This window comes from Platalea leucorodia (genome assembly GCF_965183815.1).
Source record: "Platalea leucorodia genome assembly, chromosome: 19".
NCBI classification, from domain to species: domain Eukaryota; kingdom Metazoa; phylum Chordata; class Aves; order Pelecaniformes; family Threskiornithidae; genus Platalea; species Platalea leucorodia.
Genome location: NC_138841.1, coordinates 7561093 through 7700548, shown reverse-complemented (window position 1 = coordinate 7700548; position 139456 = coordinate 7561093). Strand labels below are relative to the sequence as shown.

The 139456-nt window shown below is 55.1% G+C and overlaps 4 protein-coding genes across 5 annotated transcripts; all 4 read left to right on the top strand.

The window, feature by feature from the left end:
- Positions 1-10399: 10399 nt before the first annotated feature.
- Positions 10400-11807, top strand: LOC309598913 (olfactory receptor 9G4-like; the record flags this gene model as incomplete). Its single annotated transcript, XM_082329941.1, is given in 4 exon segments — positions 10400-10516; positions 10518-10778; positions 10781-11245; positions 11709-11807. Coding segments are annotated over 4 exon segments (942 nt in total).
- A 26390-nt stretch (positions 11808-38197) lies between these two features.
- LYZ (lysozyme) lies at positions 38198-39625 on the top strand (the record flags this gene model as incomplete). Its single annotated transcript, XM_082329940.1, has 4 exons — positions 38198-38348; positions 38694-38852; positions 39088-39166; positions 39565-39625. 4 exons carry the CDS (start codon positions 38198-38200, stop codon positions 39623-39625), a joined length of 450 nt encoding a protein of 149 aa, XP_082186066.1.
- A 4860-nt stretch (positions 39626-44485) lies between these two features.
- Positions 44486-93547, top strand: CACNA1S (calcium voltage-gated channel subunit alpha1 S; the record flags this gene model as incomplete). Its single annotated transcript, XM_082330004.1, has 44 exons — positions 44486-44646; positions 49652-49757; positions 59774-59913; positions 60435-60568; positions 61164-61316; positions 61604-61809; positions 62402-62505; positions 64267-64415; positions 65428-65509; positions 66037-66197; positions 66917-67142; positions 67715-67922; positions 68231-68351; positions 68850-68964; positions 69084-69177; positions 69932-70001; positions 70231-70363; positions 70650-70779; positions 71548-71607; positions 72234-72340; positions 72752-72839; positions 73104-73211; positions 74073-74125; positions 74397-74543; positions 74824-75025; positions 75609-75767; positions 76111-76221; positions 76729-76812; positions 80281-80337; positions 82357-82485; positions 83134-83199; positions 83718-83809; positions 84299-84458; positions 84998-85125; positions 85568-85664; positions 87094-87196; positions 88336-88437; positions 88557-88681; positions 89738-89866; positions 90577-90773; positions 91532-91596; positions 92074-92183; positions 92733-92849; positions 93099-93547. 44 exons carry the CDS (start codon positions 44486-44488, stop codon positions 93357-93359), a joined length of 5550 nt encoding a protein of 1849 aa, XP_082186130.1. The 3' UTR covers positions 93360-93547.
- Positions 93548-98291: 4744 nt separating this feature from the next.
- KIF21B (kinesin family member 21B) lies at positions 98292-138025 on the top strand. Of its 2 annotated transcripts, XM_082330384.1 has the most exons (35): positions 98292-98370; positions 112883-113105; positions 113469-113651; positions 116664-116813; positions 117051-117185; positions 117569-117736; positions 118247-118362; positions 118991-119186; positions 119580-119769; positions 119873-119936; positions 120425-120649; positions 120940-121021; positions 121472-121589; positions 121899-122090; positions 122742-122941; positions 123117-123224; positions 123634-123702; positions 124090-124319; positions 124721-124868; positions 124965-125159; positions 125983-126084; positions 126222-126387; positions 126687-126747; positions 127073-127130; positions 127638-127843; positions 128331-128405; positions 128574-128687; positions 129373-129411; positions 131222-131358; positions 131660-131840; positions 132489-132653; positions 133188-133305; positions 134054-134224; positions 134675-134874; positions 136166-138025. In XM_082330384.1, the coding sequence occupies exons 1-35, from the start codon at positions 98333-98335 to the stop codon at positions 136218-136220; spliced, it is 4878 nt and encodes a 1625-aa protein (XP_082186510.1). In that variant the 5' UTR covers positions 98292-98332; the 3' UTR covers positions 136221-138025. The 2 variants fall into 2 exon arrangements, with proteins under 2 accessions (XP_082186510.1, XP_082186511.1); XM_082330385.1 differs by lacking the exon at positions 129373-129411.
- The last annotated feature ends 1431 nt before the right edge of the window (positions 138026-139456 follow it).

The following is a 139456-nucleotide window of genomic DNA, read 5'->3' as shown; positions in this document are numbered from 1 at the left end:
ATTTTCAGGCTGCTTTGTTTTGCTGGGAAGACATAGAGATGACTAAAGAAGCTGGCCTGCTTGGCAAAAGAAATAACCTCAGAGCTGTTTCTTTGTAAATAACCTGTATTTTGATGCCACAGAGCTCCTGCTCTGCAGATTTCTTCTATCTACCCTGTCCCCTTGCCAGAATCTGGTAAATAAGTAAATAAGGTGTATTGGATTTGCATGGCAAGGTTTTGGTAGCCCTGACATGACCTTTTCCCGTAAGCGATAACCACCAGTGGCAGTTGTGATGGATGCATCTGGTCGTGATGGATGCATCCAGCTCAAAGTGGATTCAGAGGAGACAGAAAACAACACAATTGCCAAGGGCTGATTTGTGGCAATGCGCCCACTTAACCACAGTGCTGGTCAATGTCCGAGTCAAGCCAAATTTGGAAGAAACTAACATCTGCAGTCAATATGCAAATATGACTATGAGTCAATCATCTTACCCCCATAAATAGTGAGCAGCCCAAGAGCCCTTTGAGCTCTCCTGCACGGCAGCGGGCTGCACACCAGGATCTCCCCTTGAGCAGGGATGCCTCTCAAGGTTACCCCTTCAGGTTGAGAGAATCCTTATTGCATCAGATATTCGGTAAGTCAATTGAGAATAAGCGCACTGAAACTTTGTAATCTTTGCTAAGTGATATAAAGGACTGATTGCACATATATAATCCTTTAGACATAAACTGTTGACCAAGTCCAGGACTAAGTTTGGATCCAGCCGCACCTAGACTCCTCTAAGGGAAGGAGTTCAGAAGACAAGGGGGTCCTGTCTGAACCTCGTGACTCAACAGGAGAGTCTCCCTAACAGTTTTGTCTGACCCTGTCCTCTATGCAGTCAATAATCAAGTGTACCTTGCCATCAAATCTTGTTAAACCACTGTCGCATTTACCATTGAACTTTGTTAACTCATTGTTTTATAGCAATAGAGTATATTGTTGCTTCTCTGTAAGGAATTTCTTACAGAGATCCAGAGGGAAACCTGCACCATTCCCCTCTCCTCCCACCACGCCCCCCCCGCCCCAGCACAGAACACTGTGTCACACCACCAGTGAATTCTACAGTTCATTTATATGAAAAGAAAATTACGTGAAAAATAACTTTAATTAGTACCTTCCAGGTTTGAGTGGGGTGAAATAACTTCAATTAATATCTTCCAGTTTAAGGGTAGTGGAGACTACAGTGAAAGGAAAGTTTAGCCATCAGGTCAATGTCTTATACCTGTGAGAAAGAACAGTAGCTCTCTGCTGCATCTCCCCTTGTTCTCCATCAGCAGCACGAGCGAGAAGGTGAGGGTGCCATGGAAGGAAGGAGGCCTCCCATCAGCCAAGGCCCTTCTGACCCAGTGACAAAATTTTGCAGCAAGTGCTGACTTCCAGTGGATTGCAGAGAGGGAGGTGCTCACTGCATATGAAACCCTGACCCAGAATCAGACTCTCAGCAAATGACTTTGCATGAGGTTCCCCGTGAGCACAGGGTTTGCAGAGGGGGAAAGATAGCCTGGCTCGGTGCGCACGCTGACCACCCTGATGTGTGCAGCTGTCTGTTAGGGGCTCCGTCCCCTCTGGGGTGCGGGAAGGCAAGGAGGCCGGTTATCCCATCTAGGCACTGTGATGTTGCAGTATGGTTGGGCTTAGGGGTGATTCCGATTTAGAGGAATTCAGTCTTTGCCCCACTGGTTCCTTGATCAAGCACGTACACCAAGGCTCTGAAACCATGATTACTCTTTTGCTGAGCACAATCACCATTGCAACAACACCTCATTGGAAGGGTAAAAGTAATTTGTCTAACCATAGTCTAAATGCAGTTCACGTTCCTTGGTAGTGGATGAATTATCCAGCACTTGGTAAAGTCTCCTTCAATATGAAAGGAAGAGCCAACATCTCTGAATAAAAAACCCGTTATGCCTAAAACATGCAACCACCTCAGATCAGTTACCCTGTGGTAACTATCGTGAGACCTTCTGCTTAAAACCTGAAAAGTCAGAAGGATTGTGAGGCCTCACTTTTCACTATCTGTATTTGCACAGAAAATCAAGATCAAACAAGTTTTTGCTCCTCTGCTGCAGTTTTCTGAACTCACCTTAGCATGCTGTTGTTAGATGAGAAAAAGCTCCAATGCAAAGATGGCTTCAAAGGCACGTGCGATAGAACTTGACCAACAATGACCTCACCTGTACCAGAGGGTCTGCTATTAGAAGAAACAAGACCAAACCAGCTGAAAGCAGCAAAGTTGCAACAAAATAGTGCAAATTCAGCTAATAAATATGTATTAAGCCTGCTTGCACAGGGGGGTCGCTCAAAAGTGAATGGTAACAAGTGATGTCAAGGCCAAAGACAATATGTTACGTAAATTGTAAAAGTGAATATGTGAATAGTCTTAAAATTGTATATAAAGAATCAAGAGTGTAATACGGGGTCCGTCTCAGACTCCCAGCCAAGCGGCACCTTTATTGCTGGCAATAAAAGGGGTTTTAGCTAGTGTGTAATTCTGCTGCCTTTTTTCCAGTACCCGTGCATGAGCTAGAAGAAAAGAAAAATGCAAGCAAGTCCTTTTCGCTAACAATTCGGTGACTGAGACAGCTCAACTCCTAATCAAGTTGGCTGTACTTTGGTTCAAGCTGATAAAAGAACAACAGGCCTCATGATTGAACATGAATCCATGGGCATAATAGCCTCTGGACCATGGACAAGGACATGAAACTGGTTTAAACCAGATTATCAGAGACCTCCAAGTATAAAAAAGGATGCATATAATTGTGGTTCGACTGGCAGCCAACCACTTCACGCTATAAATATTAGCAGCCTTAATGAGACCTTGAGCTCTCCTTCCATAGCAATTCGCTGCACGGCGATCTCCCCTTGAGTAGTGACGCCTCTCAAGGTTACCCCTTGAAGCTGAGAGATCCCTTACGTCACACCAGACATCGATGGGTTGGTAAGCGACATTTTTCTGCATGCATGTAACATTTAGATACGTATAGTAAGCTTAAGCAATAACTTTTGTATCCCATATCAATTTTGTGTAGTAAATAATATTGACTACCAATCCATCTGTACTTATTAAATATTTTACATACCTAAATTTACTGATTAGAACCTAATAAACTAACTACTAAGTCAGATCTGTATGAGTGATCTCTGACAGCGACCCAGATGGGACACTGCAGGTTTCTGACCTGGTGAGCATGGCTACGTCATATGACACAGCCAGCACAGGGTGAGTTACTCAATTGTCCTTGCAGGAGCCGCGTTCACCAGGAAGGTACTAGAACCAGGGGCAGCATGAGTCATGGAGGGTTCAAGAGGTAAGAAAAAAACAGGGTTTTCTGCTGGCAGAAATTCTGGAAAACTGGAAGAAAATCAATGGTACATCAGAACTCAATGAAGCTCAAGCTATAGTTCTCTGTCAGGATGAGTGGCCAGCTGAAACTCAGGAGGTGACGCCCTCTGAGCAGTGGCTCCTGGAAGGTTCATTTGATATGAGCAAGCTGACTTTCCTGTGTCAATGCTTGGAGGATCGGAAACATCAGCAAATGAACTAGCGGTTTGTCTGGAATAATTGGGCTTTTACATGACCAGGGCGATATGGGGATTTGGCTAAGGTAAGACAGATGCTAGCACAATAAAATTCTGTGAGACTCAAGTCTAAATTCTACCCCTGCTCCGCTTCACTCTGCACCTACTACTGCTCAGACCCCTATGCTGTACCCACCACTTCCCCCTGAAAGTCACACTCCTGCTTTGCAAGCTCCTGTGATTGGGACGGTGATGGCTAACCTGGCTGCAGGAATGCCTGGGGCAGCAGGACAGCAAACACCTCCTCCAATATTACATGCCTATGTTTATTGACCACAGGCGCCAGGAGATTTGACTCAATGGGCACAACAGATGTCTCAGGTATGAGAGGACCCAGAAAAGGCTGCACATCTATTCTCTACAATGATAGAGGGACATCACCCCTGTTGGAGGGATGTTCAAGTGCTGTTGCAGCAAATATTTCATTCGGGAGATAGAGATTGGATATTGGAAAAAGATAGCAAATTAGCAAGTTGTGATGGAAACAGACAGCCTTGGCCAAGTGTAGACCCCTAACTGGGATTATAACAAATGACTGAGCTGCAGGTGAAACAGCTTGCCATAATCTGGTCCTGGCAATAAAGGCTGCGGGATAAACCACAGTTAACTGGGAAAGAGTACAGGAAGTGAGGCAAAGATCAGATGAACACCCGAGCAACTTTTGGAGTGACTTGTGAGAAGCATTAGTGCGATATGGAGTACTTCTGGTTCCTTCTTTCCAGTACCCGCACGTGAACTAGAAGAAAATAAAAGCAAGTCTTTTTTTGCTAACGCTGTACTGGTTTTGGCTGGGACAGAGTTAAATTTCTTCATAGTAGCTTGTCGGGGGCTGTGTTTTGGAATTGTGCTGAAAACAGTGTTGATAACACAGGGATGTTTTAGTTATTGCTGAGCAGTGCTTATACAGCGTCAAGGCTTTTGCTGCTGCCAGCAGGCAGGCTGGGGGTGCACAAGAAGCTAGGAGGGGACACAGCTGGGACAGCTGACCCTAACTGACTAAAGGGGTATCCCATACTGTATGACATCGTGCTCAGCAATAAAAATGGGGGGTGGAGGTTGGTGGGGGCTGCCCTTGCTTGGGGACTGTCTGGGCATTGGTTGGTTGGTGGTGAGCATTTTGCATCGCTTATTTTTCTTGGTTTTTATTTTACTTTCTTTTTGGTTTTGTTTTTTCTTCTTACAATAGTGCTTTAATTTTTTTCTTATTATTAAACTGCCTTTATCTCAACCCATGGGTTTCTTTCTCATTTTTAGCCTTCCAATTCTCCCCTGCACTGGGGGGAGGAGAGCAAGTGGCTGCGTGGTGCTTAGTTGCCAGATGGAGTTAAGCCATGACACACCTGCATTGCAGTCTGACATGTAATGCCCCCGTCAGCTTTCCTCTGATTCTGTCCTTGGAGTGGTTTGTGCCCATCACATGTCCAGCATTTGGCACCAGAAGCACCAGGAGCTCGCCCCTCCTCCTCACCAGCTACGTGAAAAATATATCAACAGCACTATTTTGCCAGGCTTCCTCTCATTCTACATCTCACATATTTCTTCATAGTGCCAGACGAGAGCATCCATGACTCCATCATCTTCTTCCCCTACAGATCCCACCAAGCCCATTCCCACGGCTGTAGTATTCCTAACGAGTACATAGGTTTTATGCATTCATTAATCATCATGGTTTAGATGATATATTTTTAGATATTTGGCTACTGATGATCCTTTTGGGGTAATTTTTATATATTAAAGGTGGTCTGTATGACCTGGTCTCTGTCTACATATATGATTCTGTCATTAAAAGAATGAGCAAGTTTGGCTAAAAGTCTGTAGCATTAAGTTATCCAAAGTTTGTAGACTTCTCTAAGCTGGAGAAGATGCAATCAATGTCCACAGAAAAGAGCATGGTCATCCACTGAAGAGACACGCTAGGTGATTGTCACGAATCCTGATTTAGGATCCTGCCGACTATACCAATTTGTCACGAATGGGTGGTTTAGTTTGCTTAAAGAATCACCGACAAAGGTATTAGCAAAAGTGGTTTTAATATGATGTTGTAAAAGTGTGACTCAACAAAGTTTGATGGCAAGGTTCACTCTATTAATTACTGCATGGAAGAATCATCCAAGGGAAAATTGAGGTACACTCAAGTTAAAATGATTCACAGAGACCGTGGACGCAAAAGGATAAGAAGAACCCTCCCATTGAGTCACAAGGTTCACATTGAGTAGACCCCCTTGCTTTCTAAACTCCTGGTGGAGCTTAGGTGTGGCTAGGTCCAATCTTAGTCTCACACTCGGACAACAGTTTATGTCTAAGGGATTGTACATGCAAAGTTTATATAATGTTTCAGTAGCATCAATTCAGCATGCAATCAAAGTTGCCAAGACAAAATCAAAGTTACCATACTACAAGGTCAGGCACAATACCAGTCGCTTACCAATGATCTGTCGTTGGTAAAAGATCTCTCTGCCTTGAGGAGCAACCTTTAGAGGAGTCCCAGCTCGAGGGGAGATCACCGCCATGCAGCCACGCTGCCTAGCAGGGAGAGCTCAAAGAAGGCTCACTTAGGCTGTCATATTTATAGGATAAAGTGGTTGGCTTGTAGTCAAATTACATGCAATAGAAAAGGTATGCAGGAGACTCCTTGTACCCACAGCTTTGTTCCTTGATAAATGAGTCTTGGAAAAGCCTCCCACTGGTCATGTGTTAATTGCATGATCGGTGTTCCAAGCTCATATGCATCGATGGTCACTGTGTCACTCTGCTCCTTTGTGGGTTTTCAGAGAACAGACTGAAACAGAGTTCATGGCCCAGCTATGGCTGAGGCCTTTACCTCTTCCAGAGCCTGCACCAAACCACTGACAGTCTGGTCAAGGAGTCGAGAACATCTGTCACAGTAATACTGATGACTATTGGAGAGACCAAGCACTGATCATAATGTGTAGTTGTCAGACTGCTGTTCCCTGCACCACCAATAAAGAAACACAACTCAGAGTCCTTCTTCCATTTTTCATCTGTTTCAAGACATTCCTATTCTGTAGTTTTTCCAAGGCCATGTCCATGAGTGTAGATAGTTTGTTCTAATAGTGGCCAATTATTTTCACAACAAAATTTCCATTTCATTTCTTTCAGGTGGAGTTCAACACATTCCTTCCACTCCTCCTTTCTTGTAGTGTTGACCAGGATGCTGCATAAGAAAGACTTCTTTTGTCACTTTATATAGGTGATTTGGGCAGATGGGTGTGTTCTTGGGTCTGTGTGCAGCCTGTCTGTCAGCCAAGCAGTGTCTGCAGTTCTTGTTGCTGTTGTTTTGCTTTCTCTCCAGAAATCCTCTACTAGTGTACACGTTTGCTGTTAGCTGTTAAGCACTACCAGCGTTTCTGTGGCAAATTTTTCTTCAACTAGTTCTCATTAACCGGCTCATTTTCAAAAAGAGCTTCACTCCACACATCTGGTTTTGCAAGTGGGTCAGTCTTTCTAAGCCTTCTTTTCTTCTGTTGCTAGGGTTTGAAAATGGGATTCTGGTTTTATGTGTGTGTGTGATTGTTTCCGATTCAGTTATCAGCTTGCTTTCAGCATTACAGATAGTAGTAGTAACCCTGGACTCTTTTATCAGTAACATGAGCTCTTGTTTCCTTTTTATCTCTTACAGAAATCCATAGTTTATCAAAAACTTTTTGCACATCTGCTTCTAAGGATTTTTTTTCATGGTGGTACCTTGTGAGTGTTTTAAGTATGTACTTAGTAAGCCTGCAGATCTGTAATAAGCTTGGGAGCTGAACGACTCCTAAGTGACTGTCCTTTGTGGTGGTGTAAAGCAAGCATGTACAGGCTGGGAGGTGTAACCATTCTCTAACAGCCCTTCTGATGTTAGTGTCCAGGCCTTGGTTGAATGTACCCTTCACATCTGCATGATCCACCAGATAGGAGTCTTGCAGGTGCCAATATTAGAGAGTCAAGACTCAAGTTTTATAGAATCATAGAAAAGTCTATGTTGGAAAGGAACAGAGGAGATCATCTGTTCCAACCTCTTGCTGAAAGCAGGGCCTAAGATTAGGCTATCCAGGGCCCTGTGAAGCCAAGCCTTGAGGATTTCCAGCAAAGTACATTCCACCGCTTCTCAGAACAACATATTCCAATGTTTATTTGTTCTCACAGTGGAGAATTTTTTTTTTATATCCATTGCCTCTTGTCCTATCATCATGCATTCTTGTGAAGTACTGTAATCTTCTCTAGAGATAACCTTGTTAGTATTTAAAAACTAAAAAACTGCACTTTCTTCTCTCTAGACTGAACAAACCTAATTTCTTCATCCTTTTATCACGTCACGTGCTACAGTGTTCTAATTGTCTTGGTGGCCCTTTGCTGGACCTTCCTTTACTATTGCTGGTTTGTCTTTTGCTTCATTGCTGCTGCTTGGCACAGAGACTTGGGCACTGACTTTACCTTGGTGAAGTCCAAGACAAAGAAGGCTTTGAGTACTTCAGCCTTTTCTGCGTGATTTGTAACTAACATCTCAGGTAAATGTTGCTGCTCTTGGCAGCTCTACAATTACAAAGAGCAACCACTAATTAATCAGTCAGTATAATTAGAAGGAAAATGACTATGCTGTGATGATTGAAAACTAGGTTGTGAAGTATTTTATTAATCTGTCCTAATATTATTAAGTCACCTAATATGACCTGCTGAGAATATAAATTTAAATTTTATACCTGGTCTGGAACAGAATCAACAGGTTCAAGGCAGTGCAGGGAGGCACGTGGCATCCAAACGTATGCCCTGCATTTATGGTGTGCATATGGATCACTCACTCTTTCTGCCTACCTGTCAGTCTCTGCCTTGCTGGGGAGATTTGACACATTGAGAATTTGATCTTTCAAAAGTGATCTGACTTTGAAAGTAAGAACAGAGAAAGAGGGAAAGGCAGATCATGCACATTTGGGAGATGCAATGTTGTTAGCAGCTATCCCCAAGGAGACAGGCCATGTGTTCTAGCAATCCTAACGCCATCTGCCTTGATGATGTTCATACACAAGTGTCCTCCAAGGAGATGATCACCACATGACATCTGTGGAAATAAATACTTCTGTAAGTCTCCAACCAGAGTAGATGGCTGCTGTGAAGAAAGTAGTGGTGGTGTTCTGGTTCTGAGGTGTAAACGGATGTTCACTTTCCTTCCCAGTAAATGGCAATCATTTCTTTTTTTGGGGAGCAGAGACATTATTTACTGCAGACAGAATCCTAATTATGCTGAATATCACTTTGGCATCTTTTATTTCGTTATTTATTGCAGATTAATATGTTGATGAAGAAATGCCATTTGACGTCCTCAACATACTGAAACAGTCTACTTAGCCATTGCTGCTTGGGTGAGAACGACCTTGGTCAGTGAGCATGCTGGTGATGGACCTCAGGGTGAGTAGGCAGAGAAGGGAGAATCCCTCTGATGGAGAATGAAGATTGACCCTATACACTCAGTGGAACTGAGAGAACTATTATCTGACCAAATGTAAGAGTCCTGGTAAGAATGAGAGCAGTCAGACCCTGAGCTCCCCTACAGCTCTGATTAGATATCTGTTGATCGCAATAGGACTTTAAACACTTTAGTACAGGTGCAGACACCCACAACTAAGTGAAATGAAGCTTACCTTCCGCATCTCTTTCAGGTGAGTGTCCTCTTCAGTAGTATAAAAAGTATTTACTATTTTTACATATATAGTTTAAACCATTTCTCGGAGGCTTATTGTGTGTGTGTGAGAGAGAGAGGCACCTCTGAAAAACTGGTGATTGGCATAAACATACAGAAGGAAAGGTGTTGTCTAAAGTCAGAATGATCAATCATCACTTTTGACTGTAATTGTCACAGAGGCTGCACCCTTTGGAATTCCTCAGGTGACTTCCTCTGTGCAGTCTTTCACATGAATAGGCAGCAACAATGAAAAGATAATTATGAAGCTAGTGCTTCTGGTATTACTGTAAAAATTTAATGGTTATTTAGCCAGCAGGGAAGTATGAGTATGCAAATTTGAAAAGTCCAGGAAATGTTTTGACTCCAAATCTCTGTGAATGACATTTTTTTGTTGTTGTTTTCAGTTTCAGAAATGAGAGTGGGAAGAACTCAAACTCTGAAAAAATGGAAACCCAGGGTTCAAATAATGTGACTGTAGCTTTCTGAAAACCAGGGCTTACTCTGGTAAACAGGCCTTCAAGGATGTGAGTCAACAAAATCCTGTCCTGGGCAGTTTGAAAACAAACTGGTAAAATGACCTGCATCAAGTTATGAGAAAGATGAACCCCGCCCATAAAGTTAGGTGTATTAAGGTCAGTAAAAGTATAATCTTAATGATGGAAATCAATTCCTAACTGCTATTTTGTTACTCACCCTGATTTAGTGATATAGCTGGCTCTGAGCTAATACAGAACTAGGCATTCCTTATCCAAGCACGCAGCAGCATTTTAACTGGTGTACTTGGAGGCTTGAGCAAATGTCTGTGTCCTGTTTTGTTTTAAGGCATTTAAGGGATAAAGTGCCACTGAAGTTTTATGGGCTGATGTGATAACACAGTCAGGAGCAGAAGAAACAGATGATTAAAAACTCTCAAGTATGTATAAATATACTGGAGAAAGCTTCTGATCCACAAGGTCATGAAGGAAGACTGTGGTAACAAACGTTACCTGAAGTTTAGACTTCCTTCAAGAGGTGGCCAAACTTATACCAAAGTATTGATGGTCATATTTTTTTCTGACTCCTCTTCCAGTGTGACATGATCTTTCTCATTTGGAGAGGAGAGTGCATCTGAGCTCCATGGCAGATGGAGATCAAACCATGATGACTGAATTTACCCTGTTGGGATTCACAGTTAGTCCTAACCTGCAGGCCATCCTCTTTGTGCTGTTTCTGTGGCTCTTCCTGATGACCCTGGGGGGGGAACATAGGAATGGTCCTGTTAATCCAGGCTGACCACCACCTACATACTCCCATGTATTTTTTCATCAGCAACCTGGCCTTTTTACATGTGACTTACTCAACCATCATCACATCAACAGCACTGATGACTTCAATAGCAGAGACCAAAGCAATCACATTCACTGGCTGTGCCATGCAGTTTTTCTTGTTCTGCATTGCTGTATCCTGTGAATGTTATCTGCTAGCAGGGATAGCATATAATAGGTTCATGGCCACCCGCACACTGTAAGCTGCATAAATGCCATCATTCAGACTTCAGTTGTATTCCGCCTGTACTTCTGCCTCTCCAACATCATCAATCACTTCTGTGATGCTCCTCCAGTTCTGAAGCTGTCCTGCTCCAACACCCTTGTCATTGACATTATTCATTTCACCTGCAGTACAGTGGTGGCAATGTCTACAGTCTTGATCATTCTCGTGTCCTGCACCTATATTATAACTGCCATCCTAAAGGTCCAGTCTTTCAAGGGCAGGCACAAAGCCTTTTCCACCTGTGTTTCCCACTCGATAACTGTCATGGTCTTCTATGGAACAGCTTTGTTCATGTATCTGCGGCCTAGTTCAAAATATTCTGTCAATCAGGACAAGATCATCTCTCTTTTCTGTGTCTTGGTAAACCCTGTTCTGAATCCCTTCATCTACAGCCTGAGGAACAAGGAGGTGAAAGAGGCCTTCAGGAGGACTGTACGAAGGAAGTTTTCTTCTCTCTGAATTGAAATGTTGGGTTGGGCCTTTCAGCATCAAATTTGATGTGGTATAATTCTAACATCTTTGAATGAATTATTTATGTGAATTGTCTCCAGAAAATGGCCTAAAGAAGCCTCTTCCTTTCCAGCAGTTTAATTGTGCTAAACCTAACTTCCAGACAGTTCTCGGTTTAAGATCTATCTACCTGTGCCTAGCCCTCTTTAGTTGGAGACCTGCACATATCTCTAAAGGTTTGGTACATTTTACCCTTTCAGATTGAGGGAATTATCTGAAGGAGACAGACAAAACTTAGGAGTTGTACAGTTCTCTAGGAACTAATCTTATCCAGCTGATTTATTGTATTGCCCTTCTTCCTGGCACTCCTTTGATATCTCCCTAAAATGCTTCTCCTCCCTATGGTGGCTCTCACTGCATGACTCTCTCTCCTGCTTTTCTCCAGGATCTTTGGGAGAAACTCCAGTTGGTCATGTTCATCGAGTTGTGTCCAGCTATCAGGGTGGAGAAACTCTGTGGCTGGCAAAATTCCCTGCAGTTCTGAAGAACCAGTGGCTTTTCCCCATTCCTAGACTTGCAGTGTTTGCAGTTTGGTTTATGCTTTTGAAAATCTGTTAACAGGAACATCTCCTTACCTTATGTACTTGGCCAAAATCTGGAGTGGTGATTTAAGCTTTCCTTTATAAAGCTTTTCCCAAGGCAAGTTACCAGGATTCCTCTCAGTCCCACTGTCTTCTAATGTACCCATGCCCAGCCCCAGGGGACAAGATGGAGTAGAGTAGAAAGACCTGACCAGAGCATGTTAAAACAAGTTTGTGATAAGCATTCATTATATTACTTCAATAGTCACTGGTTGCAATGTTAATTTATTTGCTTTCAGAGTTGTGTTTTTTCTGAGAGTTGTGTTTTGTAACACCTTACTTGCCACATGCACTCCCTGCGGTGCTGTTTATCACCTCTGGGAGCTGGATTAAAGTTATCACTTGGCTGTACTGTGTAACACTGGCTTATGGTATGATGAAATTATAGGTCATGAGGTTGGTTGACAGCCGCCTGAACATGAGCCAGCAGTGTGCTCAAGTGGCCAAGAGGGCCAATGGCATCCTGGCTTGTATCAGGAATAGTGTGGCCAGCAGGACCAGGGAGGTGATGGTGCCCCCGTACTCGGCATTGGTGAGGCCGCACCTTGAGTACTGTGTTCAGTTTTGGGCCCCTCACTACAAGAAGGACATTGAGGTCCAGGAGCGTGGCCAGAGGAGGGCAACGAAGTTGGTGAAGGGTCTAGAGCACAAGTCTTATGAGGAGCGGCTGAGGGAACTGAGGTTGTTTAGTCTGGAGAAGAGGAGGCTGAGGGGAGCCCTCATCGCTCTCTACAACTACCTGAAAGGAGGTTGTGGCAAGGTGGGGGTCGGTCTCTTCTCCCTAGTAACGAGTGATAGGACGAGAGGAAATGGCCTCAAGCTGCACCAGGGGAGGTTTAGGTTAGATATTAGGAAAAACTTCACCGAAAGGGCTGTCAGGCACTGGTACAGGCTGCCCAGGGAAGTGGTTCAGTCTCCATCCCTAGAGGTATTTAAAGAACAGATAGATCTGGTGCTCGAGGACATGGTATAGATGGACTTGGCAGTGATAGGTGGACGGTTGGACTCTATGATCTTAAGGGTCTTTTCCAACCTTAATGATTCTATGATTCTATGATTCTATGATTGTACTCAGCACTGCTGTCATCCCCATACTTCGGGAGCCTTCTCTCAGAAACTATTAATAATTATACTTTTTACCTCTTCTCCTCGGAGAACCAATCTATGGGAGAGATGGGGGGGACACTTTACCACACTCCTTCACCTTCCCTTCCTCCCTCAGACTAGTTACAACAGCTCTTGAGAATTTTGAATATTCTTGGGATGTTCAAACTAGCATGTTCCTATTGCTATGGCTCCTGAATGTGGTTCAGGTCTTGTTTAGGGTTAAACAACTATTTAAGAATACCATTCGGAGATCTACCCCGCGACAGGCACTGCAGCTATGCAAACACTGGCAACAGGCACTGCGACTACTCAAACCCCCGCGTCAGGCACTGCGGCTACTCAAACCCTGGTAACAGGCATTGCAGCTACTCAAATCCCCACATCAGGCATTGGGGCTGCTCAAACCTCGGCGACAGGCACTGCAGCTGAACCAGAGAACCAACCCATGCCAGTATCAGTCGCTCCTATACACAAGTCGCTCCTATACACAAGAAAATCAGCTCATTTAGTAAGGGATGAAGATGAAGCAGGGCCATCAGGAGAACAGGAAGAGGAAGAGGCAGAACCCATAAATGAGATGGTAACCACCCGATCCCTATCCCTGAGTGAACTGCGAGATATGCAAAAAGATTTCAGTCACCATTCAGGCGAGCACATCGTCACCTGGCTGCTCCGATGCTGGGATAATGGGGCCAGTAGCCTGGAATTAGAGGGTAGGGAAGCCAAGCAGCTGGGATCCCTTTCTAGGGAAGGGGGCATTGACAAAGCGATTGGAAAAGGGACACAAGCCCTCAGCCTCTGGAGACGACTCCTGTCAGGTGTGAAGGAAAGGTATCCCTTCAAGGAAGATGTTATATGTCATGCAGGCAAGTGGACCACCAGGGAGAGAGGTACCCAGTACCTGAGGGAATTAGCCATGCTGGAGGTGATTTATGGTGACCTGAACAACGAAGAGTTATCCAAAGATCTAGATGAAGTCAGGTGCACACGACCCATGTGGCAGAAGTTTGTATGGAGCACACCATCGTCGCATGAAAACTCATTGGCCATAATGACATGGAAAGACGGAGAGGAACAGATGGTGGATGAATTGGCTGGCCAACTCCAGCAATACAAAGAAAGCCTCTCTTCCTCCCTATGGGCCTGCATCTCAGCTGTGGAAACACTGTCTGAAAAACTGTCCCGGGAGTTCCAGCAACTCAAAGAAGATATGTCCTACTCCCCACCTGTAAGGACCAATATCTCAGCTGTTAGGAGTAAGTGTCCCTCTGCTCAAGAGAGAGGATACAGTGGATACACACCACAGGCCACCCTGTGGTTTTACCTGTGTGACCACAGAGAGGACATGAGGAAGCGGGATGGAAAATCTATCTTGACCCTAGAGGCACGGGTACCTGAGTTGCAAGGAAAAACATCCACAAGAGGCAGTTCTTCCAGGAAAATTGCTGCTCCAGTTTCCAGCGAGCAGTTCCAGCGAGCAGACAGAGTAGAAGGGCTGATTTTACTTCCGAGCTTAATAAAGGGACTTTTGATTTGCATTTACAAGAAGCGAGTAACGAATGCTATAACCAGGACTAGTGGGGCCCTGCCTCCAGCCAGGTGGAGGAAAGGGACAACTGGGTTTACAGGACTGTGTGGATTCAGAGGCCTGGCACATCAGCCCCACAGGAGTATAAGGCTTTAGTAGACACCAGTGCACAGTGTACCCTCATGCCATCAAGCTATACAGGGGCAGAACCCATCTGTATTTCTGGAGTGACAAGGGGATCCCAACAGCTGACTGTATTGGAGGCTGAAGTGAGCCTAACTGGGAATGAGTGGCAAAAGCACCTCATTGTGACTGGCCCGGAGGCTCCGTGCATCCTTGACATCAGCTACCTCAGGAGAGGGCATTTCAAGGACCCAAAAGGGTACTGGTGGGCTTTTGGTATAGCTGCCTTGGAGATGGAGGAAATTAAACAGCTGTCTACCCTGCCCGGTCTCTTGAAGGACCCTTCTGTTGTGGTATTGGCGAGGGTCGAAGAACAACAGGTGCCAATCACTAGCACAATGGTGCACCGGTGGCAATATCGCACGAACTGAGATTCCCTGATTCCCATTCATAAGCTGATTTGTTGACTGGCGAGCCAAGGAGAGATCAGCAAGACCCTTTAACAGTCTCATATGGCCACTGTGAAAGTCTAATAGAGAGTGGAGACGAACAGCAGACTATCGGGGCCTGAACGAAGTCACGCCACCACTGAGTGCTGTCGTGCTGGACATGTTAGAACTTCAATATGAATTGGAGTCAAAGGCAGCCAAGTGGTATGCCACAACTGATATCGCTAATGCATTTTTCTCATTCCCTGTGGCAGCAGAGTGCAGGCCACAGCTTTCACTTGGAGGGGCATCCAGTACACCTGGAATCGACTGCCCCAGGGGTGGAAACACAGCCCCACCATTTGCCATGGACTGATCCGGACTGCACTGGAACAGGGTGAAGCTCTGGAACACCTGCAGTACATTGATGACATCATTGTATGGGGCAATACAGCAGAAGAAGTTTTTGAGAAAGGGAAGAAAATAGTCCAAATCCTTCTGAAGGCCAGTTTTGCCATAGAACAAAGTAAGGTCAAGGGACCTGCACAGGAGATCCAGTTTTTAGGAATAAAATGGCAAGATGGACATTGTCAGATCCCAACGGATGTGATCAACAAAATAACAGCCATGTCTCCGTCAACCAGCAAAAAGGAAACACAAGCTGTCTTGGGTATTGTGGGTTTTTGGAGAATGCATATTCCAAATTACAGTCTCATCGTAAGCCCTCTCTATCAAGTGACCCAGAAGAACGATTTCAAATGGGGCCCTAAGCAACGACAAGCCTTTGAAAAAATTAAACAGGAGATAGTTCATGCAGTCGCCCTTGGGCTTACCCCAGGCAGGGCAAGATGTAAAAAATGTGCTCTATACTGCAGCCAGGGAGAACAGCCCTCCCTGGAGCCTCTGGCAGAAAGCACCAGGGGAGATTCGAGGTCGACCCTTAGGGTTTTGGAGTCAGGGATACAGAGGATCTGAGGCCCACTATACTCCAACTGAGAAAGAGATATTGGCATCATATGAAGGGATTCGAGCTGCTTTGGAAGCGATTGGTACTGAAGCACAGCTCCTCCTGGCACCCCGACTGCCGGTGCTGGGCTGGATGTTCAAAGGGAGGATCCCCTGTACACATCATGCAACTGATGCTACATGGGGTAAGTGGGTCACACTGATCACACAACGGGCTCGAACAGAAAACCCCAGTTGCCCAGGAATCTTGGAAGTGATCATGGACTGGCCAGAAGGTAAAGATTTTTGAATATTGCCAGAGGAGGAGGTGATGCATGCTGAGGAGGCCCCACTGTATAATAAGCTACCAGAAAATGAGAAGCAATATGCCCTGTTCACTGATGGGTCCTGTCATCTTGTGGGGAAGCACTAGAGAGGTAGAAGGCTGCTTTATGGAGTCCTATACAACAAGTCACAGAAACTGCTGAAGGCAAAGATGAATTGAGTTTGCAGAGGTGAAAGCCATCCAGCTGGCTTTAGATATTGCTGAATGAGAAAAATGGCCAGTACTTTATCTCTATACTGGCTCATGGATGGTGGCAAAGGCCCCGTGGGGGTGGTTACAGCAATGGAAGCAGAGCAACTGGCAGCACAGAGGCAAACCCATCTGGGCTGCCGCACTGTGGCAAGATACTGCTGCACAAGTAGAGAACCTGGCTGTAAAAGTACGTCACGTAGATGCTCACATACCCAAGAGTCAGGCCACTGAAGAACATCAAAACAACCAACAGGTGGATCAGGCTGCTAAGACTGAAGTGGATCAGGTGGATCTGGATGGCAACATAAGGGTGAATTATTTCTAGCTCGGTGGGCCCATGACACCTCAGGCCATCATGGAAGAGATGCAACATACAGATGGGCTCATGATTGAGGGGTGGACTTGACCATGGACACTATTGCACAGGTTATCCATGAATGCGAAACATGCGCTGCAATCAAACAAGCCAAGAGGTTAAAGCCTCTGTGGTATGGAGGATGATGGCTGAAATATAAATATGGGGAGGCCTGGCAGATAGATTGATTATATCACACTCCCACAAACCCACCAAGGCAAGTGCTATGTGCTCACCATGGTGGAAGCAACCATGGGATGGCTGGAGACATATCCCGTGCCCCATGCCACCACATGGAACACCATCCTGGGCCTTGAAAAGCAAGTCTTATGGTGATATGGCACCCCAGAAAGAGTTATGTCAGACAACAGGGCTCATTTCCGAAACAGCCTCATAGACACCTGGGCCAAAGAGCATGTCACTGAGTGGGTATGTCACATCCCCTACCATGCATCAGCCTCTGGGAAAATTGAATGATCCAGTGGACGGTTAAAGACTGTACTGAAAGGTGGTGGGACGTTCAAACATTGGGATACACATTTAGCAAAAGCCACCTGGTCAGTCAACACTAGGGGATCTGCCAATTGAGCTGGCCCTGCCCAATCAAAACTTTTACATATTGTAGAGTCTTTTACATATTGTAAAGTCCCTGTGGTGCTGTCGAGGACTAACCAGAATTGTCTCGACATTGCCGTTCTACCGCCATCTTCTGGGTCCGACATCCAGCCCCCGACGAAACCACCACAGGATGGATGCCCATGCAGAGGCCAGGACGCGGAAGGCGGGGCCATGGACTGCACGCACGCCTGCGCAGACACCAGGGCGCGAAAAGCGGAGGCCAGGACGCGGAAGGCGGGGCCATGGACTGCACGCACGCCTGCGCAGAGACCAGGGCGCGAAAAGCAGAAGCGCAAACTGCATGTATGCAGACCTGTTCTGCGCATGTGCATGGCCCTATAAAAGGACCGCGTGCGCCTTTTGAGGCTCTCTCTTTTTCTCTTCTCGTCCTTCACCGTGCACCTCCTTGGAAGCTGCTCCTGCAGACACAGAGACTGGACCGACTGGACCTTTGATCGACGGGACAACGCCGGACTCGGAGTGGCGGTAGCTAGTTCCCCTATGTGGCTCTTTTCTCACCCGCCTGAGCACGCTCTTTCTATTTTTCTCTCTTTTCTCTCTCTCTCTTTTTTTTTCCTTTTTCTTTCCCCCCCCCCCATCTCCCTACCCGGTCCTCACCCCTTCGTTCGCCAGAATAAAGTCAAAAGGTTGTACGGCATTTGACCTCGTTTGCGTCTTAATCTCGTCCTTGGGATCGTATCGAAACCTCTCCCGACATTGGATCGGGACAGGTGCACATAAAAAATGTGCTGGGGAAGACAGTCTAGGTTACTCCTGCCTCGGGTAAAGGCAAACCCATTTGCGGGGTTGCTTTTGCTCAAGGACTTGAGTGCACTTTGTGGGTGATGCGGGACAATGGGGAAGCCCGATGTGCACCTCAAGGGGATTTGATTTTGGGTGAGAATAGCCAATGAATTAAATTGTACAATGTTAATTGCTATATAATACTGTATATCATCACTTCTATGGTGGCTATATGCCATATCAACGGTGTTACAGGAATAATCACCCAGATTAATGAAGAATGAACTTTGATGAAACCGAGCAAAGTGCAGCAATGATAGAACCAGACAAGCACAGCAATAATGGAACCAGAACTGGCTTCAGCATGCAACAATCCAACACCACACACCATCTCTCCTGCCCTGAAGGGCTGTTATGACAGATGAAGCCCAAAGTCATGGACTAAATGAACTCAACAAACATTTTAAAGGGATGGCCCATAGACTAAGGGAATGATATCTGTGGGTATATATCAAAGGACAGGAAAAGTGGTGGTGATTAATTGAAATGTATTGGGAAGTGTGGGACCTGGGCATGATGTAGATGGTATAGAATAAGGGGTGGATATTGTCCTGGTTTCAGCTGGGATACAGTTGGTTTTTTTTTTTCCTAGTAGCTGGTATAGTGCTGTTTTGGATTTAGTATGAGAATAATGTTGATAACACACCGATGTTTTAGTTGTTGCTAAGCAGTGCTTACACCAGTCAAGGACTTTTCAGTTTCTCATGCCCTGCCAATGAGAAGCTGGGAGGGGGCAGAGCCAGGACACCTGACCCAAACCAGCCAAAGGGCTGGTCCATACCATATGATGTCATGCTCGGTATATAAACTGGGGGAGTTGGCCAGGGGGGAACCACTGCTCAGCAACGGGCTGGGCATTGGTCAGCAGTTGGTAAGCAGTTGCACTGTGCATCACTTATTTTTGTATATTAATTTATCATCATCTTCATTATTATTATTATTATTATTATTATTATTATTATTATTATTTTCCCTTCCTTTTCCTTTTTTTTTTTTTTGCTTTTTTTCCCTTATTCTCTCCTCTGTCCCACTGGGGGGCGGGGGGGAAGTGACTGAACAGCTGTATGGTGTTTAGCTGCCTGCCGTGTTAAACCACAACAAAAGTTCATGTAGTGTGTGACATTGTTGTGTAGTGAGACATATGCAAGTGCAGAAAAGTAGAGTATATGTGGGCAGACTGAACAATGGTGGCATAAAAGAAATGTTGGAAGTTTCTGAATCACTACTGGGGCTGCATTGAGATCTTTTCTACACAACGGGTGGAAAGGGACATTGTCTCAAGAGCAGAGGGGAAACTGTTGATCTGATGCATTCCTAGCTGGGGCAAGAACGGCCAGGGGAACACAGGAGGTCCTTGGGATGCCAGAAAAAATTGAAAAGATCTGACAATGCCTCTGAGTACAGTCAATTATCCAGTCTTTGTAACCAACAGGTAGCCAGTGTTACCCAGTGGTGTTCCTTCTCGTTCCAGCACGCAGCAAGATGTTAACAAAAACAACAGGAAGGAAAAGAGAAGGAACACGGAATCTCAAACTATCCTCTGGTTTCTTTGAGGGAGACACTCAAAAGAGTAGAAAATATGAATTGCTCATGGCCTTCAGTCTGTTCTGAGGATCAGTGTTGTAGCTGTCAGTGTTTCTGGCAAGAAGATATCTTTTTAAATCCTTAAAGGCTTCTCCAATTAAATAGGTATTAGGCTATTCACTCAGAAAAATATATCTTGCTGTTCATATTGAGCAACATCTTCACGAGCCACCTCTGGCTGATCTCCTCACTTTGAAATACATGCTTTTTCTATCCAGTAAAAACAGTTAGAGCAATGTGAAAATGAATGCTTGAAACTTCATATTCAAAAAAATAACGTAAACAACTGTCTAAGTCCTTTTTCAGAATTTCAGAGGCTCTTCAATGAAGAGGAAACAGCAAAAGTAAACAGCTCATGCTATTGGGTTTAGGTAGAACTCTGCTCTTTACATCTCCATCAGTGGCTGAAGGCTGAACCTCAGTCTTCAAGTAGAGCGGTAAGGCTGAAAGCACCAAGGATTAATTATAAGCCAGACAAATGTGGAATCTTTAATTTAACCTAATGTTGCAGTTAAAATATGGAGGCCTGTCTAAGGGCCCCGATGAGACTGCATCTGGAGCATTGTATCTGGCTTTTGGTCTCCACAATATAAGACAGGGACATGCTGGAGCAAGTCTAAAATAGTTAGGGCTGGGAGTGCATGATGTACTGGAGAAATTGAGAAAAATGGCTTCATTCAAGCCTAGAGAAGGCTCTGGAGATTTTAGTGCTACCTACAGCTGCTCACTAGAAGGGTATAGACAAGATCAAGTCAGATTCTTGGAGCTGTACAGTGATAGGACAAGAGGCAACAGGCACAGCTGAAGGAGGAGAAATTCGCACCAGGTATAAGCAAAATGTTTTTAACACGAGGGTGTTCAAACAGTAGAACAGGCCCAGAGTGGCTGTGAAATCTCCATCACTGGAGCTAGTCAAATCTTGGCTAGACCAAGGCCTTGAGCAACCTGGTCTAAATTAATCCTATTTTGGGTGAGATGTTGAACCAATGATCTCCAGCAGTCTAGTAATTTCTCATGTTCTTTTTAGTCAGCTAAATGTCAAGCCAGGCCCTAATTATCTATTTGCATTATCTGAACTGATAACTCTAGTAGGAGAAAGCTTCTGGCTGTGTCACCCCCCCTCTACTGACTGACTCCAGTTTGTACATGCAGTCTTTTCCCATCATACAGGGTGGGCATTTCACAAAACCTGACTGATTCCCTATTTCCTCTCTTCAAGCTGCAGATTTGCTGTTAAAAGTGCAAGACAACGTCTGGGATATTGATTGTGAAGTCACTTCATTTGTAGCGCCCTGGTCAGGTAGATTTTTCAGGTCATCAGGTGTGAATCACAAAGACCCTGCAGCAGAGACGACAGTTCAGAGGGAGGGCAGAGACACTGGCAAGTAAAGATAGACAGGGCTGGGGTATTGTGATGTCACTCTTATTGCAGCAACCTGATTGGCCAGCAGAGGGCAGCCACTGTGAGAGCAATTATGATGGATCTCTGTTTCACTCACTACCGGCGTGCGCAGTGAACTCCTTCCTGCAGGCGCTGGTTTATCATAGTGCCATCTCTTCTGCAGATAAAACAGCCCCAGATCTCTCAGCCTTTCCTCACAGGAGAGATGCTCCAGTCCCGTCATCATCTTTGTGGCCCTTCACTGGGTCCTCTCTAGTACATCCATATCTCTCTTGTACTGGAGAGCCCAGAACTGGGCACAACACTCCAGGTGCGGCCTCACTAGTGCTGAGCAGAGCAGAAGGATCACCTCCCTCGACCTGCTGGCAACAGTCCTCCTTATGCAGCCCAGGATGCCATTAACCTTCTGTGCAGCCAGAGCACGTTGCTGGCTCATATTCAGCCTCGTGTCCCCCAAGTCCTTTTCTGAGAAGACGCTTTCCAACCCCCAGCATATACTGGTGGAAGGGGTTGTTCCTGTCCAGGTGCAGGACTTTGCACTTCCCCTTGTTGAACTTCATGAGGTTCCTCTCAGCCCATTTCCCCAGCCTGTCAAGGTCCCTCTGGATGCCAGCACAACCCTTTGGCATATGAGCCATTCCTCACAGTTTTGTGTCATCAGCAAACATGATGAGGGTAGAACCATAGAATGGTCTGGGTTGAAAGGGACCTTTAAAGACCAGCTACTCCAACCTCCCTCCACCATGGGCAGGGGCATCTTTCAGTAGATCAGGTTGCTCAAAGCCCCATCCAATCTGACCTCAAACACTTCCAGGGATGGGGCATTCACAACTTCTCTGGGCAACCTGTTCCAGTGTCTTGCCACCCTCATCATACAACATTTCTTCCTTATGTACAATCTAAACCCACCTTCTGTCAGTTTAAAACCCTTGCCCCTTGTCCTGTCACTACAGGCCTTGGTAAAAAGTCTCTCTCTGTCCTTCCTATAAGCTCCCTTTATACATTGGAAGGCTGCAGTAAGGTCTCCCCAGAGCCTTCTCTTCTCCAGGCTGAACAACCCCAACTCTCTCAGCCTTTCTTCGCAGGATAGGTGTTCCAGCCTTCAGATCATTTTAGTAGCCTCCTCTGGACCTGCTTTAACAGGCCCATGTCTGTCTTGCACTGAGGACTCCAGAGCTGGATGCAGTGCTCCAGGTAGGGTCTCACCAGAGCAGACTAGAGGGGCACAATCACCTCCCATGACCTGCTGGCCATGCTTCTTTTGATGCAGCCCAGCATATGGTTGGCTTTCTGGGCTGCAAGCACACAATGCTGGCTCATGTCCAGTTTTTAACTCACCAGTATCCCCAGGTCCTTCTCTGCAGGGCTGCTCTCAATCCATCCATCCATCCCTCAGTCTGTTCTGATAGTGGGGACTGCCCCAACCCAGGTGCACTTGGCCTTGTTGAACTTCATGACCTTTGCATGGGCCCACTCCTCCAGCCTGTCCAGGTCCCTCTGGATGGCATCCCTTCCCTCAAGTGTATCGACTGCACCACTCAGCTTGGTGTCATCCACAAACTTGCTGAGGGTGCCCTCGATCCTACTATCTATGTCATTGATGGAGATATTTAATAGTATTAGTCCCAGTACGGACCCCTGAGAGACACCGCTCATTACTGGTTTCCACTTGGACACTGAGCCATTGACTATAACTCTTCAGACGCGGCCATCCAGCCAGTTCTTTATCCATCTAACAGTCCATCCATCAAACCTATTTCTCTCCAATTTAGTGGCAATAGTGTAGTGGGGGACTGTAAACACAGGGTACACTATGCCCCATCACCCAATCATTAATGAAGATCCTGGACAGGACTGGACTCAGTATTGACCCCTCGGGTACACCACTAGTTACTGGCCTCCAACTGGGCTTTGTGCCACTGATCACTGTTATAAGTTACTCTCGCTTAAATTAATTGGAATAGAGAGTTGATTAAACAATAGAAGCAGTTTATTGAATTAAGTAAGCAGCCACAAGCAAAACAGCGCTGGGCGGCCGGGGAGTCACAGCTCCGCCTAGGCGCGCACTCTTCTCACAATGAGTCCTGTTTTTATAGACCGCGGGTTCCGAGACACATTGGCACATCCTGGTCCGTCTTGCGCATGCGCGGGCTGTTGCTAGGGGGTCGTCTCGAGTCTCCTGGTGGTTGCGAAGAGGAGGGCTGTAATTTTCCTTGATCTTTTGACTTCTTCATACCTTCTTATCTGGCTTAAGACACAGCATGAGCTGTGAAGCAGGATGTTTACGGTGGGTCGAGTCCCTCAAAGGATTATATGACCTTATACTTATCAGGAAGTTGGCATGGTTTGTTTGCCTATCCCCGTGTCTCCATTCTGGTTATCGTGAAACCTTGCCCCCCCTCGGCAATCTTCCCCAATTTAAGCAATGAACAAACATTTACAAATTTATCACAATCCCTCCTTTTTCTTTTTGGTTACTTATTTTGTTCATTGAATTCTTGGAGGGCCTGTCGGCTTAGCACCAGTGCATCCACGTCTTCATCCTGCTCTAATGATTCGTATTTAGCATGTACAAACATCAGATGTGCAGCTTCTAGACGACCTTTTACAATCGCAATTATTCTATTAAAAATACATGGTCCGAAAGTCAATGCTATTATTAACAACAATAGAGGTCCTGCTATAGTTGACAGTAGAGTAGTTAGCCAAGGTGAATAATTAAACCAGGATTCGTACCAACTTTGCCGGGCTTTATTTTCCCTTTTTCGTTTTTCAAGACCTTCCCGGAGCTTGGTCATGGTGTCTCTTATTACCCCAGTGTGGTCAGCATATACACAACACTCTTCTCGAAGGGCTGCACAAAGCCCCCCTTGCTGCAAGAAGACTAAATCCAATCCCCTACGATTTTGCAGTACTACCTCCGAAAGAGATCTAATCGATTTTTCCAAAGCTGAAATAGACTGTTCAATTCTGGCCAGGTCTTCATCCACTGCGATACGTAGAGAGGTGAACTCCTGACTCTGTTTCACCAAGGCAGCCACTCCCGTTCCTGCCCCTGCTACCCCTAGGAGCATTAATGTGGCTAGGGTTACTGCAGTGATCGGCTCCCTCTTTTCTAGGTGATAATCGGCTACAGTGTGTTGTGTATATACATATTCCTCAGTGTGATACAGAATCCTTGGCATAATTATTGCCTGTACACAGAAATCGTGCATGGCATTAAAAAGCCTTAATGACAAACATGGTGTAACCCCTAGCAATGAACAAACCCATCTAGTATTATTAGCGGGTATCAACCATTGGGCCGACTGGCTTTTATTCTCTGTAATGCTACATAAATTGCTCTTTCTTTTTGGAACTGTGCCCACACATCTGCCACTCCCGGACACTTGGGTCAGTGTTATCCCAATTGGCTGTCCCCAATTATACTGCTGGAGGTTACTTTCGTTGGAGTAGACAGGGTCTCCCAGGTCCCCGATAGCCTCGTAATACGGGGGTCTTATGCTAACGCACAGCCAGCAGCGTTCAGTAATGTTAGGATTTGTTTGATTTAATACCTGATAACTGGCACTTATGACCTTCCATATGCCATTTTCAGGAATGGTCATTTCTTCCTTTGCCGTGGTAGGCAATGCTTCGGTAGGAATTGCTTCTGTTGAATTGTTAGGAGATGTTGCCCCAGGATTCTTTGTAAGCTGTGTCACCTTGGGGACTTCCCGAACCCCCTCTGACAGTGCTCCATTTGGTCCCACTGATTGAGGAGTTTTCAGTTCCTCCTTCCTTATTAGTATAAGCCCTCCCTTATCAGTTCCCTCTGAGTAGAATCTCACGCCCCACATTTTTCCTATTAACCAGCTGATATCTTCTGGCTTAGTTACATTTAGATATAATACCTTACAGGTCCCTGCATAATTCGGTGATGACCTATAACTTAGTTGTATAGTGCTACCTAACCGTTGGCACCCCTTTGGCCCGTACCCTACTTGCAGGTACTTATCGCGACCCGCTCCAAGCTCCCAGTCTGTAGCAATAGTCTCACAACCCCAATATGCACAGTAGTACTCGTTCGGGTAATTGCAATACCCCTTCCCAGGGTTAGAACTCGGGCAAAAATATAATCCTGTTTGGTTATTTGGACACCATGTCGTGGACCAAGTTGTAAGGTTACATGGGGTAGTGCGGAAACTGGGGGCCCCTGTAGTTATTATTTGCTGTACAGTTTGTTGGTCCTCCCATCTAATTAAGCTCCATCTAAAGGGTTGATGGGGGTGATGTTCGTGAATGGCACCATAGCTGACCATGATAATGATACTAATTCCCACATATCGTAGGAGAGGGCCGGAGCTCATTTTACTTGGCCCCCTTATCTTCTCCCCACCGTTAGTGCTCCTCTGCCTCACTCGTCATTCCGGTTGCAGCGGACTACGAGGTATCGATTCTTCTCGGCAGCAGCAGCGTTCTTCAGGGGAGGCTTATTCGGGGCCTTTATGGTCTCCGTCCCTTTCTTTGACTACAATACACGGGTCGGGGAGGGTGATACTTATCAAGTCCTTTTAAGCGTCAGCTTCAGGTTGTCAGGGCCCGAGACTGCTTTCCACTCCTTCCCCAGAATCGGTCCTTTCACACGACTGGCGTGAGTCCACCCCCTCTCTGCAGTTCAAACAGCGGTTTCTGTGGTAAGCAAAACAACATAGGGACCTTCCCACCGAGGTGTTAGTGAGGTTTCCTTCCATGTTTTAATTAGCACTTTATCCCCAGGCCGTACCTGGTGTATAGCTATATCTAATGGGGGACGCTGAACAACTAAACCCCTTTTTTGTAACTCTCTACGACGGTTCATTAGTTGTGTCAGGTAGGGCTGTAATTGTGTATCTTGTAGCTGAGGGTGCTCAAGAGGCATCTCTAAGTCGTATGGCATTCCATAAAGCATCTCAAAAGGGGAGAGCCCCACATCGGTGCGTGGCTGCGTTCGTATATTTAGTAACGCAAGCGGCAAGCATTTCACCCAGGAAGCTTTAGTTTCCAGCATGAGTTTTGTTAATTGTTTTTTTAATTTCACCATTCATTCGTTCTACTTTCCCTGAGCTTTGGGGATGCCACGGAGTATGGTATTCCCAACTCACTCCCAGAGCCTTCATGGTTTCCCGAGATACTTTGGAGACGAAATGGGGGCCTCGATCTGAGTCAATTGCTTCTATGATTCCATACCTAGGGATTATATTTTCAAGTAATATCTTTACCACGGTCTGAGCTGTGGCCCTTGCCATAGGAAATGCTTCAACAAAATGTGTAAGGTGGTCTACAATTACAAGAATGTATTTGTACCGGCCTGTTTTTGGGAGTTCTGTGAAATCCAATTGGATCTTAGCAAAAGGTCGGTGGGCCAATTCTCGACCTCCCAATACCCTTTTCCTAATATGCTGAGCATTTATCTTTCGGCAAGTTATACAGTCATTCACAATTCTCTTGGCTATATTATAAATTCCAACACACATGTATTTTGTAGCAAATTGATCTACCAATGCCTGAGTTCCCCAGTGCGTGTTCTCATGAAACCTCCGTAGCACCCCCAGAGCTACAGCCTTCGGGAGTATTTCCCGCCCATCAGGTAGTATCCATTTCCCTTTATCAGTTTCTTTTATACCCATTTGTACCATTTTATCTTTTTCTTGTACTGTGAAGCTATACAAAGCATATATTCGCCCATGAAGGTAGCAGAGTGTATACTTCTTCTCTTCCTCCTCGTAGGTTGGGCATCGACACTGGATTGCATCCCAACCAAAGTCCTTGTAGCAGTCATAGCATGGAAATTCCCTTAAGTCCTTCCCACAGTCTGGGCAGTCTTCTCGTTTTTCTGTGATCCTTATACACATTAGTGCTGCCCTTTTTGCTTCTTGATCTGCCAAATTGTTTCCCCTAATCTGAGGAGTTAGGCCTTGCTGGTGTCCTTTTACATGTACTACAGCAATTTCTTTTGGCCCCCTTATGGCCTGTAATACTTGAGTAATTAGCTCTTGGTGTATTAGTCCCTTTCCTTGCGAATTAATAAGTCCTCGTTCTTCCCATATTTTACCAAATGTATGTACTACCCCAAAAGCATATTTTGAATCTGTATATATTGTGCCACTCTTATTTTTCAATAATTTTAAAGCCTGCAGTATTGCGTATAACTCACAAGCCTGAGCAGACCAATTAGGACTCAAAGGTCCGGACTCGATTACTTCCAGGGTCTTTCCATTTACTAAGGCATAACCTGACTTTCGCTTCCCTTCCACTACTCGTGAGGAACCATCCACATATATCTGTTCCCCTGTTGGTAACTCCGCTTCCTCTAAGTCAGGTCTTAACTTTGTTTGCTCCTCTATATTCCGGAGGCAATCATGTGTTAAAGGCTCATCTGGTTCCCCGTTGAGAAACTGAGCAGGATTCTGCAGAGAAGTTGTTTCTAATGACAATTTTGGGGAGGAGATTAAAATTCCTTCATATTTCAATAATCTAGCATCAGTAATCCATTTTTCTGCTTTCTGTTGTAGGACTCCCCGTATATTATGTGGGGATATCACTTTAATCTCTCCCCCAAAGGTAATTTTCTGTGCTGCTTCTACTAGCAAAGTGGCTGCCACTACTACTTGCAAACAATTCGGCCAACCCCTGCTAACTGGATCAAGTAGCTTGGATAAATAAGCAACTGGCTTCTTGCTTCCTGCCCATTCTTGAGCAAGCACTCCATAAGCAGCACCCTCTGTACTATTTACAAACAAAAAGAACGGCTTTTTCAAATCCGGGAAGCTTAATACTGGAGGATGCATTAACTCCTCTTATAGTTTCTCTAATTGCTCCTCGTCTTCCTTTGTCCACTTAAGTAATCCTTCTCTGTTTAATTTATTATAGAGGAATTTAACCTTTCCACTGTAATCTTCTATCCACTGTCTACAATACCCGGTTAGTCCTAATAATTGCCGTACCTGCCTTTTTGTTGTTGGGGCTCTAGGCGCTAGTATACCACTAATCCTTTCTGGGTCCAATCTCTTAGTTCCCCTACTTAATCGGTGGCCCAAATATTTTACCTCATTTTCTACAAATTGCAATTTTGATTTTGATACTTTTAATCCTTGTAAACTAAGAAAGTTTAACAGCTGCATGCTAGCCTGCCTTACAGTGTTTTCATCTTTTCCAGCTATTAACAGGTCATCCACATACTGTACCAGCGTCACTCCCGGTATTTTATCATAATCTTGCAGGATCTGTTCCAGGGCCTGTCCAAATAAATTTGGGGATTCTGTAAATCCTTGAGGTAGGACAGACCATCGTAATTGCTGTTTTTGATGGGTATCAGGGTCCTCCCATTCAAAGGCAAAATAATCTCTACTGTTTTCATCTAAAGGACATGCCCAAAATGCGTCCTTTAAGTCTATCACACTATACCACTGGTCATCCGGGCGCAACTGACTTAGTAGGTGATTTGCCACTACTGGGAATCGGGTCATAGTTCTTTTATTGATCTCCCTTAGATCATGCACTAATCGATATTTACCATCCTTTTTCTTTACTGGTAATATCGGGGTGTTAAAAGGGGACATGCAAGGTTCTAACAGCCCCTGTTGTAGTAACCTCTGAATTTCAGGTTTCAATCCCCTTCTGCCCTCTTCGGACAGGGGATACTGTTTAATTCTTGTAGGTACACCCGGGTTGTTTATAGTTACCTTAAAGGGTTTGATATCCAATTTTCCCACACTTTCTGGGGTATACCACACTTCTGGATTTATACTTTGTTTCTTCCTCCCTCACCCTACTTTTTCTTTTAGCGGGTACAAGCGAGTCCTTGTTTCCGATTTTATCCAAAGATGTGCGTACTCGCTTTCTTCTAAACTGAAAGGCACCTTCGAGTTTACATAGATGTTTAGAGCCTGACAGATCCAATCTTCAAATGAACCAAACGGGGGCCATAAAACACTATCTCCCTTTATAGGTTTATTACCCCAAACTTCAATGCAGTAGTGAATCATTTTAACTTTACTCTTTCCCCGCCTAGAAGGGGAATCATCCCAATATTTAATCATCAATCCTAATGGACTATCCGGGGGAATGGGGGGTAGGTCCCCACCACTAACTCCCCCACCCATGGAACCAGAAGGCTTACTTTTCTTCTGTCCCATCTTCCGGAGCACCTTCACACACTCACACACACGCTTCCCCCTTTTCGTGGCCCAATCCCTCGCGGGATGTGGGAACCGCACTACCGAGGGGTCCGCACTCGCTTTGTCCTAGCAGACGTCTCACACATTATGCTCCGGGATACCCAACCCCAACTGAATGGAACACCGGCCTATACTTACTCAATCCTGAGTCTTCATTCGGTCTTCGTGCACAAAAATTACGGAGTTGCCGGCTTTATTTGCTTGTGACTAATTTAGGGTTCGTCGGTGAAGGGCTTGAGAGAAAATAACTCCCAACAAGGGCCGCCGAACTCGGCGGGGCGCCTCCCCCGGAGAGCTTTTCAATTCAATTGCCTTCATCCGAGTCACGGCACCAAATTTGTTATAAGTTACTCTCGCTTAAATTAATTGGAATAGAGAGTTGATTAAACAATAGAAGCAGTTTATTGAATTAAGTAAGCAGCCACAAGCAAAACAGCGCTGGGCGGCTGGGGAGTCACAGCTCCGCCTAGGCGCGCACTCTTCTCACAATGAGTCCTGTTTTTATAGACCGCGGGTTCCGAGACACATTGGCACATCCTGGTCCGTCTTGCGCATGCGCGGGCTGTTGCTAGGGGGTCGTCTCGAGTCTCCTGGTGGTTGCGAAGAGGAGGGCTGTAATTTTCCTTGATCTTTTGACTTCTGCATACCTTCTTATCTGGCTTAAGACACAGCATGAGCTGTGAAGCAGGATGTTTACGGTGGGTCAAGTCCCTCAAAGGATTATATGACCTTATACTTATCAGGAAGTTGACATGGTTTGTTTGCCTATCCCCGTGTCTCCATTCTGGTTATCGTGAAACCTTGCCCCCCCTCGGCAATCTTCCCCAATTTAAGCAATGAACAAACATTTACAAATTTATCACAATCACCACCCTCTGGGCTTAGCCATTCAGCCAGTTTTCAATCCATCTCAGTGTCTGCTCATCCAGTCCATCCTTCATCAGCTTCTTTCGGAGGATCTTCTAGGAGACAATGTTGAAAGCCTTCCTGAAGCCAAGGTAGACAGTACCCACTGCTCTTCCATCATCTACCAAGCCAGTCTTTTCATTGTAGAAGGTTATCAAGTTGGTCAAGAATTACTTTCCCTTTCTGAATCCATGCTGACTATATCGTGTCTTTACATTCCTCCCAGGTCCCTAGTCCCACCTTCTGTATACTCCCTTTTCATGTTTGAATTTTGCCAGGAGCTCTCTGTTCATTGATGCAGCCTCCTGGCATTTTTGTCTGACTTTCTACTTGTCGAGATGGACCACCCAAGCTTGGAAGAGGTGATCCTTGAATATTAACCGGCTTTCTTGGGCCCCTCTTCCCTCCAGAGCCTTATCCCATGGGACTCTTCCAAGCAGATCCCTGAAGAGGCCAAAATCTCCTCTCCTGAAGTCCAGGTTTGTGATATTGCTTTTTCCCCTGCTCCTTCCTCTCAGGATTCTGAGCTCCACTGTCTCATAGTTACTGCAGCCAAGGCTACGTCCCCAAAGAGCCCTTCCTTGTTTATGAGTATGAGGTCCAGCAGAGCACTTCTCCTCATTGGCAACTCAGTCATTGTCAGGAAGTTCTTATTGATGCCCTCCAGGAACCTCCTGGAGGTTATACCCTGCTGTATTGTCCCTCCAACAGATATAGGAGTGATGAAGTCCCCCATGAGGACCAGGGCCTGCAAATTTGAGGCTGTTCCTATCTGTCATCCACTCGTTCTTCCTGGTCAGGTGGCCTATAGCAGATACCCACTACAATGTTGTCCATACCTGTCCTCTCTTTAATCCTAACTCATACGCTTTCAGTTAGCTCATCACCCATCCCCAGGCAGAGTGCCATGCACTCCACCTGCTCCCTCACATCACGGGCAACTCCTCCTCCTTGTCTTCCCATCCTGTCCTTCCTAAAGAGCCTGTATCCCTCCATCGCAACACTCCAATCATGTGAGCAATCCCAACAAGATCATAACCATGGAAATGCACACATATTTCTAATGCCTCAAGTTTACACCTTATGCTGCTTGCATTAGTGTACATAAATGCTCAAAACCATGATCTAGTTGTCATAATGGACAGTGGTTTGAACAATTCCTCTGAAATTTTCTTTACAGTTTTAAGCAAGAAACACAGAAGTGACATCAGATACCTTATCACCAAAGCGGATAAAGGGAAAGCAAAAGAGTTGGTGACCTGTTTGCAACTTTGAACTATGATGATGACATCTGTGTAGGAAACATGGTAGATTGGTGCAACATTTTGTGGGAAATAGAGCTCTGAGGAAGCTGAAACCTTGGTTTAAGGAAGGATTTGATGATGACTCTCCACTCAAGTCTGTATTTGTGCAGACCACTAACAATTCACTTCCTTTCTGGCAGAGGAAGAATACAGGTTTGGATGTGTGATTCCAAGAGACTCTCTTCCTCCTGCCATGAAGTGCAAAGGCATCCCCGAACAGCTTGTAAAACTTAAATGAGGACCTCCTGAGAGCATGAGTGGTACAGTTGGATATGTGGGAAGCTGCACAGATGGGACAGGAAGCTTCTGTGGATGAACAGGAATATCCTAAGAGAGGTCAGACATGATGCAGAGGGTGTAAGCAGGGATGAGCTACCCAGGAGGAATACAGAGACATTGCCCAAATGCAGCTGGCATTTGGAAAGCCAAAGCTAAGTTGGAAGTGGAACTATTAAGGGATATGAAGGGCAACAAAAATGGTTTCTAGAAGTATGTGGGCAGCAAAAGGAAGGCTAAGGGGCATGCGGGGCCATCGCTGAATGAGGCAGGGGGCCTAGTGACAAATGACTTGGAAAAGGCTGACTTCTACTCACTGACTTCTTGGCTTCAGGCTTTACTGATGTGATCTGCCCTGAGGTCCTTGTGCCTCATGACAGAGTCTATAGAAGAGAAATATTACCCACAGTAGGGAAGATATGGTTAGGGACTGTCCAAACCTCCACTTCTTTCTGTATCACACAACTCTGGCTGGATCAGGTCCGTAGTGGGAGAAAACGTGTGTGGTAGCCCTGCAAAGGCCAGAGTTCCCATAGTATGGGGGATATGCGACTCATTGTTTATCACTGTGGTCAGCTTCACTGATGCAGTGCATCGCTGGTGTGTGTCTCAGGACAGTTCAGCCTCCATCAGCTCATACTGTGGAAAGTGTGTATGAAAGATGATCTATGAAAAAAGCTCACTTGTGAAGATCTTGAGAAGCATTCACTGAGTGGCTAGAGTACAACTCACAGTTTTGGGGTGACATGTCTGCCTCTATGTGACTCTCTGCTCTACCATTTCTCTAACTATGTCTGTGACCTGCCCACCCAAACAATATTCTCTCAGCAAGCAGAGATAACCATCGTTATTTCTTTGGTTTGCCTCATTCTACTTCTAACAGTAAACGGAATGGGGACAACTCTTTACAGGCAGTGATATAGCTAGAATTTCCTTGAAGACATGAGAGGTAGATATCTCAGCAATTTCTCCTGGAGACAACCTCCCATGGCACCACCATTTCCTGTCTCCAGCATTTTTCATCTTGAGGGCTGGGGTCTCCTTCCCATAGGATTGCTCAGTGATCTGAAAACCTCAGACAAATGCATGGAGGAAGAGTTTCCACTGCAGCTCCTGCCAGGTGCACCAAGACACTCCAGCATGCAGGCCATGCTCTCCCTGATGTCTCAGGAAGAAACACGGAGTGCTTGGAAGGGGAGGAAGTTCTGAGTTTTGAGCAGGACTTGGTCCTGCCAGGTACAGGGTGGACATGGGCAATGCTTGGGCGAGGCTCCAAGCCAGAAGTTACTCATTACAGGAAGGAGGTAAAGACTTATGTCAATGCACAAGACAATTGTTAAAGCCATGATTAATTAGATGGCTGACCTAAAGGAAATTGCATTACTGGAAAAGGGATTGCAATAAGGTAACAGTGCAGTAGTGGAATTTGCATAATAGACTGACAGTTCTATTATTCTAATACAGAATAAACACAATCATAATAGAACTATTAGATTTAATATATAGTTAGAGCTCCAGTGCTTTTTTTAGGACATGGGATGGGCTGAGGTACTCCATGCCACCTGTACCTTGGGCTTCAATGGCAAGAGTTACTTGCAGGTCTCCACACCTCCCGGTGAGATTTGGAGAGCTACACAGACTGTAGACTTGACATTGGGAAGCATTTCTTTACTGAGAGGGTAGTCAAACACTGGAACAGGCTTCCTGGAGAGGTGGTTGATGCCCCAAGCCTGTCAGTGTTTAAGAGGCATTTGGACAATGTCCTTAATAACATTCTTTAACCTTTGGTCAGCCCTGAAGTGGTCAGGCCATTGGACTAGATGATCGTTGTAGGTCCCTTCCAATTGAAATAGTCTATTCTACTCTATTCTGTTCTGTTCTGTTCTATTCTATTCTATTCTATTCTATTCTATTCTATATTCTATTCTATTCACAGTAGCTGAAGCTCCGTGTGGGAATGACTTAAGAGATGCTGGACATGCACCAGTTCATAATACCCCATGGGATGCCTCTGAAGGTGCTACAGGATATAGCCAATTTCATTGTGGCTACTCTCTAACATATCTGGAAAGCACTAGTACTTTGAGAGGTTCTTGGTGACTGGTAAAAAAAGTGAATGTGATGCCCATCTTCAACAAGGTGGGAGGATAGAAGGATCCAGGGAACTACAAGGCAGCCAGTCTCACCACAGTCTGGTGGTGAAATACCAACAGAACATAATGGAAAAATCCTTCTCTTCAAGAACAGTGCAGCCCTGAAATGGGCTCAGGAAGGATGTGTAATCTCCATCCTCGAAGATTTTCAAGCCTTCACCAGACATGTTGCTGAGCTACCTGGTCTCATTTTGAAAGTAGCAATACTTAGAACAGATTAGATGAGAAGATCTTCAGGGGTCCTTTCCAAGGGCATTGCTTCAGCTAATATTATTTTTAGAACTAATTAAATGTGATAGAGGTTTCTGTTCCTCATTGCATGAGGGGAATTGAATATATTACAGAAACAAGTGGGTATTGTCACCCCCTGTGAGAGCACTTGAGTTTGTTGGGTTAAGCAGTGTATTGGATTTACATGGCAAGGTGTTGGCAGGAGGGCTGCAGGCAGTTCTCTGTGAGAAGAGGCCAGGGCTGCCCCTGTGCTGGGGACAGCTGGTTCTAGCCAGCTTCAAAATGGACCCAAAGTAATGGGCTGGCCAAAGCTGACCCCGTCAGCAAAGCTGGTGGTACCTCTGTGATAACGTATTTGAGAAAAGGCAGAAAATGCCACACGGAGAGGAGGAGAGAAAAAAAAAGACTGAGAAAAAACCAGAGGAAACACCAAGGTCAGAGAAGAAAGGGGAGGAGGAGGTGCCTCATGGTGGGGCAGATACTCTCACAGTCCAAGTACAACCCATGCTAGAGCAGAGGAAAAGTGTGACAAGGAAGGAGCGGCAGACATGAACTGCTATGTACCACGTGTAATTCCTTCATCCCTCCTGTGCAGCTCAGGGAGAGTAGAGATATCGGCAGTGAAGGAATGACGTTCAGTCTGGGAAAGGGCAGAAGAAATAAATAAATAAAGCTAATTTTCCCCTGGTTGTCTGTTCTGCCCACAATGATGATTGGTAAGCAACCTCCCTGTCTTTATCTCAACCCACGAGCTTTCTTGTTCCCACTCTTCCTGTTGTCTTCCCCACTCCACTGAGAAGGTCAAAGAGTGAGCAGCTGGGTGAGAGTTTGGCCGTTAGCCAAGGCTAACCCACCACAAGCAGGGAAAACTAAATATTGGATTTCCTAGGTTTGGAGCAGAATTGGGATGTTAGAGATTAGACTGGCAAGGCCTTGGAGGTAGGACATCTAGGGAAGGTTCACTGCCTACACATTGACCGTTTTGAGACAGCTGTTTGAGACAGCCATTTGAGACAGCTCGGGATATCTGAAACATCTGTGTGGATCTGTCAGATATGAAAGAGTACTTACAGGAAACCTGTGTATATCTGAATCAGTGACTGGAGGACACTTTCAGATACCTAGGACATCTCAAAAGACACTTGACACATGCACTTTGGTAACTGAATCCTATCCTGAGTCTCTCCATATCTCCAGCCCAATGGGAAGTTTGCTTTTCAATGCAAATGGCACCGGGTTCCACAGAAGTGACTGCAATGGGATCTTTGGATCCCTGCCTTGGTGGTCAAAAGCTCAGGATGTGAAGACAGTTGGAACTGTACTTTCTCATCACCTCCTCACACACAGAAATAAACAGAATTGTAACCTGCCAAACTCTCTAATGCATTATCCTTGCTTCTCAGCTTTTGCTGGGGACATAAACACAGTGTTTTGCACCAGCTCATATGAAGGAGGTGTTCTGTCGCAATTATCCTAATAATCACGTCAATTCTTGTACACTCATTCCCCAGCACAACTGAATTCCCAGTATCTAAATAAATTCTTACCTGACACTGTCTTGGCACTTCCCTATTGCAAGGGAGGTGCTCTGTGATGCACGATTCATCTTTTGGTAGCTTCCTCCTCTCTGTGCAATCTTTGGACTTCTTTAGGTTTAGATGAGCCGTGGCCCAGTACCAGTCAGGAACTGACCTGGAAGGTCATTCCCAGTCAGCTAGAAGATTTGTCCTCTTCTCCTCCACATTTACCAGGAACGTCTGTGGAACCAAGATTCTCTCCAAAAAGGAAGCAAATAGACAAAGCAATTATGCGCAGGAGGAAGCTGCTTTATCACCATGTGTCCTGCACCCCATGACAGCTGCTTTTGACAGGAGCATGTCTCTAGGTTAAGCTTGGCCAGAGGTATTGGCTCCTTCATGAAGAAACTGAAAGCGGATTGGTTTTCAGATTGACACATTTAGCCTTTTTTGATAAGTAGCACTGCATAAAAAGCTAGGAAAGAAGACACCTCTGGAATGAGGCATCCACAGTCACTAGCCACTTTGGAACGTGTCTCATGTATTATTTAATAACAGACACCACTGGCGGTATGAGATTTCAGTAAAAATTACAGTTTCTTTTGAGGCATCTGCAAACAGAGGTGTTCTGGCACTTTGACGTTTTGCTATGTCCACATCTGCCATTGGAGATGTGAATGGTGTGTGAACCAGAGTGCTAATGTCTTAAAAAGCTCTACATGACTGATTTAGTAGGTATCAGAAAGCCAGAACCCTGGGTTGTAAACTGCTACTTCCCACAGTGGGAACAAACATAGGCCAGAATGGCTCCCAGTCCTGCCTTCTAAACTACTAGTGTGCCCTCTCCTAAGCTCACGGGGCAAACATAAAGTCTTTTTTACCAGTCTCAATGACTGATTATACCTTGAAATGTGGCCCTTGAGAAGCCTCCATCCTAGCCTAGCCTCTAGGACAACATCATTCCCAGTCCCAGGGTAAAAGTAAGCCACTGTACTGGTTTTGGCTGGGACAGAGTTAAATTTCTTCATAGTAGCTTGTGTGGAGCTGTGTTTTGGATTTGTGCTGAGAACAGTGTTGATAACAGGGATGTTTTAGCTATTGCTGAGCAGTGCTTATACAGCATCAAGGCCTCTTCTGCTTCTCACCCCACCAGCGAGCAGGCTGGGGGGCACAAGGAGCTGGGAGGGGACACAGCTGGGACAGCTGACCCCAAATGACCAAAAGGATATCCCACAGCATATGATGTCATGCTCAACATAGAAAGCTGGGGGAAGAAGAAGGAAGCGGGGGATGTTCACAGTGATGGCATTTGCCTTCCCAAGTAACCATTACGTATGATGAAGCCCTGACTTCCTGGAGGTGGCTAAACATCTTCCTGCTGGCAAGCAGTGTATTAATTCTTTATTTTGCTTCGATTGTGAGCACAGCTTTTGCTTTACTTATTAAACTGTCTTTATCTCAACCACGAGTTTTCTCACTTTTACCCTTCCAATTCTCTCCCTCGTCCCACTGAGGGGGAGAGATCGAGCGACTTAGCAGCCTACTGGGATTAAACCATGACACCCACACAAGGTAACTACAGCCTTTGATCCATGAAGTGTCCATAACCCCAACCATCAAGTTGGTGACTGCCTCAAGATTTGGTAACTACAGTGTTCTAAAATCAATGCATGTCTAGCCAAACCCTCATTTAGAGCAACCTGTGGTGACCTCCGTTCTTGAGATTACCCAAAAACGGTCCCTATAGCAACCCTACCCCCAAATCATAGGACAATTCTAAATTGCATCAATAGAATAAACCTAAGGCTGGTCCTAACCCACAGGTAACTATAATTTAATTGTAAACTCAGTCTTTTACATTACTGTAAACGTGACTCTTGGGCTTTTCGCAGCCTTTACTCATAGGTAAATCCCAGATCAACTCCTATGGCAAATATAACCACAATCTCAATGCTATCGCTAAATTTCTTTCCTGGAGCAACTCTGTCCCTGACTTCTGGCCCTTGGAATATCAGACTGGGGTTTGCTGGATTGTCTGTGGCATGCACATGCTCCAGCCTTGCAGGGCTAGTGAAATAGGTACTGGCACCCTCCAAGCATTGTCTTTGGCTTTTGGCCCACTTCCTTATTGATTCGTTACTGTAAAGGCCTCCCACACTTCCCAGACATGCTTGGCTCCTCCTCCTGGGAGCAGAAATAAAAGGCTGGCATTGAAGGCAGTCCTGACAGACAGACAGCTCAAGTCGCTTTGGCACTTCCTTGCTGTGGACTGCATTATGAGAAAGTCAATGCTCTTTGGCTTCCTTCTTGTCTTCCTTGGCCTGGCTCTGCCAGGTACCCAGGGAAAATACATTCCCCGATGTCACTTGCTGAAGATCCTACGTCAGCATGGCTTTGAGGGCTTTGTGGGCAAAACTGTAGCTGACTGTGAGTATAATGAGCTCCCATTGCACCTCTTTGCCTGTACCACCCTTGTCCCTCTCAGCTTCTTTGTAATCTTCCAGCAGTACTATTCTGTCCCTCCATTCCTTTGACTTCATCATCTCTGTTCCTCATCCCCTTCCTCGCACCCTTCTATTGCTCACACAACAAATAGCCATCCGGAGCTTTATCCTTCCAAGCATTTATCCATCCATTTCTCAGACTTAGGATATCACCAGTTTAATTACTTCTCCAGCTCTTCATTCATCCTTGATCCCTTCATCTCTTTCCTCTTATTTACCCTGAGCATACCTTGATGTTCCTCCTCTGGGCTCTCTCTTCCTCCTGCAGGGATCTGCCTGGTGCAACATGAGAGCAATTACAACACTAAAGCATTTCATGACAATGGTCGCAGCAGGGACTACGGGATCTTTCAGATCAATAGCAAGTACTGGTGTGATGATGGCAAGACCCGTGGATCCAAGAATGCCTGCCATATCAGTTGCTCAAGTAAGTGGTGGGACAAAGAGCCTTTCTTTGTCCACTCTATGAAAGCACCCTGATCTGTCCATAACATCTGCCTAGCAGCTGCTCTGGGCATCTCTCTCCATGTGTCCTTCTATTCATCCATCTCCTCAGTATCCCACCTACCCTTCCTGATGAACACCTTTCCCTCTGCCCATCTATCCCTGCTCTTCCTCTACCCCTCTTTCCTCCATACTGACCTTTTCTCCCTTCTCTACAGAATTTCAAGATGATAATATTGAGGACGATATTAAGTGTGCCAAGAAGATTGCTCAAGAGGCTAAAGGCCTCAGTCCCTGGTAAGGATCTTTGCAGCGGGGACTGGGGAAGAGTGGGCAGAGGAGACAAAAGAAAATCCTGCTATTGACAGGGGGTGGGGGGGAGTGGAATGGGTGAGAAGCTGTATTTGGTCAAATTTAGCACAGTCCTTCTCCTAGAGCTGAAAGGAGAACCAAGGAGTCCTGGCTCCCAGCACCTGCTCTAACTCCCTAAATTTCCCTCCCCTCCCAGAGCTCTCCCTTTTGTTTCTTTCCCCTTCTCCCAGCTCCCTACATTGAGCTCATCAGAACTTTTTCATTCATATCTTTCATGCCCAGCTTCCTTCACCCAAGACTCTCAAAGACTAACCAAGTTTGCTTTTATAACCAATTCAATCATTATCTAACTCCTCAAATTACATCATGTGTTTCTTTTCCAGGTATGCCTGGAGAGATCATTGCAAGGGCAAAAACCTGAGTTCCTACATCAAGGGTTGCTAAACCACTCCACAAGCAGCAACGGTTTTCTCAGGATCACCAGTGGTGAAGAGTGAGGGTGTATGAAGCGGAGGCTAGGGACAACGGATTGGTGTGGGGAATTAAAAGCAGCATGCTATCAAGGCAGAAAGGGTGCTGGCTATTGTTACCGCTATGAGGACTTGGCAATGCAAATAGAGAACTTAAAGGCTGATGGCTTAGTAGAAACAAAGCTTAGCAGAAGTGCATTACAGGTGGAGTTTCAGCCATTTACTTGCATAATCCTGTGTCAAGATTTTGTTGTCCTGACTAACAGGGCTTACCAACATTTAGGGTTTCTCTCTTTTTTCTCTTTCTCTCTTCCCCTTCAGCCCTCCCTTCCTCCCATCTTCCTTCCCTCCCTCCCTTACCTTCTTCCATCCTTTTGTTCTTTCTTATCTGAGTGTAGAATATACAAAAAATTAATGAATGCTATATTAGTTATAAGACCTGCATAATTGCAGTTGCCTTATAACTAGGCCACAGTCGCTGGCTGAGGTGGGTAGTACAGTTGGCTGACAGAGAGGGACAACTATGCTGAGACATGACCTTGCTCCTTAAATTCATCAGAGCGTCTGCTCCTGGCTGGTGTGAGAGATAGGGCACTGAAATGTATGGACATCTGGCCTGGCTGAATACGGCTTATCATCCTTTGAGGTATCAAATCAAACCCCGTCTAGGAAAGATGCAGGCAGCATCTCTGTGAGGAAATACTGGGTTGGAAAGGGAAATGTTTTGCCATTTAGGTCACAAGTCCTTTTTGCAAATGAAGGCGAAAGCCAGGAGCAGTGTACAAATGGAAGGCAACGACACTGAAACCACGTTTGCTTCTTCGTATGCTTTGTTCTGCTTGGTGAGCAGTGACTGCTTTTATGTTTATGCAATAAAGGGATGCTTTAACTCTTGTCTTATGTGAATGTATAAACCAACTAGGAAAGGCATGTATGTTTAGATGGCTGAATCAAAAAAAAAAAAAAAAAAAAAAAAGCTCCAAGTAGCCTTGCCAGAAGACCCCCTTCCCAGCTACGGGGCAGACGGTGGCTCTTTCCCCTCCCATGACCCAGCAGACTTCATTCTCTCATTAAGTAACTCAAGGCAGAGTTATTTTACACACTGGCGCCCATGAGGTTTTTGAGAAAACTCAAAAAAACTTGAGTCAAAGCCCTACCTTGTCATTGTCTTCAGCACAGGTCCTTTCCACCTATTTGGGGATTTGAACAAACCTTCTTATCTGGGGTTTTGGCTGGTGGGTTCAGTCCTGGTAAAGGGATGCTTTCTGCCTATCTAAAAACTAAGACCATGCCTGCATCTCCAAGGGCCACGCTAAACAAGAAAAGATCGGGGGTTGTGGAAGTAAACTCTCTGCAAATGAAACACGTCCCTGCTCGGGGCTGCTGAACCCTGCCGCAGCTCCGTAACGCTGGGTCCCACCAGCAGCGAGGCTGAGCAGGGGTTCCCAATGGGCGCACACACACGGGCTCCCGCACACAGAGACACCGACACATCTGTAACGCGCATCTGTATATATACAGAAAACACACATCTCCATACGGCTGGCCACAGAGATTGACACACACACTCAGCACAAACAAAAACACAAGCAGCACCGGTGGCCTCAGCCCGTTCCCCTCTCTGGCCGATCAGAATGAAGGTCCCTTAGTCCTCGAGTGGGAAAAATACACGCACCCCCCCATGCGTGCACAGACGGGCGTGCAGTGCCGCCCCCAGCAGCCGGCTCCGACCCGCCGCCCGCCCCGCAGCCGCCGGGGCCCCGCGCCCCCCGGCTCCGGCACCCGGACGCACCGGCAGAGACCCCTCGCACGCTCACGCACACGCGCGTGCCTGGCCGCGCCCACGCCGCCTCGCGAACGCCCGTGGGCCCTCCCGCAGCCGCCTGCGCCCGCGGCGGGGGGGCGCTGCCCCCCCATCCAAAGGCAGCCCCCCCCCAGCCAGGCCTTCGCCCGCCGCCGCAGCAGCTCCCGGCGGGGCCGCGGGGCCGGGAACGGGGCCGAGCTCGGGACGGCCCCCCCTTCCCGCTGCAGGCAGCGCCGCTCGGCTCGGCTCGGCTCGGCTCGGCTCGGCTCCGCTGGACTGGGCTGGGCTGCGCTCGGCTGGGCTGTGCTCGGCTCGGCTCCGCTGGGCTGGGCTGGGCTGCGCTCGGCTGGGCTGCGCACGGCTGGGCTGGGCTGGGCTCGGCTCGGCTCCGCTGGGCTGGGCTGTGCTCGGCTGAGCTGTGCTTGGCTGGGGTGGGCTGGGCTCCGCGGGGCCGCTGTGGGGAGAGCCCAGGCCAGGGGCAGCTACGGTCCGGCCGCCCCGGGGCGGGTCCCTGCTCCGACTCCTGCCCCCCCCGCGGCCCGGCCGCCGCGCCCCGCCCCGGGCACCGAGGGCGCGGGAGGAGCCGCTGCCGCCCCCAGCTCTGGCTGAGGGCTGCCCTGGGCGGCCGCAGCCTTTGGCTGTCACATGCTGGAGGGAGAGACCGTGGGGGGCCCGGAGCAGGACAGGCTGCCTGCTGCCGTCTGTCTGTCCGTCCGGCTCAGGCAGCCCCGAGGGACAGGCGGGGCAAGGTCCTGCGGGAGCCGGGCGGCGAAGCAGGGAGGTGCCTGGGCTGGGGAAAGGGGAAGCTTTTGGGAGGTGCGTGAAGGCACGGCTGTGCGTGCTAGGAGGTGCGAGGTGTTCGTTGGCATGGGCGCTGCTGGAGAGCAGGCAGCGCAGGCAGCGCAGGCAGCGTTTCCATCCCCGCTCATCACAGCGGCAGGAGAAGCCCACCTGATGGTGCAGGCCTCCATCACGGGCTCGCTCTGTTTGGGGCCCTTCCGAAGGCTGTGTCTTTCTGCAGTGATGGAGCAAGAGATGCACATGAAGGCCCACGAAGTGTGCGAGGAAGACGAGGATGGATGTGAAGAGGTTTCACAGGGAAGGGGTCTCTCCCTGCCAGGCAGGTAGGACCATCTCCATCGAGCAGAGCGCTGCAGTGTGTTTTGTTCAAGCCGTGTCAGGGCGGCAGCTGCCAGCACGGCCCTGTGCCAAACACAGGGCACCGCAAGGCGGCGAGCGGTTGCCAGTGGGTGCGCGCAGGGTGTGTGAGCGAAGGGGCGTAGAGGAGATCAGAGCGGCCTTGAGCATCCTCTCCGCAGGCCCCCGCCTGCACCGCGCTGCACGGCCCTGCTCACGCACCCTGCCCTCTTCCTCTGAGACTTTTCCAGGGTGGGTCAAGGGCCAGATCTTTCTTCTCAAGCTCACCGCTAGATGGGCCCCACGTCCGTGCTGTCTCTGGGACAGGTTCTCCTGCCCAGGCAGCAGCAGAAATATGGCTTTCACCAGGGGGTTAGGGTGAAGAACGAGGACTAAATGAGAAATGCTTGGACCTGCCTCACATGGAGACAGGGCTGGAGCCCTCAGCAGGAACAATTTGACTCTGATTTGCACAAAATGCACCAGAGTGGCGTAGCAGGTGGCAGGTTACTAATTTAACCCCTTTACAATCGAGGACCCCCTCCTCCAAAGTGCATCAAAACTGGCTGCAGCAGCTGCAGGAGTTGCTCTCTCGTGCTTTCTCCCTGCCACGGGCTGGGAGCGGTCGGTTCCCTCGGCACTGTGGCCCTCCTGGCCCTCGACCCAGCCTGCTGCACAGCTGCAAAGCAATTTGCCTCTACAGTGGCATGACCCTGCAAAGCAAAGGAGAGGAAGCTTTGAGCAAAGCATCGTGGTGCAGTGGGTGGAGCAGCTCCCTGGGATACAGGGGGCTGACTGGGGCACAGCTGGTCAGTTCCATTAGCCTGTACGTCCCTGTTGGACAGGGATACCATTTGCTGTGGGACATAACTGTAACTAATATCGCTGCAGTTATTTTGCGGACTCAGTGCAGGAAACCCCAGGAAAACCCCAAGAGCAAGCCTTCCTGGTGCCTCAGTTTCCCCTGCTGTGAAGAGGTGCTGATAACCTGCCACTCTCCCTGCCTGCCTTCCAGCTCAGGAGTTACCGTAACTGTTCATACCATTCATCCAGTTGGGCTTTCCCAAGCCCAGCTGGACTTGCCAGGACACAATCCAGCCGAGGCTCGTTGGGTTTCTGCATCCCCAGGCATCCTCCATACCCTGCAAGCAGGACTGGGGAGGTGAGGCTGAGCAAAGCGTTGTTTGAGTGACCGGTGCCAGCCCAGGGTTTCCTCTGCCCCTCCAGAAAAGCAAGCCAGAGCACTTCTCAGACTCGCCACGATTCCCTGGCACTCTGAGGTTGGGGTCCAAGTCCCTGTCAGTGAGATGCACCCAGCCCCAGAGGCCCTACAGTCGCAGGATCACAGGGCCCAGGGCTCAGCTGAGCAGTTTGCACCAAATGAATGTGAAATCCAGCAGAGAAAGGGGACTGATCAGTTTGTGGGGCAACTTTCTTCGGGAACCAGCCGGAGTTGGGTTCTCCAGCCCAGCTTGCCAGGGGAGCTGAGGAAAGAGCTGACCTGGGACAAAGGTGCTTTTCCTTCAGAGATGGTGGGCCCAGCACCGGGCAGCCTGTTCCCACCCCCAGCCCGGGTCTGTGGCATGCAAAGCACTCGCCCGCCTCTCGATGCGCTACGTAAAGAAGCAACAGCTGCAGGGGCCCTTTTGCTGCCTCAGGAGCTGTGACAGCACCCGGGAGCCAGGCCGGGATCTAAATTTAAACTTGTGCTTTGTGTGTTTGTACATGTGAGTGCAGGCTCCAGCCCCCACTCTCCCACCGCCTCCCCCGGTGCACGGAGGAGACGGACTCTGCAAGAAGGGAGATCCAGAGGAGCTCCAGCTGGCTGGGACCCGGGGAAGGGGGGCTCGGCCGTGGGGCAGGAGGGGGAGAAACGGCTAGGGGAGAAACACCATGGAGCCTGCTTCTCCCCAGGATGATGTGAAAAAGAGGCAACAGAAGGAGAAGTCCAAGAAACCGGTGCCGCCAGCAGCCCCCCGGCCAGCCAGGGCTCTGTTCTGTTTAACCCTGCAAAACCCACTGCGGAAGGCATGCATCAGCATCGTGGAGTGGAAGTATCCTTCTGGCTGCGCGGGCTTGGGCACAGCTGTGTGGGTGCCTGTGAGCAGGGGTGCTGGGGAGCAGGACCCCGTGGGCTGCAGGCAGGAGAGCTGTCGGCCCGCTTCAAGCCTGTGCTGGCTGTCTCACCAGGTCTGTAAAAGGCAACGAGGTGCTCGGGGAGTCGTGGTAGGATGGCTGTGCAAACTGGGGGCATGAACAGGCTTGTCGGGGAAGCTGAGGCTGAGAAGTGGGTCAGGCCATGGGGACCTTCGGTAGGGGGGCAGGGGACAGGCAGGGACAGCCTGGGTGGCAAGGGACTTGTAGGAGTGAACATGTTTTGTGCTGACAGGAGCTGTGCTGGGTGGAAACAGGGGAATGCCTGCCGGGAGGGGAGAGGGTTCGGCGTGTGAGGAGGGGGCACAGTGCCCATCCCAGGGATGGGGCCAGGCAGAGGAGGAGGGCTGGGGGAGTGGGAGCTGGGATGGAGCTGGGGACAACAGGCCGCTCCAGGGGAGAGGTTTGGGGGTGGGTAGTGAGATCATGGCGAGCTGCTTGGGATGGCTCTTTGTGTGTGTCACCGCTTGCCTGGTCTCACAGCTGCTCCCTGCCCTGGGGGGGCTGGCCAGCATCCCCCAAATCCTTGCCGACACCATTGTCCTCTCAGCCCCCCCTTCCCGTCCCTCCCTGGCACTGCTGTCACAGGTGAAGGCTTTTGTTAGTGACACTGTTCAGAGGGACAGTATTTCTCTGTGCCTCTGGCTTAATTTAGGAATGGGGTTTGGGTGGTTGCTCTTCGATTGGCCATCTTTTCACTGGGGTTTTATAGCTCAGAAACACCAAAATGTCATGTTTCTGCCATTAGACCATTAGATACTGCCTTGTTCACCTGTATTTTATGGAGGGGAACAGGATGGGAGATGAAACATTTCACCTTGGCTTCAGCAAAATGTTTGTGCTCAAGCAAAAGCGACTGAATTTGGGGATGCTTCTGGCAAATCTAGTTCCTCCACCCCAACTCTTCTCATTTCAGTTGCTAAACCTATCTGCACGTGCCTGGCCTTGGCAGGATCATCCCAGCCCTGGCTAGGCTTTGCTCCTCTTGGAGGTGGCTTGGTCACCTAAGGGCTGCGGGGCCAGGCCCTGCCCTTCGGAAAGGCTGGCTGTGTTGCTGTACACGTAGTGCCATGGGAACACCAAAACCATGCCCCCGCACTGCCAGAGATGCTGTCTTGTTCAAAGCCTGTGGTGCCCGTCTACCAGCACTCAGGGCACGCTCACACCTCTGTGGTGCTCTGCTGGCCATGGATTTTGAGCCCTTTTTCCTTTACTGCAAAGGGGCTTTCTGTCCTTCGAGGAGAGGGAGCAGAGCCACAGCTGGGGAATTCTCCGTTTCTGCTTTTCTGGATTCAGGACTGGGTTGTTCTACAAGCACATGGAAGGGAACTGTGTCTGTGTCTTAAATAAGCACTGAGTATGCAAGAAACTTGTGTGTATACCCTAGTGGCAGGGGAAGAGCTGGAAATAGGACTTACATCTTCCAACATGCTCAAACACATTCCTCCTCCTGGGCCAACGCATGCCAGAGAGAGTGCGTAGCACAGTGGGGATCTTGCCCACGTTGGTGCCCTGGAAGGGGAGCGTGGAGGGGAGAGGTGGGTGTCCCACCAGGATGGGTGCAGGTGGTTCTGACCTGTGCGGGACAAATGATCCAGGGCATTGGGTTTCTCCAGCACCTCTCTTGTGCCTGGCTGTATTTATACCCAAATGCACCTGGCTGCCCTTCTTCAGGGATCAGGGTTTGCAAGGCATGACAGGGTCGTTCCAGTTCCTGTGGGTTCTTACAGGCTTCAGGGCCAGGCAAGCTGCCAAGGGGAGATTAGCTGTGACCATTTTCTGTGGGGATACCTGGCATCTGGGTACCCTCAGCCTAGGGTGGGTGAAAGTCAGGCTGGCTTGAGGCAGAGGGGTTTTTATGCTGAAGTTTGCTCACATCTCAAAACCCACATCTGTTAGCACGAGGAAATCTGGATACTCTGCAAATTGCGGGGTATTGTGTGCTCGACAGCTAGCCCAGCAAGTTGATCGTTGTTGGGACATGTCTAGCTTTGTGGTGTCACCCTGGTATTCCAGGTTCATTTTGCAGCCGGGAGGACTTCAAGGCAGATGGGTGAGGAGTCTGGGGACCCTGGAGGACCACAGAGCTGCAAGGCACTAACGGCCTAATTCCTGCTGCGAGGCAGATGTTGGGACCCGTGGATGCTGTGTGACAGGAGGCTGCTGGAGAGAAAGAAGTGAGGTTGCAGGACAAGGAGATGAGGAGGATGTTGAGGCTCTGGCTCAGTGGCAAGAGGCAGAGACACCAATCCATCCCACTGAATTTCGACCTAATAACAGTGCCAGACTCACAGACTGGCAAGCAGCAAGCTGATTCCAGCTCCAGTTACAAGATACGTCTTCAAGGAGGAGGAAATAAGTATGTGGCCGTTTTCCCAGAGCAGGGGGATGGGCAAAGGCTCTTTCCCTTCTGCATGTCAGTGGCTAATGTGGCAGGCCCTGAACCATGATTCCTGCTCCTCTTTCTACAGCTCTCTCCAACTTGCTCCGTGATGCTGAATGGTATCTGCACCCCTCCACCATCGCAACCACGTGGAGGCTGGGATGAGTGTGGGCAACGTGCATCTCACCCTGTCAGAGCCGGCAGGGAAGCCTCTAACCCCTGGGCTCTGCCCCGTTACCTGGAACACAGAGGGGAATAGCTTTTCCATCTGACTTTAGTTTTTAATGTACCATCAAGTTGATGGACAGAAGGATCCGGAAAAGGCAAAATAACTGTGATAAGCATAGGACACAACTGACAGCACTCAGCCAGCTCAGCAGACCAATATGGAGAGAATGCTCCCTAGGTACCTGTCCTGGTTTCAGCTGGGATAGAGCTAATTTTCTTCCTAGAAATTAGGGACTGCAGTCTGTGCATGAGTCCAGGCCAGAGCAGGGGCAAGGGGAGGAGTCCATTGCAGTGTTAAAACCAATGTGGGGCTCGAAGGGTGTGAGATAATGACAGATTTGATTGGAGTGAGCGACTGGCTGTGTGGTGCTTAGCGGTGGGGTTAAACCAGGACAGTCCCCCTTGCCCTGTGATGCTGGGTTGGACAGTGGTATGGCCACCGCAGCCCAAGGCAGGCCTCAGCGTAATTGTCTGGAAAGCTGAGCTAATCAGTTGATTAACCATGGCATAGGGAAGTATCAGGATGGCTGCAGGGCCTCTCTGCTGGGGTACTGAGTTTTGAGGGCTGTGCTGGGCTCTGTAGTGGCATCAGTCTGCATGGCTGAGCTGTAGGTGTTCCCACAGAGTGTGTTCCTGGGAGCTGTTCTACTTTGGAAGGTCTACCCAAAGTGAGATGGGGATGCTGGGAAATCCTGTCTTGTACTGGAACCTCTGTACCTGCTGGATGAGATTTACCAGTTTGCCCATGATGGCAGGTTGGTAGTTACAGGTGGGGATGGGGATGAGAGACCTCAGAACAGTTTATGGTGGTAGACGCTGGCTGTGTGTGGATGTTGGCTGGTAGGACAACGGAGAGGAGAAGGGGCTGGAGGGGAGTGTTTGTTGATTTACACTGTAGGTGGGTCTGGCCCCATGGGCAGCTGGACCAACATTTTCATTTCCTCCATCTGCTTTTAGTTTCAGTGGCTTCCAGGGGTGCAGGCAAGGCAAGTGGATCAGGGACAACTGAGATGTACTCATCAAGAGACATTATTGGCCAGGAAACTTTGAGACTAGCATTGTGACCAGAAATGTTTCTTGTAGGTTTTTGTGTCATGCTGTACCCAGCTGTCTTCTGGCAGCACGAGGCCACTAGGACGAGTGGAACAGACGCCTTTGCTTTTAGGTATGTGCCTAGCTGCGTGGTGCGGTGGCTAGGCACAAGCCCTTCAGAGCTGCAGCAGGGCCTGGATGTGACCAGCATTAGGGGCAGCAAAAGATGATGGCTGTCTTCTTCTGACCAGATGTCTGCTGCACTCCCAGGGTACCACAGGGTGGCAGGTTGGGACCATGCTGGGAGGAAGAGTGGGGTCCCTGGGGTGAGAGCCTGGCTGTGGACAAGGTCCTGGAGCCAGAGCTGGAGCTCTTTTGGGGCTTCAGGAACATGATAGCTGAAGCTTGACCATGAGGTTTCAGTGGCCTAGCAAAGCAGTGACAGCAGCCTGAGCCTGGGAGTGACCAAGTGCCTGTCCTAGGGCCTTCAGGGGAAAATAGCAAGTTACCCCGTTTGTTCAGAGATGTCACAGGGCCCAAACAGCACAATTCCACCTTCTAGGGAGTGGGACAGAGCTCAGGGTGAGCACTCCAGTTACTCCCAGCCCACGGCAGTCCTGGGGACCGTCACAGGAGCACTGCCAGCACTGGGGCACTGAGGCTGCAGGGACGTTAGCAGCTGGATGTCCTGCTAGAGGAGACCCTGGCTGAGTTGTCTTGCCCCTAGATACCTTCTAGTCAGGGAGACACAGCTCACCTGAGATCTGCTGCTCAGCAGCATCTCTCTCATGGACGCCGAGTACAGAGGGAGCCAGGGCCAGCCCACCCCGAAGGGTGATGCTTTGGTTAAGTGCCTACATTATGCAAGAGGGTCCTGACGCTTCAGGATGATTCACTGAAAGACGATGAGGGGGAAACTAGCAGTTCTCCCATCCCCTTGTTATTCCTTCACTGCAGCCTTTCAATTTGTGCCCCCTCCCCATACGTCCTGTGCCAAAGCTGCCCCTCTCCAGCAGCTATGCCCTGAGTGTCCAGGCCCTGCGTCTCATCCTGGCCCTTTCCCTCTCTCCCCGGGGACCCCAGAAATGGGCAGCAACTGAGGATGTGCAGAGGGTGAAGTCTGACTGCTCTCCGGTTCTCTGCCCCAGTGGGAGATTGTTTCCCCAGTGGGGTTTCCCCACACATACCCGGGCAGGGCAGGGCAGGGCAGGGCTGTACCTGCTTTTTCGTTCCTGTCTCCACTCCTTAACACTTCTTCTCAGACCCTTTGAGATCATCATCCTCCTGACCATCTTTGCCAACTGTGTTGCACTGGCCATCTACCTGCCGATGCCCGAGGATGACACCAACGTTGCTAACTCCAGCCTGGTAAGGCGCAGCCCTTCCCGCTGTCCTGCTGACCCTCCTCACTGGACAGCCAGGCGCTCGGCTGCGAGGGCTCTGCGGAGCTGGTCCCTCGGGGTGCCATGGGTGCCAGTGGGAACGCCTGTAGTGGGGGCATCTGGTGCTGCCCTGTGGGGTGCAGTCAGGCGGCGTTGGTCCAGCGAGAGATGCTGCAAAGTCAGGGGGAGGCAGAGTGGTGGAGAAACTGCTGCAAAATGGGTTTTCAGAGGGGCTGAAACCACCCCTAGGTTGAGATCAAAGGCGGCAGATTGGGGTGTGAAGTACACAGGAAGGAAGGATTGATGCCAAAAAAAGAACAAATTCCCTCAGTTTTTTATCATGACACTTCCAAAAGGAAACATCCTGTTCCAGAAAGGCTGAAATATTTTGTTTCAGCATTTTTGGAATAAAATTTTCTGAGCTTACATTTCAAAACTGTATTTTAATTTTGGTACTTTTTGTTTAAGAGGGGAAAAAAAACCATCTCTGTTAAGCAGAGAGGTTGCTCCTTTCCAATCAATTATTCCTTTTTGTTTTTCTCCAGTGACTTCATTTTGCCTGGAATAAGATGTTTTGATGTGATCCAAATCAATAGTTTGCACTATTTTTAGTTTGCCACCCCTTTCCCCTCTTCAGATCTCCATCGTGGTTCAATCCACATTGATTTCCCTTTAGAGTCCAAGTTCCATGACTGAATCAAAGCATCTAAATATGCCCTTTTTTAATGAAAAGTTCTCTTCTGCTAGTTTCAGGACTCCTCAGTGTTGGGGTGGGGTGTGTTGTGTGCAGGGATTGCTGGCAACTTGTGCCTTAAAAAAGCACCTCTCTGGTTTTTGCCTGTTCCTTAGAGACTCCGCAGGGAAAAATATTAAAGCAGTCAAAGAATCTGAGATACAAAATACAAAATAAGCTTTTACTTGTGCAATTTTTAGTTCCTTGAACTGCTTTTGTCTCTTTCCCTCTCAACAGGCTTTTAGTGGCACTGAAGATAGTGTTTACTTCTCATTTTCTTGGAAATAGAAGAAAAGGGGTCACTATTGGCAGTGTGTTATTACGTCTTTTAAAAATAAAACGCAGATAGGGCCACAGAGGAGGGGAATTAAAAATACCCACAGAGACTTAATTCCCGGGGTGTTCACTCAGCCTCCCGGTGTGCTGTCTGACTGGCTTCTCTGACACCTGCGAGCTCCGGTTGGAGTTTCCTGGGCCGAGGGGGCATAAAAGAATTTGCAAGGTGCAATTATCTCAGCTGAGAGATTAAAGAGGCAAAGCAGAACTGGGGCAGGTTGGGATGGAAAGCAGGAGGTGGGGACAGCGGGGACAGGGGCTTCCCGCTGGGAGGGGTTTTGGGATTTGGCTGAGAGCAGGACTCCTGGGAGGGCAGAGCTGGAGAAGGGCCAGCAGCGTGTGGCAGTGTGGCACGACGGGGGGGGGGGGGGGGCAATCCTGCAGCAACCCGCCTCGCAGCGCGCCCAGGCAGGGACTGCCCCAGGAGGACCAACAGCCTTTCCCATTAATGGGAGGCAGGCAGGCATGTAGTGAGTAATGCCATCTATAAATGAAATTTTGTCTATTTGTATTTATTGTATATTAAATTACTTATGCTCTGTCCTATTGGGGGATTTTTCAGCCTGTTGCCATGCCAACAGCCCTCTGTATCAGGAGCCTGGCAGCCCCAGGCCTCTGTTCTTTCATCCCTGCTCTACCCGTCCCTTTGTCATTATGTTCTGGTGGCTTTGTGGGAGCAATCCCAGCTAAGAACTGAGCCAGCCCCATTACCTCGGGTGTCGGGCTGTGCTCTGCGCGGGGCTGGCCGGTAGTGCAACAAAGGCTTGCTGGAGGTGTTTCTTCCTGCAGCAGAGAGATGCTGCAATGCATTTAATCTCTCCCCGTTGCTTTTTTTAATTGCCTCTCTTTATTGCCCAGTCCTCTCCGGAGAGGATTGAGTTTATCTAAAGACCTTGAAATTGTTGAGGAGGCAAAACGTATGAGGGGAAACTGAGTCAGAGCAGTGAGGACATTACCCCACATTATTTGTGGAGGCAGGATTGAGGCTCACTCTGTTGGTCTCTTCTCCCAAGTAACAAGTGATAGAACAAGAAGAAATGGGCTCAAGTTGTGACAGGGGAGATTTAGATTAGATATTAGGAAAAATTTCTTCACGGCGAGAGCGGTCAGGCACTGGCACAGGCTGCCCAGGGCAGGGGTGCAATCACAGTCCCTGGAAGTGTTCAAAAAACGTGTGGATGTGGTGCTGAGGGACATGGCTTAGAGGGGGACCTGGCAGTTAGGTTAACAGGTTGGACTCAATGATCTCAGAGGTCCTTTCCAACCTTAATGATTCTGTGATTCCATGATTCTAGCGAGCTCGCTGCTAAGGGGTGTGCCGGCATCTGTCCAGCCTGAGCTTCCTTCGGAGAAGCCTCCTGCATCCCAGGCACTTAACGCCATGAAAGCCACCCTGCTCTAAAGCTGGGGGTCTCCAGCAAGAAGAATCTTGGGAAGGGGAGATCTCCTGGGAGACTTCTGCTGCCACTTTCTTGCCACAAGGGTGGAAAACCTGGAGAGCAGCAACGCTTATGACTCTGTCTCTCCAGGACCATCCGGGGAAGATACGCACTCAGAGTTTACACTAGGTTTAGAATTAGTCTCATGAAAGCTTTGTTAATCAGAACTCATTTTGGGGGATGAAAAAAGTATATTTAATAGCCCGTAAATATTCTATGAATCCATTTTGCTTTATCCTGGAAGAAATACAGTTGTTTAATTTCAACATATTTCATTACTATTCTTTTTATATTAGATTTCTTCTAATCCAGAAGATTTTTTATAATGCTGGTTTTGTCTAATTTTGTCTAATCCTAATGAAATGAAAGTATTTTCTTCGACCCTCATGAAATGATTTTGACTTTTCAACTCGATCAAAAATTCACAGCATTTATTTTCACTTGGACTTGACTTTCCAAAATTGTCAGTGAGCTCCAAATCACACTGTTTGTCTTTCACTAGAAGTCTTGCTCCATGAGCGAGCAAGTTCAGAAATCTGTTTAGCAAGGCAGCTTACTCAAGGGGATTCACCCAAGAAAATACAGATGTCTGCATGTGAGCTGGCTGCCTGGACTCTGTTTATGGTCAATGGAGAAATAAAGGCAAATTTAGAGTAGGGTTTGTCTCCTGGGGCAGTTGGTCTCCTACTGCAGTTCTGATGGGTGGCGTCTGACGTGCTGCATGCTCTGAGCTACCTGGTTTTCCCCACTAATGGGACCCAAGGGTGACTGCTCAGAGGGAGGACGCCCTTTCAGGCCATCCAAAAGCAGCTGGGCTGAGTCCCGCGTGCTTTGTAAATGTATCAGATAGAGCATGGGACCTGGTGAGTGGGGGACAGAGCTGGAGCTCAAGCTGTACAAGAAGACACTCTTAATAACACAAGTAACGGCCTATGTGTAGGCACTCCATTAGTATCACGGATAATGGCTTTATGTTTAGGTAGAAGGGATGTTTGATATAAAGCAATATGCTTCCAAAAATCCCACCATTTTGGGTTGCATTGGGTTATATCTCAGCCCCAGGGGTCAGGGGACACAGCCTGGACACAGCCCCAGGCACAATTCGGTCACAGGAATATGGGCACCTGATGCTGTTGCAGGTGTCCCAGAACCCCATCTGCTGCTCCGGAGGGGTGGGACTTGTTGTGGGTCCTGTGTAACATCTGCCACGCCAGGACTGTCTCACGTAGTCCAGGGCATCTCCAGCAGCACTGAAAACAGCTGTGTTTGGGCAGCTGACTTGTGTCTAGCAGTCCTTGAGGGGAGATTGCTGGTCCAGTGCTGGTTTTGAAGAGCGAGTACCTGCTGTCGCATCAGTCCCGTGAGGCTGGCATGGGTCACTCACTGCAGGAAAGCCCCGGTTACATGTGGCTTTCCTAGAACCTGGGGTCACCCTTGATCTCCTGGGGTCCTCTAATAGCTGTGGGAATAGACCGCATGCCCACACGTCTCCGTGCACAGACTCAGTGCGTGGGAATTCAGAAACTACTGTTGCTCTTTTACCCAGCATCCTGAGGGATGCGCGTAAAGATGGAGCTGTATGATCTTCCCCTGCCTCAGTCCTCCCCTTCGCTCTGGGCTGGGGCTGCTGTCAAGGGCCGGCACCCTGCCCAGCTTGTGGCTTGGCAAGCCTGCAGCCTCTGTGGCTCAGCCTGGGGTTTTGGGTAGGCAGCTGAGCCAGGCCCCTCTGATCTCACTGTTGCTGGCCCTACTGACAGGTGCTCGGCCACCCTGGGAGCCTTTTCATATACAGACCTGCCATCACAAGGTTGCCTTCTTTCAAGCTCCTTCCCCCGTGGGCAGAGCTGGCGAGAGGATTCGCTTCCCCTTTGCACAGATCCCAGCTATGACTTTTGCTGCCCATTGCTGGTGCACAGCTCTCACCCTCCAGTTTGGCCAGCAGAGCTGACTTGTCCTGAATGCCAGTAAAAATACAGCAGCTTCCAAAGCCTGCTCCATCAAGCAGGATGCCCCATGGTCCCCAGCTCTGCAGCAAGGCTTCCTCTGAAGGGACCTTGCCGACCATCTGGTCCCAGCCCTGGAGAAGGGTGGGCGAGCTGCAGCTCCGCTGGATTTCTCTTCCTTTAGCTGGGCTCTCCACAACCTGGGTCTGACAGGCGTCAGCTGAGCCCTTGTCCGTACTGCGTCCAAATCATTCTCCTGTCCATGGTTTTGCTGGCTGAGCTGGTAGCACTCAGCAAAGCCTTTTCAAACCAAGCAGACCTAGGGCACCTAATCCAGGGACAACCCTCAGGAATGCCACCAAGGTGTCCCACAGACACCTGAGCAGACGTGGGGCAGCTGGTGTGACAGAGAAGGGACATGGAGCAATGAGGAGCTCTGCACAGCGAGCGAGGGAGATGCAGTGGGGAACAACTCATTGTAGGGCCTGTTCCCTCATGCTTACATAGCTGCTGGAGAGGTTTATTGCTTTTTTGGTTCCTGTCTCTGCAGCCCTGGGGTTTGTTAAGCCCAGGTCTGTCACTGGTTTATGGGAAAGGAGGAGCTGTGGCTGGAGGATATGGCAGGAAAATCCCAGCATCACAGAGCAGCTGAAGGTGGGGGGACATCTGGAGATCATCTAGTCCAACCCCCTGCTCTAAAAAAATTGTGCATATGATTCAAAAACTCTCCCAAATTCTCTCCTGCACATCTCCCCATCCCCAGTGCTCCCCATGCTCTGACAGAGGCCACTGTGAGAAGCAGAAGTGTTTCTCGCAATGTCTCCTCCTGGGCATGGTTCGCAGCAGGCCCCGGGGGCCTGCCTGCCTGCCGCTGTGCCCTTCCCATGCCGGGTACCAGGGTTTCCCACCAGGTACTCAAAGAAGCCTTCCTCTGCTCCAGCCCTCATTTTTATCTTGATTTCCAAAGGAGCCTATGAGATTGCTGCAACTGTCCCCCATGCATTCATTAGCTGCCCTGTCCCCTTTTCCTTCTCACATCTGCAGGGTTTGTCTCATCTGCATTCAGGGGAAGGGAAGAGAGAGCTACTCTGTTTTGCAAAGCATGGTTGCTGCAAGCCCCTGGAGAACACCCTTATGGGTGTTTTATGTTTAAAAAGCCCTTATGACAGAGTTGAACAGCACAGCTGCCTGCCCTGCGTGTCCCGGTGCAGGCAGTCTACGCATGCATCCTGGTCAACCCATTGGTGCACATACAAGAAACATTTTTATTGGGGAGGGTGCTCAAACACTGGCACAGGTTGCCCAGGGGAGTTGTGGAGTCTTTGGAGACATTCAAAACCTGTGTGGACTAATTTCTGAGCAACCTATTATAATCTGGCCCTGCTTTGAGCAGCAAGGGCTTGGACTAGGTGATCTCCAGAGATCCTTGCCATCTTCAAACCTCTTGTGATCTTGTGACAACTGCCTCAGCCGTGGCAAGGGCCTCCCATCAGCCGAGCAGCAAAGGGCCGTGTGAGACAACGGAGGTGATGGGGGCTGGAGCTGGAGGGGGAAAGGGGAGCAGGGCCTGACTGGGACCAAGGGGCTCTAGGGGAGGTGCAGGGGCTGATGGTACAGGAGCAGGAACAGAGGGCATGGAGGAGGGCAGGAGGCTGAGGACAGTCTGGAGGGGTCAGGGAGGAATGTGAGTGCTGTGAGTCCTGCTCCACATGGATGTCTTCTGCTGGGAAGCAGCGGTACCTATCCAGCTGTGTTATGGTCACGCTGTCCCCTCACCATCCCTTTTGGCCAGCCGGGAGGCTTTATCCAAGCCCTGCTCCCCCTGTTCCCTGGGAGGAGACAGAAGGGACATGGAGCTGGGGCTCATTCTGGAGAGCCCTGTATGGCCGTAGGGGCTGGGAGCCAACACTGACGAGCAGGCTGGAGCTGTGTCATGTTGCATTGCATTGGCGTGGTGCACGCTGTTATTCCTGCTGCTCTGCGGCTCATTCAGCAGCCACAGGTCAGGTTACTCTGTGTCCCCTAACATGGTTGAAGCATGTGTGTTATAAAGCCCGGTGTGTTATAAAGACCTGTATCTTTTTATAGTGGGTTTCTGAAGGCTGGGCTCTTCATACACCCAATCCCAGCTCTGCCAGTCAGCCCTGCCACCCTTCCCTAAGCAGCCTCCCACCGTGGGTAGCGAGCTCTGATTTCTGGGGGTGGTGAGGGCACGGTGGGTGGCAGTGGCACAGAACAAGTCCTCAGCTGCTAGAAGCTGGCCAGGGCTTTGGTGAAGTCAGCGGCGCTGTGCCTGTACGCGGTGTGTGCCTGGCTTGCAGGGTCTGTACCTCATGGCACAGGCCCAGGGTGGCCGCTTGGGTGGTGAGCGCACCGTCTCCTGTGCTGACTTGCAGCATGGGCAACACCAGAGCTGGGGGAAGTGCATGAATGATTTATTCTCAAATCAGCCCGGGCACATGAAGTGGGGTCTGCACCAGGTGCAGGATGTGCGGTGCTTGACCTGGTATAAAGTCTGCCAGGACAAAATATCCCTTAGCTTCTTTCTGCGGGTATCAGTCACTTTGCCCTGCCTTAGGACATGGCTTTGTGGCCACGTGAGTTTCATTGCCAGTATGTGACCTGCAGCTACACCTCCCACTTGAAGAATCCAGAGAGAGTTTGCCATGGCCTGCCCCACCGAAGGGCTACCCCACCTCAGCCCACTGACAGAGATGCTTGTGAGATGTCTTCATACTCAGGGACCTGGCTCTTCTTGCTCTGCTAACATCAGCACTTGCCCACCATTTACAGCCAGATAAGCCGGGGCAACTGGACCCACAGCTGTAGGACTGGTGGGGGGGGATCCCTCCATCCAGCACTGATGGATCCCTGCATAGAACCTTCATACTGGCCATGCCAAGACTTTTCCTTGTACTAGAGGGGGTTACACCAGCAGGACAGATCAGGATGATCCAGCTTCATCTATGTGTCTGGGTCTGCAAAGCACAACAGTGAGCTGGTACTGTAAGGTAATTTGCAATTACTGCCTCTCCCAGGACGGAGGGAACGTAGCCAGGTCGCAGGGGGCTGCCTGCTGGCTCTCCCTTGGCCCAGGTTTGAAACTTGCTACTCACTGAGTGTACATGTTGGGCAAATACCGTCGGAGCTGGCCAAAGCATCGTTTATCTGGTCTGGGCTTCTCAAAGACACCTCCAAGGAATAGAAAGTCACCTTTTGATTCTGGGCAAGGGTTTTTTAGAGGGGCATCCCTGCTAGTCAGAGACCCTGGAGCCTGACTGGATGAAGCAGGGCAAGGAATTAGCTTTTGCAATGCTGGGGCTCCAGGCTGGGTCCTGATAATCACCAGCCTGGGCCTTGGCAGCTGCAGGGCTGCTGTAGCTTGCAGTTGGCTCCCCCATTTCTCCTCCATTTGCAGCAGGAGAGAGACCCCACCACACCACTGGCTGCTGCTGCGGCTCTGCAGTCCCTCCATCCCTGAAATGATCCTCACAATAGTTGTGTTTGCATGGCTGGGACTGCACGGACAGGCTTTTGGGGACAGACTAGGGGGGATCTGTCACTGATAAGGGGGGGAGGCGTGTGGCATTGAGTTGCCTTAGCTAAAACCTTGAAGACAGAGCCCTGATAACACCAATAATCACAGTGCTTAGGTCTCTGCTCTTACCATTGCTGCCCTCAGATCCAACAAGGAACTGGCACTTGTATGGACGACAGCCATACAGGGACACTTGGCATGGCCACTGCTTTTGGACATGGTAACTGAGCAAGCAATGCTGCTGTCTGAGACCTGGCCCTGGTTTCTTAAATGGACAGCATTTTCCATTTGGCAAGTGTCCTGGTTTCAGCTGGGATAGAGTTAATTTTCGTCTTGGTAGCCCGTATGGGGCTGTGTTTTGGGTTTAGGATGAGAACAATGTCGATGATACACTGATGCTTTGGTTCTTGCTAAGTAGTGCTAAGCTGTTGCTAAATAGGTGCTAAGTGGTGCTCACAGTGGTCAAGGACTTTTTCAGCTTCCCCTGCTCTGCCGGGTGCACAAGAAGCTGGGAGGGGGCACAGCCGGGGGGGGGGGGGGGGGGGGTGCGCTGACCCAGACTGGCCCAAGGGCTATTCCATACCATATGACGTCATGCTCAGTATATAAGCTGGGGGAAGAATAAGGAAGGGGGAGACATTGGGTATGATGGTGTTTGTCTTCCCAAGTAACCATTATGCGTGATGGAGCCCTGCTTTCCTGGAGATGGCTGAACACCTGCCTGCCCATGGGAAGTAGTGAATGAATTCCTTGTTTTGCTTTGTTTATGTGCACGGTTTTTGCTTTGCCTATTTAACTGTTCTTATTTATTTTACTTCAATTATTAAACTGTTCTTATCTTAACCCACGAGTTTTCTCCCTTTTACCCTTCTGATTCTCTCCCCCATCCCACTGGTGGGGAGTGAGCGAGCGGCTGCGTGGTGCTTAGTTGCTGGCTGGGGTTAAACCACGACAGCAAGCCAGAGGGATCCTGGGAGGAAGATGTGCTCGCAGCACTGCAGCCTTACCCAGTGGAGACCCACTCCCAGTTTGGTCTCAGAGATATGGTTCTGCCTTTCTGGGTGCAGTTCCTTGCAGAGCCTAAGCAGGGATGCTCCTTGCCCTTCGTGGTGTGCAGATGGAGGAGAGGGGCCATGGAAAACCAGAAATATAAATACCCTGTCCATCTGGCTGCTTCGGAGGAATTTTAATCCCAGTCTGGAAGGGGCCATCAGCAGCAAGGGCAGTGATCACAGTGACAGGCAGAACCAGGTGCGCACAGGCAGCTCTTGGCTGCGTGCTGGGGAAAGACGAGCTATTCTGGGCCCTGCAGCTGCAGGGCTGTGCCGAGCCCCTGCAGTGGGGTTCCAGGTCCCACCTGGGAGTGGGCGCAACACCTCTGCCCAGCAGACCCCCCAGGCCAGTTTCTAGCAGCTCACTCTGCCAGGCAGACATCTGGCATTAGGCAGGAGGTCTCGAGCCGAAGGCCTCACTTCCCTGGGAGCCCAGGGCACCAGGGAAGCCACAATGCAGCTGGCTTGTCCCATGGTGACTGTGTGGTGTCTCCAGGACAGACCCAGCAAGCCCTCAGCTGGAAAGGATGAGAAGGCATCTGTGCTGCCTGCAGGAGGAAGGCTATGGGAGAAAGGGAGGGCGAGGCAGTAGGGAGGGGAACCAGAGATGTGCAGGACCATGGGCCAGGTGCCTTTGGGTGCTGGCTTGGGAAGTGGTGGCTTTGCTGGTGTAGTTTGTAAGAACAGGTACCCAGGACATGGTCCTGGCAGCGTGCCATTGAAGGGCTGCAGGGGATCGTGCTGAAGGCCAGAGAGTGGCATGTGGTGGCTCAGCACGCCACCCCTTCCTGCCCAGCGTAGCCACAGTGCTGCCTGGTGTGCGCGGGAGATCACAGGTGGGTTGGCAGCAGGGGCTGATCCAGAGACACGTGGGGGGCAGCCGTGCATGGTGGTGATGCCAAGGGAGGTGACAGTCTGCTCTAATGGAGCATCCTCTCCTGCTTGCCTTTCCAATCCCCAGGAGAAGATTGAATACGCCTTCCTGATCTTCTTTGCCATTGAGGCGATGCTCAAGATAATTGCCTACGGGTTTCTTTTCCATACGGATGCCTATCTCCGAAACGGCTGGAACGTTCTCGACTTCTCCATCGTGTCCCTAGGGTAATGCAAGGAGGGAAAGCTGCTGGTGCTCAGCTTGTGCCAAGGCCTGGTCCATAGCCCATCAGCTACATCTGTTTTTCTAGTGACTGCAGTGGGTTTGGGGGCAACTCATAGACTCAGTTCATGGCCTTCTCCCATGGGTGCCTGTTTCATGCCCTGACATCCCCTGGGATCCTCCATAACTCCTGTTTCTTCCTGTCTGACTCCTTAACACCTCTCAGGTCTCCTTGCCCTGGAGAATGGGAGTGGCATGGAGTCCTCAGGGGTTTGGCACACAGGGAGAGGGTCTGCTGGGCACTAGGGGGGTGGGAGGGCCCCCGGCTGCTGAGCCACGAGTGTGCCCAGGAGTTGGACTTAGCCAAGAGCTGTTCCCTGGGTCCTGTCCCTTGCTTTCCTGCCTGCAGAGCACTGACTCCTTAGCACAGATTTCTTGGTCTCTGTCCTCATGCCCTTCTCTTTCTCCCTGTCCTTCCCTCCGCTTCTCCCCCTTTCTTCCCTGCTCTGTCCCCTGGCTCTTTCAGGCTTATCACCATGACCCTGGAACAGGTCAATGCGAAGCAGGGAGGGACTTCAGGGGGAAAAGGCGGCTTCGACGTGAAGGCCCTGCGAGCATTTCGTGTGCTGAGACCCCTGCGCCTGGTGTCCGGAGTGCCGAGTGGGTGCTGGGCGCCCTGCCAGCGTGCAGGGCTGGCGGGTGGAATGAACCCCTGTGCCTGGCCGGGGTGGGGGGCCATGGGGCAGGTTTCTTGTTGCTGCTGGGTCAAGCCCAGCCACAAGATGGGTGTGGAGGAGCCACAGGTTCTTGCTCATCCCTACAGCTTGCAGTTGTCAGCCCTGGGGATCTGCAGGTTGGCTCACATGTAGCTCCCTCCATGGCTCAGTGTCAGCACCTTGAGTGGCCAGTGTGAAAGGGGCCAGGACCTCACTTTAGTTTCTTAGGGCAGGGATCTCATTCTCCCATAACTCACGTGAATACAGCCAGGATGAGAGCAACAGAACAAATAGAGGGGCACGAAACAGCCTCTAGCACTGCCTGGTGCCTGGCTCTGCTGGGGCCTTCTGCATGCTCGCATGGTGGGTAGAGAAAGGATGTCTTGCTTCAGAGATTTCAGTCCCAGCCCACCTGTGCCCCTCTTCCCTTGGCACGGGGCATTTCAGAGGCTACTTGTCAGAGGGGCTGACAGGAATGCAAGGTGCACCCAAAGCTGTTTAGGAAGTGGCTGACCTCCTCTCCCTTCTCCTTGGTGCAGGCCTTCAGGTTGTCCTGAACTCCATCATCAAGGCCATGGTGCCCCTGCTCCACATCGCCCTGCTGGTCCTCTTCATGATCATCATCTATGCTATTGTCGGGCAAGAGCTCTTCAAGGGCAAGATGCACAAGACCTGCTACTACCTCGGGACAGGTGGGGCTGCGGCAGGGGGGTGATGTGGCAGAGATGTCTCTGTGTGGCTGCTGTGGGGACCACAGAGGTTCTGTGGATAGCAGAAAGTCTGGTCTTGCCAGCATCAGGCCTGGGAGTGTGGCAGGACCAAAGGATGTTTGGTACAGCCTGCAGCTTGGTGATGGTATGGGGTGTGAGGAGGTGGTGAAAGGGGCCCCTTTTGGAAAGCTTCTGCAGGAGGCTGGGAGGTGATGGGCCCTGCTCTACTTGGCCTGACCTGCTGCTCACACCACGGCTTCTCCCCTCAGATGTGATTGCCACGGTGGCATCAGAGAAGCCAGCCCCATGCACCAGCTCTGGCCACGGGCGACACTGCACCATCAATGGCACTGAGTGCCGAAGCGGCTGGCCGGGGCCCAACGACGGCATCACTCACTTCGATAACTTTGGCTTTGCCATGCTTACTGTCTATCAGTGCATCACCATGGAGGGCTGGACCGAAGTCCTCTACTGGGTAGGCTCCAGCACCTTGGGCTTGGTGCCCAGCACGGCAGAGGTCACTGCTGGTCCTGCCTCAGCGCGGGGAGGTCCCTCCAGGACACAGGACCCCATAGCAGGGCTAGGTCTCTCCACCAGTGAAAGACATCCTGCCTCCACCACGCTTCACACTGTGATGCACATCCCATAGTGTGCCAGGCATGTCTTTTGCATCTCTGCAGGCACTGCCCAAGCTGTCCTTGCTCTCCAGTTAGACAGGAGGCTGCTCCAGCTCCCACCTTTGTGAAGGGGCACAGGCCAAGCACAGCGCCGGCTGGCTGCTGGATGCTTCAGCAAAACTCCATGTTTTGCAGTCCTTGGGAGGCTGTCTTGCTGAGGCTTAGGCATGGGGGTGATGTGCTCCCAAAATGCTTGGGTCTGGCTTTACCTCCACTAAAATCAGATTCAGACTCATACAGAGGCAGGGCTCAGAGTCAGGTTTATCTGCTACCATCCCAAGCACTCACTTTAGAGGGGCAAAGATCCCAGAGGCTGTTGAGGGGGCCCTAAGGGGAGACGGACAGCAGACAGCGTGTTCAGGATGCTTCATCTGCCTCTCTCCTTGCCAGGTAAATGATGCCATCGGGAACGAATGGCCCTGGATCTACTTTGTCAGCCTTATCTTGCTTGGCTCTTTCTTCGTTCTCAACCTGGTGCTGGGGGTGCTCAGTGGGTAAGTGCCCCCCTGTCCTTTCTCTTTGCCAGCAGATCAGTCAGCGTGATCAGAGTGTGGACATTGGCCAGTTTTAACTCTACGAGAAGAAAGCCTGGAAAAGTTTCAGTGCCTTTTCCTCTCCTATTCCTCTCCCCTTTTTTTGCATGCTTAGAAACCCTGAGCCTTGAGTTACTGTTTGTGTTAGTGTCCATGGCTGTCTGAGGTTTTAGCTCAACACCTAACGCAGAAATCTTTTCCCTGTGGCACAAGCAGCTGTCAGCAAACACAGCCATGAAGCACATTATTAGGTGTTTGTAACGTAGTCTGCCAGCACTCACAGCAAAGGAAGCAGAGCAGGGAGCTCAAAGCAGCAGTCCTCACCCCGTGGCTGTGGGTCGGGACACTCATGCTCACTGGTACCCACAGCGCTGCCATCCTCTTGTGAGCACACACGATGTCCTTATGGCCAACCTAAGGAAAACACTTTTTATATGAGTGCAAGGGATCCAAGAGAATTATTGTTAATCTAATTAATGCTTCAACAGTCTCATCCAAATACAACAATGAGCTATCATCAGTCTGGTTACAATGATCGTAACACTTCTATGCCAAGTGACTCAATTAGTGCTAATTCCCATACTAGTACAGTTAAAGCTGCTATGCACAAAATATCTCTGGCACAACGCTCAGCCCACTGTGCACTGCTGTGGTGAGGTGCCAGAATCCCCATTTTGTTGCTGGGAAGTGTGTGTTGTCCTGGGGAGTGAGGGGGGCTTTTCTTCTCACTTCTGTATAGGCTCAGGGTCTTTTTTATATGTTTCAAACCTGTGTGTGCAAGTGGCTCAGACTCATCGTCTCTACTAGTTCACAGGGTTAGTTATACCCTAATTACTTGGATTTGTTAGCCCTCTTCTATGGCAAGAACCATACAGCTGCACAAGGTTAAAACAAATTGGGTATTAATATAACTAAAACAAGCTCAAAACCACAAGACAGACCACAGGCACCTGTCCCTTGCCTGAAGTTGGCTGTAACGACAGGACGAGCTGGACGATAGTCATCTGATCCTAGAGTAAGTTGCAGGCACAGCAAAAGTTCCTGAAATATTTTTGCAAATATAGCTAAAATCTGCTTGAGATCAGGAAAATCCAGACAAGGCCTGACAAGTCCTGAGGCTTAGTATGTCTAATTATTGTTATAATGTCTGAGACATACTACTAACACATGGCAACACCAGATTGGCTGGGCAGCAGATCCACAGTCCTGCTAGATACCAGGAGAGAAAAGAAATTAATGAAAAAAGAATGAGAAGCATGGGATGCCCTGCACTGGCAGACCTGTCTTTTCCATGTTACCATGAAAAGAGTGTCCTGTTTCCTTGCCATGTGATGAGCTCGCCTTCGCCACAGGGAGAGCTGTGAGACCCCACTTGCTCTAATCCTTAGCAGGGCTAGAGAACTGCCACAGCCTCTAACTTCCAGTGTTAGTTGGCCTGTCCAACCACAGCATCCTGCAGCAAGGAGCTCCCAAAGAGCAGCCAGTGGTGGGGAAGAAACCCTGCCTGCCTTCGGGCATCAGGTGATGATCCCCCATGATCTTGCATCATGGAACAGAGACAAGAAAGAGGAAAGTTGCCAGAGCAATCTAGTGGTAGCACGAGGTGGTAGGGTATTTCAGGCTTTTATCTTTCGACAAGGACTGGCCTGGCACAGGGCTGTGGTACCTGATCTCCACACTGTCTTCCTCCTGAGTCTCACTCTGCTGCTTGCCTTGTCCCAGTGAGTTCACCAAAGAGCGTGAGAAGGCCAAGTCGCGGGGCACGTTTCAGAAGCTGCGGGAGAAGCAGCAGCTGGAGGAGGATCTGAAGGGCTACATGGACTGGATCACGCATGCGGAGGTCATGGACAGTGACCGGGCCAGGGGAGAAGGTACCAACTCTGCTTGGTCAAAGACCCTTAGCATGACGGTTGGGTTCCTAACACTGAGCATCCTAGAGAGGCAGGGTGGAGACCTTTAGAGAAGTCACAAAGACTGGTTTTGCTTGAACACCTATGAAACAAAATGCTTTGACTTCTGCAGAACAGTTTCCTTCCTCTTTTTTTTTTTCTTTCCTGAATCATTTTATTGAATCTGACCCAAACTAGCAATAACTTGGCCCTCATGCTAAATCTCCACTTCAACCACTGTATTTAATATTTGCAGACTACTAACAAGGCCTAGGTCTTATTTGGCAAAATGCATTTGAAATGACCATGAGAATCCATGAGGAACATGTGCACTTTTGTGGGCAGGGGCAGAGTGCAGGGTTACCAGCTTGCACACTAACAGGTGCATGAATTTCTTGCCATTGCTTGACAATTTTGAGGGATTAGAAGTGGCTCAGGGAAGGAGGTGAATATACAGGCATCTGGCCAAAGGCTCAGCAAGGCCTGGGGGGCTCTGCCGCTGAGCCGCTGGATCTGCTATGCCACCCTGCCCGGTGAAATAACCTTTGATGCCTCAAGCTGAGCCGATACATGTGTGCAAAGAGCCTTGGAAAATAGTGGGAAAGACAAAACGCCTCTTCCTCACCTGTGGCCAGTGCTCTTACAAACCTCCTGTTGTTCAGCATTTGCTCAGATCACAGCTGACCCCCATTTTCTCTGTGCTGTGAGTGTCTTGCGCTGGGGGAACCCACGTACACGCTGCTCTGTTCAGGCTGCCTCTCTGGGTTGCTGCTGCTGTTGCTGCAGCGCGGGTGTTTCTGGTGCCTCCTACTTGGTTTGCACCTGACGCTCAAAACCTTCTGCCCAAACTCTCACTGCTGTCTCCCTGGGATGGCGTGTCTTGATTTCACTTCTGATGGGGAAGCTCTTCCTGATGTGCTCCTGGGAGAGGTTCCCTCCCACATGTTCTTCCCAAGGGCTCCAAGGAGAGCCTGGGATGTCATTCCCTCCGTAGGTATGATGCCATCGGATGAAGGAGGGTCAGAGACTGAGAGCTTGTATGAAATTGAGGGCATGAACAAGTGGATTCTCTACTTGTAAGTATGCACTGGTTGAACTGTCTGCTGCTCTGCATGTGGGCTTGCACAGTCTCTCGCTTGCTGTCCTGGCTGGGCCAGGCTTTCTTGTCAGCCACCACTTTCCAAGGGAGAGCCAGGGGCTGTGTGCTCAGGAGGAGATGCAAACATTGCGGAAAGCAAACAGGGAATTTTGCTCTGGTACTGGCAAAAAGCCACTTCAAGGTGAACAACCTCTTCACTTTGGGACCAGGCTCCGAGCATCCTCTTATGGCCCATGCAGCATGTCTTGTGATTTAGGAGCTGGGCGTGTAGCAGCCAGCCAGAGGTGACTGTAGGCCAAAAAGGAGCCAGGAGGTGTTTGTGTGAATGAAGTGCAATGCCTGAGTGAATGCACCGAGTGCCGGGGCAGGGTTGTGTTCCTCAGCTCTTTTCAGGGAAGGCCCCTGGAGAAGGGAGCAGGGGTGGCTTTGCTCTGCAGCCTGCAGGCACAGCCCTGGGCTGGGCAGGACCCGGTGGCCGGCCCTGCTGAACCTTTGTCTCTCCAGCCGTCAGTGGAGGCGTTGGAACCGAATGTTTCGTAGGAAGTGCAGGGATGTGGTGAAGTCCAAGTTCTTCTACTGGCTTGTCATCCTGCTGGTGGCACTGAACACCCTCTCCATTGCCTCTGAGCACCACTTCCAGCCAGAATGGCTGACACTCGTGCAAGGTGAGCAAAGAGACTGAGGGAGAGGGAGGGCCCAGGACACCCTGCTGCCCTGGAGGCATGCGTGAACTCTTACTGTGCATGCACAGCCACCCTGGCACGGCACAGGAGCTGTTAGACACATGCAGACTTGCTCATGCACACAAGTGTGTGTACACCATCCCCACTGTGCTGTCACACAGCTGCACATTGAACATGCATAGTCCATACATTCACAGTGTATATATTCTTAGGGATATGGGTTCACATGGTGAACACTCATAGAGTGCATACATTTACACCTGTACATGCATAGCACACACAAACACATGCTGCATGCATTCATGCAGTACAGCCACACACATTTATGCATGCAGTCACACTATCTGCACCCCTACACAGGCAAACACCCACGGACACACGGAGTACAGCTATGCGCACATGTGCACAGCTCAGCCACAGGTACGCACACACACACAGCCCGGTACACATGCATGCACTGCATGGACTCACATGCAGTGTACAGCCGCACTGACACATGCAGGTGCAGTGTTGCACGTCACCCTTCTCCTCATCTTCCTCTCCTGTGTGCTCCCTGAAAAACAGCATTTGCTGCAGCTGCAGCTCGGGGCTCGGTGGCGGGCAGAGAAGGGAGGTGAGCAGCACTGCCCTTCTTCCCTTCCTGCTGTGCCATGCTGAGATGAAGAGGTCCATGCTCTGATGGGCTGGATCTCCTGCCCCAGACAATGCCAACCGGGTGCTGCTAGCCCTCTTTGTGGCTGAGATGCTGCTGAAGATGTACGCGCTGGGCCTGCGCCAGTACTTCATGTCGCTCTTCAACCGCTTCGACTGCTTCGTGGTGTGCGCGGGGATCTTGGAGACCATCCTGGTGGAGCTTGGCACCTTGTCACCCCTGGGCATCTCTGTGCTGCGTTGCATCCGTCTCCTCCGCATCTTCAAGATCACCAGGTTGGGGAGGGAGCTCTGTGGGTGCTGGGGGCTCACAGTCCCCAGGCATCACTGGTGTTGTCCCTGGGGAGGGCTGCAGCATAAGCAGAGCTGGTAGCTCCTGGATGGAGGAACAAGGCCAAGCTGGGGATTTCTGTCTCCAGGACATGGTCTGGGAGTGGCAAGGAGGACAGAGCAGGGTTTGCTGGAAGTCTCCTGGGGTTCCTCTCTCTCTCTGGGTTCTGGGGCTTTGTAAATGGGGGTGCTGTGGGCCAGGACTCCTGACTTCTCTTTCTGGCACCAACCTGCTGTGTGCTCATCCCCCTTCCCCATCCTGCCTGCTGGTGCCCTGTGCAGGCAGCAGTCTTGCCTGTCACACCACGCCTGGAGCTTCATTTCCATCTCCTGGGGCCTGGCTGGAGCAGTCCCAGTGCCCAGCCTGTGAGTGGTGCTGGTTCAGAGCCCCCCTTGCTGGGCTGCCAACACATCCCCCTGGGCCAACCATTCTGTTCCCTGCGCCTACCTACCTGGTCCTGCCCACAGCCTTCCCCACTCCTTCACCTCCCACACACTCCTGTCTCTCCTCTCCCCAGGTACTGGACATCGCTGAGCAACCTGGTGGCCTCCCTGCTCAACTCGGTCCGCTCCATTGCCTCTCTGCTCCTCCTCCTCTTCCTCTTCATCATTGTCTTTGCACTGCTGGGCATGCAGCTCTTTGGGGGCAAGTTTGACTTCGAGGACATGGAAGTGCGGCGCAGCACATTCGACAACTTCCCCCAGGCCCTCATCAGTGTCTTCCAGGTATGGGGCTGTGGGAGGTGCAGCAGGGCGCTGGAGGAGTCTCGCCTGGGCCGTGGGTCTCCTGGCAAGAGCTGGGGTTCAGAGAGATGTGGGTTCGTGGGAGGTGATGTGGCTTTGAGGGAGGAGCACGGACATGCAATTGGGGTCACGAGCAGTAGTGCAGGTTCAGGGCTGGAGCAGGGAGGTGGGGTTTGGCCATGGGGCTTTAGGGGCTGTGAGGGTTTGGGGCTGGAGCCGGGAGGGCAGGATCGAGCTGTGGGGTTCTGCCACGCTCTGCTCTTGAGTCCCTATTTCTGCTCTGCTCCCAGATCCTGACCGGAGAGGACTGGAATTCAATCATGTACGATGGGATCATGGCCTATGGGGGCCCATCCTTTCCTGGCATGCTGGTCTGCATCTACTTCATCATCCTCTTCGTTTGTGGGAACTGTATCCTCTGCCTGAGAAGCCAGGCCCAGGCTCCCTGTACCCAGCCCCATAGCATCAGCTATACAGGACTGGGGGGGGGGGGGGGGGGGAAGGGAGGGCTTCCTTAAGCTTTTCAGTGCTTACCTTAAGCTTTTCAGTTCTGAACAGCAGCGGGACAAACCACAGGCTTCAGGGCTTGCATTGGTGGTGGCTGAGGTCTGGAGTCTGGAGGAAAGCACGGCACGGGGCAGGTTTGGATGACCGGCAGGCGTGGATTCAGCCATCAGTCAATGCAGTATCAGGACTGAGCTGGACAGACTGAGCTAAGGCAGAGAGAGGGCAGCCAGCCCAGAGCTCGGTACTCACAAGCATGGGTGCAGGGTTAGGCATCACAAGCCAGGGTTGTCTCAAGGACTCAACTCCAGGAAGGTTTCTCAGGGCACCCTGGAGACCATGGACAGCTCTGGCCACATCCTCCAAACGCGAACCAAGTTAATGTCCTTAGAGCTGTCCCTCCAGATATCCTCCTCAATGTCTTCCTGGCCATCGCGGTTGATAACCTGGCCGAGGCTGAGAGCCTGACCTTAGCCCAGAAGGCCAAAGCAGAGGAACGCAAGCGGCGGAAGATGTCCAGGTGAGTGCTGCAGTCCCTGGCAGTGGGAGCTCCCAAATCAGGTGCTTTGGTGTGAGGGGACAGAACAGCATCACCCCTGCCCAGAGTTGAGTTCCTGCTCTCCCCTCCTTTCCACTCAGGGGTTACCCAGAGAAGTCTGAAGATGAGAAGCAGATGCTGGCAAAGAAGCTTGAGCAGAAAGCGAAGGGAGAAGGGATTCCCACAACAGCCAAGGTCAGTGCTGGTGGGCTGGGCCTCGGGGAGCTCCTGGTGAGAGACCAGGCTCCTCCTGCCACCAGCCAGGACTGACAAAGGCTTGGAGCCAGCCTGGCTCTGGACTCTTCTGGGCCAGAATCGCTCTTCGCCTTAGCAGCCTCTGGTGATGGGGGCTCTCTGGGCCCAGGCAGCACATGTTGCCTGGTGAAACAGGTCCATTGCTGGGGATCCTTTTCCTCTGATTCGTTTCCTTGGCCACAGCCAGTTGTCAGTGGTTGAGATGGGCTGGTGCACGCCACCTCTCAGCAGCATCCCAGACTTCCTTTATGTCCACACCAGCACCCCTTGTATTCAAAACCCTCTATTCAACTGTGCTGACTGTGTGCCGAGCTGCCTTTTATAAGCATCTGGCCAGCAGCTACTTCCCTATCCAGTTTCAAGAGATGCCCCATGGGAACTCACCCAGGAGTCACCCCATGTCTTATTCTGCCCCTGCTATAGATGCATGGCCCCAGGTTCTTGCCCAGCACACATTCCCCTGTCCCATCCTCTTGGTATTGCTCAGGTTGCAGCACCCCTGAGGTGTTTCTCCTCACCCTGCTCCATTCTGGGCCAGGACTCCATGAGCTCAGTGCTGTATGGGCTAAATGCAGAGACACTGCTTGTCCTACATGGCTTCCAAGATGATAGGGTCTGGCCAACATGCAACATTTGGCAGCAATACTGGCACACGCAGCTGCATGTCCTCCTCTCTGTCTCTCCCTTGTTTCAGTTAAAAGTGGACGAATTTGAATCCAATGTCAATGAGATCAAAGACCCCTATCCTTCTGCAGACTTCCCAGGTAAGACTTGTCCCTGGCAGGGCAGCAGAAAAGCTGGGGAGGCACTGCAGAGGGATGATGCTAGAACCCAGGCTGTGTGAGGAGCAAAGGATGTGGTGGCCAGCCTCGGGGTACTGAGGTCCTTCTGGCACAGATGCCAAATCAGGACCAGAGGATTGTCCGTAAGGTCACATTCCTTCTCCCTCTCTGGGTCATTCTTTCCTTTTCCCTCCTCATGGCCACCCTGCAGGTGACGATGAGGAAGATGAGCCTGAAATCCCCCTGAGTCCTCGGCCACGTCCCCTCGCAGAGCTACAGCTGAAAGAGAAGGCAGTGCCCATGCCTGAAGCCAGCTCCTTCTTCATCTTCAGCCCAACCAACAAGTAGGCACTGACCCTTCTCCCTGCCTTGCGGAGCCAGGCCTGGCCCAGGTACCTCTGGCACCGACCCTTCCCGGTGAGGTCCTACTTGTGCATAACAGTCAGCTCTGAAGGGAGCCAGCTCACTGGGAAAAATATGCTCTGTGGAAGGGCTGGCACAGACATCCCTTCATGCCTACGGCCTTCCTGTCCTCAAAGTTTAGCCATAACCCTCTTCCAGGCTACCATGGTCCTGTCTGATGTTGCTCTGGCCCCTCGCAGCAGCTCATGCCATTTCTGTCCCTGGCAGGTTTCGGATGCTGTGCCACAGAATTGTCAATGCCACCTGGTTCACCAACTTCATCCTGCTCTTCATTCTGCTCAGCAGCATCTCGCTGGCAGCCGAGGATCCCATCCGGGCTGAGTCCTTCCGCAACCAGGTGCCCGTGTAGCTGTGGAGAGTTGGGATGGGTGGGGGAGACCTCATGGATCCCCCAGCTCCCCAGGAAGCAGAGACCTGCTTGCCAGATGTCATGCCTGGGCTGGTAGCTGTGATTTCATCCCTGCCTCTGGGAGGGCAATACACTCTGGGAGGAGAGGCTGGGTGTGTTTTCCATTCAGGGCACAGCTGGGACCAGTTTTTACCGCTCCATGTCTCAGTTTACATCCAGGTGAAGAGATCCACCTGACGGGGTGTGTGAGATTACCCTGGTTTGAGGCTGTGGTGGCTTATTGGGGATAGGGACATCCTGTGAGGTGGCAAACTAGACCACTGGTGTGTGCAGCACTGTGAGATGCTGCTGGCATGGAGCAGTGGTAGCCACAGGTCTAGCCACACGAGGCACAAACGGGTCTGTACCCGTGCAGTGTCTGGCAAGGACTGAGGGTCTGACACGAGATGGCTTCCCAGGGCACACGGTGCTTTTGGGGATCAGATGCTTTCGGGTGAATCAGGTCAAGCCTCACTCACTTGGAAACTGAGAGCTTGGTCCCAGGCTGCAGGCGGGATCACGCACTGGGGAAAATCAGCAAAGCTGAGGGAAGTTCAGGAGTCTCGTTGGCGCTGGGTGTAGCAGGCTCCATTGAGCTAGATGGGCTCCCCAGTCCACAGAGTGCAGGGCAAAACCACAGTGCCAGGGTGTCTGAACACACTGGAGCATTTCCCAGGTCACCCAAATCTCATCCAGTTCTGGTGCTTCTGTCCCCAGATTCTCGGATACTTTGACATTGGTTTCACCTCTGTTTTCACAGTCGAAATTGTCTTGAAGGTGAGTCCCTCTGCTCCATGGTCCTGGCCATGCGCATGACCCAGCTCATGGGTCTAGACTGTTCTGGCCATGGGCATTCATGCTCTTTGGGCACAAGCTTGAGGTCCCAGCAAGGAGAAGCTGCTGCTGAGCCTCACGTCCCCAGAGTTCATGCAGTCTAGGTGGTGTGTGACCTGCTCCAGAGGCCATGTGTCCCCTCTGGTGAGGTCAGGCAGCCGAGTCAGCTGTGCTGTGACACAGGGACAGACGGGCCATGGCACCAGCATTTTCATTCTGACATGCCCTTAAGAAAAACTTTGAGAAAGAGAAAGCAATGGAAATCCGTGGAGTAAACCAGTAATTCAATAAGCTGCTGCATGTTGCTCCCACTCCAAATCTCTTTACTCTTCTCCTCTTTAATTTGCTGAATGACTGGGAAGCGTTTTGTCTCCAGCCAGTACAGTACAGAGGATTTCCAGCTGAAGTCAGCTTCCTGCCTGGCTGCAGAGGTAGAGGTCTGAGCAGGATAGGGTCCCCAGGCCATGGAGCTGTGAGAAGCCCCTCATGCCTTGTCCGCCCCAGGGCTGTGGAGGGACCATGCCCCCGAGCCCTGCCTGGCCTCTCTCCTAACTCCTCCTGCTCCCCAGATGACAGCCTACGGTGCTTTCCTGCACAAAGGCTCCTTCTGCAGGAACTCTTTCAATATCCTCGACTTGCTGGTGGTTGCCGTCTCCCTCATCTCCATGGGAATCGAGTAAGCACCTCCACGCTTCGCGGGGTGGGCCCTGGCAGGGCAGCTGGGGTGCTGCAGCTCTCTGTGCTGGATGGCGAAGGAGTAACCAGCCCAAGGGCTGGGCATTAGCCTGTGTGTCCATAAAGTCATGCTTAGGGGCACAGGGCACGGACAACTGGGAGGCAGGGAGGCAAACTCCTTGAGTGCCGAAGGTGAATATCTGGGTAGGAATTCAGTTTGGAGCTGCTTTCTCCAGCTGCCAGTGTCCCTTGGCCTTATGCGGGGTGATGGCTGAGTGACATCAGCATGTCTCTGCCATCCCTTGCCCCTCACCCCTGGTCCCAGCCTGGCCTCCATGGCTCCATGGGGGGGCTGTGCCAGGCTGGCCTGGGCAGGGGAATCTCCCCATCTCAGCTCTGCCTTCCTCCTCAGGTCCAGTGCCATCTCAGTGGTGAAGATCCTGAGGGTGCTGAGGGTGCTGAGGCCTCTGCGAGCCATTAACAGGGCAAAGGGGCTGAAGGTAAGAGGGAGGCTGGGGCTGGAGGTCCTCGGCCCATGGGAGTCCTCACGGGAGGCTATGTGGCAGGCATCATGCCCAGTGGGGTTTGCGGGGCCAGGAACCCAATTCCCATTCCCCATCCGTGGAAGGGGTCTGCCCCATCCCACTGCTCTCGGTAGGCTCCCGCTCTTCCTGGGATCCATCGCTGCAGTGAGAGGGTGTGGGACATGCAGCAGGGGCTTGCCCCAGGCATGCTCACGTGTGCGCTGTCCTCAACCTCTGCAGCACGTGGTCCAGTGTGTGTTCGTGGCCATCAAGACTATTGGTAACATTGTGGTCGTCACGACATTGCTGCAGTTCATGTTTGCCTGCATCGGGGTCCAGCTCTTCAAGGTGAGAGGTGTCTCAGATGGGCAGGAGAGACGTTCTGCTCAGGCACATCCTGGACAGGCTCTTCTAGTCATAGCCCTTGGGGATGGTGTCTCCCAGTGTTGAGGTCAGCACAGGCCATACTCTGTGCTCTGCAAGAAGACCTGCCTGCACCAGACCTCCCGGCAGAAGAGCCTGCAGTGGGAGGAGGGCAGGAAACACCAGGATACGGTCAGGTCCAGACAGCACATATAAAGGGACCAGCTGCCTCGCCCCACTTTGTGCCTCAGTTTCCCCTTTCTAAGGCAGCAAGTGCTGCTGACTTCCTCTGCACTTTGGATGCAAAGTGTTTCCTTTTTCACACCACCACCCTTGCTCTCTGGGCCTTGGCTGCTCCAAGGCAGAGTTGGCCCTGGCTGAGCTCAGCTTTGTTCTAATAATTGAGCTTAAATTCCCAGCCGACATGGGGAGAGCTTTCAGGACACGCTGCAGACTGAGCAGACCTGTCTGCATACCTTAACTTTTAGTTAATTATATGGTTACTGTTTTCTTCCCTATTTTCCAAATAGTTGGCTCCCAGATAGGATGAACTGGATAGATAGGTCTCAGCTCAGGGCCCTGGAAGATTTGTTCCCATTGCTAGGCAATGTTTACTTGTCTCAGCCTGGGACTGACCCCAAGGTCTGCCGTGGCTCCCGAGACAGCCCGCGAACTGGGTTGCGTTGGCATGCGGAGTGGGGAAGCCAGTGGTGGTGTGAGGCGGGGGCCAGAGTCAGCACGGAGGCAGAGTGGCGACTGACTGTGGGCTGGGAAAAAGGGGAAACTCCCCAGGGCTTCTGAAGTCACAGCAAAATCATAGCGTCTTCTGATCTCCGTTAAATGCAGGGCAAGTTCTATAGATGCACAGATCCATCCAAGATGACAGAGAAGGAGTGCAGGTAAGAGCTCCCTGGAGCTCAGCCCCAGCAGGGCAGTGGCCAGGGATGGGAAGGGGGTGTGTGGCGGGGGCCACTTGTGTTCCTGTATGGGGATGTTGCATCCAAAAAGTAGGGCTGGGGTCTCATGCTGTTCTCCCTCACCCTGGGGTAAATCAGAAACAAGCACAGGGCTATCCTCCCCTCCCAGGGACCAAAGAGCCCTGGGCCAGCACCGCAGCGGGTGGGCTGAAGGGAGCCCTGCCCGGTGAGCACCGCATTCCTTCTGCTGCAGGGGTTATTTCATCAACTACGTGGATGGGGACCCCACGCAGATTCAGCTACAGGAGCGTGTCTGGTTGCACAGCAACTTCCACTTTGACAACGTCTTCTCAGCCATGATGTCGCTTTTCACTGTCTCCACCTTCGAGGGCTGGCCAGAGTGAGTTTGGCTGCACGTGGGGCCTGCTGAGGGTGGGTCTGTGCTGGGAGCAGGTCACTGCCACAGGCCTTTACCGTGGTAAAGAAAGAAGAGCTGCCCAGGCTGAGGAGCAGGGCTAGTCATCCTGGCAGTGGCTGTGGAGCTGACAAGGTCATCCCAGCAGCCCTATCCCACCGTTGTTGGACTTGGCATGTCCTCAGAGCTCTCCGTAACCTTCAAGAGGAGGGATGGTCTTTCCCACCTAATTAGGATCTCTGTTGCCTCGCTTTCCCTCCTGTAGGCTGCTATACATGGCCATTGACACTAATGCTGAGGATACAGGCCCTATCTACAACTACCGGGTGGAGATTGCAATGTTCTTCATCATCTACATCATCCTCATTGCCTTCTTCATGATGAATATCTTTGTGGGCTTTGTCATTGTCACCTTCCAGGAGCAGGGGGAGAGCGAGTACAAGAACTGTGAGCTGGACAAGAACCAGGTAATGGGACTGCTGGGACAGGGCAAGGTGGACCAGCCCTGCTTCTGGCACTGCTGGGGCTGGCTGATTTGGATCAGCCCTTAGTGGTGGCACTGCTGGCGCAGATGAGTTGAACCTGCCCCAGGTCTCTTCGCTGCCGCGGCCAGGTCAGCTGGACCCATGCCTGGCACAATGCAAACCTTCCAAGGCTTCCAAAACTCAGTGCCCCCTTCACCTCTGGTTCATGTGATGTCTTCAGGCTGCTCTTGGCCAGTCCTGAGAGACCCTGGGAATGTGCTGTGATAACGAAGCAGGCTCAGGACTGGAGGGGTCAGTACAAGGGCAGCATGGCAATCTTTGAAGGCAAGCGGTGGCTTTGGAAACTTGGTCCTGTGTGGGTGCTCTGGGGGTGTATTTGCAGAAAGCATAGCAGATACTTGAACCATCGCTGTCCGTGGCCCATGTCGCTGGGCTGAGAGAGAAAGGGGGATCCAACTTGTGTCTGTGGGGATGTGCAGTGCTGCTGGTGGCGCTGGCTCTGTGCCTGTGCCCCAGCACTGCCCTGTGCCCCTCTGTGGGATCACACCTGCCCTCCTCTCCACAGCGCCAGTGTGTGCAGTATGCGCTGAAGGCTCGCCCGCTGCGGCGCTACATCCCCAAGAACCCCTACCAGTACCAGATCTGGTATGTGGTCACCTCCTCCTACTTTGAGTACCTCATGTTCTTCCTGATCCTACTGAACACCATCTGCCTGGGCATGCAGGTAAGGGGCACAGTGCCCACCATGCGTGGTGGAGGGGTGTCCATGGCAGCGGATGGGCTAGCTCAGCCCTGCCACCTCCCAGAGAGCTTCTGGGGAGGAGGTCTTTTCTACACAGCAAAGCTCATGGTGTGTGCTCAGCACCCCTGGCGACAGGGGCAAAGTGGGATGGGTTCGATGTGGGGACCCCAGAGAAGGGTCTGCAGGGGGGAAATTTGCTTTTTGCTGACCATTGCTGAGCCATAGGTCTGTGGGAGGGGTGTCTGCATCCAGCACACATCTCTCAGCTCACAGCGGAGGCTGGGCCTGCCGTGGGCTAACATGGCTCCTGCTGCCTTCTCCTCAGCATTACAACCAGTCTGCAGAAATGAACCACATCTCAGACATCCTCAATGTGGCCTTCACCGTCCTCTTCACCCTGGAGATGGTCCTCAAGCTCATGGCCTTTAAAGCCAAGGTGAGAGGAGGACATGGTCCGGAGGACAGGAGGGGGCCTCAGGCCAGGCCAGGGGGGTCCATTTACCCTGCATTTGGCATCTCTCCAGGCCTGCAAGCCAGGCCTGCAACCCCAGAGAACTTCTCCTTGTGAGATCCTTGGGGACCCCCATGCGCAGGACCTGTGAGTCTCTGGAAGGACTACTGTTCGTCAGGGCTACACTTACTAGCCAAACCCAACCCAATCCAGCCAGCCATTGCTCCCGTCTTCAGGGTCATCTGTCACTGGTGGGGTCATAGCTCTAGCCACCTCGATCCACCCTTCTCAGTTCACACCATTGCAAGACAGGACTAAACAATTGATCAGAGTGTACAAGGTCCAACCACCATCCCTTTTTCTGGCTCTCCCGGAGGTGCCAGAGGTCACTGGTGATCCTTCTGGCACTCCTTCCTCTAGGCTCCCACATCTGTCTCCTCCTTGACTTAACCCTTGGATGTTCACTCCTCTTCTTTGGCTCTTCCCTGGCAGGGCTACTTCGGGGACCCCTGGAACGTCTTCGACTTCCTCATAGTGATTGGCAGCATCATTGACGTCATCCTCAGTGAGATTGACGTAAGTGTCAGGCTGCTCGGGCACGAGGGTGTCCCTGCAGAGCACCGCTGCTGGCACCCACCTGAGGCTGTGTGGCAGCACCTGCCCTGGGGCGAGGCAGGGGTGCCTGTGTGGTGGCCAGCTCTGCAGTGTGTTGATGTCCTCTCCTCTCTCCCTGCTCTGCTTGGTTCTGAGGAGGGACGAGTCAGGATCAGCCCATGGCATGAGTGTGTGGAGATCACAGCCGTGGCCCTGTGGACCTTAAAGCACATAGGGGACCATCCCCAGCCAGCTGACATGTCACACTGTCCCCTCCCCTTCCTTCCCCGGAATCTGTAAGCACTGGGATCTTATGGAAAACAGTCTACTCTCTCAGGACTGGACCATGAGCACAGGACACGTGCCAGCCCCTGTCCCACTCACCCTGCCTGTCTTCCCCATGCGCGCACCTGGACAGGCAGTCACCCACGCATCCAACCTCGAATCAGTGCAGGTGGAAGGAAAAAGAGTTCCCACAGCTCCCTGTACCGACAGGACGCTGCTGTCCCATGCCAGGGGAGGATCAGACACATCAGATTTCAAGGCATTTGCTTTGTGTGTGTCCGTTTGTACAGTGATCCATGCACATACACATACTGACTGTATATGTGTGCATGTGTATACTCTATACACTATTTCAGAAGCTCTACACCATATAAACCGCATGGCTCTGTGGCTGCAGGCAGTGGCTATATGGTAAGCACTCTGGGAGCATTTTCAGAGCAGTGCTAGGAAGCCAGAGTGCAGCTGCCTTTCATAGCACTGGGACATCCACACCCCATGTCTAGCACTGAAAATGCCCCTGTGCACCGGGAGGTCATGTGCTACATTTAGCAGATCTGATGGTAACTCTAGAAGCAGCTGTAGGATCGCGTAGGTTATAGACTAACCCTCTCTAGTGACTTCACATGCCTTCTGCTCTCGGGAGCAGGGCTTGCCAGCTCTGGTGCACCACAGGGCTGTATCTGGCAGAGCTGCTGCCACTGCCACCCCTGCGCAGGGTGACCTTCAGCCCTTCTCTGTGCTGGGGAGGAGAGGGTGTTCAGGGGCACTTGGTGGCAGTCACCTTCTTCTCTGGAGGGTGGTCCAGGCCTGACAGAGCTGGGATGAGCAGAACCATCCACCTTCCTCCTGTGTGACAGCAACATGCTCCCTGCACAGCCCTGCACATTGACACTGCCGTCCTCTGAGCCTCTGGGCTTCTGAGCCTTGATGAGCTCCCAGATTTCATGCCAGGGCCAGTAGCTTTCATCTGTCACCGGGTCCTCCAGGACCCCATCCTTGGCCCCCCAACTCTCTGCACCTGTGACCTGGTTTCCCATTGCTTGTAGGGTATCGTTTTCTAGTGTGCTACCTCCTTCCCCATCCTGTTGTCACTCAGAAATGAAGTTCAAAGGGTGCTCAAGGCCCTGCACTGGGCAGAGATTTTCAGCCCCTGTGGAGCAAGAGACCAGGTCAGTTGGCACGGATGCCACAGATGTGCTCAGCCATGGATCTGTGGGGATGCCCAGGGACACAGATCACGGGCACCCCGAGGAGTCTGGTGCCCTGGCTGGGCTGGCAGGGACTGCCCCAGGTGCTGTGCTCTGTGTGCCACAACACCGTTGGCAGTGGCAGGGCTGTGAAGAAAGCCAGGGAGGATTTCAAGAATGGTCCTACATGGCCTGAGCTTCCCTGGTCCTCTCCCCCATGTCTGGGTGCTGGGGCACTAAGAGCGCTGATCTCCCCTCCCAGTCCTCCAAGCCCTTTGGGGACTGCGTCACAGGCAGTCCTGCTCTGGCAGGTCTCATGCTCCTGTGACCATCTGTGTCCCCTCCTGAGAGCAGAGCCCCTCACGGCTGCCCCACCCTTCCTCCACCTGCTTTCTTCTCCATCCAGCCCACATCTCTCCAAGCATCGCCAAGCTTTTCCCAGCCATCTGGTGATGTGCGGGGGGATTGGGATTAGGAGGCGGAGGGGGAACCTCGCCTCCCCTTCCGGTAAGTCTCCTCCCTGCTGAGAGATCAGGGCAAGGTGGGGCTGTTACCTCTCGTCCCCCGGAGCTGTTTCCAACCACTGCACCCACCATAGATCACCTTGCTGGTGCAGGCGGACCTTGGGGGCTGCAGTGTTTTCAGGAGGGTGGCCTTCATGAAACAAGCCTGCACTGCGATGCAGGGGTGGTGGGTGACACCTCGCAGCAGACGAGCCATTCCTGGTGGCACCCAGGCATGCGACTCTGGTTTGCAAAGTCTGTCCTCTCCTCCTCTCTCTTTCCATTCTGCCTCTTTTCTCCTCCCTCATGTCTCTGTGTGTGGCTGTCAGGGTGAGGCGGTGGGGAGGGTTGTGCTGTCAGGAGCCCTCTGCTAGCCACCACAGCCAGATCCTCACGGCTGTTCAGTCATCGCATTCCCCCAGATCCCAGGGGGTATTGATGGGTCTGAGGGGTGGGGGCCCCTCTGGCAGTGCTACCCCAGGCTCTGAAGTGTTGGGGGCTGGCAGTTTCCACGCTGCTGTGTCACTCCTGCCGTGCCTGCCCTGGAAGCTCAGCCCCTTTGCAAGGGCCGACCCTCCCAGCCTACCCAAAGCCTCCTGCAATCGCTGGCTGGGCCCCCAGAATGAGCCTGGTCTGTGCAGGGGGCACTGGGGCTGGGCCACCCCACAGGGTCAGGTGTTGGGGTGTGCGGGGAAGGAGTCCTCCTGCCCCAGAGTACCCTGGGCTCTCCGCAGAGAAGAGTGTGTCTCTGGCTAGCTTCGAGGAGCCTCAAGGATTTGTGTGCCTGTGTGTGTGAGTGAGCACTCCTCTGCGTGTGACTGTGTGTGCCCTGCGTGGGCCGATGTGCATGCAGAGCAGCAGCTCCTGCCTCTTGGTTAGTGGGTGAATGGTGCTGGGCAGTGGTTTGCCTCCTACCGACACATGGGACTACCAGTCTTGGTGCTCACTCCCAGCAAACCTGCACTGGTTTCATCTTGGTGTCCAAGCAGCCGTGCTGAGAGCAGCCCAGCTTGCTGTGGAGGAGCCATGGGTTGGCTTGAGCTGGTCAGCTTGCCTCCAGATCCCGCCTGCCACAGCCCTGGGCGTGACCTGGGGGTGTCCATGGGAGGCAGCAAAATTACATAGTCCTGAGCTTTGGTCCAAATTTCCTGGCCCATACACCCCTGCCCCAGACGTACCTGTCACAGCAGGTGAGATGCAGTGGGTCACAGAAGTGGGTAAGTCCCTCATGATCAGTGTGTTTCCCTGGCCATCCATCTGCTGCCTCTGCCCCTCAAAAGTCATGTCACCTTGTCCGTGAGCCCGAGTGATGGCGGGTCTCTGCCTGTCCTTCCCTTATGCTCCTCTTTCAGCCACCTCCTCTCATCCCCAGCTTCCATCTTCCTCTTTCTTCTGTGTCTGTGTCTTCGTCTTCTGCATCCCTCCCTCCCATTCCTGCCTCACTTCTCCTGCTGACTCTCTTGTTCTCTTGACAGACTGTTCTTGCATCCAGTGGCGGATTGTACTGCCTCGGCGGAGGGTGTGATAGCATTGTAAATATCAGCTGCATGTGCTTGCGGTGCGCCCCTCTCCCCTTCGCTGCCAGTAGCCATGCCAGCGTGCCTGTGGCGGTGTTTGCATGTGTCCTGCATGTCATTAAGACACACCAGACCCAGCTGCTCTCTCTGGGGTGTAGCTCTCCTCTTGCTGAGAGGGACTTGGGGCCAGACACCCCACACACAGACACCTCTTCCCACCCTGAGATGTGCTGGGCTGTTCCCCAGCCCTCCTGGGACTACCTGCGCACCCAGCCCTGCCCTCCACCATCCCTGGCCCCGGCACTGCCCATATCTGACCTGAACGGAGTATCTAGCAAAGCTGTCCCTGGTTGTTGAGGACAGGATGCTTGGCCTTGGTTCATCTGACCATCGCCCTGTCTGTGTAAGGCCTGAAGGGGTTTGCCTCCACGAATGCAGCCTCTGACACTGTTAGCCAGAAGAATGGTTAGAGGGGCAGCTCTTGCACCGTGTCTTCCCCCAGGGAGCTGGCTGTGTCCCGTGGCTGCTGTCCTGATGTGCTGGGGGGCTGAGTGGGCCAAGCCCTGTGCTGGTGGCCGAGACCAGCATGGGGGTGCAGTGGGGTGGAGATGCCCTGGGTTGGCCCATAGGAGCTCCCCTAGGAGCTCTGAAAATGGGGAGAGGCTGGCTGCAGGTTCCCACATGCTGGAGCCTCTTCCCAGGGGTCCCAGGGGTCCCAGGGCCCTGGTGCTGGGAACTGCGGAGGGCAAGCTGGCCTTCGCTGGGCACTGCCCAGGTCCGGACGGTGAGGACATGGTGCACTGGAACCAATGAGATGTTACTGAGCCCCGTGCTCACTGTGCAAGTGCTAGGCACTAGGAGAGCGAACTGCGAAAGAAAGAGGGGTGGGGAGAGGAGATGGTGTTTTCCAGTGCAGCCCTGGGAACTCAGAAATGCCAGACTGGGGAAGTGGAGCTGCTGGGAGGGGTGTTTACAGCTGGGTTTTGTTGCCCTGAAATAGCTGGGAGTGGGTGGGCTGGATGATGGGAGAGAGGGGGATCCAGTGGCAGCAGTAAAGCTCTGGGAGGCCGAGGGGGCAGTGGGAAAGGCATCCCGGGCGGTGATGGAGTCGGGATGGACAGTGCCTGGCGGAGGCCAGGAGGGTTTGCTCATGGTTCCTGGTGGAGAGGCTGGGCCTGGGGCTGTGCCATGCCAGAACAACGAAGCCACCAGCATTTCCAACAACCAATGTCCCAGGTGCTCCCAGACGAAACCTGGCCCTTTGAACCCAGCAGCTGTGCCTGCTGGCTCCCCTCCTGCCTGCCCATTCTGCCCTGAACCCAGGAGTCCCCAGCCCTGGGACATGGCTGTTTGCCCCTCCAAGGGGGCCCCGCAGCCACCCCAAGAAAGTAGGCATCGCTGCAGGTAGGGGTGGCACTGGGCAGCACCCCCGAGAGCCACCCTGCCTTCAGTCCCACCTTTGGTCTGTGAAAGCCCTGCTGGGACATTCTCAAACCAGCCTTTCTGTGCTTAAACAGCCATCATTAACCCTTCATGTGCCTGGTGCCTGGCCTACAGCTCACCTTACAAATAGGCCCCGAGGTGGGAGCGTCCCATATGGTACGTGCTGGGCGAGAGCCTGGAGGGACCTGAGCCTGTCCTTGGGTGGCCCTGTCTGGCATGCGGTGAACAGCACAGCTCTCCCAGCCTGCGTTACAGCATGCCTTTCTCCCCGCGGCGTCCCATCCCCCTGGCTAACAGGATTGCTCTCATACCCATAACCAGGCGTCCCCAAGCAGCCTGAGGTGGGGGGCAGAGATGTGAGGCAATGGGGCTGGGGAGACGAGCTCATTGGGAAGGCTGGAGGGAAAGTGCCAGCACGTCTCCTTTGCAGTCTGGTCCTCCATGCAGGCAAGGGCTGTGGGAACCGTGACTGGTGCCTGGGGGGGAAATCTTGTTCCCCCCCTTCCCCCTCCAGGACCTGGACCCCCCCTTGTCTGCCTGGAGGCATCAGCACCTCCAAGCTGCCCTCCAAGTGTTGTGCTCTGCCTGCAGGACTCCGATGACAACTCCCGTGTCTCCATCACTTTCTTCCGACTGTTCCGGGTGATGCGGCTGGTGAAACTGCTAAGCCGGGGGGAAGGTGTCAGGACCCTCCTGTGGACCTTCATCAAGTCCTTCCAGGTATGTGAGGAACAGGTATGCTCCCCTCCCAGACAAGCACATGCCCTGGGCTGGCAGCGAGCTCTGATCCTCAAGCCAACTGGGCGAACAGTCTGTCCTCACCAGACAGAGGAGGAAAGCTCCAGTGCTGGCAAGCTGCTGGCCTCAGGTTGGACCAGGGGCTTGTGCTGTGTAGGAGAACATTGCCTGTATGGGTGGGAAGATGGGGGGGTCTCCCTGGCTGACACCGCCATGTGTGAGAGCCTGCGACACCGCTGAGCTGAGCAAGCCCAGCAGCCGTGGTCCCAGCAAGGCTGGGCTCTGCACCAAGCGGGTCCTCAAGGGCATGCTGCAGCGGCTCAGCACACAGCCCCTGAGCCTGGGCAGCTCCCTCAGCCCTGGGCATCCCTGGGTTGTGCCCGGCCTTCATCCCAGCTGCAGAGACCGGCTGCTCCCTTGGGGGTTGGCGTAAGCCTCCCATGCGTGAGAACTGGAGAGTGGGGCTGGTGGGAGGGTCGTTGGAGGAACAGGCAGAAAGTAAGCTGTCCCCTCCCCACACGGAGGCCTGGATGCTGGCCTCACGCAGTAGCTCCAGATCCAGCCTCTTGTCCCTGAGTTGCCTTGATGCTGGGCTGGTATCTCACACAAGCCATGGTCCTTTTGTCACAGGCTCTGCCCTACGTAGCCCTGCTGATTGTGATGCTTTTTTTCATCTATGCTGTGATCGGGATGCAGGTGAGAGGCACAGGGGTGGGATTTGGTCTTGAACAGATGCCCTGAGCCTGATAGCATCTGGGGACATGGGATGGAGAGGGACTAGATCCTCTGCCAGGCACTCCCTTGGACTTTGCACATGATGGGACCATTTTTCCCTGGTCTCCAAGGATGCTTATAGCCCCAGCAGCCTCCTCCCATCCCCAGGCTGCAGTTAGGGAAACTGAGGCATGCAGCAAATAGCACTTTCGGAGTCAATGGCACAACCTAGACACACAGTCACCAGTGTTTGTGCCTGGTTCACAAGACCTTCTATCCTTGGCCCAGATGAAGTACAGCACAGACAGGGGCATTTTCAGCATAGGCAAGAATATCCAAAGAGCTCATGAGCCCAGAGCACCCACACCCCGCTCTCAGTCTCTTTTGAGGACACCCAAAGCCAAGTAAACAAGAGGAAGAGAAGCTCAGGAACGTGGGTGCTCTGGAGGGTGGTTGGTGCCTGAGAAAGGGAGCTGGGGACCTGACAATGTGATTTACAGATGTTTGGGAAGATCGCCATGGTGGACGGGACCCAGATCAACCGAAACAACAACTTCCAAACCTTTCCACAAGCTGTGCTGCTGCTCTTCAGGTCAGTCTTGTCTTGGCGAGCGAGCAGCTCCAGAGGGGAGCTGGGCTCAGGGTCGGCATGGGAGCCCACCAGCTTGGAGCGAGGGAGACCAGCATTTCTGTAGTTGATCTCTTTTTTGCCCTACAGAAAAATCTCTTGTAGCAGTGGAAGCATTTCAGGAGCGTCTGTCTGTTTGCCTGGTGTGGCTGAGCTGCAGCAGAGAGGGGTACTTTGGGGTTTCTGTTCTGATTGTTTCCTTCCCAGACTGGATTTTAATTTGTGAATTGTGAGGAAACTCAAGGGGAAGCAAGAGCTCAGCCCAAGGCTTTTCTTGACTCCAAACACTTCACTTTGGAGCTTTCAATACAGCAGCACAGCAAGCCCAGGATCCTGACCACTCCTTCCCTGTGGCTCCTGGTTCCGCTGTGCGCTGGGCTGGCCGCAGCCCTCACTGCGTGCCCAGCTCATGTCCAGGGCCGGCAGGGACCAGCAGGCATCCCCTCTCCCCAGGTGTGCGACCGGCGAGGCCTGGCAGGAGATCCTGCTGGACTGCAGCTACGGCAAGCTGTGCGACCCCGAGTCAGACTTTTCCGAGGGCGAGGAGTACACCTGCGGCACGGGCTTCGCCTACTTCTATTTCATCAGCTTCTACATGCTCTGCGCCTTCCTGGTATGCCAGCTTCCACGGGGCTCCCTTTGGCAGCCCTGTCCTGGCCCTGGGCAGCCCCTGGGTTTGAGTTAGCCTTGCATCTTGTGGGGCTGAGCCCACAGCACCTTCTTCCTAGAGGCATCACTCCCCAGCCCATCTACCCAGCCATGCTGTAAAGCTGGCACCGCGCTCCTGTGGGGCCCAGGATCCTCCGTTAGTTCCTTCCAGCCCCCATGTGCTGCCATCCAGATGTGTCTGTGCTGGCTCTTGCAAGGGTGGAGAGGGGAGAGGTGCCCTGTGCCTGCTGCAGCCTTTTATGTGACCTCCTTGGGTGGGAGGCCCACCCCTGCATGGGGTGACCCACAGCATCCCCTGGTTCCAGGGGCACCCAAGCCCCTTTCTTCTCAAACACATCTGCCTGCGTTTTCCCATGGCCCCGGGCAGCACTGCGCTGCTCTGTGCTGGCAGCTGCGAGGGCTGTCACTCAGTGCCCCAGGGATCTGCTGAGTGCTTGGCCCTGCCCTAGCTTTCATCCTTCACACCCGCTCCTCTGCCCTCAGATCATTAACCTCTTTGTGGCTGTCATCATGGACAACTTTGACTACCTCACACGCGACTGGTCCATCCTCGGGCCCCATCACCTGGACGAGTTCAAACGGATCTGGGCTGAGTACGACCCCGAGGCCAAGTGAGTGACAGGGGGTGAGTGGCACAGAGGGGATGGTCCATGGGGAGCCCGGGGTGGGCTGCCCTGAGACACACGTGGCAGCGTGAGCTGTGACACTGTCTAAGAGATAGATTCCAGCGTCTCAGAGGTGGATGTGGACTTGCCAGTGTATTCCAGGCCTGATACAAGCCATCAGGATGTTTGGGGACGTGAGACTTCCAGTCCCCTCCTCATCCAGCCCTAGTGATGCTACCAGCTCTTCCCATGCCACTGTGCACCTTTATCTGCTGTCGGGTGCCACAGGGAACAGCTGCTTTCCCCAAGAGGAGCGTAGAGAAGGGCAGGGATTTGCCCATTGCAGGAGCACGGGGCAGGCCACAAGGATGAACCACCCGGCCCCTGCCTGAACCACTCTCCCCCGTGTCTGCCACCACACTGCTGATGCAGTTTGTTGCCTCCGCAGGGGCAGGATCAAACACTTGGATGTAGTGACTCTGCTGAGACGTATCCAGCCTCCCCTGGGCTTCGGGAAGTTCTGCCCACACCGTGTAGCTTGTAAGGTAAAAGCCAAGGGGGTAGCAGGGTGTGTGAGCACAGGGACACCTTCCCCAAGGTGTTTCTGCATCCTCCCCAGGGAGGCTGAGGGTGACAATCCAGCCAGCTTCCCAGTGGCATGTTTTATACACATGCTCTCACCTCTGCTGTTTAATGGAGGGAAGTATTTGGGGGGCAAGGAGAGATGCTGTTAACCTGCACGGAGCTGATATGTTTCGGGATCTTGAAGATAAGGGCTTGCCTGTGCTCACCCCCACACTGAGGGGGCTGGCACTGGCGGGTTGGTCTCTGCCCAACTGGGAGCCCTCAGTGCAGAGGGACTCCCAAGCCACACTGGCGTGCCCCGTGTCTGCATCTGTTGCAGGAGGGCAACGCTGGGCCCGAGTACCTGGCCATGTCAGCTGGGCCATAGAATTTTGTTTCCAAGGGCTGATAGCACTGGGGGAGCTGGGAACACCAGCTCTGTAGGTATGAGTACGCTCCTCCTGGCTTAGCTCGTTCTGCACACATCCAGGGCGTGCGTGAGGCTCGCATAAACCATGCGGGCAGGGGCTCAGGCACTGGTGTAAGCCCTCCTGGGTCCTGGGTAAACTCATTAGGAGATTTGATCCCCAGATCCCTCATGGCAGCCTGGGGCGCTTTCTGGAGGGTGGAGCGCAATGCGGAGTGACTCCCATCTCCTGAGCAATGCTGTGTCTCTTGCTGGCTGGTTGTTTGGTTGGGCTGAGGGAGACCTGATCGCTCCCTACAACCGCCTAAAAGGAGGCTGTAGTGAGGTGGGGGTCGGTCTCTTCTCCCAAGTAACAAGTGATAGGACGAGAGGAAACGGCCTCAAGTTGCGCCAGGGGAGGCTGAGATTGGATATTAGGAAATATTTCTTCACTGAAAGGGTTACCAAGCATTGGAACAGGCTGCCCAGGGCAGTGGTTGAGTCCCCATCCCTGGAGGTATTTAAAAGACATGTAGATGTGATGCTTAGGCACATGGTTTAGTGGTGGGCTTGGCAGTGTTAGGTTTATGTTGGACTCAATGATCTTAAAGGTCTTTTCCAACCTAAACGATCCTGTGATTTTCCCCCCTGGCACCAGTACCCCATAGGTTGGGTTATTTCCGCAGATCTGACCTGGCTCTCCCCGCAGCATGGCCTGGTTTAGCTGGCCGGTTAGGATGAGTGATGGTTAGGATTAGTGATGAGTGATGGTTAGGATTAGTGATGAGTGACGGGCCCCTGGCCTATGCGCTGCCAAGCGGTGGTGCAGAGCCCCATGGGCCTGGGCAGAGCAGGGAGGGCTCCGTGGCCGGCAGCTCAGTGCCCCGAGCAGAGCCTCTCCCCGGCCAGCGTGGCTGCCCTCCAGCCAGGACAGGCTGCGTGTTTGCGGGGAGCTGCCAGCCTGCTCTGCTGCCTTGGGTCACAGTTGTTGATTTGCTGTGCAGCGTCTAGTGTGCATGAACATGCCCCTGAACAGCGACGGCACCGTCACCTTCAATGCAACCCTCTTTGCACTGGTGAGGACAGCCCTCAAGATCAAGACAGAAGGTAAGTGATGCTCCTGTCTGCCTCTACAGCCTGAGGGGAGGACCCTCTCCTTGTGCTGCAGGGTGCTGGTTACACACCGTTCCCCGACGCTGTCCCGGGACCTCAGGGCACTTGCCTATGGGGCTAGACCCTCTGGTGCAACCCTCGGCTTCATGCCATTAATGATCTCATTGGACCAGAGACCACGGGCACATGCATGGGGCTGCTCAGGCCAAGCCTGGAGGACGTTATTTGTTGCAGGCACATGTGTTGCAGCCCTGAAGAGCGAACCAATGCCACCCCAGCTGCGTAACTTCGCCCTGAACAGCTCAGGAGTGGTTCTGACCCAGTTCCCATCCCTGCCACAATGCACAGCCTCTGGCCTCCCTTCCCGCACTGTTGAGTGTAGTCTGATCTCCCACTGCCCAGCACCACCTGCACCTGCTCCAGTTTTGCATTTCCTCATGTATTTATAATCTCAGACTGGAATGGAAGGGGATGGATCCTCTTTGAATTTAGCTGTGCTGGGGAGGAGTTGCTTTCACCCGCTTCCTTGCCAGCAGCATGGTTTTCAAAGCCCTGCTTTGGGAAGATGCCACACCAGCTTGTTTCCATGTCTGTGGGTCAGGCAGTGTCACACGAGCAGCTCTGCGGCTGGGCTGGGGCAGCCAGCTCTGGCAGGAGGTGAGGCTGGGCAGTGGTGGGCTGCTGGGGCTGGCGTCTCCCAGCAGCATGGCATGGGTGCCTTCCCTCCAGCTGGGGAGGGGAACGTGGCCTCCAGCACGGTGCAGGCAGCCCTGGGAGGAGCACAGGAGATCTTGGAGAACACACGGGGACAGACTGGGGTTGAAGGCGAGCAGGAATGGTAAAGCCTGTGAGAGCACCGAAGGGGAGGTCAAAATCTGTTGTTGATCACCAGAACAGAGACGGTGGCACTGACCCTCCACCCGTTTGCTAGGTCTGACTCAATCTGTAGTTAAAGTCTTTTTCCTAACAATCAAAGCCTCATTCTTACAAAGCTCATTTTTGCTGGGTGGGGAGGCAGGAGAGGAGCTGTCATGCCCTGGAGGAGTCTGGCCAGGTTTCCACATGCTTTGTCTTCACTCATGCTCACGTTCCCCTGGGAACGAACCACTCTGTCCTGCTCACTTTTCTTGCAGGTAACTTTGAGCAGGCCAATGAAGAGCTCAGAGCCATTATCAAAAAAATCTGGAAGCGAACAAGTATGAAGCTTTTGGACCAGGTCATCCCACCGATTGGAGGTATGTCACCGGGGGGTACTTCCCCGAGGGGCAGGGACACCTGGTTGGGGTCTCCGCTGCTCCGACAACTCAGGGCCTTGTGATAGGCGGTATCATCAGGTTGGTTTCCTCCCCTCCAGATGATGAGGTGACAGTGGGCAAATTCTATGCTACTTTCCTCATCCAAGAGCATTTCAGGAAGTTCATGAAGCGCCAGGAGGAGTATTATGGGTACCGGCCGAAGAAGAATCCTGTGGAGATCCAGGTTGGTAGTGTTTGGCTGGTGTTGGAGGGGTGACCCTTCCTGGGGGCAGGCAGGGTGTGGTGGGGACCTCTGCAGACCAGGGAAGAGGCTTCCCCCAGCTCAGGGAAGTCCAGGGTGACTTAGAACTGCAGTGACATATAGGGACCTCTCTGCCTCAGGCTCTGGAAATGAGGTGGCCCCAGGTGAACCAGCACTGAAGCCATGAGCACTCCACCACTGAGGGTGACCTTAGTCTCCAAGGTGCAGGTGACTCCGGAAGCAAAGGAGATTTTTGACCCTCTGTCTCACTGACTTTGGCCACGGAGATGGCTCAGCAAGGTCTGATGCCTCACCAAACAGTTTTAAGACCTGGAAACCCCTACCACAGACTAACATCTGGGCCAAATGCTGCCCATCCAGGCCCTTATCCATCTGCTCTTCTGTGTTCCCAGGGCCTCCTCCCTTTCCTGACCTTAGCAGTGTTGCGGATAGTTCTGCGTGCCTGGTGCTCTCTGTATCACCTCTCATTGCCTAGTGCAGCATCAGGTGGAGAGGGGTTGATGTGGCTGATCTTGAGCAGGACCACTGCAGTCAGAGAAGCCTGCACAGCAGCGCTGCAGGATGCTGTCAGGGTGGGATGGGAGAGGATTTATGTGCCTGGCCAGAGCAGCTGGGATGTCCCCAGCCTCTCCTGACCTTATAGGGAGGAAATCACTTGTAGAGATAAAAGACCAGGCCCCAAAGGTGCAAGGCAAGGAAAAGAGCCGGGCCCCAGGTCAGATATCTCCAGATCAGGGACAAAGGCACAGCTACCCCTTGGGTACCACCAGCCTGACCCTTCGTCAGGCTGCCCTTAGCGTGCCCCTTTGTGGGACAGCATTAGCCCAGAAACTGTTTCATCAAGCGCAGAGCCAGCCAGCTGCAGGGTGACCCATGGCCTGTCCCTGGTAGGAGACCTGGCAGGGCAGCATGGCTTACCAGGTGAGCATGCTTCGTCATGTTTCCCTCTCCAAAGCCCAATGTGAGATGGGTGGCGGGGCCAGGCCACATCCAGCCATGCCTTCTTGTCCCCACCAGGCTGGGCTGAGGAGCATTGAAGAAGAAGCTGCTCCTGAAATCCATCGGGCCATCTCTGGGGACCTGACTGCTGAGGAGGAGCTGGAAAGAGCAATGGTGGAGGCTGCCATGGAGGAAGGAATATACAGGGTGAGTGCAGCCCTCAGGGCACCCTAGGTGGTGGTGGTCCCACCCAGCCCCCATTTCGATGTGTTAGTGGTGGGTCAGCATGGCTACCAGCAGCTGGAGGACAGTCCACAGAGGTAAGCCTGACCATGAAAGACAGCGTGGACCACAAGGATGGATCAGCACTTCTTTCCTCTCCCTGAGTCATCCTGGGCAGCCTGCTCTCTGCCTCAGTTTCCCCTCTGTAAAAGGACCCTGCTCATATGCCTGGCAGGCATGTGCTGAATGTTTACCCACAGGTCTGGAACGCCCCATTCACACCTTCTGCCAGGCTAAGGCAGGACAGCTCAGGTGTCATCGTCACCAGCACAGGAACAGATTCACTTCCCACTGCCTGGGAGTCTTTGAGACAGCCTGGGCAGCTGTGGTGTTGCACCTCCTGCTGTGTCCAGAGGTGCCACCAGCTCAGGCTGTCCGACAGAGGTGGCAGGAGTTGTCATGCACAGGGCTGGCTCTCATCCCAGTGCTGCTGTGTGACCCTCACACCTCAGTGCCTCAGTTTCCCCACCTGGGCAGTGAAGCTTTTGACACCATGCGGTCTGCAAGGTGCAAGCTGAGAGACAAGCAGAGAGACCGCTGTTCCCGTGGGCACCCCCACGTCTCCTCCCATGGGAATGGCCCCAGAACAGCCCAGAGCTCCAGGCCTCCTCTGATGCCCTCCCTGTCGGTTGCAGAGGACAGGTGGCTTGTTTGGCCAGGTCGACAGCTTCATGGAGCCCAGCAGCCCCCTGCAGCCCCACGTGGCCAGCCAGAGGCCCCTGCAGTTCACGGAGGTGGGCAACGAGGACCTTGACTCCCCCGTCTTCCTTGATGACTTCCCCCAGGAAGGCAACACCAACGTCAACAACGCCAACAGCAGCTGGCTGGAGGGGTAAGGGCTGGTGAGCCTCGCGTGGGCAAACGAGGAGGGGCAGAGCTGGGCCGTGCCCAGTGGCTCCCAGCAAGGCTGTGCTGGCGGCTGGCTGCATGTCGGTCTTGCCCAGGGGCTCTACAGGCAGGGGTAAGGTCTGGAGAAGTGGCTGAGTTGCAGCAGCGAGGTCCCTGCAGACTCGGGGAGGAATCTAGCACTGGCGGTGGAAGTGGCTCCATGGACACAGGAGCTTTGTGCAGAAATTCAGCCCCCTGGGGTGTGAGGCAGGGCCCAGGCAAGGGGACAGGGAGGGCAGAGCCCCCTCGCTGGTCCCCAGGCCCCAGCCTGGCAATCCCAGAGATGTCCCCAGAACATGCAGGGTAGCTCCAGGGCTGGCGTGTGACCCTGTGCGCCCTTCTTGTCCTTCCCATCACTCCTTCATCTCGGTGCCGTGAGGATCAAGGTGGACAGCAGGGCTCCAGGGATGGCAGGAACAACCCTTCCCCCTTCCCCGCCAATCTCTGAGTGCCAAGGCCCAGGCAGGGGCCACCAGTGCTTGCCTGGGCACAGGTACAAGGGACAAGGGTTACCAATGTAAGAGGACGTACTTAAGCCTACTTCTTGGGGTATCCACCCTGTTCATCTGTCCCAGCTGCCCCTCCTGGTCTGCCCCCCCCCACTGCATTCCCCGGGGTGGGGAAGGTGGGGAGGGCTGCGGCCCTGGGTGGAGCCGGCACACCGTCCCTGCTCAGGCTGACCCACCTGCCTGCCCTTGCCAGGATGGAGTACGAGGACGAGGTGCGGAGGAAGATGGTGCCAGCAGCACCCAGGCGTCCAGTGCGGGGTGAGTCTCAGCATTGTTCCTCTTCTGGGGGATCTGGACCAGCCCAAGGGCCAGGGTAGGGGGAAGGGGCTGATGTTAGCAGGCAGGAGGAGGAGATGCAGACCCCAGCAACTTGGAGGTTAGCTGAGAGCCCCGAGCACAGCGGGACCTGTCTGGGGAGCTCCTGGAGACCCTCCTCCCACCTTCCCACCCTGCGGGGTGATGGAGCATGGAGCCAGTACCTTGGGCTGGGGGAGGACTGGCCACCCTGGGGCAGCAGGGTCACAAGACTGTGTTCTTTTCCACGAACAGGGACTTTTTCCCAACCATGATGAGGAGCCAGCATGGCGCAGTGGGCAGGCACTGGGACTTTAGTTGGTCCCAAACCCCTAAACCGTTTGGTTCCCCCAGTCTAGTTAACCCGTTCCCAGCTGATCTCCTCTGGGTGGCAGTGGTGTCCTTGTGCCCATCTGATGTCCCCACCTTTCCCTCTCCCAGAGTGCAACCACCCCTTACCCATGGAGAGGCTGCAACGGAGGCCGAGCAGGAGGCGAGGGGCCACCTCTGGGGGTCACCCATCATCAGGGCTGCACCTTCTCCCCCAGGAGGTAAAGGGGGCAATGTATGTCCAGAGGCAGCAATGTGGGGGACATGGGTGAACCTCCCTCCCCTCCTGGGAAAGGCTATCACAGCCGTGCTGTGGAGGAGCCGGTGTCTCTAGGGCTCCTTTGCTGGAGCTTTACTTTCTGATCAGCTCGGAGAAGGAGCCGGGTCCCCACCCCGCTGCTGCAGCGGGCACAGGGTGCTCATCCAAGCTGGGACAGCTCGAAGCAGCATCTCTCTGATTGCCCAGCTGCCTCCAGAGCCGGGGCAGAAACAAGGGGTGCATCAAGTTTGCTCCCACACTCCCCTGGCTGCCCTTGGCTGGCCACAGTGCCTCATTGTCTGGCAAGTGCCAGGGCTGGTTCCCAGCTTTCTCTGCCCACATGGTCCCGCTGGTCCCATTGTGGATGGCGCCCTGGACCTAGCAGCTCTAGCAGGATGAGAGTGTGTGTCCAGGCTGGGGACGGTACCTGCGGCCCCCATATTAACGTGGGAGAGACCTTCCATGGGCATTGCCCAAGCCCAGGCTGCAGCTTTTTACTCCTCTTGCCCAGCTGCCTGGAGAGGATGGCACCATGACAGGAACGGCGTCCAGCTCAGGGTACCAGTGGGGTGAAAGCAGTGACCCAAGCACATCCTCTACCCCGGCCATCACCTTTCTCATCCAGGAGGTAAGGCAGGGGGCACAGTCTGGCAGAGGGAAAGGCAGGGCTGCCAGGGAGGGAAAGGGGCTGGCAGGGGTGCCATGCTCATGCCAGGCTGGGAGGTTGGAGGGCAAAGCTTAGCTATGAGGGTGAGCAGCAGGCATGTGCCAGTGCAGAAGGCAGCAGGGAAGAGGAGGCGAGGGTGGGCTGCCTGCAGCAAGGGACGCTTCTACAGACAGAGCACACATTGGGCTGTGACCCCATCCTCTGCTGCAGGCTCTGATCTCCGGGGGCCTTGCGACTCTGGCCCACGACCCGTCCTTCGTGGCAGTTACCAGGGACGAGATGGCAGCCAGCAGCCAGCTGGAGATGGATGAAGTGGAGAAAGCAGCCGTGGAGCTGCTAAAGGGAAGAGAAACACTGCAGGGCACAAAAACTGGCTCTGCCCCCCAGGGCACCTTGGCTGCATCACCAGCCAGCTCCCCAGGGCTCAGCGCAGCCCCCTCCCAAGAGACCATCGCTGTCACTCGCCTGTGAGCCGCCCGCTGATGCAGCCCAGTGGGCACGGTCCCTTCAGGAGTTTGCATGGGGTTACTGGAGCAATGCCGCACTGCTCCCCCTCTGCCTGGGGTCCTGGTGGGCTCTGTCCAGCTGCAGGAGGATTTTTGGGCCGGGTCTCCAGGATGCGGGTGCAGGACAGGACAATGCTGTGCTGGCAGGGTCTTGCAAGAGCTGGACAGGTCATTAAAGTGTTCCTGCTGTGTGACTGTGGATCCCCCTATCCCCTCCTTCCCCTGCCACCCTGCCTGCACAGCCTGTGCCCACGGGTGCTCACTGCCTGGCCCGGCCTGGGGAGGGGGCTGCAAATGCGAGCTCACATTTAAGCAGAGCTGGCAGTGATTCATGTGGCAGCCTCCAGTCCCCACGCTGTGGGAGAGCTGGCCACTGCGGTACAACTTCTGTCACTTCAAGTGTCTCCAAACACCGCTCTCGGGCTCGGGCACCCACAGCTCAGCCCAGCCCGCGGGAGGGTCCCTGCTCCCAGGTGTTCATGCCTCAACCAGCCATTTTGAGGGTGCCAAGCTCTGAGGGTCCCCTGGTATCCCAGCAACTGGACCCAGCACCCTTATGGCTCTGCTGGAGCCTATTCCTCCTGCTTGCAGCCAAGCCTGTCCTGTGGGGAGAAGGACGAGAGGCTTGGGCAGATCTGCCTTGGGCTGGGGCAGCAGGCAGGCACAGGCTTTGTGCTGGAGTGAGGCCTGGGGGCTTCTTGGCTCGCTCTCAGAGCTGGGTAAGAAACTGGGGAGGGGGCAGAGGCGTGAGAGCATGTCCATGTCTGTGCAGCAGCCCTGGGTCTAACCAAGAGGAGAGTTGGCCGCTGCAGAGCGATTTCTGTCACTTCAGGTATCTCCAAACACCATCTTGGGCACCCACCACTCAGCCCAGCCCACAGGAGGGTCTCATCCAGCCCACAGACATCCCCACTGCCCTGCGGGGCACAGGCCAGAGACGCCACAGCCAGGAGAGCGCGGGGAGCACAGTGCCTGCTGTGCGCCCGTGCCAGCGCTGCCTGCGCACTGTCCGCTGCTGCCCGGTATCAAGCAGCAGCTGAGGTTATTCCTCTCCGGGAATGGGTCTGCTCAGGGGTTTTGCTTTACAGACCTCAGTGCCCCAGGCGGGGTCTGGGTGCCGAGCGCAGGGACAGCCTCTCCAGGCTGTCGCTTTGCTGGGATCTTGCTCTGGAGGGCCCCCAGCCCAGCCGAACTGGGCAACGCGGGGCTCTTCCTTGCCTAATATATATTAAAATGCAGCAAACTGATGGGTCCCAGGGGAGGTGCTGGATCGATAGAGCTTGACTGCTCTCCAGCAGGGCATTTATTTGTTAACTTAATAAAAGGGAAATGGCTGTTGCTGAGCTCCAGCTGCAGCCTGAGTGCCGGAGAGCCCATCTTGCACAGGGGACATGGCAGCACAGACAGCTTTCCCCCAAGGGGATGCAGGCAATCTGCAGGGGCGGCGTAGGGGCAGTCGCTGCATCCCTTGCTCCCGCTCCACTGCCCCGGGGCAGGACGTGCCCCGCCGACACAGACGCCCAAGCGCATCCATCTGCTCCTGAGGAAGGGGCACGGGGCGGTTGCCAGCGAGGCTCTGGCGTCTGCTCTGCTGGGGGACGGCAAGGACACGCTTCGTTAGTCACAAGTTGAGCGGTGATGGTTTCCTGGTGCCTTTAGTGAGGAGCGGAACTGCATGTGCCACTTTCCAAGGCAGGTGGGTGCTCACTGGGGGCTCCAAACATGAAGGGTGACACTATGGTGGGGACATACTGTGGTGATGGGGCAGTGCCTCTGCATGCTCTCCTGGGGGCTGTGTCCTGCTCATCCCCGTGACGGTGTTCTGGAGCTTACCCATCCCAGCAGATGCCAAGCCAGCTCCCGTGGGGCGCGGAGCCCCGCGCACCCGGCTCCTCAGGAGGAGCACGAGCAGTTGGGGGAGGGACGGTGCTGTTGAGTTGCAGGCATCCAGACCCCAGAGCAGCGGGCAGCTGCTGGGCTCCACACTGGGCACAGCTCGGACTTCATCAGCTGTGAGCCACCAGTACTGGCGTGTCTTGGCTGTCCCAGAGCAGATGGGCATTCTCTCCCAGGACACAGCCTGGGCTCCTCAAAGTAAACCTTAGCGTGCCTCAGTTTCCCCTCACACTCCATTGCTGTTCACCCTGACATCCACACCAACCCATGGAGCTGGGGTTTCCCTGTAGGTCCTACACCTGCTTCAGGCTGGAGATGCTTTTTCCTGCCGAGCCAGAGGCTCCCCATGTCCCCGGGCAGGCTCTGCCTGCGCTGCCAGCACAGGGCGGCACGTCCGTCTGCCATCAGCCCCAGCAACGTGAAGGCAACTGACAGGGAAGCCAGGACAGGACTCCTTCAGCTCCTTGGTGCCTGCCTGTCCCCAGTCCTGCTCCCTGATGGGCCCTGGACGTGTTCCCCTCGCTAGCCTCCCGAGAGCAGGTCACAGGATGGAGCCAATCACCCCGTGGGTACCATCCTCTGCTGCATGGGTGCCCAGGCTGCTGCTTGCCACGTGGTACGGACGGGGCATGCTGGAGGGCTGTGTCGGCACCTGGGCACCGTCCAGTCGTGCCCATGCCATCACCCTTACCCCCTGCCCTCTTGGGATGGGCTCTTGCCACAGCCTTGGGCAGCCCACAGGGTCACCAGTGCCCCAGCCCCAGTGGCTCCAGCAGGAGCACCCAGCTCACCACTGTCCTGCGCTGGCTCCTGCTGCTCAATGCTGTCATGTCCCTGCACCGCAGAGCTCCGGGCTGGGACCAGGTGAAGCCATGGAGGTGTCTGAGTGATGGCAGCCATGTGGGGAGGAAAGCCCCGGAGGTGGTCATTCACCTCCATCCTCCTCCAGGCACTGCTGCTGGCAGGGGCAGGGACCTGCAGGGTCCCGGTCTCTGTCCCCTGTCCCAAACCGAGTCACCGCACCCCAGAGCAGGCTGCAAACATCCTTCATCGGCACCGGGGGGCTGGAGGATTTGGTCTGGGGACCACACGGGGCTGGTGTTTCCCTCCTCAGTGCCAAGCGTAACGTGGCCTTGTCGGTGGTGGGTGGCTGGGGACAGCGCGTGGGGTGACGGCTGTGCTCAGCACCCCTGCCTCCGCCTGCGGGCACAGCCGGCAGCACCTGCACCCTCATCTACATGCAGTGGTCTCTCACAGGCTGCCCAGCTCCTGCCGCTGCCCCTCACTGCGATGCCCCCGCGTTTGTCTGCTAGCGGGGAGCTGGGGGCCTTCTGGGGGGGGACATCAGGCCCCCTCCTTGTGTCCCACTCATGGGCAGGAACAGGGAGAGCTCCCATGTCCCCCCACAGCAGCACCCGAGCCACCGGGCCGGCTGTGAGCCTCTCCCATTCGCACTGGGGACAGTGAAGCTGGGTGACGGCAGAGGCTCAGGGACGGGACAGGGCAAGAGGGCAGGCAGGAGCAGGCAGGAAGGAAGCCAGGTGGAACGAGATCCCATGTGGGACCCGGGTGCTCCCAAGGCTGGTTAGGGAGTCAGGTCTGGACCAGCTACACCTGGATGCACTGGGCAGCACCAGGCTGCACTGGGATGTGCTGGGCTGCACTGGGCTGAACCAGGCTACGCTAGGCTGATCCAGGCGGCACTGGGCTGCACTGGGCTGGCAGGGAGCTGACGGCCCCCCCGGGCTCCCCCAGCCCCCGGGGTCCTCCCTCACCAGGATCTGCCGGGGCCCCGCTCCTCCCCGGGGACAGGCAGTGCCCACCCCGCAGGACCCCGGGCTGCAGTCCCACCGTCCCCGCGGGGGCCGCCCCGCACAGCCCAGTACAGCCCGGTACAGCCCCGCACAGCCCGGTACAGCCCCGGTACAGCCCCGCACAGCCCCGGTACAGCCCGGTACAGCCCCTGTACAGCCCCGGTACAGCTCTGCACAGCCCCGGTACAGCCCCGGTACAGCCCCTGTACAGCCCCGGTACAGCTCTGCACAGCCCGGTACAGCCCCGGTACGGCCCCGCACAGCCCCGGTGCAGGCCGGGGCACCGTGCGCAGGCGGGAGCGGGGCCGCCGGCCCGGCAGGGGGCAGCAGGGACCGACGGGTGTGAGCGAGAGTGTGAGTGTGAGTGTGTGTGAGTGTGTGAGTGTGTGAGTGAGGGTGTGTGAGTGTGTGTGAGTGTGTGTGTGAGAGTGTGAGTTTGTGTGAGTGTGTGAGTGAGGGTGTGTGAGTGTGTGTGAGTGTGTGTGTGAGAGTGTGTGTGTGAGTGTGTGTGAGTGTGTGTGTGAGAGTGTGTGTGTGAGTGTGACTGTGTGAGTGTGTGTGTGAGAGTGTGTGAATGAGGGTGTGTGTGTGTGAGTGTGTGTGTGACAGTGTGTGTGTGAGTGTGAGTGCGTGAGTGTGAGTGTGTGTGTGAGTGTGTGTTGAGTGTGTGTGAGTGTGAGTGTGGGAGTGTGACAGTGTGAGTGTGTGTGTGTTGACTCTGTGTGTGTCTCGAGTGTGTGTGTGTGAGAGAACGTGTCTGTGGGTGAATGCGGGTGGGGGCCGGATGCGTGTGCGGCGCGTGAGGGTGGCTCGGGGGGGTTACGAGTGTGTGCGTGCGTGTGACTGTGGGTGCGTGTGAGTCTGTGCGTGTGCACGTGAGCGTGAGTCCGTGTGCGTGTCCGTGTCCGTGTGAGCGTGTGTGCGGGGCGGTGACTGGGGGGATGCGGGCGTGAGTGTGTGCGTGTGTGCGGGGGGCTGACAGCTGTGCGCGTGTGCGCGCGTGTGCACGCGTGTCTGTGCGTGTGCACGCGTGTCTGTGCGTGTGCACGCGTGCCCGTGCGTGTGCGCGCCCCGCGCCCTCCCGCCGGCAGCGCCGCTGGGGGCGTGGCCGCGCCCCGCCCCGCCCCGCCCCGCACCTGGGGCCGCCCGCCCCCGCCCCGCCCCCGCCCGCCCCCTCCCCCCGCGGATGCTCGCGGCGGCGGCGGCGGCGGCGCTGCCCGCGCGGGGGATGGCGGCCCCCGACAGCTGCGTCAAGGTGGCCGTGAGGTGAGTGCGGGGGCCCGGTGCCCCCGGGGGCCGCAGCCGCCCCGTGCTTGCGGATGCTCGGCTCGGCGCTGCCCGTCCCGGGGCTGCGGGTCCTCCCCCGAGCCGGGCTTTGCCCCCCCGCTGTCCTCCCCCCCGACTCCGCGGCGTTCCGGGGCTGCCCCCCGCTGCCCACCTCCCCTCCGCTGCGGCCGGGGGCGCTGGGGACCCCGGGCCCTCCCCTGCCGAGCGGGCTGTCGCCCAGCCCTTGCGGCTCGGCGGCTCCCGGCTGCGCCGCGGGCGGGTTCGGCCCCCGGCGGTGTCAGGCGAGGCGCTGCCGGGGGGTCCCCGCCCGCCCCCCCCAGGTGGCGGGGAGCGCTGCGGCATCGCGGGGTCCTTTGTGCTGGCTGCGGGCTGGGAACAATGCACCCTGCAGACCGCGCGCCTCGAGGAAGGCGCCGCCGGGGGGGCTGCGGGAGCGGGGGCGCGGGGCTGGGCGGCAGCCGCGGGGCAGAGCACGGCTCGTCCGCGGGCCCCGCGGGGGCGGTGGAGCGCGGGGGGCTCTTTGTTAGCGCCGTGCCAGGCGGGGGTGCTCCGTGCGCAGCCGCTGGGGTCCCGCAGGCCGCCGGCGTTCGGCTTCTCTCTGCCCCGAGGGGAGGAGGGAGCCCCCGGGGGAGGGGGGGGGCCGGGCCCCGCGGGAGGGGGGGGGGGGGGGGGGGGCCGTGGCCGGCTGTCACGGCGGCGCTGCCGTCCCCCGTGGCGACCAGCGTGGGGCGGGCAGCGGGCGGGCGCCTTCCCCCCGCTCGCCCCCAGCCTGCGCCGGCTCGGCCCGCGGCTTCCGGGCAAGCGGGAGCCCGGCCCGGCCCGCGGCGCCCCGAGCTCCGGGCAGGGGCTGGGAGCGGAGCTGCGCTCGGCGGGATCGGGCCCCCGTGGGGACGCGGCTCGGCCCAGCCCCGCGCGGGTGCCCCGCTCTGGCCGTGCCCTGCCTTGTCCCCCGGCGGGGAGCTGCGGGGTCACCTGGGGAGGGCAGGGCGTGCGGTGCCCCCTGCCCGCACCCCTGACGGCGCGGGGGCAGCCTGCGGGGGGCTGCGTCAGTCCCCGGAGGAGGATGTGTGGAGGGCACTGCCCTGGCCGGCCCTTGCCCGCCTGGGCAGAGCCAGAGCACAAAAGATGCTGGGCGCAGCATCAGTGATGGAGGGAGAGAGGATGGGTGTGGGGCTGCACGCACTGCTGCCTGTGTGCACGGCTGTCTGCGTGTGCACGCGCGTGTGTGCACCAGGACACCTCCCAGCGCTGCCTGCCCATCCAGTCTTCTGTCTGGGAAGCAGGTGGTGGTGATTTTCTGCCTTGCTGCGGTCGAGAGGCTGAGGATCGGGGCCAGGCTGTGGTGTTCAAGGCTGGGGGAGCTGCAGGGGAGGTGACAGCATCCCGCCGGTGTGGGTGCTGCTGGAGCGCCTGAGCAGGGGTAGGGCTGGGCTGTGCCAAGGCCAGGGCGTCCGTGCCTGGACACTGACCCGGGAACCGAGTGATGCCGGTGGCTGGGGGTGGAGATTTCCTGCTGGCCGGACTCTTCCCGTCCTCCATCCTGCATTTCTCTCGGGATGAAGCCTTTTAACAAAGGCCCGGCTCAAGGCTGGGGTCCCTTTTGCCCGGGAGATGTAGTGGGTGCTGCTGGGGATGGTGGCTGTGGAGTCATTTCTGCGGGGCTCTTCCCCCCGAATCCCTTTAGCCCCTGCCAGTGCTGGGGTAGAGGGCTGTCCTGTGCACGGGGAGGGGATCACAACTGGGAGGTGACTTGAATTATGCAGCATTGCGGTGGGGCTGGGGTGTTCATGGCGAGGATCCAGGGAGCGGGGGGGGGGGGGGGGGTGTCCAACTGTCTCCCACCCCCTCCTTGAGAGAGCGAGCCAGCATCCCACTTGGTGCAGCCGGTGGGTGCCAGGCAGCTGGGGTGGTGTGGGTGGCGAAGGTGAGGCAGCAGGACAAAGGAGGGCTGGGAGCAAGGAGGCTGCGAGACAAAGCAGGCAGGTCGCAGCGCCATGCGGGAAGGTGGCTCTGAGGCTGGGCCGAGTGCACAAGGGCCGAGCTGCTCTCCCTGCGGACCACCTGCCTTTTCTGCCACAGCAGCCCTGGGGGGGCTGGCGATGGGGCCCCTCCTGCCCTGGGCCAGGAGCAGAGCGAGGTTTTCCTTTGTGAGTGCCATGACACCCCGCCAGCGCAGCAGCCGGGCTGTGGGGGTCTCCAAGACCCCCCCCGCCCTCCGAGCAAACCTGCCTGCAGATCTCACCTCCCTCGGCTGTCAGAACATGGAGGAGGTTGAATGCCTCTGGGGTCTGGCAGGGCACGGACCAAAGCTCCCCTTTTGTCTCTTTGTAATAAGATGCATGTGCCAGCTGTGCCGTTTCTTCAGGGTCTCTGTGTCCATGCTGCTGGTGGGAGTGAGGTGGGACCTGGGGAAGGGCTGGGGACACTGGGAAGCGATGGGGGCTTTGGAGGAAGGTGCTGTGTGCTGCTGGGGTTAAACAGGCTGGGTGGTAGGGATGGTCCAGCTGATGTCAAGAGGTGCTGCAGCCACCGGACCCATCTCTGGGGCCTCACAGAGCCTCAGGGTGGGAGGAATGGGGACAGAGGAGCAGGGGTGCTGGGGCTGTGCTGTCCTTGGGGGGACCCGGTTCTCGCTGGCCTGGCAGGAGGAGGCAGGAGAGATGCTGTGGTGTTTCACTGTCAACTTCACAGGTTCCCGTCTTCCCCTCGGGAGATGCCCAGCTGCCCCATTGGCACTGGGGGTCCAAAGGAGCCAGGTGCTGAGCCACTGACTGGGGCACAGGGGTGTTATTCAGGCTCCCTGTGTGCCAGGAGTGAAATGGCTGGTACCTGCTGCAGCACTGCTGTCAGCAGAGGGAAATGCAGGCCCAGCGGCTGCTCCTGGCCCAGGGGCTGATTTGTACCTGCACCTTGTACCTGCAACTCAGACCTGCACCATCTGCAAGGGCAGGGCTGGATCCTGCCCTGACTCCCGCCCTTGCTGCAGGCAGGGTCTGCTTTCACTCGCCCATCGGCGGTAAACCCGGCATGTAGCTCCATGGGCGCGTCCGAGCTCGCTGGCTCCAGCAGGAAGCAATGGGGCCGAGCTGCCGGCGGCAGTCAGGTTGGGCGCCCGCACGCCCTGCGCCGCTGTAACGGTCTCAGCCGGGAAGCTGCTGCCTGCCGCGGCGGTGCTGAGCGGGGCGGCGCGGGAGCCCTCGCTCCTTGCTGCTGAGGGTGGGTTCTGCAGAGACTGGGGAAGGCAACAACTGCTGTTTCTTTCTGTAGGTGACCTTCAAATGGGTGGCTGCAACGCAGCCAACTCGGCAGCTCCCCGCTCGTGCCCTTCATCTGGGAGCACAGCCGTCGATTTGGGGCTCACGCCTCCCCTTGAGCCTCTGCAGCACCCCTCCCTGCAGCACCCCTCCCTGCAGCACCCCGGCTCGCAGTCAGGTGCTGTCGGCTCTTGCAGCCGCAGTGAGCTAGGGGTGCAGCGGGGGAGCGGGACTCCCCGTGCCGGTTGCAGGAGGTGGAGCCCAGCCCCGTTGCGCGCGGGTGGTTTTGCTGTGTCAGGAAGGGCCGATGGCGGGTATTGACCCAGAGGCTATTAAACTCCTTGGCCGGGGGAGGTCTGAGAAGCCCGGCCGGCTGCAGAAACGCTCCCCGAGGGCACTTTCAAACCACCCAGCTCATCGGAGAGAAAGTGCCAGAGCTGCCTGCGGCACCCGAGCGCGCCTGGCCGGCTGCGGAGACTCAGGAAACGGAGCTTGTGAAATTGGGGAAGGAAGTTGAGTCGGATTTCAAGTTTATTTAAACCCTGCAACCTCCAGTGCTCTGCTGCTCTCATAAACACTCCAGCCGTGATGCTCTGTGCTCCACACGGGCAGCCTGGTGCTGGCGGTCTCCTGCCCCGGGGAGCTGCTCCCTCCTCCTCCTCGGGAAGAAGGACGCAATGTGCTGCTCGGGACGGGACAGACTTACGCGCCCATCGCCATGTGCCCTGCAGGGCCTTGGCTCAGTGGGAGTGTGCTGGCAAAGGCCACGTGCCCAGATCAGCTGGGCTCCCGGCCCTGCCAGGGTCCTGGCATCTTTGCTGCCACGTGGCCAGGGCTCCTCTGCCTGCTGGGATGGTTTCTGCAAACCCAAAGCCTCCGGGACCAGCTGGGGTCGGTCCCTGAGGAGGTGGAGTTGTTGTAGCCCTTCCAAACCAGCTCCTGCCAGGGCAGTTTTGGGTCCGGATGGAGAGGTGGTGCAAGCCCAACTCATGCCATGCTGGTGTGCCTGTTCCCCAAGGGTTCCGGCATGGAGAGGGGGGGAACAGCCTGGTACCCGCTGCTCTCCATCACCACGGTGCTCCTGCAGCTCTGAGCCCCTTGCGTGGTCCCAGGGGGACACGGTGGAGTGGCTCATGGGACACTGTCTCCTGCCAGCTCTGGCTGGTGTTGGGCTGGTTTTGCTCAGGTGTCACGGGGCCGTGCAGGGGAGAGATGAGGCAAACCCACCCCACTGATTGGGATGTGCCCAGCTCCTGTGGTGATGGGGGGACAGCCTGTCCTGGGGTGGTGGCACAGCCCAGCCCTGGGGTGCCCCGTCTCCCATTCCCAGGGGCTGGGGGTTCCCTGGTGAGCAGCCCTCATCCCGGGAAGGAAATATCTCAGGAGGCTGCTATCGCCTGTGGGTGCTGCGCAGGCAGAGCACCGGTGCGGGCACCCCCAGCCGCTTTCCCCATCCTTTGCCTCCACTGAGGGCAGCTCAGCCCAGGCAATGGGGGCCCCCCATGTCCTGTGACTGTTTTGCTGCTGTGCTGAACCCATTCGGGCGAGCTGCTGCTCTTCGGTTTCACTTTGGGGCTTCCCAACCCCAGTGCAACGCAGGGTTGTGCGTGCTCTTGGCTCCCAGTGAGCCTGGTTAAATTGGCCTCCCCGGTCTGGAGAGAGATGTGGGGGGCTGTGGCGGGTGGGGGGCCCCTCGGGGTCGTGGAGGGAAGTGCTGAGCTCAGGTGTGTGGGCGCGAGGGGTTTTTCTGCGCCTGGCTTCAATCAGGCGCACGCTCGCCGGCTTTTGCAGCGGAAATGTTAGAACGGGGATGGAGACGGTGCCGGCGCGAGGGGGGAGCAGGACCGCGCCCTGCGGTCCCACGCAGACACGCCATTGCCTGCGGCATCGCTCGGAGCAAAGTAGCTTTAAGAGGCTTTTGATACCTGCACCCATCACCCATCAGGAAGGGATTTAAATACGTAATGCCATGAAGTCTCAGGAACTTGGGAGGCTGGGGCTGTCTCTAAGCCAGAAGACAGAGCCAGCTGCAGCTTTCCTGTACCAGCAGTGAAATTGGGGGCAGGAGAAAATTGCAGGAGATGAAGCCCTAAACAAAGCTGTCAGGAACACGGCTCCTGGCCCCCGAGAGGGAAGGCGATACCTCCACTGAGCCCACTGCTAACTGAGGAGCCAGCCCTGGCCGGGCTGCTGTTGTGCTGTTCCTGCTGGCGGGGGCTGGCCCCAGTGGTCCCGCGGGGCTGGTTTCTGCTGGAGGCTGTCAAAACAGTCCCTGTCCTTGGTTAAACAGCCAGCAGGTTTGGGATGTGGTGGATTGTGAGGGCAGCTGCTGCCGGGCTCTGCTGCAGGAGATCAGCACGCTGCGGGGTTGGATGCTGATGGGTTTCTGCTTTGGCTTGGTGGGAGGGAAGGCGACCGGCCTCCCGCCACCCCTTCCCCTCCAGGCAGACTGAGAGCTGGTCCGGTGCTGCCCTGGCATGTCCCCATCACCCCACTGGCTCTGCACTGCTGTGAGGCCAGGGGCGGCTGGTAGCCCCGTCCCGCTTGGCATCTGCCCCTCTGCCCTGCTCCATGTGGACACAACATGGTTGTTGTCCTCGTTTCCAAGTGAGGGTTAGGGGCTGAGCCCGAGGTCCCAGGGATCCCAGCGAAATCCCTTCCCCTCCTCTGCAGATCCCTGGGACCAGGATAAGGTGGGGGAGGTTTCTTCTCACAGCTTATTGTAGCCAGCCTGGCCTCAAGCTCCCTTGTCCCATGGTCCCCCCACCCCATGTAACCCCGTGCGCCTGTGAACACCCATGCCTGGCTGTTGTTCTTGGTGGGTGCCCCTGTGGTGTCCTGGGGGGGTGGCTCAGCAGCCCCCCTCCAGGCTCTGGGTCTGTTCTCCCAGTGGCACCAGCACCGAGGGCAAAGCCCTGGGGACTGGCACTGGGGCGGCCCAAGGAGCATTCCTGCACCAGCCTGGCCTTCCCCAGGGCTGAAAGATTTAATAAAGGTCCTTCTGCCCCCTACCCCTGGGCTTTGCTGCAGCCAGGGCCCCGCCGGCTCTCAGCCCCCTCCCTGGAGAGCGGTGCAGCACCAGGTGCGCACCAGGCACAAAACTGCCTCCGACTTCTTCCCCGGGCTCTTCCTTCATCCTCGGCCGCAGCCTGGGGCACGTCTGAGCGCTAGAGCCCAGGGACCCGGGTATGGGTGTTTGGGGGAGAGGGATGGCAGTGCTGGGGGCAGGAGGCTTGGTGGGGCAGGGTGGGATGTGCCGGGTCTGTTCAGCACGCTCTTCCCCAGAAGTTGCAGGAGTCCTATGAGCTTCATACGAGCTTCTGCGCTGCTGGGTATAATAATCCAAATAACCCGTTGGCAGAACCCTGTGGGTGTGCTGGGGCTGCTTGGGTGGCGGGAGCAGGATGTCTCCATCCCTGCGCTGGTCTGGGAGGAGATGAGCAATGTGGGCAAAGGAGGGAAGGCGGCGTGTTGGGGGAGAAAGGCTGGAGCTGGGCTCCTGGTCCTTGCTTTCCCCTGTACCCTCCAGGTGCTGAGCAAGGGCCCTTCCTTGGCCCAGTGCTGCAGGGCTGGGAGGCACAACCCGGCCCCTGCCTGCATTAGGAGGGGGGTCTCTCCGGCCATGTCGCTGTGGTCTCTGCACATCTATTATTTCATGCTGCACCTGCCCGAGGACGATGTTAGGCCAAAACGTGCCTGTTCCCTTCCCAGCTCTGGGACCAGGTTTGCTCCTGGGGCTTTGTAGCATTCCCCCATCCTGCTGGCCCAGGGCCTGGGATTTTTTTTTTTTTTTTGTGCCACCCGCTCTCCTGTCTTGCGGGCATGTTGTTCCAGATGTTGTTCCAGATGTCCCCTGTGGGCTCTGGGGTTGCAGCATCTTCTGACAAGATCGGTTTTTTTCCCCAGTGGCAACCAGAGTGTGCCGGGGGGCTGCAGGTGTGCCTGCTTTTGGGGAACTAGTATGGATGCACCAGTACTGGGGTGGGACTGGGACACGGGGACCTCACAGGGGCACCTGGGAAAGGGAGAGACCCTGTGGGTGATTCACTGGCTTGGCAGGCCATGGGAGCCTCAGTACCGGGGTGCAGAGTTGGGAGGGGGCATGTGTCCGTCTGTCTCTGTTGGACCTGTGGCATCTCTGTGCCCCCGCAGGGTCAGACCGATGGCCCGTCAGGCCCAGAGGCTCCTGGGAAATGATGGTTTCCTGTCACTCTCTAGTAACTGCTGATGCTGCTGCTGAGCCGGCGGTTTTGTGGCAGTTCCCGTGCGGTCGGAGGGGAGCACGGGCCCTGACAGGGTATGCGTCGAGTTGTGTGTGCTGCCACACGTGTGTTTCCTTGTGCTGCCCACCCTGCCTGGGGTTTTGGGGCCCCACACCCCTTTGTGGGTGACTGTCCCAGGTTGTTCATTTGCAAACATCCCCGTGGTGTTTCCCAGCCTCTTCTCTTGGGCAGGTCCAGCACGGAGCTGATGGCATTGCCAGTCACTTAGGGGGGTGAAGGAGGAGTCCAGGGAGATCCCGAACTCGGTCCACTCCTGCTCCCCTCTAGGCTGGGTAAAGCACGATTCCGTGCTTCCCCTGGGTCCTGCTGGCCTCTGCCTGCTGCCTTGGGCTGGGTGCCCCCGGGTGCTGGGTCCCAGTGCAGGCAGCGCGTCCCTCGTCCCGGACCCGCGGTGGGTCTTTGTGCGGAGCAGATGGTGCGGCTCAGCGCCGGTGTGCTCCTGCCAGAGCTAATGAGCAGCACATGGCAGCTGTCAAGACCTGATTTAAAGGTTTCCCTAAGCCTGGGAAAGGAGGATTAGGGGGGGCCGGGGTGCCCCGGGGTCCAAGGCAGCGGGGTTTGCCCTGCAGGGGAGCAGGCTGGGCGGCTGGGAGCTGGGCACAGCCAGCACATCCATGCAGACAATCTGTATTGGGGTTGCGTCCTCGGGAGATGGATGTGGGGTGGAAGCATGTCCCTCCACTGAGCCGTGCCCAGCATGTCTCCATGCACACCCCAGCTCTGTGGGGACCTGCCTGTCCCCAGGCTGCCCGCTGCTGCGGGGGGGTGGGGACCCAGCAGCTAGGGAGCCCCGTCTTGCCCCCGGTGCTGGTCCAGCTGCGCTGGCCGTGGCACCCTCTGCTTTGGTGGTGTTTGGCTGGAGCGAGCGATCGTGTGGCGTGGGCGGCTCCGCAGGCAGGCTGAGCCTGATGCTTTCCCATGTTGTGCTCACTCCTGCTCGGAGGTGGCTTGCTATATCTCTTAATCGGAGCGTTTGCTGACCAGACCTAGCAGTCCCTGGGCAGGCTGATTCAATTTTCTCTGATTGCTGAGCTGCTTCTCTGCCGCGGTAATTAAATGCTTAACTTTGTCTTGATTTGGGTCCAAAGCAACCTGTGTGCAAACAGCCAGCCCTTGGCAGCCAGCCCTCTCCTGGGACCCCGTGCGCAGGGGGAATGGGGCTGGGGGCATCCCTTCCCGGGCAAGCGGGCAGATCCCCCACAAGATGAGGCCTGGGGAGCCGCTGTCTGCTGGTGAGGGTGGGCAGCCCCACGCTTGCTGCGCTGGCCTGGAGATATCGGAAAACCTGGAGCGCTTTGCTCTGATCTTACACTGGTGATGCTGGCAGCAGCCGGCTGCCTGGGGAGCTGCTTGGCCAGGTTGAGCACCCTGTACACTGCCGTGCTGCACCCCATGTGCCACAAACTGTCTTTGCCTGTTGGGTTTGCAATGCCCGGGGTGTCCTAGGGGAGCACAGGACGATGTTAGAGCTGCTCTCCTCCTGGCTGCCCTGTGCTGCTGGGTGGGATCGCAGGGCAGCAGCACAGCCTGGAGGGCAGGTTTGGGGCAGAGGAGAGCAAAGCAGAGGAGGTAGCAAGGCTGGCAGACGCTCCTGCAGCTCCAGTGCTGGGGAGGCTGGAGGGAGTGCAAGCAGGGCGAACGTGGGTGACGCAGGGATGGGAGCAGGGCAAACGCAGGTGATGCGGGGACGGGAGCAGGGATGGGAGCAGGGCAAACACAGGCAATGTGGGGATGGGAGTGGGGTGAACACAAGGTCATGTGGGGAAGGGGAATGGGGCAAATGCAGGCAATGTGGGGAGCAGGGTGATGTGGGAATGGAAGCGGGGTGAACACAGGTGATGCAGGGAGCGAGGATGGGAGCAGGATGAACGTGGGCAATGTGGGGAGTGGGGCCAGGCGCTGCCTGGGCTTGCCCATCCCGCCTGTCTTGGCAGGCACGCATCCACAGCAGCCGGGCTGCATGGCGGGTCGGGGTCTGCCAGCTCTGACCCCTGCCAGCCCACAGCGGCAGAGGTGCCTGCGGCCAGGTGGGGGGCAGTGCCCAGCCCCTCACCTGGTGCCGGAGCTGCCAGCATTGCAGCGGGCAGCCTTGCCCCTCTGGAGACAGGGTGGATGAGAGCAAGTTGCTCCGAGCCTCCGGGGCCTGGCACAGAGAGGGAAAATGCTGTGGAGCTTTTCCACCCACCGCTCCCCGGCTCTCTGGCTCTGCTCCCTGGGAAAGCAGCCCTGCCTGGCTGGGCAGCCTGCTCAGCTCCGGCCTCGGGAGGGGAGAGGACCGGCTCCTTGCAGGGGGTCTGCAGGCAGCCACCCTCCTTTCTGGAGTGGTCTCGGAGGGACAGGAGCTCCCTGCTGCAGCGGGGGCAGGCTCTGCCCATCCGCAATTGCAAGGTTATAAAAGGCAGTGAAAGGCAGCTGCAGCTGAGGGGTCACCTGCACCCCCAGTCTGGAGCAGCTGCCCCGCAGCCCCCTGCAAGCACTGAGAAATGGTGAGTGTGTGAGTGCTCGGCCTCCCTGGGCAGCTGGGACAGGCCCTGTTTGAGCTGGATGCTGCTGGGTGAGGGTCTGGGGGAGGCTGGATCCCCTCTGCCCCCATGCCCATCCTCTCCTGCCGGGCTGTGCCCGGTGGGGTGGCCGGCCTGCCCCGGAGGGGCTGTGTCTCAGCAGGGTGGTGCGGCCTGGGGGGGGCTTGGCATCTGCCTGGCTGTGGGTGCAGGTGGTTTGGTGCGTGAGGGTGTTGTGGCTCTCATCGTGGGCAGGAGGGCTATGGGAGTGTGCTGCCACAGCTTTGGCAAAGAGCTGGGGGCCAAAGGATGCTCTGGAGCCCCTTGGGGTTGCCGTAGCGGTGAGCTGGGAGGGGGGAACTGAGGCAGTCAGGTGAGGAGGCGGGGGACACGAGGACATGAACCCAGCAGTCCTTGTCAGCCGAATTGTGCCTTCCTGTGCAAGGAAACAGCCTCCCTTTGGTGCACCGGGGAAGCTGGGTGGTGTCTGCTGGTGGGTACAGCCCTGACATGGGGATACTGGTTGTGCTCAGTGTGGTGAACCCCATCACCTCCGCTAGTTGCAGGCCCTGAGATGCTGGGACGGGCAGATCTCTCCTGCCGGGGTGGAGGGACCCCCAAGCCGACCCTACGAGGGCTGCCTGTGGGAGCTGGCTGCCCTGCGGTGCCCATCCAGCACTTGGCTCCCAGACTTGCTTGGCTCCCCCCTGGCCAAATGCTGGCATAGGGCAGCGGCACTGAACAACTTGGCCTTTGTGCTTGCCGCCGAGCGCGCCCGTGTGCATGCTGAAGCTCCCTGCCCCTTGGGGTGCGGGACCCGCTCCCCCCTTCCTCCCACATGCTCGGTTGCCCTGGCAGCCCAGCCGTGGAGACAGCGCTTTCATGGCCTGCCAGCCCGGCAGGGAAGGGAAGGAGAGTGATGGAGAGGCTCCCAGCTGAGGTCCCCTTTGTGTCCCTGTGCGGCTGCGGGCTTTCCCTGGCACACACGCTGCTCGTGCTGCCGGGTTTGGATGCTGATGCTGGAGCAGGCAGGCTCCTGCCATGCCACCCGTCATCGCCCCAGCGAGAGCTGCCGGTTCGGGAAGGAGCGGTCTCCACCCCTGCCTGCGCCTCTGTCTGTCTGTGCGTCCGTCTGCCTCCCAACCCTGTGTGTTGGGTGCCCGGGGCTGGGAAGCGGCCAGGTTTGCTTGGCAGGAGCGCTCGGCCAGGACCATGCATCTCTGTCCTGGGCGCTCAGTCCCTTGTCATCGTCCTTTCGCAGTGAGCTGAGCATGGCGGGGCTGGAGGTTGTGGCCGGGCTCGTGCTGCCGCTGTGGTCCTGCCGTCTCTCTCCTCCCTGGCTGTGTTGCCTGTGCTGAGGCTGGTTTATCAGCATGGGTGGGAGAGAGATGGGGCTGGCACTGATCGTCTTGCTGGCCCCAGGACAGCTTGTGTCCTCCCTGAGCCAGCTTTGAACAGGAGAAGGAGTCACCTGTGCCAGCGTGGGGACGGCCGGGCGCAGGCTGCCCGGTGGAGCTGGGGCTGCGGTCTGCTCCTGCCCGAGCTGGGGGGTGGCGAGGCAGCACCCCACTGGTTAAGTGCTGGTTTATTTTGGTTGCTGCTTAGCAGATAAGTCTCTAATAACCATAGGAGCCTGTGCCATGGGCTCTCAGGGGATCAGCCGGGTTCTCTGTGGGTGTCCCAGCCCTTTCAGACAGGGCACCCTGGCGTGTTTGGCTCTACAATGGGTCCTGGTGCTGGGCACAAGCTGTCCTTCTGGCTGGTGGCCCATGACCAGGTGCAGAGCAGGTTGGCTGGCTGTGTCCAGATGCAGGTGAGGGAAAAGCTCCATCATCCCGCAGGTTGGGCCCTGACAGCATCACACCCAGTTCTTGCAGACCCATGGACAGACAGGACATGGCCAGCATCTTTTTTGGTAGAGATTGGGACAAGGAGTGCCAGAACTTACCCAGACGGTGACTTTATGACCACCAAAGTTGCTGATCTCTGTTGCAGAGCAGGGAAACTGAGGCAGAGCATGGCAAGCGCTGCCAGCTCCCCCAGTGTCACCTGGTGGGGTTGAGGACAGGGCCAAGGAGAGGGCCTGTGCTGGCTCTGCAGATGCTGATGTCGTGTTTGGAGGTGGTATCATGGTGCCTAGGCCTGACTTGAGCTACACGTGAATGCCTACCTGGCCTGACCGGGGTCTCACGTTGCCCAGTGCCTGGCATGGTGATGTTCCTCTTGGGAGGGCAGGGATGGGACCCCCCGGTGTTGGAGAGCTGGGACAGTTGGACACCGGGGAGCAGGAGGAGCAGCTGCACTGGCCTAGGGGAACCCTCTGCGATGTCTCTTGGTGGCCATGTAAATCTCCTGTGATGCTGGGTGGCATCTCTGCGCTGTCCCATGCAGGGCTGTGGCTGCTGGCACTTGTCCTTGCCCTCCTGCTCCACTTGTCCTGCTCTTGTAGTGGGGGTCCGTAGTATTCACACACCAGCTGGCAGCAGCTCCCAAGGACATCCCCCGGTGATGCTTGGCAGATTGCCGGGAGAGCAGGACCCTCCCGGGGGGTTTCTGCATCTTCAGTCACCCTGGGGAGATGGGACGGCATGTTGAGGGCTGGCACCTGGATCCTCTCCCGCCCCTGCAGGTGCCCTGGCTGTGAGAGCCAGGGCGAGTGATGGGGTCCCTCGGGTGCCTGGAGCTGGCTGGGCAGCGAGGTCTGGGGAGAGGGACTGGGGGAGACAGCGGTGTTGGCATGTGGATGTCTGGCACAGCCCATGGCCAGGCTCGCGGTGGGTCCCCGAATGCCTTATGGAAAATTCATGTGCGCACATCCCTCCAACACTGTGGCTCATCCTCTCTTCTAAACCCCCGTGCACATATTTAATCACCTGGGGGGAGGGGGGGGGGGGGCGGAAAGAAAGAAATCTTTCGCTGAAAACCCTGTTGTCATTTTTCTTGAGAGGAAAACAAAATTTCCAAAAATGCCCTGGTTCCAGTTTGTTCATCTGCCCGTTCCCCTGGGACACTGTCGCTGCGCACGTCTGGCGTGGGGAGGGGGAAGCGCATCATGCTGGTCAAAAAGTAATTAAAGCTGGGGTTAATTTTCCTAGAGGAGGGCGGGACCCTGGGAAGGCGACGGGAGCGAGTCTAAAGCTGAGCACATCAGAAGCTGCTTTCTATTGTGGCTGCTGAGCTAAATATACCCACGGACACACAGAGCTGTTCCCACACGTCTGCTGCGCAGGCTCCCGGCGGGGTGAGCGGGGTGCTCGCGCTGCCTCCCGCCCCGCTGGGGACACCCTGGCCCCCCAAACACGGTGGGGTTTGGCCCTCCCAGGCTTTCCCTGCCGCCAACCAGGCTGGCGAGGAGCGGTGGCTTGTGCAGAGCCCCAATCCGCAAAGCGTCTGCTGCGGTCGCTGCGCCGGCTTGCCAGCGATGCGGCTTCGGAGGAATTAATAGCTGTGTTTATGAAGCACCCAGGGAGGGGAGATGTGCAGTCATTAGCTCTAATGAGAGCTGTTTGCCATGGCGCTTGGCTCCGCACTCCCTCTTTCTCCACGAGTCCCCCAGGACCAGCCAGCTTCCCGCAGCTGGCACATCCAACGAAACCCGGAGCTGCTGCGACCCTAACACAGGCCAGTGCCTGCGCCAAAGCAGAGCCGTGCCTGCGCGGGTCCGGCCGTTCTGCACCCAGATTTCTTGGGGAGGGGTTGAGTGCGGTGGGTGGCGATGCGGCGGGTTGGTGGTGCACACCGCCAGAGCCAGGAGCCCAGCACAGCCTCGCTTGTCCCCTTCCCATCTGCCGAGTCCACGGCTGGGGACAGCCGTCGGGCTGGGCGGTGGTTTGGATTAGTCGGTTGTTTTGGTGTTGAGACTGTCTCGTTGCGTTTTTGCATTTTGCATTTCAAGCCCTTGTAACTACAGTTTGATCTCGCTGCCTCTCAGGCGAGCACGGCTGGCTGCAGCGCGTCCTGGCTGCCTGCCTGTACCCTGGCAGTCCCCGTCAGGGCTGCTTCGATGTATTGATCGGTGTCTACGTGCAGCCCAGAGCTCGCTGCGGGGCCGGGGGCATCGCGGTGAATGAGCCAGCAGAGGCGTGGGGAAGTGCGCTGGGCTGTACTCAGCTGTTGGTGCGAGGGCAGTTTTAAGTGCAGGCTGCGCGTCGTTACCAGGTCTGCCTGGGCCGTGGTACCCTGCCCTGCCTGTCACCTCCACTGCGGAGGTGGCGGGTGACATTTCTGGGATGCACCAACCTCTTTTCTCAGCCACAAATGGATCAAGGTTGTTGCTGGGTGAAGCATCCCCTGCACTGTTTGCTCCACACTGCAGGCAGGGGTGCTGCTGGTCCCCTGCCCGCAGCAGCCACGGTTCCAGCATGGGCCACGGTCGCATCCTCAGCACCAGGCTCGTGTCCCCTGTGACGGGGGTGAGCCCCGAGGCTGCCCTCAGCTGCTTCTCTTCCCGCAGGATCCGTCCCCAACTGTCCAAAGAGAAAATAGAGGGATGTCACATCTGCACCTCCGTGACACCCGGCGAGCCTCAGGTGCTGCTGGGAAAGGACAAAGCCTTCACCTACGACTTTGTCTTTGACCTGGACACATGGCAGGAGCAGATCTACACGACGTGCGTGGGCAAGCTCATCGAAGGCTGCTTCGAGGGCTACAATGCCACCGTGCTGGCGTATGGCCAGGTACGTGCTCTGCCTGCTCCTTGGGCTCTGGCATGGGCATTGGGCTCTTCTGCGGTGCTGGGGATGCTGAGGTGGCACCTGCAGAGGTTAGGGAAGGTGGGGGGGGTACAAGCTCCTGGGGCTGGAGGGGACAGAGAGTTGTCCCTGGGCTGGGTGAGAGCTGGGGCAGGGGCTGGCCTTGGGTGGGAGGAGAGGGAGACAGGGCTGGGGTGGGTGCATGGGAGCCCGTGTGGTGGTGGGGATCAGAGGGGCTCAGCAGAGGCGTTTGGGGAGCCTGGGGTGGCAGGGGGAGGTGTGGGGCGCAGTGGACAGAGCTGAGCCTGGGAGGGCCCAGCCAGCTCCCCCCTCGCTGCCTCATTGCAGACTGGCGCGGGGAAGACGTACACCATGGGCACTGGCTTCGACATGAACATCTCTGAGGATGAGCAGGGCATCATCCCGCGGGCCATCGGCCACCTCTTCAGCGGCATCGAGGAGCGCAAGCGGGCGGCGCAGAGTCAGGGCGTGGCAGCGCCCGAGTTCAAAGTCAGCGCCCAGTTCCTGGAGGTGGGTGACAGCAGGTCTGGGTGACGCTGTGGCCCTGCCCTGTCCTTTGCTCAGCTCCCATGTCCTAGGCAGCTTGAGTCCTCCCTGTCCTGGCTGCTCCCCGGCTGAGCTGGACCCTACAGCAGACGTGTGGCCGGGGATGCCGGGGCAGAGGAGACTCAAAGCACGTGAATGTTGTTGACCTTGTGATGGCCCCAAACTGGGGAGGCACTTTCTGGGCTGCAGGGAGCATCCCCCATGGGGAAGGGGCTTATGCCTTGGTCCCCTGGCGATTCGGGGGCCGCTGGGCTCACTTACTCCTGTTTGAGGTCGAGGATAGCAGCATACCTGCTCCCCTGGGACTGGACCAGCGTTCCCAGTGAAACAAGGAGAGGAAAAAGTGCCATTCTTGTGGGGATTTGAGGAAGGGCTGTGTTATTTCCCATGTCCTTTGCTGCGTCTTTGACCTCGAGAACACTTCATTGCATCCTCTCCCGCCTCTGCTTTGGCCTCTCCATTTCAAAAGCCTCTCCTGTTAACTGCTTCTTTCCCTGGAGAAGTTTGTCCCACAAAGCCTGTGGCCCTCGCGTGTCTGCAGCAGTTCCCTTGGGGGCTGGTCCTGGGGTGCAAGTGCAAGGAAGTTCAGGATGGGAACTGGTTTAAGGCCCTGGTGAGAAAACATAGGGTGGTGGGGAGCAAAGCTGAGCTCGTGAACAAACTTCATCTGGTTGGTGTCCCGATCTGGGGTACAGCCCAGAGGAGACGGGCAGGCAGAGGGAGAGGCCCCGTGCTGTGGTCTTGCCTCCACGTGGCTTTGGTGGCCATCGCATCTGGGTTCCTCCAGCTGTCAATGGCCTGGAGACGGGAAGCAGTGCCCAAAGTCACCTCCTAGCCTGGAGGGCCTCTCCTCGCTGGAGAAATCCTTCCCAATCCACTTTCCATCTGCAGAGCCCTTGTTAGCTCCCATGGTGCTGTTGTGTCTGGCCACCTCCTTCTCTCCCCACTGCTCGGCCTGTCCGAACTCCTGGCTGCCTTCCCACGCATCCTCGGCCCGTGGGGCTCCGCTCTGGGGAACCTGTGGGCTGGGATGGAAATGGGGACAATATCCTGCCTGTTCTGAAGTCCTGGGGGATGAACCTTGTCAGGCTTTCTCTCTGCTGCAGAGTCCCCTAACCCTGTTGGGGCCAGGGCACAGCCCTGCCTTCCCGGGGCTATAGGATCGGATACTGGCCTTCATCCCAATGTGTGTCCCCTCACCCTATGCGACACACTTTCCCTTCCCTCTCAGCCCCTGTATCTGCCCTCTAGGAGATCCTCTGCTGTCCAGCTATAGTTTCCCTTGCCTCAGTTTCTCCCACTCAGTTTGGGATGACCAGCATCAGGTCCCAAGGAGCTGGATGACCTGGTAGCTGGGGTTGGGACATATAAAGGATGAACGCTGGGGAGGGGACGCCTGTGCTGCCTCTGTCCCCGGCCATCCTAGGAAGCATCTCTGCAGACCAAGAGGTCCAGCGCAACCCCAGGGGCACCTGGGGGTGACGGAGCAGTGGCCCTGCATGGGGTCACAGCGCTGCCGTGGGGATTTCCTGCAGCCTTCCTCTCTCTTCACCCCCTCTGACCCCTGGTGGTTTTGGTTCTCAAAATAGCCTCAGAGATGTTTGCTCAGTGGCTGTGGTGGAGGATGGGAACAAGGCTTCCTCTGCTGTGTTTCAAAGCTGCTCATGGTCACGCTCCCCAGGCCAGCCATGCCCATGGGACACTGGCAGCCTGAGGGTGGGGGGCCCATCTGCCAGCTGGGGGGGCTTGAAGGCTTTCCAAGGGCCCTGTTACATGTGGGTAGAGTAAAAGCCCATTGCCTGATGGGCCAGTGACCAAGGCTGTTGGAGCCTGTTGAGGGCTTTGCCCACTGGTCCACCCTGCAGGCACAGACATCAAACCAGGAGCTCTTGTGCCACTGTGCCGAGACCTGTCCCACAGCCACCCTTATCCAGGCAACCCAGGGAGGGTTTAGTGGTGATAATGGCTCTCCTGTGCCAGCGTGGGCACGTGGCCGCATCAGACACTGGTTACCAACCCTGCTGTCCTGGCAGTGGTACAGGATTTGGCCCCGCTGATCCCTGTCCTGTGACTCTCCTCCTGGGAGCAGGCTGTCAGAGCGGGGTTTAAACCCTCGGGGAGCCTGTTTGCACCTGGGGCGGCCAGGGACAGATTAACCTGATCCACTCTGCTGGCCAGGAGCCTGCGGTCCTCGAGTGACCCTGCTCTCTGCAGCGGGACGTGGGCGCGAGAGGTTGACGTGTGGCCTTGAGTGGTGGTGGCGGGGGGACAGACGGGCAGGTGTCCCTCCACCCCAGGGCGAGAGAGGATGCTGCAGGGTCAAGCTCTGAGTCCTCAGGGTTTTCCCTGCTTGTCCAGCGCTCCCTGGTCCCCCTTGTCCCTTTTCCACCCGGCAGAGGTGACCTCAGGGAGCTGTGGTGGGAGAGGGGCTCGGGTGGCTGGGGGCTCCCCGGGTGAGCAGGGAAGGCTGGAGGGGGGTGCGTAGCTCCCGGGTGTCCACTCAGGCTCTGGGGACAGGGCTCTGAAAGTGTCCTGGTTCCCACACAGCTGTTCGTGTGGGCCAGGGACAGGACAGGGTTGGGCAGGTGGAACCAACCCAGCCTGCAGCTCAGAGCTCTGCGGGGCAGACAGGCCCATGTATGCACGCCTGCGTGCATGCACGCACCGCTCCTTCTGGGCACCCTCTCCTAGCCGGGTACTCGTGCATGCAGGTCAGAGCTTGTCTGTGCATCATCTCCTATCTGCGCGCACATGCTTGTGCGTCCTCTCCTATGCTTGCATGCACACCGGCTCGCCTGGTCAGCCTTGCCTAAGCACACACATGGGCGCGTACGTGTGAGCGCACGTGTGCCCCGAGCTGCGCAGCCTGTCCTGGCTCTCAGGACTGCAGGATGGCAGAGGGCAGCTCCTGTCGGTCCCGCTGTGCTGGGCTCTGCTTACTGCTACTCACCCCACACCCCCTTCCACCCTGCTCAGCTCTACAACGAGGAGATCCTGGACCTGTTTGACAGCGCCCGCGACCCTGATGCACGCCACCGCAAATCCAACATCAAAATCCATGAGGATGCCAGTGGGAGCATCTATACCACAGGGGTCACATCGCGCCTCATCAGCTCGCAGGACGAGGTGGGTGCGGGATGGGGCAGACGTGGAGGAAGGATGGCAGCTGGGTGCCCACCGGCCAGGGACGTGCTACACGGGGACAGCCAGGCGAGGGGGGGATCTCCCTTGGGACTGGACAGAGCAGCCCTGGGGTGATGCAGGGAGAGGTCAGTGTGCCCGTGGGGCTGCCGCAGGGTGCTGTCCTGACTCCCGAGCAGGGTGCTTCAAGGTTTCATTCTTGCCTGCCCCATGTCGTTGCAGCTGATCCAGTGCCTAAAGCAGGGGGCTCTTTCCCGCACCACTGCCAGCACCCAAATGAACGTGCAGAGCTCCCGGTCCCATGCCATCTTCACCATTCACCTGTGCCAGATGAGAGTGTGCGCCCGCCCAGAGCTGGTGAGATGTGCTCCTGCCCCATGGCCGGGCCTTTCCAGGGTCTGACACCCAGGCAATGTGTGGGGGTCCCTTGGAAAGGGGAGAGGGTTTGAAGTCTTGCAAAGAGAGGCAGGGCTTTGTCTTGCTTCTTTCCAGTCATAGCCAGCGTTAGCACTTAATGGGAGCTAAGGTCTGCCCTGGAGTAGCCCTGTCCAAGGCAAGGATGGTCTGGCCCAAGGGATGGCCCAGAGCAAGCCGCTGTTGGGATCCTCTCCCCCATCCTTCAGGGGCTGGATGTGGAGGGTGAATGCTCAGGCTTTTGCTGACGTCTGAGTGCGGCCAGGGGAGCTCCTGCCTGCTCCGGGTCCGTGGTGGTGACCCTTTCCATGTGTGCCTGGCTGCAGGTGAACGGGGAGGTGACCAGCCTCCTGGATGGAGCCCAGCCCACCACCGAGTACGAGACCCTCACAGCCAAGTTTCACTTCGTAGACCTGGCAGGCTCAGAGAGGCTGAAGCGAACGGGTGCTACTGGCGAGAGAGCAAAGGAAGGCATCTCCATCAACTGTGGGCTGGTACGGCCCTGGGCACCATCATGTGAGGGGAGAGGGGAGGCAGGGCCTGCCTGGGGGAGCCTGGGACACCTTTGGGTCCTGCTTGGAGCTGCTCTGGGCTGTTGGGGTTGCTGCTGTCTCTGCTGGGTTTATGCTGCCTGGCCCTGTAGGCAGGAATATACACAATCCAAAATGCCAGTGGGGAGGGCACAGCTCTGCTGCTGAGGGCAGGACATTGGGGAGGGGTACAGCTGGGCACAAGGGTACAAGTCCCCAAAAGGTCAAGGTCTTCTAACTTGAGCTTAAAAAAAAGTGCAGGGCTTGATGCTGCTCCTCAGTGGCAGTGGGAGAGAGGCACAGCCCAGGGAAGGAGGGCGAATGCTGAGGCTGGCAAGGGAAGCCCCATGCCTCCACCTCTTGCACCCCAAACCCGTGCTGCAGCACATGCCGCAGGCCTGACATGCGGGCTACATGAGAGCTGTATTCTCAGCAGGAGCTGAATTTGGGGGGGCCTTTCCTTTGTGTTGGTAGCTGGCCTTGGGGAACGTCATTAGTGCCCTTGGAGACCAGAGCAAGAAAGTTGTGCACGTGCCCTACCGGGACTCCAAGCTCACCCGCCTGCTGCAGGATTCCCTCGGGGGCAACAGGTACGGGGGTCCCAGGCTGGGGCTGAGCCCTGGGAGAGGACGGCAGGGGCTGTCCCCCTGCAAATAGGGCCGAGGGTCTGTGGAGCCATGTAGGAGCTATTTCAGGACTCAAATGCCTCGTGGGTTGCCTGCTGGGGACACGATGCCTCCTGGCAGGCAGTGCATAACTTTGCCGATGTGAAGACCTTGGCTCCTCATGAGTCCCAGGTGCAATTAGCCAGCTTTGGCAGAATTAGCTGGTGCAAAACACTCCGGAGCCCTTGCAGATCTGGGACTTGGCAGGTGGTGTTGCCCAGCATAGGATGGATTGCATTCCCTGCCTGCTTTGGGGTACTTCTCCAAAGAGTCCGTTCTTCCCCAGCAATCCTGACGTTTGTGCGCTGGCTGGCAGAGGTTGGCTTTGCTCAGTGCTGTGTGATGTGTTGCTCGTGGGGTCTTGCCGGTGCTCTGGCTATGGGAGGGACTGAACCCAGTTTATACCCAGTTTATACCTTGGTTATAAAACGCAGAAGAGCCCAGGATGGCTGGCAGGGGACGTGTGGCCTGTGCTGGGTCCCAGATTTCCAGGTGCCAAGTTGGTGCAGGGTGGGGGAAACTGTCCTTTCACCCTGACCTTCACCTCCCCAAGCCAAACCATCATGATCGCCTGCGTGAGCCCATCTGACCGGGACTTCATGGAGACCCTGAACACTCTCAAGTACGCCAACCGGGCTCGCAACATCAAGAACAAGGTGGTGGTGAACCAGGACAAGACAAGTCAGCAGATCAGTGCCCTGCGGGCCGAGATCGCCCGCCTGCAGATGGAGCTGATGGAGTACAAGGCGGTGAGTGGCTGAGTGAGCCCACAGAGGTGGGATGGAGGCAGGAGCAGAAAGCCTCCTCCTCGTGTTTGAATTGGGGCAGTTTTAGTGGGAAAGACCCTCCTGCCTACCGCGCTCTGCCCCTATTGATAGGGGTGATTGCTAGGAGAGGTCGGGAGGTTTAAGAGACAGGGGCTCAGCTCCTGCCCTGCCACAGGCAGGACCTTGGGTAAGTCTCTTTGGGATGCTGAGGCAGGGAGAAGCTTTGAAACGTCTCTCACCCTCTGCCTGTTGAGCTCAGGCCTTCCTGGTCCTTAGATTTGTCCCTGGTCCTTAGATTTGTCCCTGCCCCTGCTTTGGTGGCTGGGGCTGCCCTAGCTTGCCCTGCGATCAGGGACTTCCCTCCTGTCCCCACAGGGCAAGCGGGTCATTGGGGAGGATGGCTCGGAGGGCTACAGTGACCTTTTCCGTGAGAACGCCATGCTGCAGAAGGAGAACAGCGCCCTGCGCATGCGGGTGAAGGCCATGCAGGAAGCCATCGATGCTATCAACAGCAGGGTCACCCAACTCATGAGCCAGGAGGCCAACCTGATGCTGGCCAAGGCAGGTGAGGCTGGGCTAGTGTGTGGCGTGGTGGGTCAGCCCAGCCAGCCTAGCTGGGATGGGTGCTGCGGTCTTGCCTTGATCCACCGGTGCCTCTGCTCCTCCAGGTGACGGTAATGAAGCCATCGGTGCCCTCATCCAGAACTACATCCGGGAGATTGAAGAGCTGAGGTGAGCCGGGCATGGGGGCTGGTGCAGCACCTGGGTCCCCGGGCCGGTGGGTGCCGTGGTGGGGTCTGAGCCCAGGTGCAGCTCACAGCTCCGTGCCTCCAGCGTCACTGGGGTGAGTTGTAAGCCCTGATGGAGTAGCAGCTCACTACGCTGCTGCTACACTGGGGCTGTAGGAGTCCCAGCCTTGGTGCCGGGCCATGCTTTGGCCATTGTCATCCTTTATGTGGCCACTGATGGAGGGGGAGATCCTGGCGGGGAGTGCCTGGTGTCTCCCAGGGACTGCTGTCCCCCCTAAGCTGGGTCCCTCCCAGTCTCTTGCCCAATCCTGGGACACCGTCTTGCAGCATCCTGACCTTCTGACCCAATATGAATGGGGATGGCTTTGTGGTGTCCCTGGCTCACACCATCCTAAAACCAGAGGCAAGATCCCCTCTTCCGGCGACAGTGGGATGTCCCCTCTTTGACCACATCCCATCTCCACTCCCTAGGACGAAGCTCCTGGAGAGCGAGTCCATGAACGAGTCGCTGCGTCGCAGCCTCTCGCGTGTCTCTGCCCGGCCCCCCTACTCCATGGGCTCATCCCCAGCGTCTGGCTTGGCTGGCCTGTGCAGCCCCGCTGCTCCGGTGGAGACAGAAGCCTCCGACGTCCTCCGACGGGCCAAGCAGGACCTGGAGCGCCTGAAAAAGAAAGAGAGGAGGCAGCGCAGGAAAAGGTGAAGGCAGCTGCTGTGTAATGTTGGGAAGGGGGAGGCTGCGTGTTGGTCCCTGTCTGTCCTTGTGGGCTTGGGTATCCTGCTCCCCCCATCCGTGCTAGAGCCAGAGCACCAAGACGGAGCCCAGATGCCTGGGTCCCCCTCTGAGGTCTCCTTTTCACCCACCGTGTGATCCCGGAGGCTGTTTTCCCTAAAGGGTCCAAAAGCAGGAGGCGAGGGGGACCCCAGCAGGACCTGTCCCCGGGCTCCCCGGTGCTGGGACTCACCAGCACCCCTCTGCTCTCCCCCAGCCCGGAGAAGGAAGCATTTAAGAAGCGGCAGAAACTGCAGCAGGACAACGGGGAGGAGACAGATGAGAACGAGGGGGAAGAGGTGAGCGGGCTTTGTGCTCATACCGAGGGCGGGTGTTTGGGTGCGGAGCGTTGTCATCGCCCCACGTGGGAGAGGGACCAAGCCCAGCCTGGCCCCGCAGGCAGCCTGGAGGGGTCGGGGAGCCAAGGACCAGGCAAGCGAGGAGCCCCCATCTTTTTGGGCTTGGTTTCAATAAGCGTAGGTGAAGAGAGGTTGGGCGATGCAGTGCTACTCCTCTAGGAGGGGATGGGTGCAAGGATGGATGGGGCATAGAGCTGCTCTTCTCAGTAGTGTATGCTGGGGGTCCAGAAATGGTGCTGCTGCCCCTGGGCACCCTGTGTGGGAGAGTGAGTCCCATTGTGGGGGCTGCAGCCCATTGCTGTGGGGTGAGCTCAGGTTTGGAGGAGGGAAGAGCTGCAGAGAGAAGGGAAAGGCCATGCTGGAAGCTGAGGTTAGGCACTCGTCTCTTAGGAGGAGGAGGAACAGGACGAGAGTGGCTGTGAGGAAGAGGATGGACGTGAGGATGAAGATGAGGACTCAGGCAGTGAAGAGAGCCTGGTGGACTCAGACTCGGATGCGGAGGAGAAGGGTAAAGTGCAGAGCCACGCGTGCGGCCCAGGGCATGGGGGTGCATTTGCTGGTGTCTCCTGGCGCTGAGCTCTGGTCCTGGGAAGGGAGAGTCTGCTGGGGTGCCCTGGCCACGTCTCCGCTGGGGGGCTTGGAAAAGCACCAAGGTTGTTGCCGGGAGTCTCCAACGCTCTTTGGGGTGCTACTGCTCCCCAGCGATGTGGGTTCCCATCGGCTCCCTCTGCCTTCTCCTTGTGCTGTGGCTCAGTGGGGCCGTGGGAGCGATGCTCCCCCATCCCTCCCAGCCTGACTATCCCCCACCGGCCTCCAGCCGTGAATTTCCAGGCCGACCTGGCAGATCTGACTTGTGAGATAGAGATCAAGCAGAAGCTGATTGATGAGCTGGAGAACAGCCAGCGGCGCCTGCAGACCCTCAAGCACCAGTATGAGGAGAAGCTGATCCTGCTGCAGAACAAGATCCGGGACACACAGCTGGAGCGGGACCGGGTCCTGCAGAACCTCAGTGAGAACCACCTTGCCCACGGGATCCCATCCCCGCAGCATCAGGCCCCAGTCCCCGCTCCTGCCCAGCTGACTCAGAGCCAAAGCATCCACCCCCTGCACGCAACGCTGGCTCTGGTAGAGCTTTGCCATCCCCCTGCCTCTGCTTGAGCCCCTGGGACCCCCAAGACCCTGCTTGTCTCGCTGTGGGAATGGGACTGGTCAACTGAAGAGCTCCTGACCCCACTGCTGCTGGGGGAAGGATGGAAAGGTGGCTGGAAAGGATGGCAAGGCAAAGGCTCTTCAAGCCTTGAACACTGCTTCATGAGATGTGGGAACACTTGGGGAAACTGAGGTGCTGAGGGGTGCACGAATACCCCAAACACCGAGCGGGGTAGCTGATCTCTAGGCTGAGCAGGGCAGGACCACCCACGCACATGGCTGTAGGTCTGCAGCTCCTCAGCCCAGCGACTGTGCTGTAACCCACTGTCCCCACCCTGTGCTGAGCCCTAACCCACCTCTTCCCGCGGGTGCCCCCAGGCAGAGCCCAGCCTTCGATGGGACCAGAGCAGAGGGGGGAGGGGGGAGGGAGCAGTGCCTGGTGCCTCCAGGCAGGGTGTGTAGGTGCAGGAGGAGCCCCAGGCCATCGCAAGCCCTCTCCTCGCTCCCCCAGGCACCATGGAGTGCTACACAGAGGAGAAAGCCAACAAGATCAAAGCAGACTACGAGAAGCGGCTGAAGGAGATGAACCGGGACCTGCAGAAGCTCCAGGCAGCCCAAAAGGAGCACGCTCGCCTGCTCAAGAACCAGTCCCGCTACGAGCGGGAGCTGAGGAAGCTGCAGGCGGAGGTGGCAGAGATGAAGAAGGCAAAGGTAGCTGGACATGCCAGAGCAGGGAGGGCATCCCTGGTCAAGTCTGGCTCCCTGCTCAGAAATGATGTTTTCCACTCCTGGTGGCAAGTGCAGGACATCTGTCTGTCTGTCTGGTGGGCAGGTGCCCTGGGACAGTCGGGTGCCTGCACCAACACGTGGTACCTTCGCTTTCCAGGTTGCGCTGATGAAGCAGATGCGGGAGGAGCAGCAGCGGAGGCGGCTGGCAGAGACAAAGAGGAATCGGGAGATTGCGCAGCTCAAGAAGGAGCAGCGCCGGCAGGAGGTGAGAGAGGGAACTGAGCTGGCCGGGGGTGGATGTTTGTCCTGCTCTGACACTTCAAGGTGCTCATAAATATCAGTCGGTGAAGCTCGGGGCCCTGCTGGACCCACGGCCTTGCCAGGGGCTGCGCAGCCCCAGCAGAGCACACCTGGCTGAATGTTCTCCCAAGGGCTTCCCGCAGCTTCCAGTGTGGTTGTGGGAGATGTTGTGAGCTCCCCGCCATGCTCGGGGCAATGTGCCATCAGGGCCAGCCTCAAGGCTGGAAACCTGCTGGCTGTTAAAATCAGAAGCAAAGGCTGTTCATGCCAAAGTAACTGCCCCAAGCTTTGGTGGTGGCAGCCCCGGGACTGCGACCATCGCTGGGGTGTCTGGGCAGGACCCCAGGGTCTCTCTCTCTCTCTCTCTCGTGCAGTTTCAGATCCGGGCTCTGGAGTCTCAGAAACGGCAGCAGGAAATAGTGCTGCGGAGGAAAACCCAGGAGGTGAGGGGGCGGTTTGCCTCCACGTAGCCCCCAGCCCCCATGGGGCTTCTGGCCCCAGCGCTTGGCTCAGAGACACCCCATCCTCCAGACAGTGCTGGCTCGGGGAGCGGGTTTCCCAAAAGGGTGGGAGGAGTTGTATGGCTCAGTAACAAGGTGCGAGATGGTTGCAGGCAGCAGAGGAATTGCCCATCTCCTGGGGCAGCTGAGCCCAGCGGCAGGGGATGGGCTACGAGGGAGAAGGGGGAAACCTATGGGGCAAAACGGCCCCAGGGCTTTGGGTCTCCAGAGCTGCCGCTCTTGGTCCCGTGAGGACCTGGGGGTGACAGCGACAGGTTTGGGCTGGGGACGCCCGTCTGACACCCTCTCCTCCACCCCTCCTCTGGACAGGTCTCGGCACTGCGCCGTCTCGCCAAGCCCATGTCAGACCGGGTCGCCGGCAGGATGAGCCAGAAGCCAGCCATGCTGGACTCAGGGGCGGAGGTCTCAGCCAGCACCACCTCCTCTGAGCCCGAGTCCGGTGCCCGCTCAGTCTCCAGCATCGTGCGCCAGTGGAACAGGAAAATCAACAACTTCCTGGGAGACCCCTCATCCTCCGTGAACGGGGCTCGGCCCGCCAGGTCAGGGCAGGGGCTGCGTGGACGGGTGATGAGGCATCCCAGGACCCCCACGTCTGGCTTTTGACTGGTGGCGGAGTTTGAACGCCAGCTTCTTATTGTGCATTTGGCCCGTGTTAAACCGCTGACCCAGTGACAGGCTGTGCTGGCAGCATGTGACTGACTGTCACCTGGGCTTGAGGCCAGTGCTGGCCTTCCACAAGCATTGAACACCACGGCACAAACCCTGCTGGGCTCTTCTCTTGTCCCTCTGTTTGCTAAGGGGCAATGGAAAAGTTGGGCAATCCAGAAACAACACAGATGCCTCCTCTGCTCCTGGCCAGCCAGAGCCCAGGCATCCTTTTGGGGCAAGCACAGCTTTCCAGGCTGGTCGCCCATGTGCCTCTTCTCCCCTCCGGCTGTAGGAAGAAGTTCCCCAAGAAGGGGGCGAGCCAGACCTTCAGCAAAGCCGCCCGCCTCAAGTGGCAGTCGCTGGAGCGGCGCATCTTTGACATTGTCATGCAGAGGATGACCATCGTCAACCTGGAGGCTGACATGGAGCGGCTCATCAAGGTGACGGTGGCGCTGGGGACAGAGAGGGCTGGGTGGTGGGTGCGGGGCGGGGGGCAGCCATGTCGACAGTGCCAATCCCTCTCCCTTTTCCCCCAGAAACGCGAGGAGCTGGCACTGCTGCAGGAAGCATTGCTGGGTAAGAGGGCGAAACTGCAGGCAGAGAGCCCCAAGGAGCAGAAGGGGCTGCAGGAGCTGAACGAGGAGATCGAGGTGCTGGGGGCCAACATCGACTACATCAACGACAGCATTTCCGACTGCCAGGCCACCATCATGCAGATCGAGGAGACCAAGGTGGGCGGCTGGACTGGGCCCAGCTGGCAGGGAGAGAGCCGGAGCATCCCTGGGAGGCGAGGGCGTCCTTGGGCACAGCCAAGCTGGGCATCCCTGAGTCCTCCTCTGAGCCATGTCACACACTCGGTGGGGCTGCACCCACACAGTCACTTCTCATTAGGTGGTTAATTGTGGAGGGGAGTGCTGCCAGGTCCTTGCACATCCATGAACAGGTTGCCAGTGCCCCCATGCCCCACCGCCCTGGGATGTAGGGAAGCTGGGGCTCCCGTCCTGCCCATGGGACTGGTGGTCATTTGTCCCCATGGGAGTTTCATGTGCTGGCAACATCCCGGGGAGTTTGGCACTGAAGATGCCCCAGAAACCCTGAAGGTTTTGTGTCTGGTTTTGACACTGGGTGTGCTGCAGAGATGCTGTGTGGCTCCTGGCTCCCCTCTACTGGCTGCAGCCTGGGCTGGAGGCTGTGTGCTGTCCCCGGCTGTCACCTAGGTTGCTGGGGAAGAAGGGGCTGTTGTTAATTCACACTAGCCTTTGGGCCGGTGACCTGATCTGGTATGGGTTTGGGTGAGGCTGGTGTCTGCAGATTAGGGCCTAATTAAGTGTTGGCACCAGGATTCCTGTAGCAACACAGAAGCCTTTCAGGTTGCGTTGGCCATTTCCATGGCTGGATCTCCCCAGTCCACTTGGGCAGACTGAGGAGAGCAAGTGTCGGGACTGGGCAGTACTGGCAGGGCAGTGGAGGTGCTGTGCTGGCCCGTTCTGCCCATCACATGCCCAGCGTCAAAGCTCCCCCGCTGCATCCAACGCCCGTCCCTCCGTGTTTCAGGAGGAGCTGGACTCCACGGACACCTCGGTGGTGATCAGCTCCTGCTCCCTGGCCGAAGCCCGGCTCCTGCTGGACAATTTCCTGAAGGCCTCCATTGACAAGGTGCGGGGCCAAGCTGGGACCGGGATGGATGATGGGGTTTCCCGCAGCTGGGGAGAGGAGCAGGGTGCCAGGGTGGAGACCTGGTGGTGGGGACCCGAGACACCCACCTGAGGCGCAGTGTGGCTGTCCTTCCCCAGGGGCTGCAGGTGGCACAGAAGGAGGCCCAGATCCGCCTGCTGGAGGGGCGCCTGCGGCAGACGGACGTGACCAGCTCCTCTCAGAACCACGCCATCCTGGACGCCCTGCGGGAGAAGGCTGAGTCGCATCCTGAGCTGCAGGCCCTGATCCACAATGTCCAGCAAGGTGGGACCCAGGGCTGGCGCGTCCCCGGGCCGGGCATGCTGCCTGTGGGGCGAGGTGCCCACCTGCACCGGCCCCCCAAGAAACACCTAGAGGTGCCACGGCTGGGAGCAGTGTGCCCAGGGCTGACCCGAGGGTGATGCTGGGTGGGGACCTGTGCTCCAGCCACCACACAACTGGGACGAGGACTGGGTCCCTGCCCCCAACTGCCTGGGCTGTCCCCTCCGCCGCATGGTTCAGACGGGGCTCGGCACGATGGGGTCCCCTCTGCGCTGCTGATGTGCTGTCTCCCTCCTGCACAGAGAATGGCTACACCAGCACGGACGAGGAGGTCTCAGAGTTCAGCCTGGCTTCAGATGGGAGGTGAGCGCCCAGCCCTGCCCTGCCCAAGCTGGTGGTGACCGGGGAGGCCAGGGGTGGGTCGGATGTCCTGGTGCCACCCGTGGGACCTTGCAGATGGACATGGATGAACAAAGCCCCACCTAAGCTTTCCTGTGGTGCCCAGCCCTTGGCAAGGGAAGCAGAGATGCCACTTAGACACCAGCAGGGAGTGAAGACTAGGTCATCCCTTGGAGAAAGGGTGCTGGGGAGCAGGGGGTGACCCAAGGAGTCTGGTGGGCTAGTGGCAGCTGGCTCTCTGAAAGGAGTTTGGCACTGAAGATCCATCTTTGCTCCTTTCTTCTTGCAGCATCTCCCAGTCTTTCACCATGAAGGGCTCAGCAAGCCAGGATGACTTCAAGTTCAAGGTTAGTTGGCCTTTCTGTGTGGCCCTGTCACAGGGAATGGGAGGAGGGATGGAGGGGCATGTTGCTCAGTGATGCTCCAGGCAGTCTGACCCTTGGAGAGCCAGGCTTGGCATAAGGCAGTACGGCTGGTCTCTGGGTGGGGTCAGCTCTATGCAAGGGGAACCCAGGCCTCCTGGTCCTGTGGTTCTCTGAAGCACCAGAGACTTGGGAAACATCCACCGCATCAGCCGATGCCCTCCAGATTTGAGTGGGCACCAAGGAGGTCCCTGTGCAGCGCTGCATCCATTGTGGGCAAAGGTGGAGGATAGCGCCCGTTGTTCTGCACAGGCTGTCACATTTGCTTAGAGGATGGAGAGTCAGCACTGTGATGGGCATCCCAGCGTGATGCAGGCGGAACTCAGCCTCCTGTGGCCAGAGAGCACGAGCTGCTCCATCCCACAGCTCTCTGGCTGCTCCCGCTGTCCTCCCCCCGTGCTGCCTGTGCCTGAGCCCTCTGCCCTGCTCTAGGGAGAGCCCAAGCTCTCGGGGCAGATGAAGGCAGTGTCGGCTGAGTGTCTAGGACCCACGCTGGACGTCTCCACCAAGAACATCACCAAGTCCTTGGCATCCCTCATGGAGATCAAAGAAGATGGGATCAGCTTCTCCATCCGAGACCCCTATTACAAGGAGAAGGTGTCGCGCACCATCAGCCTACCCACGCGAGGAAGCACCTTGTGAGCATGGGGTGATGGGTCTCTGGGCACCGGGAGGCTCATGGAGGCATGGGCCAGCAGATGGGAAGCTGTGCTTGGCTGCGGAGTTGTGGAGTGGTGAGGGTGAGCCTGGTTCTGCATCTACCCAGGCTTGTCTGCAGCAAGCAGTGGTGGATTTCTCCAGTGGGACTTGGAGAGTGTCTAGGACCACGTTGGTATCCTCTGCAGATGGAGAGAAGGGCACTCCAGGAGGAGGGAAAGAAGCGGGGGATGTGCGAGGGTCTCTGACTCACTGCCCTGGGTTATCAGCCTCCGTGGAGGCTTCTTGGGTTGCCAAAAGCCTCCGCTCTCATGGGATGACTCAAGGCATCCTCTGATCTTGTGATTGTGACTCCAGGGCAGCCCAAGTTCTCCACTTGCTCTGCTGGGGAAGGACGTGGGTGTTCAGCATGGAGGGATCCCAGCGGGGGGGACAGGCACCCACTATGCTCTGTTTCACTTGCTTTAGTCCCAGGCAATCTCGTGGCTCGGACACTTCACCTCTGACAAGGAGGAAATCCTATGACCGTGGGCAACCTGCCAGGTGAGCTTGGGAGCTGGAGAAATGGCAACATGGGCAGGGAGAGGCTGGGTGGCCCAGACAAGTGGGGAGAGATGCTGACTGGGGCAGCTCTTGCTGGGCCCTGGTGTGCCAGGCAGCTTCCAGGTGAGCAGTTCCTGAGTCGTGTCCCTCTAATCCTTCCTGGCTCAGGCCTCCAGATGTTGGCTTCACACCTCCCTCATCCCCACCCACCCGTCCACGCAACGACCGCAATGTCTTCTCTCGTCTCACGAGCAACCAGAGCCAGGGGTCTGCCTTGGATAAGTAAGTCCTGGTGGGGTGGGAGGGTCCGAGTGAGGGCGACCCATACCGTAACAGCAAATGGCACATACCAGGTCCCACGGTGGGGTGTAGGAGCACAGGACCTGGGTCGGCTCCAGCCAGCCTCCTGCCACCATTTTCACTCCCTGCTCCTCTCCACGAGGGAGCAGATGCTCTGCAACGGCCATGCTGGACCCTTGCCCTCTCCCGCCTGCTGTGTGTCTCCTCCAAGCTGGCCGCTTGCAGGAGCTCGCAGTCCTGGCCTCTGGCTAAGCCTTACTTGGAGACACAGTGGTGCCAGACTTGGACCACTGGAAAAGGCTCTGGAGCAGGACAGGGTGAGGCGGGATGGGGGCTCGCAGGAAGCTGAAGGACTGGCACCAACCCACAAACGCTGGTCCAGCCTCCTGCTGCAGCAGGTCGGGCAGCTGCCCTCATCTTGGAGCATTGCTAGCAGCGCTGACATTCCCTGATGGAGACCTGCTGTCTGATCCTCACATGCCCTCCTGCTCCTCTGCCCTCTCCCCTGGTTCTCCGTGTGTGCTTCTCTTTCTCCCTCCCTCCCCTCCTCCTTCTCTCTGTCCTACACTGGCTTGGATGCAATAACAATCCTCCATCTCTGACTCCTCTGCTGCCTCTTCTAGTCTGGGTTTTCTCTCCCATAATCCTGCTAATTTTCTGCCCCTAGGTCTGATGACAGCGATTCCTCTGTCTCGGAGGTGCTGAGGTATAGACAACTTTCTATTTATTATCCCTTCCTCCTCTGCTCTTTCTCTCTGTCTCATGAGCTTGCTCTCCCTCGTCCCTGCATGCTCCACCTGCGCCTTGCTGCTCTCCCCTGCCTCCCAGCTTGCGTGTGCTGTCCCCTCCTGGCATGCCACCTCCGGTAGCTGACACTGTCCCCTCGGTTGCGAGTTCAAACCGTTCCTGCTCTGATCAGCCCTTGGAAACGTGGCACTGGGCTCACCTACGGGCACTGGCTGGTTTGGGGTGGCAGCATGTTCTCCTCCATCTCTGATGGGCTCTCATCAGCATGGTGCCACCATGTCCCATCCCATCCCCCAGCTCTCCAGCAGGATGGTGTGATGCTGGGGAAGGGGGCAAGCAACCCTGGGCGCTCCCAGCGTGTCCTTCTTGCAAGCATCTTCCAGGCAAATATCTCCAGGTGCTCTCCACACCTGGTGTGCTTCCCTGGTGCTGGGTTGTGGGTGGGTAGATCACCCAAAGAAACTAAGTCAGATCGTGGTGCAGAGCTCAGCAGGTGCTCCTGGGCTTGTCCCACTGCACCCTCCTGCCTATGGAGGTTTCCCAACACGAGGGCCGCCTTTCCCTCATCCTTTAGGAACGTCAGCCCTCCAGCACCCGGGTGTCCCCTCACATTGCCCATGCCCTGGGTTCCCGCAGTCCCTGGGGAGGTGGCACCAGACGTGGCTGTGCCGGGCAGTTTGCTGTCAGGCAGCAAGGCGACGTCCATCGGTAACATCTCACCCCGGGGAGCCGGGATTTCCATTTAGATTCAGCGTCACCTCGAGACTGGTAGAAACACTAGGGGTCAGGGGAGGGCTGCTGCGTTTGAGTTTGTCAGTGCAGCTGCTAACTGAGAGAGATCACATGTGTGTGATTTCCAAACCCAAATTAACGAGCCTGTGTTTGTTGTTTGTCCTCATGACTAATGCAAACCTTACGTGGCCTCGGGCCTGCTCTTCTCCAGCCGTGTGCCTCAGTTTCCCTGCCTATAAGAAGAGACTAGCACAACCCAGGGCCCCACGGCCGTGGGAAAGCCGTGCTTTGGGATGCCAGCCGGGAAGAGCTGTTGGTGGCCATGCACACTTGGGTCTGGAAGGGTAGGGTCCTCAGCACCCCAAGCACCGCTAAAGTGGAGGGGATTGGCAGATGCTGTGTCCAGAGGGACAGGCAGCAGGTGTCCCTTGGGGGAAGGTTTGGCAGGGATAGGTCCTCTCCTGCCCAGAGCCAGCGGTGGGCGCAGGGCTTCCACAGCCATGGTGACAGGGACACAGGGTGGAAATGCCGGTGCTGTCCTTTTGTCACCCTTGTGTAAAGGAGCGGGGCCCTGTCTCCAAATGCCACCAGCCACAGGCTGACAGCCTCCAAGGAACTGGGGTGCTGGATATTGGTACCCTGAAACATTTATCCCAGCAGAGCTTCAGGCTGGAGAAGTTTGTCCCAAACTGACCTGAGGACCGATGAGCTGGGTCTTCTGGCTCCTTGGGTCTGTGCTGGCCAGGCGTGAGAGGTTCAGCAGGAGCGCAGAGGCCACTAGGCAAGCCCCTCTTTCCCAGTCTGTATTGCTGGGACAGAGGCAGTAGGCAGGGGCTGCTCCTGGGGAGATTCCCAGGGTTTCCACAAAGACCTTTGCCCAGACATGCCGGGTTCAGATGGAGGGGCCCATCGCACTGCCAGGTGGTGGAAGATGCTTGGGGTGAGGCAGCTCTCGCTCTCCCATGCCCCTGGGACTGCGTAGCGCAGTGCCTTTCCACACACACCCCACCATGCTTGTTCTTTCTTTCCCACGCAAGGGGCATCATTAACCCGGTGGGCGGCACCAAGAACGCCCGGACAGCCCCGCTGCAGTGCGTCTCCATGGCAGAAGGACACACCAAGCCTGTGCTCTGCCTGGATGCCACCGACGAGCTGCTTTTCACTGGGTCCAAAGGTGCGTGATGGACAGAGAGGGTGTGGGGGTTACTGGCCTGCAGACGCTATGGGAGCAGGTCAGCGTGGGGGAGTACGTGAAGTGCCGGGCACCATGGGAATGGTTCCTCCTGGGCCTCTCTCCTGTCCTCAGTGTTAAGCCTTGCCCTGCACTGCCTCGGTGCTGGGGCTGGCTGGCTCCTTTCCTCTGCCCTGTGGCTGGGGGGAGGCAATGCTCAGAAGGGGTATTGCCCCCATGCCACCATGCCCTCGGAGGGACCCCTCCCAGCCCGACACTCTTGGGCACATTCCTCCTCCCGCAGACCGGAGCTGCAAAATGTGGAACCTGGTGACGGGCCAAGAAATTGCTTCCCTCAAGGGTCACCCAAACAATGTGGTTTCCATCAAGTACTGCAGCCACACGGGCCTGGTGTTCACCGTGTCCACGTCATACATCAAAGTGTGGGACATCCGGGACTCAGCCCGCTGCATCCGCACCCTCACGTATGTGGCAGGCGGTAACAACTGTGGGGGGACCCTGGGCACTCTGGGCATCTCTGGCTTTGCAGAAGCCAGTCCTGGGACCTGCTGGGGCTGGGGACAGGGCCAAGTACCAGCTGCTTTAGTGCCAGTTTGCAGTGCTGCATCCTTAGGGAACAGGGAGGTTGGGAGAGAGCTTGGGGTGAGGCGACCTGTGTGGACCTCCTGCAGCAAAGGCTCAGGGTACAGAGCTTTGAAGAGATTTGCAGCCATGTCTGGGGATGGCCGAGAGAGCCAGCAGCTCCGTAGAGGAGGCGCAGCCCCCAACAGCATCGTGGCTGAATAAATTACAGGCTCGCCAGTGGGAAACTTAGATCTTTATGAGGAGCTTGAGGACTGGAAAGGAGCATGGGGCAGGCTGTAGCAGTGGTCTGCCGGTCATGCACATGCCCGACATCCTTGGCTCCCTCTGCAAGGAGGGCACTGGCCTAGGGGACAGAGGTCTTGTTGATCCCATTGTGGCCAGAGAGATGGTGATATCTCTAAGGCCTTCCCCCGATGTGGGACCCACCTGTGCCAGCCTGGAGCCAACAGCCCCGTGCGGTTCCTCAGTGAGGCCTTGGTGGCTCTGATCTCTGCTCATCCTCCCCCCTTGACCACTCTCTCCCTTAGGTCTTCTGGACAGGTGATCTCTGGGGACGCGTGTGCTGGGACCACCACCCGCACTGTCACCAGTGTGCAGGGGGAGCACCAGATCAACCAGATTGCTCTCAACCCCACTGGCACCATGCTCTATGCTGCCACTGGTAACTCCGTCCGCATCTGGGAGCTGAGCAGGTGAGGGGGTGGTGCTGGGGCAGGCAGGACATCTTACAGATGCTGAGGGGACACTGTCTGCTCAGAGGGGCCTGAAATGACTCCCCCCAGGGAAAGTGAAAACCTTTTTAGCAATGGAAGTTACCTGGAATAAGGATTTTCAGGACCCTTTCCCATGGGACCCAAGGGGTGATGAGCAGCAATGGGGCTACTTGGAGTGGGGGTTTTGTCCATGAGCTGGTCAGAGCTTAGGAGAAGGGGAAAGATGTGGGATGGGCAGCAGTACCCCCCTGGGTTTGCCATTGCCCCCCTCCCTGCCAGGTGGGCTGACCCCGTGCTGCAGCCTAGGCTCTGTCGCCAGACGTTGGCATGCCCCGAGGCTGCCCTCCTCCCCTGGCATCACTAGGAAGAGGGGTGTCCCTGCTCGCAGTCCCCCAAAGGGAACAGCCCTACTGGGGGGACTCCAGGGTTCTGGGGGGTCCCTGCCTGGGAGAGCCCCTTGGAGGAGCTTCGGCACTGGGGAAGGGCCTGGCTGATCCATGTTATTGAACTCAGGTTGCAGCCCATTGGGAAGCTGAGTGGCCACATCGGGCCTGTGATGTGTCTGACGGTAAACCAGACAGCGAGCAACCATGACCTGGTGGTCACAGGCTCCAAAGATCACTATGTCAAGGTACTCTCCTCCTTGGCGAGCAGAGCCCTGTGTCCCATAGGGAAGCCCAGATGTTGGCAACCCTAAGGTCTCTTCTCTCCTCCTGATATCTGAGCCCAGATTGTTTTCACCTCTGCATGTGAGTTTTTTGCATATCTCCTCAACCCAAATCTTGCCTTTTGCTTGGTCCACAATACAAATGCACCTTTGGAGGTGGATTTGCATTTCTCCTATCCCTAGGGCTCTATGGCTGGTACTTGCATGTTATGGCTGACCCAGATTAACGGCTCGCCCTGTTCTGCTCGATTCTCCCCTATACAGATGCTTTGTGCGTGCTCGGTCACAGCTCCAGCACAGCAAGAGCTTGCCCCTCCCTTTTAGGTTTTCGCTGTTTTTTAGCAGGTCAAATTGGAGCTGGCACCAGGGGAGTGAAGAGTGATGGTGAGATGATGAGGGAGGCAGAATCCCACTCTTCTGACAGCTGCAAGCTGTCAGCTTGGCTCATGGAGGTGTGTGAAAGCTCACCATGAGTAAAATGCAGCAGAATGGGGGCTGTGTCTGGTGGCAGACCTCCCCTGATGGTGGCAGGACCCCTGGGGAGACCTCAGCCCCAAAAAAGCCTCCACTGGCCAATGCCCACTCCCCTTTCCAGCATCGCTCTGGGTGCCCTGAGCCTAGAAAACAGAGGGTGATGGCCAAGTTCTCCAAGAGAGGGTCAGCTCTGTTTCCAGTGCCATCTGGGGTCTTCCACCCACTGTTTTTCCCCCAGGTGTTTGAGATTGCTGAGGGCATGGTGGGCAATATTGGCCCCACTCACAACTTTGAGCCCCCTCACTATGACGGCATCGAGTGCCTGGCCATCCAGGGAGACGTCCTCTTCAGTGGCTCCAGGGACAACGGCATAAAGAAGTGGGATCTGGAGCAGCAGGAACTTATCCAGGTCTGGAGGGGAGCATACGGCACAGGGCCTTGGGGTAACGTGGGGCAGAGGAGCATTTGCTGCTGGGGGTCTGGGGGGGACCTGGTGCCAGTGTCCTGCACTGCCAGATTCCCAAGAATGGGAGTTCCCTCTCTGGTCAGCTCAGTGCATGTGCGAGGTGGCTCTGTACCCCTGTGAGTTTCTGCTGTAGGGCACTCGGGATGTGCCCCTGGTGCACAGGCTGCCGGGTGTTGTGGTCCTCTCTGAAGACAGGATTGTTGTCTCCTGCCCAGGGGACAAACCAAGCCCTGACTTTTGAATCCATCCCCTTGGCCTCCTAACTTTGCATCACTAGCCCCACGATCCAGATCAGCCCCAGGGCAACAGTGAGGGTCTGAGCCTCCCAGTTTGGGTGCTGGTGGTGCTGAAATGAGGTTGGTCATTATCTCTGCTCTGTGCCCATACCTACAGCAAATCCCCAATGCGCACAAAGACTGGGTCTGTGCCCTGGCCTTCATCCCTGGCCGCCCCATGGTGCTGAGTGCCTGCCGAGGAGGCATGATCAAAGTCTGGAACGTGGACACCTTCACCCCGGTTGGGGAGATCAAAGGGCACGACAGCCCCATCAATGCCATCTGCACCAACTCAAAGCACATCTTCACCGCCTCCAGGTGAGCCCTGGGCTTGCTGCTCCCCAGAGCCCCTGGGAGGTAGGAGCCCCCTGGATTGAGCTGTCATCCCCGGGCCTGGGTGGGTTTGCGCTGAGTGGACGGGGAGCAGGGAGGGAGGGAAGGGGGGAGTCTCGCAGCTTTCTAGTCCCTCCACTGCTTCATCTCGTCTTGCCCGCCTTAGCCTGCCCCATGATGCGGCCTGCCCACTGCAGTGCCAAGAGCTATTCCCCTGGCCGTCCCCTGCCCGCACTCCGGTGACGCCCCGGGTTATCCCCCATGCAGGGACCCTTCTCCCCCGGGGCTGGGCATCCTCTGCTGCTCTCGGGGAGCTCTTTGGCAGCAAGACTCTGATATCTTCTTTTCGACCATGTCCCTTTTCTCCCTTCCTTTTTCTCTGTCTCTCTCTCTCTGTCTCTCCTCCTCCCCACCGCCAATCTGTGCCACAGTGACTGCCGGGTAAAGTTATGGAATTACGTGCCTGGGCTCACCCCTTGCCTTCCACGACGCGTCCTTGCCATAAAGGGCCGTGCTACTAGTCTGCCTTGACCCTCCTGCTCTTTCTGACTCTCTTGCTCATGCACTCTCCTTCTGTCTTTTCTTTCCTTTTCTCTTTCTCTCCATCTCTTTCTCCCTCTGTCTTTCTCTCTGTTGCTTGCTTTTGCTCCTCCCTCTCTCTTTTTCTTTCTTTCCCTCTGGTCTGAGCTGCTTCTTCACGGTATGAAACTATTTTGCGTTTTTCCCCACTTGATAAATCTTTGCTAGAAGTGACTTGCCCCTCTGTCCCAGCCATACCCCCGCGTTCCTTTGTTTGGTTTTTTTTTTTCCTAACCTTGCCGAGTGCCCACGTCTTCTGTGGCAGCTCCGTGGAAACTGTGGCTTGCATGGATGGTGGGGCGGGAGTCGGCAGCCACCCCCAAAGCAGCCCATGTCCTGGGGAGACCAAGCGCAGCAGCTCCCTGCGGTGTCACTGCTTTGACCTGGTTAGAGCTCATTCACGGGGTGCAGGAGTCCTCTTGTCGGGGTCAGCCCTGGAGGTCACCATCTCCCTTTGTTCCCAGTTGCTGCCAGTGGGGTGAGTTGGAGGCTGAGCCCCACTGGGCCTGCCTGCTCCCTAAAACAGATTGGGCAACCTCCTGCCGAGAGAAAAGAGCCTGGAAGTCTTTGTGGGCTGCATGCTGCCATGGGCTGGGGGTGGGGAGTGTTTCTGCTCGCAGTGCCTCTCTGCAGCACGTCTGCGGGGCTCCTGCGGGAACCCTGGGGTCACGCCGTCCCTCTCACCTTTGTTTCTCAGCGACTTGACAGTGAAGCTCTGGAGCGGGAGGAGGTTACCTGCGGGGTCAAACTAGGAACTGCAAAAAGACTGGAAGATGTGACAGGAGGGTGAAGGTCGGGGTACCTCTCCCTTGCTATCAAGACCCTGTCATCTACAGGAGCTTAGCCCAGGGACAGGGATTTCTTTGTGCCTGACCCAACAGGGTGGACGATGTCCCATCTGGCACTTTGAGCACTGCCAGCTCCTGTGAGGAGGCAGCTCCATGGGGCGCTGTCGGCTCCACCTTCCCTCCTGCTGAGGTTTCATGATGGTTTTCCAGTGACCAGGAAATGTTTGGTCTCTCTTCTCACCCATCCTGCTGCAACGCCTGCCAGGACTTCTGGGGGTCAGAGTTCCTTGGCTACTTCTCGGAGACACCCAATTCCCTCCTGCCACTGTGGGCTCGTGTGGCCTCCACCGTGATGTGCTGCTTCTGTCCCTTTTGGCTCCGGGGCCGGTTCCTGCAGGAGTCTTTCTCCACTCCATGGCCATGAGGACATTTGGTGTCTGCTGGCCAGGACCACAGCATAGAGGGGCTGCTTCTTTGGAGACATTACTTGTGGGACAGCCTCTCTGCTGTGGGGGGTCTGCAGAAGGATTTCTACGTAGTCCCATCATTCCCTATCCTCCGTCTACCCGTCCCCAGCAGTTGGAGGTGTGCACCTCTGAGCTCCTTTGCCACGTCCCAAATGTGGAGGCATAGCAAGCCTGGGAAGATCTCCGTCGGGCGACTTCCAGACAAACCCTCTGCAGTTCCCTTCGACGTTCTCCAAACCCCCATCATAAACTCAGCTGACCCACGGCTCTTGGGCTCTTCCCCATGTGCCCACTCTGCTCTGCACTAGGGAAGGGCTGCTTAGCCCTGCTCTTGACACCCTGGCCCTCAGCAGGGGTTTTGTGGTGAGTTCCTGCAGCATGTTAACCCCCTTGAGATGGAGAAGCAAAACAAGAACAGAGGTTACAGGGCAAAGAAGCCAAGGCTGGATTTTTCACTCCCACCCCTGTAGCCCATCTTGGTTTGCCATCACTGGGAGCTGGAAGCTATAACTCCTTCCCCCAAGCTCTGCTCTCAGCCTCCTACCAGGGAGGGGGCTAGCTCAGGGCTGGCCCGTTGGGAGCCGGAGGGGGCCCAGCGAGGCACGGAGCAGCTGAAGTTCGGGCCAGGATGGAGTAGGCTGTCCCGGGTGTGGGGTGAGGAAGGGGTTGCACACACTGATCTCGCACAAGTCCCCTGCTTCACCCCGCGCTTGAAGGACAATCCTGCAGTGGATGATCTTGCACAATCCAACCTCCATGAAAGGCTGGGGGCTCCGTCCAGGAGTGCGTCCCCAAGGACACAGCTTCTCCAGGCTTCCCTCCTCCCTCTCCTGTGCAAGGGGCTGGCAAAGCCCTAGTCTCACACTGGAGCTTTCCTCCATCTCTCCCATGGCTCGTTGGACCATCCCCTGCTCCGTCCTGCCCTGGCCCAGGCAGGGCTTGTTGCGGGGTAGCTGAGGAGACCCCAGGAGTGATGCTCTTGCCTCGCGTGCTCTCACTTCCCCTCTGTCACAGAAGAAGCAGCATTTGAACTCAAATTTAAGGCTTTCTCCTTGTGATCCCACCAGCACTGAAATGGGATCTCAGAGGCCAGGGGCTCCAGGACCTGCCCTGTAAAGCACAAACTGTTTTCCCTCTGCTTTGTCCAACCATGGTGACTCATGGCCAGGCCCCAGGTCATTTGCCACCAGCCCTCCTTAAAACCATTCCAGGTGGAGCATGGGAATTCCCCTGCATCTTGAAAGGCAGGAGCATCTCTATTGATTTGATAGGGTTTTTTTGCCTTTTGAGGGGAGAAAACCCATCCTGCTGCCTTGCCTCGGTGGAGGGCGTGATGGCGTGTGTGGGCGTGACCCTGCCCAGGACCGTGACCGGTCCCTCATGATCGTGGCCGAGCCCTGCACAGCCCAGGACCGGCAGCTGCATCGAGGCGAGGAGCCCTCCTGCCATGGCTGGTGGAGAAGCGGTGCCAGCGCCGGCAGCTCTGGGCCGTGTGTCCTGCGGGACTGGAGGAGGCAAACAAAAACGCACGGGGCACCGCAGCCGCTGGAGTAACGCACAGATGTGGGGGGCTGGTGGAGCTGTTCCCCTCCAAGCCTGTCTTGGAGAGGATTTCCCTGCTCATTCCTTAGCCAGTTCAACCTTTGCTTGGCTGGGGGACGGTGGGTGGGTGGGTGTGACTGTAGCCAGCTGTACCATGTGCATTGGTGTCTGTGCCGAGATCTGCCAGTGCCTGGCCTGAAACCTCTCGCTGCTCCCTGCTGGAGTCGGTAAAGGGACCTGCTCCTGGGGGGCCTGGGGTCAGACCTGCCTTGCCTTTCACCGCCACCTTCCTCCTGTGTGTAGGCTGCAAGTGCCTGCTTAATTTCCCAGGGCTGAGTGGCCAATCCTGGATGATGCTGAGCATCCACCTTGCTGCTACGTCAAGCCGCACGTTGAGGGGGCTTCAAGGCTTTGGCAGCCTGCAGATGGAGGGAGCTGGGTACTGCGGCACAGCAGCAAGCGTCCGGAGAGGGGGGGGTGTCTTTGAAGCGAGGGGTGACTGTGATCCCGTAGCTCTGTGTGTGTGTGTGTGTGTGTGTGTGTACGTCTTAGTATCTGTGTGGGTTGGTGTTTCCCATGCAGGAGAGTGTTTCTTGGGTGTTGATCTGGTTTAGCTACCTCACGGTGCAAGCTGGGTGCTGTCATTGGGTTTCGTTTCGGGGATAGGGAGTTTGTGTTTTTAGTTTTTTCTTCTCTTAAGTATTGTTATTGTTATGGTTTTGACACTTGAATTCATCCTGGGGACACGTGGCCTCACCCCCACCCCGCTGCATGTCTGAGCCGCCCCCTGTGTCCCCCTCCCTGCCTCCTCCTGGCAGCGCGGCAGCACCCGCATCCTGCTGTCCCCTGTGCTCCCAGCGCTCGCCTTCGCAGTGGCATCCCCCAGCTGAATCGCAACACTGAGATTTTGCTCCCGTTGCTGGTGGGATGCCTGGACCGAGGCTCAGCATTGCTGCCGTTAGTTATTGGGTTGATTTGCAGCCTGGAAGTGGTCCCTCTTGTCCCTGAGAAGGATGGAAAGGGACCTCTGACAGGCTCAGCCCAGCCTGTATTCCTGCCTCTGCTCTCACAGATATTCGCTGTGGATGCAATGAAGCCCTTCTTGTCTGGGACATGTCCACGCAAAGCACATGGCTGGAATGGGCTGGTCCTAGTCCCCATTTTCCAGAGCCTGCTGTAATTCGGTGGCAG

Bases quoted from the DNA above. Each gene is read 5' to 3' on its own strand.
- KIF21B (XM_082330384.1), top strand. From the start codon at position 98,333: ATGGCGGCCCCCGACAGCTGCGTCAAGGTGGCCGTGAG. The intron at 118,363-118,990 runs GTACGGGGGTCC...CACCTCCCCAAG, and splicing joins GATTCCCTCGGGGGCAACAG to CCAAACCATCATGATCGCCT. The intron at 121,590-121,898 runs GTAAAGTGCAGA...ACCGGCCTCCAG, and splicing joins CTCGGATGCGGAGGAGAAGG to CCGTGAATTTCCAGGCCGAC.